General features: G+C 42.1%; 5 protein-coding genes and 4 non-coding genes across 18 annotated transcripts; 5 read left to right on the top strand and 4 right to left on the bottom strand.

Annotated features, from left to right (window-relative positions):
- Window positions 1–3,228: 3,228 nt before the first annotated feature.
- LOC116858703 (histone H4) lies at window positions 3,229–3,654 on the bottom strand. The gene has a single exon (XM_032843566.1). The coding sequence runs from the start codon at window positions 3,647–3,649 to the stop codon at window positions 3,338–3,340; it is 312 nt and encodes a 103-aa protein (XP_032699457.1). The 5' UTR covers window positions 3,650–3,654; the 3' UTR covers window positions 3,229–3,337.
- A 7,234-nt stretch (window positions 3,655–10,888) lies between these two features.
- On the top strand, window positions 10,889–11,397 carry LOC116858768 (histone H3). Its single transcript, XM_032843668.1, has one exon. The coding sequence runs from the start codon at window positions 10,889–10,891 to the stop codon at window positions 11,297–11,299; it is 411 nt and encodes a 136-aa protein (XP_032699559.1). The 3' UTR covers window positions 11,300–11,397.
- Window positions 11,398–11,644: 247 nt separating this feature from the next.
- Window positions 11,645–31,345, top strand: LOC116858809 (histone H2B type 2-F). 3 transcript variants are annotated; one of them, XM_032843714.1, is made up of 2 exons: window positions 11,645–12,645; window positions 21,556–21,824. In XM_032843714.1, exons 1-2 carry the CDS (start codon window positions 12,269–12,271, stop codon window positions 21,740–21,742), a joined length of 564 nt encoding a protein of 187 aa, XP_032699605.1. In that variant the 5' UTR covers window positions 11,645–12,268; the 3' UTR covers window positions 21,743–21,824. The 3 variants fall into 3 exon arrangements, with proteins under 3 accessions (XP_032699605.1, XP_032699606.1, XP_032699607.1); XM_032843715.1 differs by having other exon boundaries at window positions 11,675–12,645; window positions 21,570–21,669; XM_032843716.1 differs by lacking the exon at window positions 21,556–21,824 and adding an exon at window positions 31,311–31,345 and having other exon boundaries at window positions 11,681–12,645.
- FCGR1A (Fc fragment of IgG receptor Ia) lies at window positions 27,949–40,839 on the bottom strand. The gene is made up of 7 exons (XM_032843713.1): window positions 40,695–40,839; window positions 37,672–37,773; window positions 37,250–37,270; window positions 36,208–36,462; window positions 30,579–30,830; window positions 29,143–29,427; window positions 27,949–28,381 (listed from the first exon to the last, which is right to left on the bottom strand). Exons 1-7 carry the CDS (start codon window positions 40,822–40,824, stop codon window positions 28,194–28,196), a joined length of 1,233 nt encoding a protein of 410 aa, XP_032699604.1. The 5' UTR covers window positions 40,825–40,839; the 3' UTR covers window positions 27,949–28,193.
- An 11,880-nt stretch (window positions 40,840–52,719) lies between these two features.
- On the bottom strand, window positions 52,720–52,791 carry TRNAE-UUC. The gene has a single exon. It is a non-coding gene; the product is annotated as a tRNA-Glu (tRNA).
- Window positions 52,792–53,936: 1,145 nt separating this feature from the next.
- LOC116858798 (myomegalin) lies at window positions 53,937–100,521 on the top strand. 8 transcript variants are annotated; one of them, XM_032843700.1, is made up of 9 exons: window positions 53,937–53,994; window positions 77,824–77,970; window positions 89,791–90,026; window positions 91,150–91,201; window positions 92,025–92,212; window positions 97,282–97,515; window positions 98,830–98,961; window positions 100,085–100,161; window positions 100,282–100,521. In XM_032843700.1, exons 2-9 carry the CDS (start codon window positions 77,852–77,854, stop codon window positions 100,474–100,476), a joined length of 1,233 nt encoding a protein of 410 aa, XP_032699591.1. In that variant the 5' UTR covers window positions 53,937–53,994; window positions 77,824–77,851; the 3' UTR covers window positions 100,477–100,521. The 8 variants fall into 8 exon arrangements, with proteins under 8 accessions (XP_032699591.1, XP_032699588.1, XP_032699595.1 ...); XM_032843697.1 differs by having other exon boundaries at window positions 77,754–77,970; XM_032843703.1 differs by lacking the exon at window positions 53,937–53,994 and adding an exon at window positions 76,702–76,720.
- On the top strand, window positions 62,323–62,396 carry TRNAN-GUU. Its single transcript has one exon. It is a non-coding gene; the product is annotated as a tRNA-Asn (tRNA).
- Window positions 100,522–118,777: 18,256 nt separating the features above from the next.
- TRNAE-UUC lies at window positions 118,778–118,849 on the bottom strand. Its single transcript has one exon. It is a non-coding gene; the product is annotated as a tRNA-Glu (tRNA).
- A 3,816-nt stretch (window positions 118,850–122,665) lies between these two features.
- TRNAV-CAC lies at window positions 122,666–122,738 on the top strand. The gene has a single exon. It is a non-coding gene; the product is annotated as a tRNA-Val (tRNA).
- Window positions 122,739–124,767: the final 2,029 nt, after the last annotated feature.

Here is a 124,767-nt window from a genome sequence, read left to right as displayed (position 1 = left end):
TGTGTATATATGTGTGTATATATATATATATATATATATATATAATTTAAAACTTTCTGTGTAAATGATAGCTCAGGTCTTTTGGCTCAAGTAGAGAAGTCACATGTTAGAAGTAACATAGCTAGAATAGGAAGCACAGAGTGAAAGGTTTCCAAGGAAGAAAATAAGAATGTAGTGAAGGATGATTCAGCAGCGGCTGGCCTGGGTTTCTGGGAGGATAATGCAGCTATTCTGACAAGTAGGGAGCCTGGAAAGGGAAGGTAAGACTTCAGACTGGTCCACTGTGAGGTTTGATTGGCCAGTGGGACACTTAAGTGCCTCTACTTCCATGTGGAGGTAGACTAGCAGACTGGACTCTATAATCATGGATATATATATATATTCTAGTGGAAGTCCTGAAATCACCCAGGGAGGAAATCACAGGTGGCAGCCACGGCTAGTTCACAGAGAGCATCTAAGTCATTCAGGGGTGGAAATGAGAAATAAATTATCTTGTTGGAGATTAAAGAGATTAAGTAGCTATATTCCTGTTACAGGTGGTTAAGAGCAATAACAAAAAGCCACATATTAACGTAAAAAGATGCAGAACGTGTATTCTGCAATACTCAGAGGCTGGGTAGAGCTAACAGAAGATTCAGTTATGCCATATAATAGTATTTACTGAAGGAGAGACGATGAGAACAAGGATCACTGTTAAAATCACTGTAAAGAAGATGCCTGATTAATAGGTAAAGGACCATAGCTTGGAGAAACTTGAGAAGAAAAAACATATCCATTGATTACAAAATTCAATAGTATTAAAACACAAGCCATTATTATTTAGGAAAACAAGCTGGCTACACTTTTCATTCATACATCTTTTATGTTTGCCCCACATACTTTGAGGAAACAAGCTGTTTTACCTTTTCCTTCTGTAATATTTTGTGCTAGAGAAAATTTACTAGGATCATTTCCCCAGTGTTTTTGTGTGTGTTTATTCCCTTCAAAAAAAGCAAAATTTAACATTTTTGTAAACAAATTAGGGCAATATATATTCAGATGTAAATACTTTAGTTTCATTTAGAGAAAAACTGCTACGTAGACCAGAGGTTCTCAAACTGGGTATCATAATCACCTGGAAGGTTTGTTAATACACAAATTGCTAGGTCTTACTCCTTTGAATTTCAGTAAGTCTGGGTGGATCCAAGATTTTGCATTTCTAACGAGTTCCCAGGTGACCTGAAGTTCCTAGATGAGAGACTACATTTGAGAACGGCCAGTTTGACAAAGGACATGTTCCCCACCCCCTTACGTTATTCTCTTGAGTTCTCTTCAAACTTCTGGTATCTCCTCCTCCAGAGTACCTCAGTGAGGATCAGATATAGTCAATCCTCATTGCCCTTAAAATTAAAAAAACAAAAAAAACACAGTGATACTTCCCACAAGCCCCACTTCCACAGCCAGTATTTCCCATTTCCCAGCAACCAGGGACTTCCGCAGGGTTAGGACTCCTACAGTAATTATTGTATCCATTTCTCATCCTACTGGACCTGTGCAACGTGTGCCATTCTGCCATTTATGTAAATATATATGTATTTTATGTATTTTTCCTCCAACAGGGCAAATCTCTCGTCCTGTGGCTTTCTGGCATCTCCATTGCTAAGCCCCAGGTTTTACACCTAGTTCACCTTCAAGTGTTTGATGCTAACGAGAGCAGCCAAGTGTGGAGACCAATCAAAGTAAGAGCGAGCCTCTCCGTGGGGAATTGACCTAGTATTTTTTGTCTCAACTACATACATAGACAAATTCATCTGTAAAATTATAAGCCAGGAATGCTAAAAAAAACCTTCTGCTTGCAAATGTAGTAACACAAAACTATAATTAGGTTTATGGATAACAATGTGGACCCACCACTCAATCCAAATCAGAACAATTAGAAGTGGTAGCACTGGGATGCCTGGGCGGCTCGGCCGGTTAAGCGACTGCCTTCGGCTTAGGTCCTGGGATGGAGTTCTGCATCAGGCTCCTTGCTCAGTGGGGAACCTGCTTTTTTCTCTCCCTCTGCCTGCCACTCTGCCTGCTTGTGCTCTCTCTGTCAAATAAATACAATCTTTAAAAAACAAAAAAAAAGTGGTAGTGCAGAGATTGCCTTACTGTGATCTAGTCTAGATCAATTGGTCTAGAACAATTTGCTTTACTTTGTCAAAAATTGTGCTTTCTGTATTGATGGGTATATTACTACAGGTCTCTACAACAGGCCCTAACAGAAAAAGTCAAATACCTGAATTAACTGTTTCCTCCAGACTTGCTTCCATGATGTTAAGACTATATGGTTTGCTTGGCGCTCTCTCTCTCTCTCTCTCTCTCTCTATATATATATATATATATTTTTTTTTTAATTTATTTGTCAGAGCACAAGTAGGAGAATCAGCAGACAGAGGGAAAAGCAGGCTTCCTGCTGAGCAAGGAGCTGATTCGGGACTCAATCCCAGAACCCTAGGATCATGACCTGAGCTGAAGGTAGACACCTAACCGACTTAGGGAGCCACCCAGGCATCCAAGTTTGCTCAGCTTTCTGAGCAAGTTTGAAGCTGCATCTTTATCTTTGCAATGTCTTCACTGAAATCGTCTTCTAGGCCTTTGACTTAAGTTCTTCCTTGGATATAGCATCAAAAAAGAAAAAAAAAAAAAGGTACTCAGCAGACAGTATGCCACACTTGTTCTAAAACTGCACTAATGAGCTCATCTGTTCTAATAACCTAAATTTATCCTGAATGTTGGCTGGTTGATGACTGGACTTCAGTGCTCTTGCACCTTTTAGGTAAGAATACAGATCACAAAGCAAGGCCCGCTATGAAGAGGGCCCTTAAGTCATGTAGCCCTCCCCCTCTTGCTGTAGAGGTGGGAAGTGAAACCAAAAATAAACTGAGGCTTAAACCCACCGAACAGCCCAGCCGGCACCTCTGGGTTGCAAGCCTTCCGAGTCTGCTCAAGCGGATGCAGCCAGCTAGAGAACTCGACCTTCACGGAACTCTACTTTTCACAGACCAGCGATCACAAATGACAGTGTACCGAGAAACAAACGGAAAGGCTGCTTAGATCTGGAACCTAATCTTTAAGAGGCGAGCAAATGAAAAACTTTTTTAGTTAAATGCTTAATGGATTTTAATTTAATGCTTAGCGGATTCAGGGTGGCTAGCGCTGCAGGAGCCATTACTTCCCACTAAGCTTGCCGACTCTAGCCCCAAAGCAAAGCTCCCCAAGGTCTACCCAAGCGTCCAGCTCCTCTGAAAACTAGATGGTTGGCCCTAAAAAGGGCCGTTGGTATGGATCCACGCAGAGCTGAAGTTCAGGCCGCTTAGCCCCCGAAGCCGTACAGGGTGCGTCCCTGTCGCTTGAGGGCATACACCACGTCCATGGCAGTGACCGTCTTGCGCTTGGCGTGCTCGGTATAGGTGACTGCGTCCCGGATGACGTTCTCCAGGAACACCTTCAGCACGCCCCGAGTCTCCTCGTAGATGAGGCCAGAGATCCGCTTGACGCCTCCACGCCGGGCAAGGCGCCGAATCGCCGGTTTGGTAATACCTTGGATGTTGTCCCTCAATACCTTGCGGTGGCGCTTGGCACCGCCTTTGCCCAGGCCCTTACCGCCCTTTCCTCTTCCCGACATACTGACTGCAGCTCGCAAACACAACCTTTGGAGGAGTAAGCTTACCCGTCCCCTTAATATACAAGACTGCCGGACCAGATTGAGAACAGAAGGCGCGCGGCGGGGAAGCCCGCCCCAAATCGTCCCCGCCCGCTCGGCATCCCGTCCTTTCTTCTCTGCGGTGTCCCCAGCCCCGCTTCCTCGCTCTCCACGGCTTCCTCTGGCGGGCTCTTGAAACAAGAACCTACCGGCCGTCGTCCCGGGAGAACACAGATCCCAACGCCAGGCTTCTGGCTGCCGCAACTGTCTTTCGCCTTCGTCTCTCCATTTGCGGACTCCCCCAGGCATAAAATGTAGGCTAAGAAAGATCTTTCTGGTGGGAGAAGACAAAAGGAAGGGCAAACGGAGTGGAGAGACAGGGAGGAGAATACAGCGCCGGCGCCGGGTCTCATCCGAGTAAAGGGGCGCCGGGTTCCAAAGCACGGTTGCAGAGAACAGCAACAAAAGCAGGTCCGACGCTTTGGCAGACCTAGAAGGTCATGGTCAGGGCCGCCGCACCCGTGTGTGTGCGGAGCGCGGGGAGAGCGCCGTAATTTCTGAGTCTAGTGTGTTTTGTTGATGGTGGGAGCATGGAATTTCACGTCCCCCGGGAGAAATCAGATCCTAGGCAAGTTGGTTTTACTATATTTGCAAGCCTTCCTGTGGAGGTCAGTGAATCCAACCCACTGTCATCCAGAGCTCGGCCGAAAGAAGCAATATATACAGAAAGAAGACAAGGATGTTCTGTGTCCCCGTTTCTACAGATCCTCTAAAGTTGACCCTTGCTTGCAGCTAGAAATCGGTGGCAGAATTGTGTACCCATGGACGCCACACGTGGAGCTAGCAAAGTTTGCTGAATTGGGTTTCTCAAGGGGAAATCTCCCTTTTGAAGATCATTACCAGAAACTGCCCTATGAAGTTGGTTGGGGTCCTTTAGTGATAGCATGTTTGTTACTTTACCAGGGCCTTCTGTAAGGAGAATCCACCAGAAGATGTGGTTTCTGTATCAGAAAGAATTACCCCTTTTTTCTGAGGGATGTGTATTATCTTAAATCTTACATGCCTTTTTTCCTCTCCTGGCTCTATCTTTTATATGCCAGTGAGTCCCAGTAATATATCTTTATCCAGACTTCTAGGCTCCAGGCATAGAGATCCTCCTGGTTGTTCTTTAGTCGTTTTACACTAAAAAATCTCAAAAAGCTTAAACTTCAAAGCTCCAAGGTGTGTCTCTAATGGGGGCTGAGGGAATCCATTCTCTTCCTTCTTCCCCAGCCATAAACCTTGTTCTCTGCTCGTTGAATGGTACCACTATCATCACTTGCCTAAATCAATACCCTGGGATTCACAATAGGTGTTGATTACAAAAATTAAATGAAAGGAATGTTGATAAAGAAGGTATCTTTAAAAAAAATAGCCTTTTTCTTCCTTCCTTCTTACCCACCTCTCTCCCCCCTTCCTCCCTCCTTTCTCCCCTTTCCCTCCCTCCCTCCCTCCTTTCCCCCCTTTACCTCCCTTCTTCCCTCCTTACTTCCTTCCCTTCCTTTCCCTTCCTCCCTCCCTCTCTCCTTCCTTCCTTCCCTTCTTTTTCTTTTTCTTCTTTCTAGACAGGCTGTATATTCATTGAATTGTGAACATTCTGTCCTAATTTTCCCCATAAACCAGAGTTAGTGTTATACTAACATCTGTGGCCTGAACTTAAAAACAACAACAAAAGACCCCAAGTAATTTACCTTTCTCATGGAAAATTTTCTGAGCTGCTTTTAGGTGGAAAGGGGTAGGTCAGAGAGCCCCTCCTTTATCTGTTGTTTCTCTAGTAACTTCAGCTCAAAATAATTAATCTACCAGTGTGGCATATTTGGGGATGGTACCTTCTGAACCCTGCCAACTAAAATCTGCTGTAGAGACAGGAAAATCTTACCTCTACCTGCTTAGTTTTTTTCTATTGGGCCTGATCATTAAATTGACACAAGATGGATTAACGGGAGAAAAGCATAGAAATCTATTTACTGAGTTTTCTTTGACACTGGAGCCCTCGTAAGTAAATGAAGACCCAGAGAAGCAGTTAGAGTTGACTGCTTATAGACTGAATTGGACAGAAGAGTGAATCATGAAAATGTCACAAGATGGAAGGGTTTTGGCTAGGGCAGTTCATGGTGGAAAAATTGCTAGGAAGATAAGGGTTAGTTTAACAAAGGTTTCTTTGTGCAGATTTCTCTTGGCATCAACTCCCCATCCTCGGTGAAAAGAATGCTGTTTTCCTCCTGGTATAGGGAAGACATCTTCCATGTGGGTGTTTAGTCTCCTGTTTTTAGGAAAGAAACAGAGGTCAGAACATACTTCTTGCACCTGCTGTTTTTCATGTACCTTTAGCTCAAAATAATTCATGTGCCAAATGCCAAATAATTTAGGGATGGCATATTCTGTCACTGACGGGGTTTGGGACATGCATATTAAATATTTTAAGCTGAAGAAATCTTGAGAAAGGAATATAAGCAGGCAGGTCATTGTCAACTTCCCTCCAAAGCCTTCTCCCTTGAAACAGGTCATAAAAGCTTCTTGTGGCTTCTCTGTAGGACTAGAGGGACAGATGAGGAAAGGAGCATCTTTGGTTCTAAAGACAAAGGGACCCACAGAAGAAACCTAACAAACAGGACTCGTTGCCTTCTCTGGCTTATTAGACTTACTTCATACTCTGTACCCTACTGCATTTCTTTGGAGTGCCTACACTTCACAGCGAGCACAAAAATACTCCGGTCAAACTGTTTGGATCTCCATTTCCTTAGGAAGGTTCCCACATCACATAAAACTTGTTTTAAATACCTGTGTGTTCTCTTCCGCTGTTGGTTCTGTCTTTGTTGGTTTAATTTTCAGCTGGGTAATTTAATTACCAGCTGGGTACCCGAAGAGGACTGAGGAAAACTTTCCTTCCCTATGCCACCCCTCACTGCATAGAACAAGGACTAGTGTTAAGGTAAAAGGGGGAAGTTTTCATCCAATGAGCAAGGTGTTGAGGGTATGACTTGTTCTCAGAATGGAGTTAAGGAAAGAAGGTCAAAAGCCCCTGGCTTCTGAATTTGGTCCAGGGCTAAGGGCCACCTAAGATTAAAGGAAGTCATGTCATTCATGTGTGGAATGTAAAAACAAAAGAAATGAACAAAGGAAAAAAAGAGAGCGAGACAAACCAAAAATAGACCCTTAAGAGAAGAAACTGATGTATACCAGAAAGTGGGGGTGGGGGGCAGTTAAATAATTGATTTAAAAATTAAAATTAAAAAAAAAAAGATGAAAGTCAATCAGGCACATGGCTGGCCCAAACCACAAACCAAAGATTCAGTCTCATCTTGAGGGTACTTGAAGCCCAGGGGTGTCCTGCAATCAAAGACTGAACACAAATTCAGTCTTCTTGGAACATATAATTTAGTCCATTACTTTTATATTAAGAACAAACACATGCACATACAAAACATTATCCTTTTCTTTTATCTGTTTATTTCCTGGGGCAAATGTTAAGATTTCATTCATATGCTCTTCCCCCCCATTCAGCACTAAATAATGAAACTTCAGGGCTCAATCTGGAAACTGCAGATTCTTACTATTCCTGGCAAAAGAAATTTCAGAGATATTAGTAGGAGAAAAATACTCCCTTTTCCCCACAGCAGCAGCAAATCAGAAATTCTTCTGCATTGTCAAATTTACTTTTTTTTTTTTTCAAGATTTTATTTATCAGAGAGAGAGAGAGAGAGCATGCACAAGCAGGCAGAGGCGCAGAGAGAAGCAGGCTCCCGGCTGAGCAAGGAGCCCGATGGGGATTCACCCTAGGACCCTGGAATCATGACCTTAGCCAAAGGCAGCGGCCCAACTCACCGAGCCACCCAGGCATCCCAAATTTACTTCTGATAGAGTACTGTATTGAGAACACTCACAGGAATCATTCCATTGTCCAAGGTGGAGACCGGGGGAAATCAAACGATTATGATCTGAATTCTGTTATTAAAGGTGACTTCTAAGTGTTGGGGAGCAAGAATTTCCTGTCTCCTTCAAGGACCTTCTACCTAGACTAAGAATCAAATTGACAGACAGATTAACAGAAAATCACATTTAATTCTGTAGGTACAAGGAATCTACACAGACATGGAAATTCCAAAGGCAGGTAAGATGAACTAAGGAGAAGGAGTAGGGGCCTGGGACTTCAAAAGGAAGGAATGTGATTCACAGGAAGATGAAAAAGAGTCCATGTTTGCTAAACACATATGTGCTGGGCCACTCAGAAACAATGGGACACAGAGGACTTTGATCAAACAGGCCTTGCTAGGTTCCTCCCTGTCTACCAGACCTAGTTCATGGTGTAAGGTAGTTATCCACGGTGACAGATCTCTTTCTGGAACAGGCCCTCTATCTCAATTCTTTTTAGGTAGATGTAGGAGAGGTAAAAAGCTTTTCTTGAATCTACTGGGTTTTGATTGCTTTTTTATTTTTTATATATATATATATATATATTTTTTTTTTAAGGATTTTATTTACCTATTTGTCAGAGAGAGAGCAAGAGAGCCAGCACAAGCAGGGAGAACAGCAGGCAGAGGCAGAAGCAGGCTCTCTGCTGAGCAAGGAGCCCAATGTGGGACTAGATTCCAGGACCCTGGGATCACGACCTGAGCCAAAGGCAGATGTTTAAGCAACTGAGCCACCCAGGTGCCCCTTTTGATTGCTTTTTAAACTTGAAATAATCTTCACGCTTGACCTTCGCATCTGTAAATAACAACTTGTTCTATTCTGAAGATAGCCAGAAGAAGACTCTTAGAATTTTCTTATTCTCTATTTTATAGAGGCAAAATACATCCCATGACTGCGGGATTTTGTATGAAAGTACATCGTAGGGGAGCTCCCCCAAAAAGTGTTTCTTTGGCACATAGATTATTTTAGGCTGATTATTTTTAGGAAACAGAAGACTCAAAAAGTTTTTCTTTTTGCCTTCCTCCTAACAGCTTAAAAGAACTTGGATAGAGGAGCTGCTCTAGGAAGGGAACTATGTATGACCCTAGAAAACTACTGTACAGTATGCCCGAGGTGTGGTAGACAGGGAGGAACCCAGCAAAGTCTGTTTACTGAAATTCTTTTCTATACCTCATTGTTTCCCAATGGCCCAGCAAACATTTGTTCACCAAACATTAACTCATGTTATCTTCTTGTAAAGGTCTTTCTTCCCTTTGCAGTCCCAGACCCTGACTGATCCCTTTCTTAGCCATGGATAGCTTATAAACCTCAATTGCTTGACTGCCTTGGGTCTCATATTCTTGTATGATTTTCTTATATTCTTATATGATTTTCTCCTATTAATTGGTCTCATGTCAATTTAATTCTTAGGCCAGCCAAAAAAAAAAAAAAAAAATCGAGGGGTAGAGTAAAGTTTTTACTCCCCAACAACAGGTAAACAATCTTTTTCATATCTAAATGAATGCCATGGCCAAGAATGCATATATTAAAAAAGAACACTGCAAAGAAATGTGAGGCCATTGTGAGCTGCTTTAGGCTGCCATCCAGATCCCCAGATGGTGGTTTCCTATTCTGATGGCAACAGTTCAGTGGGGAAAAAATACTGAGGATTTGATTGGATGGGATGGGAATATTCTTCAGTGCTTTAAAATGTGCACCAAGCCTGATGAAACTGGAAATCCATTTTAAGTTCATTATTTTGTTTTATGGTATCATGCAGGCCTTGTTACTTGCCTGGGACAAGCCATAACTTCTCTGAGACTGTCTTTTTATCTGTGGAATGGGGAAAATAGCATCTATTTCACAGAGTTGGGATTAAACGAGACAGTGTATGTAGAAGAACTTTTAAATACTGAGTCATGCTCTCTATATGTTCATCATTATTACAAAACAACCACAGGAAGGGGTGACAGCTGTTCACATCAGTTACACTTTTGCAGGACATCTAAGGTCTCCCTAGAGCAGGAGACTGTGCTGCCCATGGGGACACTTGAAGATATAAAAATAAGTTTCTAGGTTGTTTAGTGTTCAGGAAATCCCCTCAAAATTACTTTTATTCTGCCTTCATCAGGAAGATGATCATTCATATTGATACCATAAAGTAAGTTTCAAGCTTGTTGGACCTGACTGTATTCACAGGTTTGAGGGGTGTTTTTTTTTCTTTTTTATAAGGTTTGGATGCGATGCTCTTTCAATAGAATGAGCATATGATTAAAAGTTATATATTAACTCTTCACACTTTTTAAGCATTGGTAACCTTATATGACTTGTTTTATGACATGTAATTTTCTGAGCAATACTTCAAAGCATATGAAATAACTAAAAAGCAGAGGATCTTCAATTTTCTTATAGAGAATAGAAAAAATGAAACTTTTAGGTGAAACTTTTAGCTGGAACTACTTTATTGAAGAAAATATGTTAGCAACTCAGTGATCAACGAATAATTTATTTGCTTTGAAATTTTATTATAGCTTTTAATCTGATAAGCAAGTTTACTCTTTACAAACTATTCACTATTCACAATTTCTCCTTGTAAAGGAGAAATTAACGTTTCCGGTCCTATATTCCTTGACTTAGAAGCGTCTCGTCTACAGGACCTGGATGGCCATTGATGGATTGAGGGGAGGGAACCCTACTCCAAGGTGAAAAACCCAAGGAAAGGCGGAAGGCTCTACCCTGCAGGTTACGGCTGATTCGCACACGACTTCGGAGTTCCGAAGTTGGGTAAACGTAAATTTAATTTTTTGTTCCTTCCATTACATACTGTTTTGTTGAATCACCGTCGTACTGTAATGCAGCTAACGCGCTTAGCACAGAGCCAGGCGGTAAATAAATGTTAGCTATGGGATTGGAGTTACAATAACTCTTAACTGGAAATGGAGGCTGAAACCTAGTTCATGGAAAGGCGTGCTTTTATTTCGAAGGCACCTGTTAAAAAATAAATCCCAGGCTGGCGAAAACACTTTAAAAATTGCTCTTACAAAAATGACAACAATTTAAAGGAAAGATCTAAAAAGAAAAACGTTCGTGATCGGTGAGATTACAGAAAAGTACGGAAAGGTGAATAAAGAGGGACCGATTAGCATAACAATCTACCCGAGCAAAGAGGATTGAATTTTAGCCAATGACATCACACTCTGGAGGTTCCTAACCCTTCTGGCCCAATCAAGACAAGGATACGTCTATAAATAGGACTGCCTCGCCCTCGTCGGAAAAAAACAGTAAGACATCATGGCTCGCACGAAGCAAACGGCCCGCAAGTCGACCGGCGGCAAGGCCCCGCGCAAGCAGCTGGCCACCAAGGCGGCCCGCAAGAGCGCGCCGGCCACGGGCGGCGTGAAGAAGCCGCACCGCTACCGGCCGGGCACCGTGGCCCTGCGGGAGATCCGGCGCTACCAGAAGTCCACCGAGCTGCTGATCCGCAAGCTGCCGTTCCAGCGGCTGGTGCGCGAGATCGCGCAGGACTTCAAGACGGACCTGCGCTTCCAGAGCTCGGCCGTCATGGCGCTGCAGGAGGCGAGCGAGGCCTACCTGGTGGGGCTGTTCGAGGACACGAACCTGTGCGCCATCCACGCCAAGCGCGTCACCATCATGCCCAAGGACATCCAGCTGGCGCGCCGCATCCGCGGGGAGCGGGCTTGAGTGAGCGCTCGGCTCGAGGTTCCATCCTATTCAAAGGCTCTTTTCAGAGCCACCCACGTTTTCATGAAGAGCAGCTGTGCAGTTTTTCGGCTGCGGCGGGCTTGCTATAGCGCACGGGTGCACTGGGTAGAGCCATCAGGGGCAACTCACGTGTTAGGGTAGTGATATCATAGAATCAGTGACTTAGTCGGCTGGCGCGCTAGAGGGAACAGCTGAAATGGTTTATAGATCGTTTTTGCCAATCCCGCTTTTTAGGTGCGGAGTTACTTAAAGGTCTGGAGCGTCAGATACAGAAATTAAGTGGAAAGGTTCCCATGTGGGTTTGTGATAACGGCTGGAATGGGAATCTGCGTTTATCAGCCAGATTTCGCAGTTGGGAGAACTAAACCAGATGTAAGTCCCTGTTTAAATACTGAAACCTTTCCCTGGTTTATGTGTCTTAAGAATTGTAAAGGCAGTGACCTAATATGTTCCTCATTGCATAATCTAAGCGGCGCAAACAGGAATTTGAGGGAAACACCTGATTTTTTTTTTTTAGACGTGGGCTTAGGTATTCTAAAACCCAAAAAGCAAAACAAACTTCCACAAAGCTTAGAGAAGTAAAACGGTGCAAAAATAGGAGAAAGTTGTCTTCAGCTGTTCCTTCAGATCTCTTGTACGCAGGCGTAGGACTGAAAAGTGAAAACCATCCTCTAACGCCCCAAGCAGGTGAAACTATTGGGTAGCCTGAAATGGAACATTTTGATTGGCTAAGAATACATTTACTCTGCTAGCCACTAAGGAAGTATGAGCCGACACTTTATCTATGTGGACTCCACCCCCCTATGACGACATTGTTGAAAATTAACCAATAAAAATGCAGGCGTGTGCGAGCCTTCATTTGCATACAGGCTCTATAAGTAGCGCGTAACCAAGCACTTCGGAAATAGTCCGGATCGTTCTTGGCGTGTGGCGTTTCTTCTTGTAAAAATGCCTGATCCAGCAAAGTCGGCTCCTGCTCCCAAGAAAGGCTCCAAGAAAGCTGTTACCAAAGTGCAGAAGAAGGACGGCAAGAAGCGCAAGCGCAGCCGTAAGGAGAGCTATTCTGTTTACGTGTATAAAGTGTTGAAGCAGGTGCACCCGGACACCGGCATCTCGTCCAAGGCCATGGGCATCATGAACTCTTTCGTCAACGACATCTTCGAGCGCATTGCCGGCGAAGCCTCCCGCCTGGCGCATTACAACAAGCGCTCCACCATCACGTCGCGGGAAATTCAGACGGCAGTGCGCCTGCTGCTGCCCGGCGAGCTGGCCAAGCACGCCGTGTCCGAGGGCACCAAGGCGGTCACCAAGTACACCAGCTCGAAGTAAGGGCACGTAAAGGACGCAATAGAACAGCTACTTGACCCAAACGGCTCTTTTCAGAGCCACTTAATTTGTCACAGAAAGTGGCTGTGAACACCTGCTAGAAGATTCTGGCTTTTGGTTAGGCGGGGTGGGCCTGTGAACTCCGAGAACATTTGGGTTTGGGGCTAGGTTAGGACCGTGGTAAAGATTGCCATGGCTCTTAAAATCTGGAGCCTGCGTGTGGTGATGTCCCCTAGTGGCACGACTCTTACTGGTAAGGAAAAACTAGTTCCCAAAATGGTCTCTACCTTGTTATACGGAGTTCCCAAAATGGTCTCTACCTTGTTATACGGAGTCTGCGATGGAAGCTTAGATACAGGTAAGTGAGCAAGCAGGTTTGCTTAGTTTAAAGTTGTTTTGTTTTAGGTGGGGGGTGCTGTTCTACTTTTCTGTCTATAAATGTCAACCCAAAGTTTCTCTAAGTGAGCTGGAATTTGTTTTTCTTCGCGTACCCGTGGAAGTCCCTCCATTTCCCACTGCCTTAACCTAAACGTTTCTAGGTGTCTGTCAAGAACGATGAGCAATAAAGCAATATGCTTTAGTCTATTGACCTATGTGTAAGTTCCGACTTAGCATTCCTTACCTAACTTTCTCCCTAACCCAATCCTTCAGCCAGGTAAATTCTGCCTTCCCACCCTTTGGAACATTTAGTCCCAGCCTGGAGACAAAGTCATCTCCTGGGGAGGGATGCTAACGGCATTTAGTGGGTAAAAGTCAGGGATGCTGATAATTCCAAAATGCATAGGGCAGCTCCCCCCCCCCCCCCCCCCCCCCCACAAGAGTCCATCACCTCTGTAACCCCAGTCCTTGTGCGGCAGTTGGTAGACCCAGCTCCCAGACTTCCTTTACATCAGGATTTCTCATTTGGCTCAAATCTTCCTTCCACCCCACCTCATAGTCAATGTTACTGCTCTTGGTGAAAGCTGAGCAGAACGCAGATTTACTCTGATTACTTAACACTGCACAGGAAAATTACCTTCTCCATGGCAAGGAACTTGTTTTTCTGTAACAGTTCCCTGGTTATAAAAACCACCTTGGTGCTTGTTAAATGCATTTCCGGGTGCCTGTCCTGGAACTTCCTGATAAAGCCAGGTTGAAGTGGGGACTGGGGAGTTTGGTGGTTTTTAGTGTTCTCTGGTGTATCTTTAAAAAAAGTTTGGGGTGCATGGTATGCAAAGGACACAACTAACCTATGGGATGAATTTCTAAAGACCCCTTAGATCAAAACTTGCATAATTCAAGACTAATCCTGACAGAGGCTGGTGAATGCTTTACCAAACCACAGGTACCCTTAAGGTGAAAGGAAAAATCTAAGTTTCCAGTTCATTTGGCAAGCTTTGAAATTAAGCCATTCTTGATCAATATTAAGGAATTTGCTTGACAAGTTTGTGCTTAAAACAAATTTTATTATTTTAAACATTTTATTTTGTCAGAGAGCACAAGCAGGCAGAGTGGCAGGCAGGGGCAGAGAAGCAGGCTCCCCACTAAGCAAGGAGCCCGATTGGGGATTCGATAGCAGGACCCCAGGACCATGACCTGAGCTGAAGGCAGCCGCCCAACTGACAGCCACCCAGGCGTCCCATGAATTTTATTTATAATGTAAGAGTTCAAATTTACATCCACTTGAAGTTACATAAAATGGGCTGTATATGATTTCTTTCCCTGGAAAATGAAGATTTTTCTGAGTCATTTTCCCTGGCGAGAGGAATGACTCACTGAGAATTTTAATTTCCCAGTGAAAGAAATCCTTATGCGGCACATTTTATAGTTGGAAAAGTTAATAAGTGAAAAGGCCAGGGTGTCTGTGTTCTACTCCATCAAGTTATCAGCCTCTCAGAGACCCCATCTGGTGTCCTCCCCTTGGATCTTGCAGGCTCTCCTCGATGAGTGACCCATGTTTCTCATGGTCTTTGGAAGTTGTTAAAGCATTGTCAGCTGGCTCACCTAATCAAAAGCTATCATTAATTACTCATGACCAAAGGAGTAAGCCTCAGCCCCTTATCCTGAAACTAAAGGTCTTCTGCCATCTGGCCAAAACTTTCCCCTTCAGTTGCTTGTTTTCCTCCAATCTCTAGCAGAGCCAAAGTGCAGTACCCACTGTCCTGTACTGCCTCTTCTCTTTCTTTGTGCCTTTGTTAGGTGGTCCTTCTAAACTGTACTACTTTCTGTTGCTCTCACACTACTCATAGTCTGTCCATCCGCTGGTACCGTTACTCACATCTTGGTCCTTGAAGCCTTCCCATTCCATTCTAGGTCACAGGAAGTCTTTCTCCTTTTAACTCTTAAGGCTTTCTTTGTTCCTTGCACAATGAATTTTCAATTAACTATAGCCTTGTGAACTAGGTAGCCTTTTTCCTTAATTTTTTCCCCTTGTTTTTACACGTTCTTGTTTGTCTTCTAATAGAAGACCGGGTTTACTTTTTTAAGATTTTATTTATTTATTTGTTAGAGAGCACACACAAGCAGAGGGAACAGCAGGCAGAGGGAGAAGCAGACTCCCCGCTGAGCAAGGAGCCTGATGCGGAACTCAAACCTAGGACCCTGGGATCACAACCTGAGCCGAAGGCAGCTGCTTAAAGGACTGAGCCACCCAGACGTCCCCAGGGTTTACTTTCTTAAAAAATTACTCCTTGGGAATTTTCATAAAGGCTGTTCTAGTGTCCCCTATAAAATAGCATCTTGGAGCACCTGGATGGCTCAGCTGGTGCAGCAACTGACTTTTGGCTTCAGCTCAGGTCATTATCTCAGGGTCATGAGATCAAGCCCTGAGTTGGGCTCCCCACTCAGCTGCTGAGTCTGCTTGAGATTTTCTCACTCTCCTCCCTCTTCCTCTGCCCCTCTCGTGCTTTCTCTCAAATAAATAAAATCTTAAAAAAACAAAAAACATCACAGGGAAAGTTTGTTGACTGATTGCCCAGACCAGAGGATGCTAGAAAATCGGTCTGAAGGTGGTACATTCATGTACTCCAATAGGCTTTTTTTTTTTTTCTCCACTTTTTCCTAAATTTTCTTGCTCCTTTAACCTGAAACACTCATAATAATTACTGACCCAGTTAAAACAACTTTTGGAGATTAAAAACTCCTAAGAGGGGCAGAAAGAGTACTGCACTTGATTGCTTCCCTTTATTCACTTTATATGACCAATACAATGGGATTCTACTGGAGCTTTTCCAGCCTAGTTTAGATGCTGCTTTTCCAGTGCTGCAAACAACCATGAGGAGGGAGATGCATTCCAAAAGATGAAAAAAGTCTGTGGCATGAAGATAAGGAGCTTTAAATATCAGATCCAGTGAGCATTGCAAATGGGCTTGGTCTGGGTTAGGTCAAGTGTCATTAAGACTGGTTAGTCATTATTTCAACTAATGGGGAATGGATTGTGGTATCTGTATAAACTTACAAACATGACCGTTTAACTTTGTCATAATTTGTAGACAAATGCCTCCATTTTAAAACTGGGTCCATTTTCTCAAAGTGATCTAAGAGTCAAAATACTTAAATTCGGGTGACTATAATTCAAGCACAGGACAACAGATGGGAAATGAGTTATATGATCTCTTTGAGGGGCAAAAAGTAGGAGTTATGAAAGAATGTCAATCTTAAGGAACAAGACTGTTTTGGAGAATTAATAGTGATTTTTTTCTACATTTCCTAACTTTAGCTGAGCCATCATGATTTGGCAAAAATAGAAAACTTGATAAAAAAAAAAAAATTCTAGATCCCATATTGCAAACATGAACAGACTTTTGAAATATAAAAGCGGGGTGTGTTTTCTTTTCATGTGTAATCAAAGAAATATATCAAACATATATTAGCAAAGCAATGAGATGAATAAAAAGATGTAATTACATCTCATAAAGGGATTACACCAGAATAAAAATAATTACAACTCAAGGCAAATTGTGTTATTTCCAGAAGACGGGCAAGAAGGAAATATGAGTTAAGGAGAATGATAGGTTGCCTCTGGCTGAAGGGTTCAGGAACATTCCATGAGGAGAACTTACATGTGCCAGGTCCTATATGGGTGATGGGATATAGAGGTATCCTCCTTCCCAAGTCCATGAGGTTTCTCTGGAATATTGTTTGTAACCAATATATCAAGTGTCCTTTGGAAATTTTTTTTTAAGTTTTAGTTTTATCCAATTTTCTGTAACCTCTTTCAGTTTTTTAATCATCTGATTTTGGTAGATGAAATTCTCCACCATTCTATACTCTGTGACTAGAGGTCATAATCCTGCACCCCTCTTCCCGCTTGTAACATTTCCCCAAACCCTGCTGAGGTTGCAACAGCTATGGTCCATAACCCAGTTGAGAAGCTTCACGGTGTAAGTTGTTGGATATTTATACCAACCTACACTGATTGAGAAGCAGTAAGAGGGTAAAAGAAAACTTTTGTTGCCTCTGCTACTCTCAATACTTCCAGTTACCAAATGCGCGGGTTCTCCACACCAACCAATTCTGACCTTACCTCCCTGGATTTGGCACAGATACCACAGAGTAAGGGCTCAGCCCCATAAGACCACCCCCCACTTCAGACACTACTCACAGTAGGGGGTCTCCAGGTTACCCAGGTTTCTGTCAGTCTTGGCTACAAATCAGCGGTTCCCATTGTCCCCTCTTCAGGTTTGATCATTTGTTACAATGGCTCATAGAACCCTGGGGGACATGTTTACCAGTTTATTATAAAAGATATAGGAAAGGATACAGATGATGATGATCCAGATGAAGATGTACACAGGGCAAGGGCCAGAAGGGTCCCAAGTGTGGGAGCTTCTGTCCCTGTGGAGCTGTGGTGTCCACCCTCCTGAGATGTATGTGTGCACCAACCTGGAAGCTTTCTGAGCCCCATAGTTTGGGGATTTTTATGGAGGCTTTATCAAGTAGACATGATGGATTATTGGCTCAATCTCCATCCCTTCTCCTCCCTGGAGGATGGCAGGGGTGGGGGCTACAAGCTTCTAATTATAGCTTGGCCTTTCTGATGACCAGCTTCCATCCTGAAGCTTCCTAGGAGCCCACAAAATCCAACTCTTTAGAACAAAAGACCCTTCCCATTACCAAGGAAATTCCAAGAGATTGAGGAGCTCTGTGTTAGAAACCAGGGGCAGAGACCAGATATATATTTCTTATTATGTCACAGTCCACCCCTGGTCTCTAGCCAGGGACCTGTTACAGCAAACTGATTATAATAAAGTCAAAAGATACTGGCTGAGGGGCCCCTGGGTGGCTCAGGTGGTTGAGCGAACAACTCTTGGTCCGAACTCAGGTCTTCATCTTGGGGTCACGTGTTCAGGCCCCACTGCGTTGGGCTCCATGCTGGGCATGGAAGGTGAGTCCCAATCTTCCCACCTAAGAGCCATATGACCTTGGGAAAGTGTCTTTACTCCTCTGACTCTCAATTTCTTCCTTGTAAAATGAGCAAAATAATGGAACCTACCTTATAGGTTTGTTATGGAGATTAAGTGAGATAATGTGTTGTGTGCGCTTCGTAGAGTACTTGGAACACAGTAAATATTTGATCAGTGTTTCCTTATGATTGTAGTTAGGCACTTCCTGCAGGTACCATTGTATCTCCGGAGCACTCTTCCTGTTCCAACAAGTATGGCTTTAAGAGATTCCTAGTGATTTGAGAGTCACCTTCCTACACACTGGAGCAATAAGACTTTCATTTTCTAAAACATCATCCAAGAAGGCAATTTCACAATTTACTGGTCAGGCCTTTGATTCTGTAGAAACTTCAAGTATCTGCCATGTGTCCTGAAGGAAAAAAATGAATTAGGATACAAAAGACCTTATTTATAGTGTCTGTTAGCAGTGCTCTATAAAGACCTATATTATCTGGCAAATACCTTTTTATTTTAAGTCAGATGATGTTTGCAAAATTTCCCATCGATTGTTCTCTGGAAAAATAAAATACTTTCCTTAAATACTTCTTTTCTATTTCTGATTTCTGAGTTGAAAGCTCTGGATTTTAAGGACTTAACACAGGAGCAAGGCAAGTGAATAAAAATGATTTAGGGCACACTATTAGGTACCACAGAGAAGGACACACCTTATAACCAAAAGGAGACCGAATAGGCAAATATTTGGGCAATGTTAAAATCAAGTATTTTAAAATGGGCTTGGTGGAGTCAGGTTGATGACTTATGACCTCAGCTTTGTTTTTGTAGGCAATGATGTTTGAGCCTTGTCTAAGTTTTAGTTTCTACTTGGTAGATTCTAATTTTCAAATGCATTGAAGGAAAACTCTTTTGGCCAAGAAGGAATATGAAATATAGCTCAGCTACACCACAGATACAACTCTGGGCAAAAGTTGTTCAGTGTTCTTAATATAATTCCCAATCCTAGGGTTGGGCCTTGCACTACTTGAATTTCTTTCTGGAGATGTGTTTCATCTAGTTTGGCATGTCTAGACTCAAGACCCACGATATAACATGTAGAATAAGGAGAAAGAGAAAGACACACTGGTTAACCTAGATATAATAGGGTTACTTCCAACAAGTGAATATACTCTTGTTTCCTTAGGCTTCTGCACTCCTCTGCCTGCTATACTGTGAAAAATGAGGAAAAGTTATTTCGCTTATTGAAGTGTCTCTGTAGGGGACTTTTCCCCTGGTGTCTTTTTAAGTGTTTGAATTATTGAATTGTTCATAGTTTTTTGTTTGTTTGTTTTTTGTTTTTCACATTACTGTTAAGGGACTGGGCAACAGAAATTATTTTTAAGTGAAAATTTTTTTTCAGAAATAGCAACTATGTGTAGAGAACACCATTTTAGGATTAGCAGGAGAGTTAAGTAAGGTAAAACTTGAATTTCAATCCCTGGCCTACAGAAAAAAACCTAAGAAACTTTTCATAGTCTAAGGGAGGTGTATTTCATGGTATTAAGATTGTGGGATGTGTTTAGATGGGAACGGGGCACAACAGATCAATCTTTCTGGATTAGTATATGCAAATCATTTCTAACGGGGAAAAGTGGAGTCTCAGGCATTGGCAGATCAAGTCGACTAAAACTTGTTGAGGATATAGAGGATCTGAAGAACATGGTTAACAAAATGAGTCATAACTATACTTACCCCCACACCATCTTGTATCCAAAGTAGAAAATATACATTTTGAATTCACATAAATACTGATAACAACTGGCCACGTGAAAGATGACAAATGGAAGCTCAACAAGTGTTGAAAAACTTGAAAGTATATGAGACACATTCACTAATCCTAATGCAAGGACATAACTTAAAATATTCTTCTTGATCTATACTGTTAGGAAAAAGCACAAGGACTAAAGAGGACGTAAAAATAAAAATTATATACTTTTTGTATACAATAATAACAAAGATAGCACTTATATGTAGAGATCAGAGGAAAATTCATAGCTTTAAAATGCAACAACTGCACAATTTATGGTTAAACTGAAGAATACAGGGGCGCCTGGGTGGCTCAGTGGGTTAAGCCGCTGCCTTCGGCTCAGGTCATGATCTCGGGGTCCTGGGATCGAGTCCCGCATCGGGCTCTCTGCTCAGCAGGAAGCCTGCTTCCCTTCTTCTCTCTCTGCCTGTCTCTCTGCCTACTTGTGATCTCTCTCTGTCAAATAAATAAATAAAAATCTTTAAAAAAATGCATTTACGAGATAATGAGAACTATTAAAAATAATGAAGTAAACTTTTAACATAACACCGAATAAAGGGACACCAAAACAGGAGGGAAGTAGAGGCATAAATTAGGGCTGAAGCAGAAATGAATAGATATTACTTCCTCACTCCCCCAAAATAGAATCAATTAAGCCAAAATCTGGTTCATTGAGAGAAAGTTAAAGGGTTAATCCTTTGGTAATTTAATATTGAAAGAGAAAAAGTACACTACTATACCAGCAACATCAAATATAGAAGATATTTTAAATGGTATGTGTATTTTAATACATGGATTTGCAAATGTAGACAGAATATTTAGTTTTTAATATAAGTGATCAAAGTTGCCTTAAGAAAGGTAGAATGAGGGGCGCCTGGGTGGCTCAGTGGGTTAAAGCCTCTGCCTTCAGCTCAGATCATGATCCCAGGGTCCTGGGATCGAGCCCCGCATCGGGCTCTCTGCTCAGCGGGGAGCCTGCTTCCTCCTCTCTCTGCCTGCTTCTCTGCCTGCTTGTGATCTCTGTCTGTCAAATAAATAAATAAAATCTTAAAAAAAAAAAGAATAAAGGTAGAATGACTGAATAAAAATAGCTGAAGGAGAAACTGAAAAAATAGGCAAAGACCTATCCTTAGGTCTACCAGGTCCAGAGAGTTTCACCAGACATTGAGGGAAGAGACAATATTTATATAAATGGATCAAGATAATAGAAAAAAGATTAAAATCCGCATGCAATTATTATGAGGCAAAGAAAGCAACAGATACTATTAAGTTTAAGTGAACTAAGTGTGCCTGGGTGGTGTGGTTGGTTAAGCATTCAACTCTTGGTTTCTGTTCAAGTCATGATCTCAGGTTGTGAGATCTAGCCCAGCATCGGGCTCTATGCTCCACACACAGTCTGCTTAAGACTCTCTCTCCCTCTGCTTCTCCCTCCCACTCTGTCTCTAAAATAAATAAGTCTTAAAAAAAAATTAAGTGAAATAAGCCTTGCAAAGCAATAAAAGAGTGTTTGGTAAGGAAACGAATCCATAGAAGTTAGATATTATGGGCCACAATATAGATTTCAAAGTGGAATGAAGAGTAATTGGGATAAGAAACTGGGAGCTGTTAGGTACACGGTTAGGATTTGAATTCTAGTGTGTTGGACCCAAAGCCTGTGAAATGTCAAGATGTGACTGAATTCAAGTTAGGAAATTACTATTTTCTAAAATACATATGGTACTTACGAACCTGTTGCAAATGTCTAGTTCTTCTCTTTCAGGCCTTTTTCTGCCCTTTCAGAAGAAATGGTCTTCAAAGTCACAGCCAGACTCCAGAGCTGATTCCCCAGAGATCATGCCATGGCCTCCTCAAAATTATCTCCTAACGGAGAACCACATTTGGAGAATTTATTTTTTCAGAATGTGTAAACCAATTATTTTGAGTCTTTCTTAGAGATATTCTGTCTCCATTAACTCGCTCATCGTGTTTGGGAAACTTCCCCTTTAACACATGGTCTCTCTTCACAATTTATTCTTTTTTTTCTTTTTAAAGATTTTAATTATTTATTTGTCAGAGAGAGAGAGAGAGAGAGCACATGCGTACAAGCACAGGCAGGCAGAGGTGGAGGAAGAAGCAGGCTTCCAGCTGAGCAAGGAACCCAATGTGGGACTCAATCCCAGGACTCTGGGATCATAACCTAAGCCGAAGTCAGATGCTTAACCGACTGAGCCACTCAGGCGTCCCTTCACAACTTATTCTTAAGTGGAGGAGGTAAGGAGTAACATGTACTTTATGTGGTATGGAGATGAAATGGGGAAGGCAGAAAGATGAGCTTCTCACCCTCTAGGGATTTGGACCCTACAATTAGAAACAAACCTAGAAATAAGGAATAAAGTAAGGACAGCAAACAATTTTATTGGCTCCCATTTGACTGCCAGTGTGCATTCCAAGGAAGTCTATACCTAAAAGACCTTCTGGAGGTCCAGATTTTCAACTGACTAGAATTTTTTTTTTTACATCCTGCTTCCCATTGCCAAGCTTAATAGACAGTTCTCTTAGGGTCTTTCAGTTTTTAAATTCTCCTAACAATGAGATTGGTAATAATCACTTCTTAAGATTTTAACAATACTGTTTATAATAACTTACAAAAATGAAAAACCTTGGAACAAATCTAATGGAAAGATGAACAAAACTTCTAGGGAGAAAATCATAACATTTTTGAGAGAGATTAGCAAGGATATAAATAAATTGGAGAGTTATACCATGTTCATGAATTAGAAAGTCAGGTATGTATACATATGTATGTATATGTATGTATACAATGATGTCCGTATCTCTCCTTCACTATCACACCCCAAATCTATATAGTTAATGCAATCCCACTCCAAATCCAGTAGTCTTCTCAGGAGAATTTGACATAGTTTATCACTGATTTTTTTTTGAGGCCTTTCTTCTTTTCTGTTTTTCTATTTCACTAGCTATTCCTTGTCAACATCCTCTGTTGCCAATGCTTTTATACAACCTTTAAAATTTGGTGCACCCCAGGGTTCAGCCTTAGACCCTTATCTGTGCTTTCTGCTTACATTGTCTCTTCTAATCCCATGGCTCTAAATGCCATATATATATATGATGATTCTCAAATTTTTATCTCTACTTCAAAATTGTTCTCTGAACTCCACTGCTTTTTCAACAGTTAAATAGGAATCTTGACATGTCCAATACAAAACTTTTGCTTCTTGCTACTCCTCTCTCCTGTTACACCAACTTGCTCTTTCGCAGTTCCTGGTCTCAGTCAGTGGAATCAGTTTATTGCTTAGGCCCAAATCTAGAAGTTGTTTCTGGTTCCTCTTTTTCCCACATTCACTACATCTAATCAAATCAGCACGTTTTCTGGGCACTTCTCAACACCTCCACTGCTCCCTCTGAGTCCAAACTACCATTGTCTGTCACCTGGATTCCTAACTGGTTTCCATGCTTCCACTGTTGTCCAACCCTTGGTGCCCATGGGCTCTATCTCCAACTGGCCTGGTGGCAGTGAGGACTGCTGGTCCCCTTCCAGCCAACTGCCAGCTATGCCTCCATTCCATCTGGTTTTCAGGAGGTCTGGTTATCTTTGGCTTCTGGGGTGGAGGTGGGGGTGATTCCTGAATCTAGAGGCTCTAGGGTTTCTCCCAACTGTGCGGTAGCCAGGAAAGACGTAAAATGGACCCAACTCTTCCCACTTTACCCCAAACCAGTCCATATGCCCTGAGGTTTCCTTCTCAGGCTAGTAACACAAATGGGCCTGAACTCCTTTAGAAGCTGGAATGAGTTTAGGGCTTTCCCTGTGGAGCCTGGAAGATGAAAAACTGAACCACCCTTCTCATAACCAATTGCCTGTTCTGCTGTGATTGTCTCCTCTGGGATGTTGTGCTTAGTTCTGCAAGCCCTGGGGATTACAGAATGTGCCCGAGCGCCATGATATGTCCAGCAGGTTTTTGGGTATTGTCCCTGAGCAGTCTCAAAGCTATGAAAGCACATCCTCCCATCCTCCCTTCCTCCCTCCCTCCTTCCCTCCACACCTACCACCCTCCTCCCTGCCACCTGCACCAATCCCTCCGGGGCCTTGTACTCAGTCCTGGAAGCTCTGATCACCCGGGATAGGACCGGCTTTGGGAGAAGCCATGTGATGTCCGAAGGCATTTCAGAGCGGCCCCTGAAGGGCCTACGGTCTCCCTGCCCACTGCCCAGCTGGTTCTGCAGGCCCGGGGTCCCTTCCTGGCTCTGATGGTGGTGGAACTGGTAGGAAAGTCATCTGTGCTTGAATGAACTGCCGTCATTCACTCCTAACCTGCTCCTTCCCCGCGGCGTCTCCTCCAGCCACCTTTCCACTGGGTCTCCCGGCAGTTCAGCGCCCGTCCCCTTCCGTGGTCTCCCAGTCATAGTCCTCCTCTCCGTGGGGTGGCGCCACCGCCAGGTCTGCGAGCAGGAGGGTCGGCCCCAGGCCGGCCTAGAGAGGGGTTTTTCAGCTCCGCACTTCCGGGAGGCCGCCAGCCAACCCGCACTTTTTGGTTTCCCGCCGTACTTCCTGCGGCTGGAGACCCGGCGCAGTGGGGAATCGGGATGTCACATTTGCCAACCCCGAACTGGTAACTACTTCGGAGTTTGGGGGGCCGCCCACGAATTGGGTGCTCTTCTGGGTACCGGGACGAATGGGACACTCACGACTCCTTGCTCTCCTCTCCCCGTCGGCCGCCCCGGCCGCCGACACATGCCAAAGGCCGTTTCTCGCCGCTGCAGGCTCTGGGGAAGATCTCTCACCAGGTTTGGGGGAAGGTTGCGAAGAGCGGGAGGCGAGCTAAGGTGGCAGTGTGCACGGGTGGCCACAGGGTGGAGCCAGCGAGACTGCGAGACTCCTTCGGAGCCCAAGTTCTCCGGGCGGTGCCACAAACCGCCTAGGTTTTTTGATCCAGGAACTGGTTGTAGCCATTAATTAAACGTGGAGCTTAAAGGAGTGTATTCGTGACCGTGAAAAGCTGAATGCAGTAGAATCTACTAACCGTGCCAGTTAGGAACAGAGAAATGGTTGATGAGCATATTTGCAGCCAAGTAAAAATGTGACCCCGAATTTACAGTATCCTGTATTTTTTAAGTATTAAGTATTTTAAGTAATATCCAGTATTTTTTAAGATTTTATTTATTTGACAGAGAGAGATCACAAGCAGGCAAAGAGGCAGGCAGAGAGAGAGAGGAGGAAGCAGGCTCCCCGCTGAGCAGAGAGCCCGATGCGGGGCTCCATCCCAGGACCCTGAGATCATGACGCCAGCCGAAGGCAGCGGCTTAACCCACTGAGCCACCCAGGCGCCCCCCCCCCTTTTTTTTTAATTAACGAAAAATTATTCTAAATTGCTCTCAAGAAAGTTAAGAACACCAACTTACTTTCTGTACATTCCTTTTACTTGGAGGTGTAATGTTGATCTGTTGATCTGTTAGAGGTAAAAGAAGTTTCATCTCTCTTTTTGAAATCAGGCAGAATACGCAACTGAGAAGCACTGAATCATGGGTGAATGCGTTGTCAACTCCTTCCTTCCCTTAGAATACTGAAAATGCAGGGAGACTGCTCTTGGAAACCAGTTGATAATTCCTAGCATGCTTTTTATAGATCTTAAATACTCCATGTTAGCATTTATGCTTTTACAGTATTTCCAGCTTCTTGCCTTATGCTTTCTTTAGGATTTTACATCCTCTTCGTGGTTGAATGGAGCTAGATAACTAGGTCTGACCAGTAAGGTGGAAGTGTTGTGTGTCCCTTCTGGGCTGAGAATTTAATTCCTGGTTTGGGATGCTCCATGCTCTCTCAGCTCTGACACAACTGCTGGCAGTGTTCCCCAAAGTGCCACCTTAACAGCCTTCTCATTTGCCTCTGGTGTAACATGAATGAATGATAAACCTCTCTTGGTTTAAGGGGCTGAGATTAAGGAGTTGCTTGTTACCTTAACAAACCCTGGCCTCTTCTTACACAGCCTAATTCACAGATGAATGGGTCAGGTGTAGAGCTGTGCATAAGTTTGTTGCCTAGATAAGATGCGGTTATTAGTATTTCTTAACACTCTTTGCATTGTTCTCAGGACTCTCCCTCAAGAGCCAGGCTGTTTTTGTTGTTGTTGTGGGTTTTTTTTTTTTTTTTAATAATAATAAGACAGAAGGTCTTTAAACAAAAATTGTCATAAATTCTGCTTTACCTGTCTTTACAGTATACCAGGATTCAGAACATCTCAGCATGGGCGAGAATATTTATTTCTAATTCCTAGCGTTGCCCTTAATGCCCATAAACATGAGACACAAAAACTTACCTGTTTTGTGTCTGGTACACAGAAATTTTTTTATCCTCGGGGCAATAAATCATGATTAGTATGAGTAAGAGGTATGCCTTTCTTTTGCAGCCTGGGTGAAGGGTGAGTGGGAAAGAGTAGGTAGAAAAGCAGAACTGGCTTCAAACATTTACAGTGAGTGTGTTCTGAGGCACACAGTATAGTGTTCTCTTTTAAAAATATGGATGTCTTTAGAAGTGTTATTGGGACAAATGGGTTTTATAAGACTCCAAAGACTTTATAAAATTTGCAGTGGCGTACAAAGCACTCAGACTGAACCCTGGGAGATGTTGGATAGAGTTTGAGGTGCAAGATGTTTATTAAGGATGAACCCCTATAAAAGGAAGAGTGAAGAGGTAAGAGTGGGCAGTGGAAGAAATCAAGAGTGCAACAAAAGCTTGCTAGAGCCTTGACCATACCGCTGAGGAGCTCTGGAGCAAATACTGCTCGCAAGCATGGCCTGCTTTGGGCTGAAATGTCCTGTTCCATTCAGGCAAGACATGCTGGGTACTCTGGGAAAGATATGACTTTGGGAGAGCTGTGGGGGGTCTCAGCAGACAACAGTTTGCCTTCTGCTGGGTTTTGCAATTCTTTCCCTTCTCTCCCTTTGGGCCACTCGCTCCCCACTTGGATCCAGTCATTTCTGTGTGTGTGTTTCCAGTACAGGATGGAATGAAAATAGTGAGCTCTTAGATAGGTAGGGACAAGTGTCAGGGACAGGGAACCCAACCACTGTAGGGAAACTGGAGGGCTGGGCACCCACCTGGACAAAATATGAGGTGGTACCAGGCATTGACCCGACCGAGCACCAAGGCTGGGAGAACCAGCAGGTAGGCATCAATTTGGGGGACTCCCAAGAACCTATTCCTGTCACAGCTACAGGCCAGAAGAAACAGAAGACTGAAGTGCAAATTGTTCAAACGTTAGAGTAGGCAGTTAGGTTCTAACAGGATACATGGAGGCCAGCAAAGAGGAAGTCATGGCTAGGACTGTGAATGTCAGAGGCCTGTCCCCACAGAGCCCGATGCGGGGCTCAATTTGAGGACCCTGAGATCATGACCTGAGCTGAAATTAAACAACTGAGCCCTGAGACCAGTATTATCTTGAAGTTGGTTAGTAATCATCCAGAAAATCAGAAGGGCAGAGTAAATCTCTGGAGGTAAGAGCTGGGGCTTCATGACATCACTACCCCTCCCCAGCTGAAGCTGCCCCTTGCCCCTCCCTGCTGGGAGGTCTGGATATAATTTATTAAGGAAAGCCTCGGTTACATGGTCTTCCTGTGGGGTGGGGGAGTGGGATAGGCAAGCAGGACTCCTGGTATCTCTGGACATGGAGATGTTATGAGAAATCCTCATACGAAAGGGCAGAAGTCATGCCCCCATCTGCCTAGTGAGCATCTGCCGTGTTCTCTGTAAGCTGTGTGGATCTTCCCCTGCTTGTGTGCTGGAGAGAGAAGACACCAGATAACTGCGTGGACTCCAACGATGGGTCAGCACTCCACCCACAGTCTCTCAGGAGCTGTCTGCAAGTTTCCTTTCCTTTTTTTGGGTCTGCGTGCTTTTCTTGTCTCCCTGATCCATTCTCTCTTTATCTGCCTCCTTGTAACCCTCATTCTGTCTCTTTCTCTGTCTTAATCTCTTGTACATAGGTACACACTTACCTTTTCACCCTGTCCCTAAAAATAATAATATTGTTCAAACTACCTAGTAGGATAATCAGGTTAGACTGGACTTCCAAGTTATTAAAGATTTCTTTAGAGTAGGTCTCACTTCAAATCATCCCTGATGACCCATTTTCCAAGCTTATCTTCACTTAAGTCAGCTCATTTGTTTGTTTTATTTCAGAGTTAATCAGATGTCATGGGAGTCACAGTTTTAATGTCTTTAAACTTTGGGATGTTTGCACCCCAGTGCTTGCACAGAGAAGAAGGGGAGGGACTGTCTGGGTCCGTGGGCACCAGCTGGGCCACTGCTATGGCCCTCCTTCCAGGGGCTTCTGGTATGTCCTTTCTTGCAGTGCTCTTGTTCATGACATTATGGCTCTTCTAAATATTTCTATTCTTGAAGGTAGGAGTTTACTCTTTTCTTTTGACCGGAATCCAAAGAGACTTCTAAATTGCACTTTTTCTTTCTTTCCAGTTCCTTATATATAATCATACAGAAAATGGTGTCCACCAAAAACAGTATTCCCACTGCCAGATAGAAAAGAACGTGAAACCAAACAGGAGGTCGTGTCTGGAGGCCTGAAAAAGTGACAAGGGGAAGAAATGCTAGTTAGAACGCAAAGCGATCTGGCTGATTTATGTCTGGGAGGGAAGGCTGGCTGACACCTGGTATGCCTGTCCCCAGCAGAGACACAGGTAATTTCAGGGGGCAGGAAGGTGCTGCACTTGGGCTATGTGGTGTACAGTCCAGGGGCAAGCTCCTCATACGAGCTTAACTGCCAGGGCCCTCAGTGGACTTACTTCCTAGTTTTGGACATAAATGGCAGAGAAATAGACTTTAATACTTGAAATGAATTTGGGTTGAAGATAAATTTTTCCCAAAGAGTCTTTGTTTTAGAGCTCAGTCTCCCTACCTCAGCCAGACAGACACTTGGGCAAGTATTTATGTGCAATCCACAAACTCCCTACCTCACCAGTCTACCATCTGAGCTCCTTGAAATAAGAACTGTACCCCCAGTGTCTTCATATCCCCACACCAATGACAATACACAAGAACTCAATATATTGATTAGATTTGGGGGGTGGGGGGAAAGTGAGGGGGAAAGAAAGAGGAGAGAAAATAGGAAATGAAGAAGAAAGGAAGGAAATAAAGGGGGAAAGGAAAGGGAATTTAATGAAGTTCATGAGAATAGTGAAGGTACGAATCAAGAGTGGAAAGGCCTGTTTATGGGTTTTTCCTGGCTGGGCGATGAAATCCCCTTAAACAGACCTCAGCCCTGAAGGAAAAAAGGGAGCATCTTTTCCATGTGCCTCCTCCTGTCAATTCCCTTCATTCTCACCAAGCACCTGAAGCTCCAACTCGGGGCTGCGCTTGACCATGCTGCCGTCTTCCGTGGTAGCCTCACACCAGTATAAGCCCGAATCTTCTCTCGTAGCAGTTAGTATCTGGTATTCAGAGGCTGTGTTCCTGCTCAGCAGGGTCTTGCTGCCCATGTAGAAGGAGAAGTAAAGCTGCAAACCAGGTCTCTGTAGGAGCAACTTTGTTTCACAGCTCAGGTTGACCAGATGCCCCTCCAGGATGGGTGATGACAAAGATGCTTTTAGCACTGGGGCTGGAAATAGCTCTAAAGAAAACGTTGATGGAGACAGGGTTGCCTGCTTCAGTGTTAAGGTTTTGTTGTTGTTGTTTTGTTTTTAACAAGAGATATGCCCCCTTCCTCCTTGGGAAACCTGCCCCTAGAGAATGCATCCATAAGACAACTTTTCCCACTTCTAGCAGAGAGGCATTCCACATAGAAACTCTTATAATGGCCAGCTTCCTCATTTCCTGCTGTGGCCCTCCACACTGTCCAGGCTTCCCTGAATAGCCATATTATTATGTGACCGTGCCTTTTGGTAGTGGTCCACCAGGAGTGGACACTGATCCATACACTAGCCAGGTCACTGACTGATTATTTGTGTTACTACCTCAAAAGATAATCTGGGACAATCCTCTCTTTCCCATTAGGAATGATGAATTCTTTTTCAGACAGAAAAAAAATTGCTTGTAGTTAATGAGTACTAAGATGAAAGAACCAGTCAAGCCCACATGCAAGCTGGAACAGAGGAAGCTGCTTTAGTTAGCAGACGTTCAGAAAGAAGTAGAACTAGAGAGGCCACATTGCCTCTGAGAGATAGAAAGTATAACCAAGTCCTAATGTCCTCATGGCTTCTGTTTCTAGGGAGCTTTTTATGAGATTCCATTGAGTTCTTTTCTTACTTTTTTTTTTTTCAAAGATTTTATTTATTTATTTGACAGAGAGAGAGATCACAAGTAGGTAGAGAGGGGGAAACAGGCTCCCTGCTGAGCAGAGAGCCCAATGCGGGGCTCAATCCCAGGACCCTGAGATCATGACCTGAGCTAAAGGCAGAGGCTTAACCCACTGAGCCACTCAGGCACCCCCCATTAAGTTCTTTTCTAATAACTCTCCTACCTCCCATGAGTGAATCTCTATTCCTTGCAACTAAAATAAAATTGATGAAATAGATCCTCACTATGCCCTGGCCTTCATGTTAGCTCCTGGGATTACTGAGGATGTATTGTGGTTTATTGGAAAGAGCAACAGACTGAGGCCCAGATAACCTCAGTTCCAGTCCCAAGCTAGCCACTGGTCATTTCATGGCCTTCCATGAAACAACGACTTCCCCGGGAACTTAAGTCTCTTCACTTGCAAACTTAAGTGATGATTTATGATGGTCCTTAAAACTACAGCTTTATGACTATTCAGATACATACCTTTTACAGTGATATATACTCCTGCTGATTCAAAGCGTTGCTTTCCCATGGCTGAGCAGTGATAGATGCCATTGTGACTCAGGTTGGTTTTCAGAATGGTGAATTCAGAATTCCCAGTAGAAAATTTAAAGACCTTGCCATTTTGGTAGAAAAGCACATTGTGTATCGTCTTATTCTTCCATCCATGACACCTCAAGGTCAGAGGTTCCCCTTCCGTGACAACTCTGCTAGAGACCTGGAGTAGTAGCCAATCTGGAAATTGGAGACCCAAAATGTATCTATACAGTAGCAGAGGTACAAGGAGGCTAGAACTGGGCCCTGGGGGGGGTTTCTTATCTTTTTTTTTCTTTACAATATTCCAACCTCAGAGCTCTGCTGAGTTTGAGGCCTGTTGCCCATCCCTCAATTATCTTTAGCTCTATTGGGAAGAAAAGTAGTCTTTACTATTTTTATTTTTTTTATTATTTTTTTAATTTTTTTACTTTTACTGCTTTACTGCACACAGCCCCTTCTTATCTTCGGTTTCTGATTTCAGAAGTTGGTTGGGATAAAAACAATTTACTGTATGCGGTAGGCAGTACTCTAAGATGACATCCCCCACCCTCGTGAATCACACCCTTGCATAATCCCCGTATGTGTGGAACCGGAAACTTGCTTCTAATCAACAGGATATGACAAAGGGTATGGGATGTCTCTGTCATGATGATGTTGCATTATATGACTCTGTCTTAGCTGACTGGCCTGAGAGCCTCCCACTGGTCTTGAAGTGAGCTACTCTGCTGGGAGAGGGCCAAATGGCAGGGGCCTGCCTCCAAGAGTCAAGACTGGCCTCCAGCTGACAGCCAGCAAAAGGAAGTGAACTACATAAGGAAGTGAATTCCCAAGTCTACCAATGACCACGTGCGCTTGGAAGAACTATAGGAAGGAACCTGTCATACCCTGATTGCGGCCCCTGCGGAGCACCCGGTGAAGCTGTGCAGAGACTCCTGACTCATGGAAAGATAACAAATGTTGTTTTAAGCTGCTGTGTTTGTGGTGATTTGTTACACAGCAATAAAAGAAATGAATACGCTCCAACTCTTAAGTTGTTAATGGGATCCCACATACTAAAACAAACACACAGAATAGCAAACATGTCCAGATGATATATACTTCTAATAAACTTCTAAAGTGACAGGATACACATATGTGCAGATCTGTGATCTAGTTGGTAAAAATGAGCTCCAAGTCCAAGGGCTCCTCCCTTTAGATGTACACCTCTACACAGAACTAAAAATGCTTCCTTTTTCTTTCCCTGGGGCAGTGGGTTTGGCTAAATGAGGACCAGTATCTTAAATGACAAAAGAAGAGAATGGACAGTAGTGCTTTTTCCCCCTCCAGAACTTACCTAAGAATGGAAGGCTAGATGTGTTCCAGTGCTAGATGGAGCATGATTTTTATAGTTTCGGATGCTGCCGTAGTGATTCTAAATATAATGAATACTCTTCTCTCCCTTATTCCCATTGGCAACCAAGAGGTGCTCTACCTAGAGACTACACTACCCAAACACAGACACCTTTGCTTTATACATCTACAAACACAGTGGTAGATTTTAACACCCCTCCATCTGAAATGGTCAAAAATACTAGTGATGATATATGAAATATTTGAATTAATAGAGTTGGTTTTGTGGATTAATATAGGATGCTTAGCTTAGAGAAGATTCATACTTTCCCAACATACATGCAACAGTTACAAATAGTAGATACTAGGCCACAAGCAATTTTCAACAAATACTAAAGAACTGATATCATATTTAACAAATTCTTACCAAAATGCCATAAAATTAGAAATCAGTAACAAAAGGCCACCTTCCTAAAACACTTCCAAATAATTCACGAGGAAAGAAAAATACATACATACTAATGAAAATTAAAAATATTTAGCCTTAAGTGGTAGTGGGAGTATTATACAACAAAATTCATAGGATGCAGCTTTTAGCAGACATTACTGATTTCCTACTCAAAAGCCATTCTCCACCTTTATCACCTTGGAGCAGGAGGGGAATGCTCACTAAGCCATATGATTAAGACTTAGGTCCTCAGCACACACACACACTTAATTGAAGTAACAGAGAGCTACTACAACTGCAGTTGAATCCTCCACTGCTGGTTAACAATGGCAAAACTTTTTTTTTTAAGATTTTACTTATTTGACAGCACAAGCACAAGCAGGGGGAGTGGCAAGCAGAGGGAGAGGGATTAACAGGCTCCTCCAGTGAACAGAGAGCCTGACTTGGGGCTCAATTCCAGGACCTGGGGAGCATGACCTGAGCTAAAGGCAGACATTTAAATAACTGAGTCACCCAGGCACCCCTATGGCAAAACATTTTTAAATAAGGGCATAGAGAACACCAACCCAAAAACCTGATGTATTATACTACTGTAAATGTAAGCACTTCTTTCACTGAAAAAAGAAAACAGCATAGATAGCAAAAAGACAAGCCACAGAGTGGAAGATATTTGCAACACTTGAAAAAGGACTAATTTCTGAAATATAGAGCCCTTACAAGTCCATAAGTAAATACAATAAAGAAAAACTGGCAAAAAACCTAGACAGGTACTTTACAAAAGAGGATATCCAAATAGGTAAGAAGTCTGTAAAATTCTTAAGGTCAGGAGTCTTCAGAAAAATGTAAATTAAAGCTATGTGATAACTATTGCACATGCACCAGAATGGCTAAACTAAAAAATACGGAAACTAGTGGTTTGTATGACAGTCTATAACTGTTAAAAAACTGTATGACAGTCTATAACTGGTTAAAAAAATAAATAAACCCACCGAGTGTTGATGAGGATGAAAAGGAACCAGAACTCTCGAACTCCACTGGTGGGAGTGTAATATGGAATAACTGCACTTTGAAGAACTAAAGCTGAACAAATATATGCACATTTTGTGACCCAGCAATTCCACTCCTAGGCATATTCCAGCACATAATCTATACATATGTACAACAAAAAACCTGTATAAAAATGTCCACAGTGAATACATTATATGTTTATAAAAAATTTAAAAAGAAAATGTCCACAGGGACGCATGGGTGGCTCAGTTGGTTAAGCAGCTGCCTTCGGCTCAGGTCATGATCCCAGTGTCCTGGGATCGAGTCCCGCACATCGGGCTCCTTGCTCAGCAGGGAGCCTGCTTCTCCCTCTGCCTCTGCCTGCCACTCTGTCTGCCTGTGCTCACTCTCTGACAAATAAAATATTAAAAAAAAAAATGTCCACAGTGGGGGCACCTGACTGGCTCCGCTGATATAGTGTATGACTCTTGATCCTGGGGTTGTGAGTTCGAGCCCCATGTTGGGTATAGAGATTACTTAAAAAAATAAAATCTTTTTAAAAAAAAAAGTTCACAGTGGTACTATTTATAAGAGGCCCCAGATAGAGGGGCCCCTGGGTGGCACAGTTGGTTAAACATCTGACTCTTGATTTTGGCTCAGGTTGTGATTTCACTGTCCTGAGATGAAACCCCACGAAAGCGTGGAGTCTGCTTGAGATTCTCTCTCCCTCATGTTCTCCCCTCTCTCTCATATAATCTTTTTTTTTTAAATATAAAATATATTCTCAATACATCATCATGCTGGGGCTTCTAGAGTCTGTGCAGAAGTAAAGAAAATGGCCTCTTCCCACCCCTGCTTCATTTTTTGTTACTTGAACCATGGAACACTTTGCTTCTGCTTGAACTACACAAAATTCTTTTTTTTTTTTTTTTTAAAGATTACTTGACAGAGAGAGGTCACAAGTAGGCAGAGAAAGGCAGAGAGAGAGGAGGAAGCAGGCTCCCCAATGAGCAGAGAGCCTGATGCGGGGCTTGATCCCAGGACTCTGGGACTATGACCTGAGCCAAAGGCAGAGGCTTAACCCACTGATCCACCCAGGTGCCCTGAACTACACAAAATTCTTAAAATAGTTCTGTCGGCGCGGGGGGGGGGGGGGGGCAGTCAAGCCTCTGCCTTCAGCTCAAGTCATGATCCTGGGGTCCTGATATTGCTCTGGGGTCTGAGCTCACTGCTCAATGGGGAGGCTCCTTCTCGGTCTCCCTCTGTTCATGCCTGCATATTCTCCCTCTCTCAAATAAATAAACTAAAAAAAAAAAAAACCAGTTCTGACAGCTCCCCTTACATCTGTAGCCTAGCATCTGATTCCCGGATATCTAAGAGACTCATGAGGAACGCCTAGCATTTCCTCTGATATTCTCAATATTTCCTTGGCTAAAACACATTACCTCCAAAAGCAATCTAGTCCTTACAAATTTAATTCTGCCTCCAGCATGGATTAACTTTTACATGATCAATTACAATGAAGCTTTAACTTAACTGCTTTTGAATAACTAAAGAGCACATTTGAGTGATTTGTACTGAATAATGGAACATTACCCTAAAAAGTACTGCAGTTTCCATTTCTTGACAAATAGAAACCTTTTACAGATTTAAGTGGATAGTGGGGTTTTATTTCCCCTTGTATTCATCAGTTTAAAATGCATCATCTAACAGTAATTTCATGTCCAGAATATTATCTTACAGATATATTATGAAATGTGCCCCAGACTATACATAGAAATGTCTATTGCGGCATTGCTTGTAAACACAAAAAACTGGAAATACACTTCAAGTTTACTAATAGGGAAAATGATTTAATCAGTTAAAGCACAGCCATAAGGCAGACATTTGAAAGTGCACGATAGATGTCTATTGATTTAAACAGACCCTCAAGGTATTTTAAGTGATAAAAGCAAGGTATAGAACGGTATACAGAGTATTCTACCAACCACTTTTTTAAAAAGTTCATATATGTATTAGGAGTTTTACTTCTATGGCAGGTGACCGTGGGACTAGGGCTTTGGGGTGGAAGAGAGAGGTCATTGTTCATCACTGTATGCTTCTCTGAATTATTTACTATGTGCAGGCATAAATTTTTTCAACGAAATTAGATCATTTTAATTTTTTAAAAAAGATCTTATATCGGGGTGCCTGGGTGGCTCAGTGCGTTAAAGCCTCTGCCTTCAGGTCAGGTCATGATCCCAGGGTCCTGGAATCGAGCCTCGCATTGGGCTTTCTGCTCCGCAGGGTGCCTGCTTCCTCCTCTCTCTCTCTGCCTCTCTGCCTACTTGTGATCTCTGTCAAATAAATAAATAAAATCTTTAAAAAATAAAAAAATAAAAAAGATCTTATTTATTTAAGAGAGAGCATGAGCAGGCAGAGGGAGAGGGAGAAGCAGGCTCCCCACTGAGCAGGGAGCCTGATGCCTGGCTCGATTCTAGGACCCTGAGATCACGACCTGAGCTAAAGGCAGATGCTTACCCAACTAAGCCACCCAGGTACCCCAAAATTAGATCATTTTAAATAATAAAATCTTGGGTCTGAGTTTTATACTGGATAACCTGCTCACAGCTGTCCCAGTTGGGGTGCTGTTGGGGCAGTTAAAGGACCCTAATGTGATATCCTGAGTATCTTGACTTAATTTCATCTAGTAGGCACATAGAGCTGAGACTCATACTCTAATAAATGAAAACACATATCTGGCATGCAAAAAGGAGAAAACACAAGGAACACCTTGTGATTTCCAACTCTCCTGCTCCATGCCATACTTACCCCTGTGGACTTCCAGCTGTACTGGGTCACTTGGCACTGAGAGACCTGTCTGGCACCTGTATTCACCATTGTCATTGACACTGGCAGCAGCAATTCTGTGTCTGGGGGTCAAGGTGTGAATGGCTGTGCCATTGAGAAACCACTGTGTAGAGGTGTCCCCAGGTAAACGGGGTCCCTCACACCATAAGTTTACATTTTCCTCTTGGAACACACTGACCCATGGAGGTTGCAAGGTGATCACTGCCTTTGAGGGGTCTGGGGATTTTAAAAAAAAAAAAAAAGAAAAAGACCAAATGGAATAAAAGGAGGGTCTGAGCAATTGGTAAAGTTTTCTGGGTAGCACAAAGGTAAAAATATATATTTAGATTAGACAGAAAAGTAAGCAAATGGGAACCTACAAAAACTAGATACTGAGAGTATCCAGACTCTGTGCAGAGAGCTCTGTTCATGTTATCAAATCAACATCAGGACGTTGGAGCTTAGGGGTTCCTAAGAAACAAATGACTAATTTCGTTTTCACTGTTGGTAAACAAAGAAGCAGGGTTTTTAAACCAAGGAAAGTCGACTGGAGCCAGTTGTCATGCCCCCTGTGCAATATTTTCCCTAAGGGTTAAACTCAGGCCTTAATTAGCATTTGCACTGGAAACCAATACTCAAACTCTCACTTTGAAACCTTCAGTACTGCTTGGTTCTCTCTGAGGAGAAAAAAAGTACTTGGCTTTCTTCTCAAGAGGACTGGTTCAAGGAATGTTACAAAACCCCCCAGAGCTACATCTATGGTTTTGCAACTCTGGCCTTTTCCTGCTATTATATACACGTAGGCATTTAGTTCTGAAGTTGGGGCTTTTTCAGGAAATCTTAGAGAGAAACCTTAAAAACCAGGATTTTATCAAAATCATGCTCTGAATATAGGGGACTTTACATCATTTCTAAATCCTTCTAGTTCTATCCTCTCCCCATACTCTCTTCTTCAGGATAACAAAACTCACCCTTTAGAACAGGAACATGGCAGAGGAAGAGAAACTAAGTTAAGATTACTCACCCGTTTGTGCACCAGCTGGCACTGTAAGAGACGGAAGAACAGAGGCATAAGTAGGTCAGTGGGAGATGACAAGGAAAGGAATCGAGAAGACAAAACTAATGTGGACATACAGGGACCAGCTTAGGTCTCTTGAATCTCTCTCTCCCCTCTCTCCAAATCAGGTACTAGTGGTATGTACAGTCTATAGATGGTTATTGATAAGGCTTTATTTTGATATGATGCTTCCAGGCTAAATTTTACTACCAAGTCTCTCTTCCCATGCTTTTGGTATAATGAGCATGAATAAACCATGGAAGCACAGATCCAGTTGTCCCCATATTCATGAGTTCTTAGCCTAGAATACCAAAGGAAGACAAAAGGTCTTGAGTCCCCATTACCAGAGCCAGTTCCCCTCTAGCTACCTCCTTCTAAGCCCAACTTACCCCAAAGGAGCAGAGCTGTCAAGAGCCACATGTTACCTCCAAGCTGATGGGAGTAGTGAAGTCTGAAATGTGCAAGATATTGAAGAGTTTCTGCTGGAGGCTCTGGAGTTGAAATTAGAAAAGAGGAAGGAAATTGCCTCTTCTAACCACTACCATCACGCTCCTTTTTTGGGAAATACATCCTTAATTCTTGCATTCTCTCCCCATTCTCTAACTACTTAGCCTCTCTTCCCCAGTTTGAAACTCTGGGTTTGAGGCTTATGAAACTCTCAGAATTCAAGGGAAAGACTAAAGTTTTTATTGATATTCTAACTGTATTTTCCCTTTACTAATTCTGTTTCTTGGGGCTAAAATATGGCAAATCCTCGTTTCTAAAAGTGGTTCAAAGCCTGGCCAATGCCTCTAAAACTTTATCATTTGAATCCAGATTATTCTATATCAACCTCTACATGACATGGGAGGAATAACTCATTTATAAGAGTTCCTCTACTACAATGAGACCTCTATTCCTCTGGGAATGCATACAGGATCAATGTCCCATTTTGGTTTTGTTTTTTTTTAAAGCCACCTCCCTGGAAGATATGAATTTGAAGTGTTCGCCTTGGCTACATCTAAGGAAAGTAAATGCTATAGAGAAGAAAAATGACTTATATGTGAGTGGAAATATCCCTAAGATGGGCTGTCTCTTCATGGACATGCCAGATATTTCTAATGTTTTACTGTTACAACCAGCACTGCAAGTCTTGTATTTAAAAGATTTAAGCACTCAACTTATTATCTCCATAGGACACATTCCTAGAACGAATGTTGCTCAGTCTAAGGAAAGGTATGTTTTTTTCCTTCAGATAAAAGTTGTCAGATTGTCTGTTATCATTATCATCATCATTGCATATATTTGTAGAGTGCTTATTATATGCCAAGCAAATATGCTTGGTATGTCTCTTTTCATTTAACCCTCATAATAAACTATGAGTAGACAGACACTCTTGTTGTCTCCATTTTGTAAATGAGGAAAATAGACAAAGTATGAAAGGAATTTAGTAATTTGCCCAAGGTTGTAAAAAGTAGAAGCCAGGTTTAAACATGCAGTATGATTTCCTTCACTTTCTCACCAAGAGAGTTTAACATTACCCAGCCCATCCCTCACAATTCCTTTGTAGGAAAATAGCTGCTTCTTTGAAAAATGAGAGAATGATCAGGAAACATGGGGAAATGAATATTGTTGTGGAAGAGGAGTGAAAGACATTCATGATCTGGAAGGATGAAATACTTTTTTTTCTAACAAGTATCTGTAGTTTCTAAATGGAGCAAACACTATTAACTAAGGCAGAAAGACGAATCTCCAGTATTTAATGATCAATGAAAATCATGATGTCCAGGAGAGCCATAGGAGAATTTACATCTATATATGACAGTTATATTTCCATATACTGATTTTTTTATAAGATCATCATATTCATAAGCTTCATACTTTTAAAATCACCTCACAAATACACTTTTCTCAAAGGGAGATGCAAAGTCTTATTTGCCTATTTTAACTAAAATTTTTCTCTTCTTTACTACAGGAAACAATTTGTGAACAATTATTTTGTATATTTTTTATGGTAAAATAATTTAAATCTCATACAGAATTGACCAAAAATTTATTTTTACCCTCTTTACAAGTAAAAAGCAGTCAGTAATACTTTATTCTCTACTTAAGTCCTCCTTTAACAACCATATTTTTAGGAATTATTGAAACCTATCAACAAAGTTTTAAGTACTTGTATATAATTGTCTACAGCACAATTTTGCTTAATATGTTTTGTATACTATTGTATATCTCTTGAATAGCTGTAATAATACTACCTTTATATATTCACTAATGCTGGAAGTGTTTTTCAAGAGATTCAGTAAACTTTAATGTTTTTCTTCAACAGCCATTCATTATGAAAAGTTCCTGATTGGTTCAATTTCAAGTTTCCATTAGAAATTCAATGAGTTTTTTATCCTTAGTTATTCTTACTACTTGATCTATCAAATCTTTCTCTGCTTCACATATCCTCAAATGATTTCATCAACTTAAAAAATTAATTTTCCTCCATGACTAGATGACATATTTATGTGATCTAGCCTTTATGGTTAATTTCTGGTGGTATTATAGTTTGTATTTTATAGGTTGTCTCAGTCTGGGATGACCTTGTCCATTTCCTTTCTCTAACCCCACTTTTTTTTTGTCATCATGAATATATTCATCAAGTCCTTTGTCTAATTTTCCTATATACCCTTGAGATTCTTTCCTAAGCTTTTCAGTGATTAAATCAGTGGCTTTACCAAAAGCTCCTTGTCATGGAATTCTATGCATAGAATATTTTCTATAGAAACTCTATTTTATCACTTTTTCCTTAAAACTATTCTAACTTACAGCTAATCTAAGATGCTGTCTGCATACTATCAATCCTTTCAACATTCCATTGCAAGAGAAAGGACCCCTTTCATGACAACATAAAAAATTTCTAAGAACTTTACTACTGGTGACACAATTCTGACCCTCAATATTCTGATGAATTAATGATGAAAATAATAGTGATTTTTTTTTCATAGTGACCTATGAGGGAGGCAGACTAGACTATAGGTAAGGAACTTCACTACAAGTGAAATTGGCAGTTTGAAGAGCATTTCATGATGCAATACTACTTCTGCTAGAAGCTTCTACTCTAATGATTCAGCTAATGCTCCTGCCTACAGTTCCTCCAGCGGAGTCCAAATAATAAGTAACCTTCACTTTGTGATCAAAGTTTGTGGGAGTCAAACCAGTTTTTTTGAACTTTGAAAAGCTCTCAGCTCACAGAACTACTAGGGGTGGGTTAGTGTGAATTGATGGACTCTAAATTTTGCGATAGGAGAGTTATTTGAATGAAAATCTTGTACTTTTTAGAAATCAGAAGCAGCACATATGGTAGTCTTAATCCTTGAAACTTTCCATACAATAACTTTGTTTCTTAGGGTTTTATCCTGTCTATTTGGATGAGGTTGACTCTTACCACAGTCTCCAACTTGTTTTTTGCCACCACAATTAGTTTCTCTTCCTCCAATAGCTTCCAGGCTGATTCTCAACAAAAAGTAAAAACAAAACTTACTGGAAAGGCAGGGTAACAAAGCAGATGAATCCATCTAAACAAGGCTGGAACACTCCAACATTTTACCTAGATGAGAATATCTTGCTATTACCTATCTCAATTTTGTGCATGAGAAATAAAGCTAAAAGAGGTCAAGCACCTTACTCATAGAAAGTTAATAAATAGTGCAGTGAGACACAAACAAGCTCTAAGTCTGGTTTTGTGCAGTAGTGATATAATAATGGTAAGATTTAGCAAAAACAGAATTATTGTTAATTGACCCCAAGTATGCTTACCTCTGTACTGTAACTCAGAAATCTTTTCTGAGGGAATTGGCAGCTTTATCCTATGGAAAGGAAGTCAAAGCCAGATACCCTCTGGGGAAAATTAATTCTTTGCTGTAGAATTGTGCTAGAGATAAAGCATTTATATCTCCTGGCAGCTGGCTAGTGTAAATAATGGATTGGTCTCCAGTATTGGTTACTGCAGACTGTGGCTCAGAATTCTATTTTTATCTATGGTCTAGCCATTGTCCCATTTGCATATTCAGTCCCTCATCTAGAATCCACTACAATCACACCTTTATTCTCATCATTCTCCTGAAACTGCTCTTGTCAAGGCTGCCAAAACCTTTTTGCTGAACCTAATGGTCAGCTCTTACCCTCATTTAATCTAATCATCAACATTTTACAGTTGATCCTTTCCTCTTCCTGGAAACATTTTCTTCACTTGGTGGGGGAAAAAATAAATTTTGAAATGAAATAAAAATAGCTAAAATTAAGAATTCAATGAAAGGGCGCCTGGGTGGCTCAGTGGGTTAAAGCCTCTGCCTTCGGCTCAGGTCATGGTCTCAGGGTCCTGGGATAGAGCCCAGCATCGGGCTCTCGGCTTGGCGGGGAGCCTGCTTCCTCCTCTCTCTCTGCCTGTCTCTCTGCCTGCTTGTGATCTCTGTCTGTCAAATAAATAAATAAAAAATCTTTAAAAAAAAAAAAAAGAATTCAATGAAAGAGTTCAACAGGAGAGAAGTCACAGCTGAAGAAAAAATAGTAAAACAGAACATGAGGAAGAAGAAAAAATTCAAAATGTAGGGAAAGGAAAAAAATGTAATATTAAACACACAAACAAAAAATAGCAAATGGAGTGAGAAAGTGTATCTTATATTTTGGTTAGAGTCTTGGAAGTAGAAGAGAGCGAGAAAACAAGGCAAAAGCAATATATTTGAAGAAGTAATATCTGAGAGTTTTCCAGGCAATATCAGGAATCAACAGATTCCAGAAGGCCAACCAATCCCATACTAGGTAAATAAAGCGACATCATTACTAGAGAAATTAGTAAAACTGCATAAGATAAAAAACAAAGACAAAAATTGTAAAAACAAAACAAAACAAAAACAAAAACCCCAGAGAAAAAGGAGAGATTACATTCAAATCAGCAGCAGTCAGACCACTGACTAACTTCTGAAAAACAAAAATCAAATGCAAATTTTTTCAATATTCTGAGAGTAACTGCCTCCTACACTTACGCACTTAAACTCTTCAACAATGAAAGTAAAATAAAGGCACTTTCAGATTAAAAAACGCTGAAACAGCTCTTCCCAAGCAGACTAACACAAAAGAAAATTCTAAATGATGTTTCTCAGGCAGAAGACAAATGATTCCATATGGAAAGACAGGCATGGAAAGATATAAAGAGAAAGGCAACCATAAATACATGGATAAATCTAACATTGATCATATAAAAGTATATAAATTCTGGGGCTTAATACTCAAAGCTATAGCAAATAACAACTGCATATATGTGGATGACACTAAATGGAATTAAAATATTCCAAGGTCTCTACAGTGTCCAGGATGAGGGTAAATGCAGTAAATATTACTATGCTTGATAAACCAAGGGATAAAATTAATGAAAAAAGAAAAACTTAAGATTAAGACTAATTTTTAAATTAATCACTGAAAGAACAGAAGCAAAGTGAAATACAATGAAAAACATAGAAGGATAAATGGAAGTAAAGTATATAAACAATAAAAAAAGTTATAGTAGTTTAAAAGAGAACTAATTCAAAAAGAGAAAGAAATAAAAACATAGATCAAGGAGGAACATAGAAAAAAGATAGATTTAAAATTAATTATATCAACAATTATTATAAAGACAAGTAGACCTAATTATTCAGTAAAAAATAAATACTGCTAGACTGGATTTAAAAATTAACTATATGCTGTATTCAAGGGACATAACGAAACCATAAAGTGATAGAAAGGTTGAAAACAACAGAAGAGAAAAGGAGCACTATTGAAAACATTAACCAAAAGATAGCTACATTAATAGACTAAGGCAAAAAGCAGGACTTCAGTATATGTCTCTACTGGAATATAACCATCCATTTTTAATTGCCTTTTCTGCTAGTTGATTATCATGGGTAATGATGTATAAATTAATCTCCAAGAGCCATTTTGTTAGACAAAAACCTTTGATACTTTCTTCTTTACCCTTCAACTATAATGAACGAATAAATCTTTAAAGATACCTTATTTTTAAATTTGTGTGTGATTACTGTCATATTATAATTTAGGATGATTCCCTGGCCACAGCCTGCACTGAAGTCAGAACTTCTACCCTAGATGAATCCTAGGTTATTAAGTGCCTGGTGTCAAGGGAGATTGCCAGAAAGAACCACAAGAAAGCACCCAGGCATGGGGCTGGATAGATGGTGGTGCCAGGTTCCTTGCCTGCCTTGCCCAGCTTTCTGCTGCACTTTTGTCTCTGTCTCCCATAGTGTATCAAATGCTCATCAATGTAGCTCCTCTCATGCCAACTGCTTTCCTGATCACAGGGCCAAGAGTGGGAAGTATTTGGTCCAGAACAGTCTTCCACTACCCCCACTGAACCTCCAACATTGTCCCCCAACCCTCACCCCTTAATTTTGTTTCCTCAGAACACCAAAACTGGTGATGGCCATTCCTCTGTCCTGCTTCTTGGGGTATCCCCTAAATTATTGTGTTTCCTAAGTGTGTAGCAAAGAAACAGAGGTTATATACTCTCCTGCACTTTCAGCCTTCTGGAGCTGGCATTTTGGACAGAGTAGAGATAAGGTGGAAATGCTTTGGCTTTGGCAGTTATCACATTATCACTTGATGTAGTCGCATTTGTGAAGAGTGGCCATGTGATCAAATCAGTTAGAGAGTTCAGTCGTTAATTGAGTGGTTGACAATTAAAACTGACCAGCTTTTGATTGGCTTTAGAACTTCCTAGCACTTCTTCCACACTTCAATTTCTCTCCTGAACAGTTTTCATTCTACATTTGGTATGCCCACCTAAGTCAGAAAGTCTGAATACTCCTCTATTTGTAAAGTACCTGTAGCTGTCTGCTAGGCTTTTTCTGATAGAAAAGGCAAACACTTAGCATTCAAAAGAACTGACTTCTCAGACACTAGATTCCTGAAGTTAACTTAATGTATGATTTTGACCATTCATGATAAAATGACCTGTACAGTGACCTATAGAGAGAAATTTTCTATTGGCCAAATTGCTCAACTTTCTGGTCCAACTTAATACATAGGTGGTTCAAGAAAAGTTAATGGAATAGCAACCTAAAGGAGAGGATGCGACATTCTTTATGTTCCTTAAGTCTCCTTCCAGGGATATATATACACATACATGTATCAAAACAACAGAAAATCAGAATCAGGATTGACAAAGAAGGGAAATCTTCTGGCCTTTATCCACAAGTAATTCCCAAAGAGAAAAACACACACTGAAGTTATTCTTCATATTCTAAGATACTTATCTGCTAGAAGTTTTGTACATGAGTTTTGTACATAAGTATGGCAAGAATATCAGTTCCAAATGTTACATACATGTCCCCAGCAACATACAAGAACTTACTTTACACCCTAGAGGAATAGTTGTGCAACTCATGCCAAGCACTAATCCTTCCATGATCACAGCCCTGTCCTAGTCCCAAGGCTGCAAACCACTGTGCAGGCACGCTCTTTAATCATTTTTATTTTCCAAACACTGCCCACTTTATTCTTTCTCTCCCTCTCCTCAACTGACTGCAGTGTTGCCCCTGCCTATTGGATCTTTGCATAGACCAGTCTTGCCCTTGTAATAAAGTCTCAAGAAGAGGTAGTAAATGAAGTTACTGTGGTGGAGAAAAAAGAAAAACAGTTACTTGTATGGGCCTGCAACCAAACCTGGGACGGTCAGGCGGGAGGTGAGATGCTTGTTACTGAAGCACCAGTATTCTTAGGTTAAGGTGTCCTTTGGCTTCTAACATATCCGATTACTTCATGAGGTTGCTTCTCTCACAACCCACAGCAGGCCCAAAGACTTCATCTACAGGGCTTCACAGAAATGGAGCTACTTGTCTATACAGGGACTCAGTGACCGCACAGATCCCAGCTATATTAAGCAGCCCCCTCTGAAGCCTGATCTGGGATGGAAGAGAACCTCAGGTGGGATTTGCTCCTTCGAAAGGGTACAAATTCTCAGCTGAAGAATCCAAAACTGTCCCTGTGTGGAAACTTCTGTGCTCCTAGGACACCTCTGAAGCTTGACTATGAAGAATTCCCATAAAACCAAATTTCAAACTATGTTCTCCAAGGAGCTTCCTATTGGGCGTTTTGGTAGCCTTTATCCCAGCTGTCAGGAAACTGACTTGGTGAAACTGAAAAATTAGTACCTCAGGTTTACCATCACAGTGACTCATTTAGTTCTTGCTTCTGTATTACCAATCCTTTTCAGAGACTTGTACTTCTCCAATTTGTATATGTGTTTCAAGCCAACACAATCCCGAACCCACTAGCTCTACGAGTTATCCACTGCAGTTCTTTCCCAACACCTTCTCTGGTTCCCATGACCATGGAAGGAAGGATACTGTTGGTTAGCTACTGTGGTGGTGGACGTGGATTTAGGCAATAGGTATGTCCAGCTTTACACCATGGAATGATCAGTGAGAGTGCAATATGGCAAATGGATTGAAGTAGACTAGGCTGGCTGTAAGAGGACCAGTTTTTTATCTACTTATATTAATGGAAGTAAGAGGTGATAGATGGAACAAAAGACCTCTATGTTAATATTTCAACAATAAAGTATTTCTTTAAAATAGTCTACTTGTCGGGACGCCTGGGTGGCTCAGTTGGTTGGATGACTGCCTTCGGCTCGGGTCATGATCCCGGGGTCCCAGGATCGAGTCCCACATCGGGCTCCCAGCTCCATGGGGAGTCTGCTTCTCCCTCTGACCTTCTCCTCGCTCATGCTCTCTCTCACTGTCTCTCTCTCAAATAAATAAATAAAATCTTAAAATAAAATAGTCTACTTGTCATACAGCTAGTAAATCAAAGCTTATTAATTTGGGAAATTAGATTCTACCAAACATTGATTGCAAACTTAATCTTTTTATCTTATATCCATTCAAATGTTTTATACACAATAAAAAACCAGATGCATTCTAAGGTTACAAGATAGATCATTACTCTTTTACCAAAAAAATAAATAAATAAATAAATAAATAAAAAATAAAAGCTACAAAGGACTAACTCCATAGACCAGAATTTATTTCTTCATTATATCTATCTTGATTCTGTTCTTTCCCCTCTTTTCCATCTGATACTAATTCTGGTTCCAATTCTTATTTCTTCTCTGGATTAGAATTTTACTCACCTAACCTACAAGTTAGGTTACATTCCCAGAACCACTAAGACAACAGTTTGAGGTTTAGGAAGAGAAACATGGAACCTAGATGAATTTCTTATGTTTTTCTATAGGAGTCTGTTATGCAGCTGGAAAGAGCCCCTTTCAGAATTAAGAGTTTGATCAGACAAATCAGATATTATTTTTATATGTATAGTTTTGTCTAGTATAAGTTTTCTATAAAAACCTTTGGTTTGGGTGCTTTTATTAGGTATTAGCCAGCACTCCAAAAAGCCAATTTTGGAACTACTGTCAACTTGTTCTGGATACCCCTAGGTTTCACCTATAGCACACCATAGGAACAGGCATTGGTGGTTCAGTGGCAGAATTCTTGCCTCCCACGTGAGAGATCTGGGTTTGATTCCTGGCCAATGCAGTGGGCTTTCCTTCATTTCTGTGAGGTTTTCATATTTTTATCCCACAAAATTATACTGCGTAGGCAAATAGCGTCATTTAGGAGTTTTGGTTGCTATTGCTGCAGTGCTTGCATTGAGCAACCACCTTCTTTGAAAAGTGGAGTGTTTCCGGGTGGTTTGCAGTTTAGACTGTTTGGACTTAAGGCCACAGTTACTTTCAGTCTTTCCCCTGCAGGACCCACGGAACGCAAAGTGCCACCAGGTCACTGAGGCCCGTGCTGGACCTGAGGTCGGCCGCTGGGCCACGTCTCACCCCGGAGCGAGGGCAGCCACGGGAAGGTCGCCGGAGGGGAGCCGCAGCGGGGCCCGGCAGATACCCCAGTGGCCGGGGCGGCGTCGGCTGCCCGAGGAAGGCGCAGGCTGGTGGACGCCAGGGGAGCTGCGGCCAGAGGCCCCTCGCTCGCGCCGCCGCACCGCACACCGGCAACCAAGTCTTTCGCGCGACCGGCCACCGCGGTCCGCGCTCCTCCCGCCGGCCCATCCCGGTTCCGGGGAAGGACGCCGCGTGACCGGCGATGCGCCTCAACAGGTGTGGGCCGGAAGACGAAGAGTATACTTGTGAAAGGAAGAGGAACTAAAGACTCCGGGAACCGTGGACCCGGGTTTGTTCTCTAGCTCTTGGGCGCTCCTTGGAAAGGATTCCGATTAGAGGGTAGCAGGGGCGTGACTGCGTTAGACACTGCGGGTGATTAACTTTCATCTAAGAATAGCTTAAAATTTAAGTTTTTTAAGCCTATTTTCAAGTCAACAACATTTTTGCTTTTTAATAATTTATTCATGTCCAACGGCTTTCTTATTCTGGCATTATGTCTTTCTATATTTTACTGTAAACTGATGGTGATTTTTTTTTTAAGTCCTTACCAGGCAAGAATGTGTTAAAATCATCTGGGTTGTTACTATTTTAACTTGTTTGGGAATCCCTGTATTTGTTGGATAAACATTGTAATGTGATACATAATTTCTCATTTTTTAAGATTTTTCTCTAAACAGGAGTCAGGCTGTAGAGAAAAAATCTAGAGGCTTTGATCTTATTATAAAAAGGAAAATGATACACTACTTAGGTGAGGCACACTGCAAAGACTCATCAGGTACCAGGGATTGACCCTGGATGATCAACTTGAAAACAATACCATAGTAAAGCTATTAGACTTTAAAGGTAAAGAAAACATCTTCAGGTTCTCCAGGTAAGACTATGAAATAGGTTACAAACTCAACAGAATTAGATGACCGCTAACACAGAAAGCAAGGCAACAGTGAAGCAGCATTTTCAAGAAACTTACATAAAGAAAGTACAAATCACAGATATTATATCCAGCCAACCTCCATTTCAATGATCAAGTATAGGAGAATGACTCTGCTATGGCACTCTGGTGACCTTGTACTTCTCCACATGGGCCACACAGGCAAGGTTCAACTGTTGTTTGACCCAATTCTTGGCTGAATATCCCCGTGGAACATGTAAAGATAGGCAGTCTTGTGAGTTGCTATTGTATGGATATTGTATGGATTAATCTCTTACGGTAGACTGCCTATCCTGCCTGGGGCAGGCTACAAGTAGACGCTCTCTCACCTGTCTCCCTGGTTTTGGTGAGACTTGGAAATCTCCACCTTATCTCTACCCCCCAGGATGTGACTACAAGCTATCAAATGACTTGGCAGCAAAATGAAATTGGCTCCTTCATGACAGAGCAAGCCACCACTTGTGTTTTCTTGTCATCTGATCCCTCCAGTGTGGTGTCATGCTATAGGATTACAGATGTGGGGAGGTGACAACATGCTACACTTGCTTATGCTGTATATATAAGTAATAACTACCTCAGTTCATTTGAGATTGTCTCCTTACTAGACAGGCACACCTAGCAGCTAGTACTATACTACTGCCTAGGGACCACTATACTATTTGACAAAGGTGGTACTCAATGTGGGGCTGGTAAGGTCACCGTGCTTTCTCAGAGACAGGACAGCAGGGAGTGCATGGTCCAGGTTAGGGGATACGAGAAGGTTTCTCAGGATGATCTCCCCTAAGTGCTGGTTATGAACCAGGGGAGTAAGGGCCTTTTGACTGTCTATGTGTTCATGGACAACTGGAGGTTCAGTAGTGACAAGGAAGGATGGAAAGCACCCACCTAAATGGTGCTTTAGCTGTTACTAAAAGTTCACTGAGACTGAGTGGATGACCTCTTAAAACCAAAAACAACTACATGGCTGTGCTTACTGTAGGGGTGCTGCTCCATCCACGGCCCCCATCCCTCTCGTCCCCTTATCCTGACCTCAGGTAATAAGAAGATTCCCCACTGCTCCAATGGGCCTCACAGTCTAGTCACACCTCCTTGCTCTCCCTGAGCCCTTTGTCAAGGAGATAAAATGGTCTCCCGGCTGCTGTGTAACCTGCAAGTGTTCAAGCACAAGTGCTCAACTCCTTGGTCTGTGTTCCTGTAAGAGTGTAAATTCCACTGACAGATTGTGGGTAAAACTTGTGGTAAAGAGAAAGGGAAGCTAAAGTTAAGAGAAAGGCCTCTATGCCAAATTAATGTACGGTTGTGAAAATGTGTAATTGAAATCAATGAGTTGCATGCTTATACTATGAATGCTCTTAAAGTATTAGAGGAAATTAAGAGATTCTTCTGTTCAGGGCACTGTCACGTGTAAGGTGCTAATGGGACAAACTCCCCTATCAGTTGCCACCAACAGATGGCTCAAAATTTAGCCTGAGTGAAAAATAAATAAATAAATTTAGCCTGTGAGTGCCTAAACCCTCTGATGTCCAAAGTCCGACTGTATAAATAATGTCCTATTGATTGGCAAGTCAAAAATTTTAATCTCAACAGCTCTGACTGCAGTGTTAACAGATCTCTACCAGCAAGAGTGACTGATAAACCTCACCAGTTTTCAGGAGCTTGCTTGCCAAGTAAACTTTCTTGGAACTATGTAGATAAATCCTTCTGGCAATGCTCAATCCTTCTAGCAGCCAAAAGGAAACAAACAAATAAAAAACCTGTTTTTTCTCACAAAGAACTCTATATTTCTGATACAGAAGCTATCACTGCATGCTAAACTTGTAAGTCCTGCCAAAGTTTGACCTGTTTGTTTTACAACAAAAATTGTTCTTCCACTGTCTTATGGCCTCCATACTTTTTGATGAAAAATCTACACTATGGTTTAAAGTTTGAAAAGTACAGAAATAACATTAAAGTAATAATCTCCATTACCTCCAAACTGAACTGTCCAAAATAAACAGTGTTTAAAAAACAGTGAGTATAATTTCAAAAATGGTGGAATTAGAGCACTAACTGGTGGTGTTTGGCCAGAGGACCAAAGAATTCCCAAATCTCATTCTGCCAATAACCTAGGTTCCCTGATGGGTGCCAGGGTTCCTGAGGGAGATATACACACCAAGAAAAGTGGCAACATGTATATAATCACAATTTGTTATTGGTAGGGCTTGTGTCACAGTAGAGGGAAGCCTAGGAAACCGGTCAGTTAAAGGTCTTAGAGGGTTTTCCTTCTAAGCACAAAACCACCAACTAAACTTCCCCAAATGAATCCGATGGTACAAGTTCTTTGAACGGAGAGTGCCAGGGAAAAAAAGGCAGATAGATGCAGGATTAGAAGCTCCCCTTGTCACCAGCCAGGCTGACAGTTCTGATGGTCAGGTAGGAAAGGGGCAGCAGAACCCACACCCTTTCTTATGATGTTTTATTATAGTGTGTCCTCAACCATTAGAAAAGGAAGCTCAGTATCTATCCTGGTATGTGAAGGATGAGAAAAGTGTTTGCTCCTCCACTGGAAATTAAGGGTTGGGAAGGAGGAAAAAAATTTCTACATGAATATTTCCCTTTGCTTTTCTGATCTCATTCCAAATAACAATAAGAGAGATAGATTAGGTAAGTCCTTCAAAAAGCCATTTTCCCCCATGGTCATTCCTGTGTATCATACTGGGTCAGGAAATGGGCAACAACTGACCAAGGGAGGCCATTTTACTATTATAGCATAGCCCTCTAAAGTACGTGAGAACACGGCATAAATTCAGTTAATCTCAGGGCTACACTAAGAGGTTACAACACCTTCCTACTATACTTCATTTTTGGAAACATAAATAGCTGCAGTACGGTATGTATTACTGTGTCGCTGAACACAGCTCGTCAGGTAATGTTATACAGTGTGCAACACATGACAGCATAAGCCAACTATATCAGTGTGGATAATGTAAGATGGGAAATTTTATTATTAAATCTTACTATTTTTATTGTTTATTATTATATTATTAACTTCTTATTATCACTGAATTTCCTTTAGAAAGAAATAAAAATATAGAAAAATTACTGATCCAATAAAGCAAATTCCCTCCACTAATGTTCTCATCAAAACAGATCAAGTGGAGGCCCCTGGTTGGCTCAGCCAGAAGAGTAAGCGACTCTTGATCTCCGGGTCCTCAGTTTGAGCCCTACACTGGGTGTCAAAATTACTAAAAATAAATAAACAGAGAGGATGAATACTTACCATTTACATCGACATGGATGGAACTGGAGGGTATTATATTGAGCAAAATAAGTCAATCAGAGAAAGACAATTACTGATTTCACTCATATGTGGAACATAAGAAACAGAGAAGAGTGTCATAGGGAAAGGGAGGGAAAACTGCGTGGGAAGTCATCAGAGAGGGGGACAAACCATGAGAGACTCAACTATAGGAAACAAACTGAGAGTTGCTGGAGGGGATGTGGGGGGTGGGGGGTGGAGTAATTGCCGGATGGGCCATAAAGAGGGCACACCTAGTGTGATGAGCAACTGATGAATTATTGAACTCTACATCTGACACTAATGATGTACTATTTGTTGATTAATTGAATTTAAATTTTTAAAAAACAAATAATTAAAATAATAAAATAACTCTTATCTTCCTTCATTTTTTTTTTAGAGAGAGAGCTGAGCAGGGTATTAGGGGTGGACGAAAGGAAAGGCAAAGGGAAAGGGAGAGAGAGACTCTTAAGCAGGATCCAGGCCCGCATGTAGCCCTAGGCAGGGCTGGATCCCAACCACCCTGAGATCATGACCGAGCAGAAATTAAGAGTGAGATAACTCCTATCTTCCTTTTAAAAAAATAAAGTGGCCATCAAAACGAACATTGAATTATTGAAACAACTTCTCTCTGGTTTTTAAAAATCTGCTCTGCTTCCAACCATTGTTAGGTCTTCAGAAGCTGTCATCTTCATTTCTGGTGCTCATTTATTTCTCCCAACACTTCTGAAGATGGATTTAGGGACCCTCCTGTGCACCACTTCCCCAAGTTCCTCAAGGTGAAATATGCCCATGAAACTATTCAAGTAACAGCTCCATAGCCACAAAATTTAGAATCCGAAAGACCACTCAGGCAAAAAGTCCAGACTTAAACGTTTACTACAACTAATCTTACGTGGAAGAAAAGGTAAACACCGGAGCAGAACATGGAGACTTCAAGAGCGCTGAGATAATAGGCAATTCTTCCAGTTTATTTGTCCCTTGTGGACTCAAAGCTATGGGAAAATTAACTCTGAAGAGGTTGGTTGGTGGTAAATAAAGTTTGAGATTATATTTAAAACACAGATAATTCATAGTGCTAGTTTTAAATGGGAGGTGGGGGAATGAAGTATCATACAAGTTGCGGCATATAATTGGTGCTTACAGGTTGGTGGGTAGTATAGAGATAGAGTCTGAAATTCTCCATTTCACTTAGCAGTTCTACTTTCTGGAATGTAGCCTCAAAAAATAGTGAGCTCTATTTTCCCGCCAGTCTCAGGAACGGGAAACAACAAACCAAACCAAAACACACAGAGCTCAACAAACAGTAAGACAACGACCCATTCCCTGACCGGGAATCGAACCCGGGCCGCGGCGGTGAAAGCGCCGAATCCTAGCCACTAGACCACCAGGGAACCGCAGAAAGGCAATATAAAAAAATGCTCTGAGAGGAGTTAGCTCTTGCCTGATCTCTCTAGAAAAGCCGCCCGGATCTGCCTTTACCTTGCCTCCCGCTCTTGAAAGGAATTCTCCCCTAAGTCCATTCCCTCCCTGCTTTCTCAAAAAAAAAAAAAAAAAAAAGAGCCCCACAAGAAAGACCGATAGCTCGGCGGGACAGCAGACGCGCCCCGAGCCCCCCCGCCAGGTCCACAAGTCCCGGCATCAATCCCCTCCTGGCGGCCGCTCAGAACCACCCTGAGAACGCGCCTTCGTGAGGCGGCCGCGCGCCAACACCAAGTCGCAAAGAGGACCCGGCAGCGCAAGGCGCCCGGCGTGACACCCCGGGGTCCCCAACATCAGCTGGTAGACTCCGGGGGACGCAGCAACCCAGGCGGCGCAGATCGAGCCCGCTTTCAAGAAGCTTCCGGGGCCCGAACCGGATCCGGGGTCCCGCCCCCCTACAACCCGCCGCGCTGCGCTTGCCCCCTACCTTAGCCGCTGCTCTGCACGCTCGGCCGGAACAGTCCTTTTCGACGCCGGCCTTTCTCCCGCGCCACACAGCCGCTCTGTTCGAAGGCGTGTTTCTTCTCTTCTCGGTCGCGGTCTCGGAACCACACGTTCTTCTCCCAGCGGCCCGCCTGTGGCGAACAACTCTCTCGACACCGGCGGCGAGGACTAAGCTCGGACCCCGGGCTGGGCAGCCTTGGAGCCTCTTCCCCGCCCCGCTTCGAGGGGCAGGGGCAGGGGCAGGGCCGGGCCCCTCCAGCGCGGCCCATCTCGCGGGTCGGAGGCCCGCACTCCTGAGTGCCGCCCGCACGCCAACTGCGGGCGGCGTCAATGAAATAGGTCGGACCTGCGACGCGCATGGGATGCGCGCGGCCGCCGGCGGCGAAGTCGCGGGCTCCGCGCCCGCTGCCCTCGCGGCCCAGCAGTCCGCACCCGCGGGCCCTAACGTCCCGGCCGGACTGAGCACCCAAGACGTCCCAGCGGGAGGGACCCGGAGGAGAAGGGCAGCCTCCCCTTTCGGTCCTGTCCGATATTAGCTTCCCAGAACGCTCTGGAAGAGACGGAACGGGAGAGGTGGAAACAGAGCCGAGAGAAAGAAGAACTAACTCCATGCGATTTTCCTCATCTAAAAACCGCATGAAGATGAAATCGGGGTTCGGTCGCGGGTGATGGTGAGTCGAGTCCCCCTCTCCAGTGGGAGCCAAAGCCTTGGCCTGGCCACCCACGAGTAAGCAGCCCCTGCTCCTTTTGGCATTTGAACGTCATCCCCCTTGGGCTTTCCGTGGATTCCAAGGATGCAACTGGTAAATTTATTTTTAATGCCCTTACTTGAAGTAAGAGTACTTTAAAATCTCTTAACAAAAGACACGGTTTCTGGTAGGTTTTGAATGAGGTCTTCCAGGTGTGGGGGAAACTAGAGAAAGCAGTTACAGCTGAGAATCACACACTCCCAGGAACTACACTTCAGCCAGGTGGGTTTGTCTCTTAGGCTGGGCCAATGTTACTTTAAATGCATCTTTGGTTGAATTTAAGATAAATTTAGGACGTTTGTGAGGAATAGTTTAATTTTCATAGGCTTTAATTTAAATACACATTTTAAAAGTTATAGAACAAGCACATGAAGCCTGCCAGTTTTACAAAAATGGGAAAGAAATTATGTATAAATGGGAAAGCATCATAAAATGGCCTGTATTTAATGGCCAGTATTTAGTGGTTGTTTCCACTAAAGGTTTTTTCCCCCTTGGATAGGTAACCTCTAGCTTCTCTTTCTATAAAACCTGACAATCACTGCAAGAACCAAAATTCGACATTCTAGTTACAACCTACTCTTCCTTACACCTTTCTCAGCATCTCTCCCTAATCTTTTCTAATGCAATTTTAAAAAAGTCAATTTTTACATAGCCTCCAATTTCAACCTCATGGTCAACAACTATCAGTCCAGTTAATTAGAGGCCCTCCTGGGAATTTGATCTCCACACAAAGAATAGAGAATTCCAAACCAAACATTGTATTTATGGTCATAAATAATAGAAAAGTTTGCTCTAGCCAAACACCTGGAAAATGAACTTTTTTTTCAATAAGAATCTAGATTCATGGTTGAGTGTTGCAGACATTTTGTCTCTAAAGGAAACTGGAGATTTATTTTTTCTGGGAGCTGCAATAGAGGGTCTTTGGCAAAGGGATCAGATATAATATGTGAGGACCTATGTCTTACAATGAAATGAGAGAACTTAAGTGACTGCAGATTTTTATTTGTGTGGTGGCTACTTTGTTATGTACACATTTCAAAATTTATTGAGCTCTGAAAAAAATCAAACCTGGAAGACTTTAAGACTTACTACTAAGCTGCTTATTAACATAAACAAGACCGTGTGGGAGTGGCAGAAGGGTACATGTGTAAATAAAAAGAACTGAATTGAGACATGTAAAATAGACCTCCCTTCTCTGGTCAAATTATTTTCCAAAAAGAGACACTAAAGCAATTCAATGGGGAAAGGACTATCATTTCAACAAATAGCATTGGAACAAGATATCTACATAGTGAAAAAAACCTACAATCCCTACTTTACAATATACATGAAAGCTAATTTGAGTTGGATCATAGACCAAATCATACACACTACAACTATAACGTTTTACAAGAAAATACATGAGACTATCCTTATGACCTGGTGGTGAGCAAAATAAATATCACACACCAAAAACATAAAGAAGAAAAATGATAAGTTAGACTTTAACAATATTAAATATAAAAATAATAAGTTAGACTTTAAAAATATTAAACTTTTAGTCTAATTAAATATTAAATTAGACTTTAACAACAGTCATACTTAAAATATTAAATGTTAAAATTATAAAATAATTAAAATATTAAAAATGTCTTCTCATTAAAGATACCATTCAGTGAAAAGGCAGAGCCAAATCACAGACCGGGACAAAATATTCACAGAACATGACAAAATATTCACAGAACATATCTGACAAAGACCCTATCTCCAGAATATAAAATGACCTCCTATAATCAATATTAGAAACTGAAACACCCATTTTTTAAAAATGGGAAAAAGCTTAAACACTTCAGACAGAAAGATATACCAATGGCCAGTAAGCACATAAAAGAGTGCTCAGTATCACTATTTAGGGATATAGATATTAAAACTGCTTTGAGATACCACTGCACCCAGTAGCACTAAAAAAGTCTGAAAAACACCGAATCTTTCTGAAGATGTGGAACAACTAGAACTCTCCCGCATTTTTAGTGGGAATGTGTTATAGGCATTTTGGCTTTATAGTTTCTTATACATTTAAACAAATTTACATAAACATCCCTTTATTCCCATAAAATCCTTCACCTAGATACTCTTCCAAGAGAACTGAAAACATATGTCCATACCAAAAAGATTGTAAAAAGAATGTTCATAGTGTTTTCATTCTCAATAGCCCAAATTAGAAACTACTCATGTGTCCACTATACGGACACTGATAAACAGATTGTGGTATATCCATATAATAGGATATTACTCAGCAATAAAAAGTAATGAGCTTTTTTTTTTTAAGATTTTATTTATTTATAACAGAGAGAGACAGCGAGAGGGGGAACACAAGCACAGGGAGGCTGGAGAGGGAGAAGCAGGCTCCCCACTGAGCAGGGAGCCAGATATGGGGCTCTATTCCAGGACCCTAGGATCATGACCTGAGCTGAAGGCAAACACTTAACAACTGAGCCACCCAGCGCCCAAAAGGCACGAATTTTTACATACTCCACAATATAAATAAAACTCGGAGACATTATGCAGAATACAACAGCATACATACTCCATGATGCCATTCACAGGAATTTCTAGGAGAAGCAAAACTAAAGTGCAAAATATCAGCACAATTATTTTCAAAAATAATGCAGAGGATAATGACAATGGGGATGATGATCCTGATTATGATATTATTGAGCAGCTACTAAATTCAGGCACAGCCAACAACAGAATGAAGTAGCTACTCTTATTAGCCCATTTTTTAAAAAAAATATTTATGTGACAGAGAGAAAGATCACAAGTAGGCAAAGAGGCAGGCACAGAGAGAGGGGAAGCAGGCTCCCCCCTGAGCAGAGAGCCCAATTTGGGGTTTGATCCCAGAACCCTGAGATCATGACCTGACCTGACCTGAAGGCAGAGGTTTAACCCACTGAGCCACCCAGGTGCCCCTTATTAGCCCCATTTTACAGAAGAAAGAATTGAGGCACATAAAATTTAAGTTACTTCTCCAAGGCCACACAAGGACAGAATCAGATTTAAAAACTAGAGCCTGTGCTCCTGAGCACAGATAGATCATCAGATCTTTCTTCTTCTCAGTCTTAGGTATTTCTGATTTTCTCAGATGTAGGTAGGGGTGAGAAGAGAAGAGAGAAGGAAAGAGAGGGCAAAAGAGGAGTGAGCGATAGAAACACAAAGATCTGTAATCAACAAAGAGCAGAACAGGAAATTTATGAATGTTTTTACATCAAAGGTTATAAAAATTTCTGGGAGGTTTGTGATCTGCAAGCAAGCTAAAGATTCTTATGCCGAAGTGGTTAAGTATTGTGCTGAGGTCAGAAAATTAATCACAATTTTTAAAGCTGAAAACTAATACATTAAAATTTCTAGAAGAAAATGTGGGAAAATGTACTTACAGTCTTGGGCAGAAGAGATGTCTTAGAGAGTAAGATACCTTAACAATAAAAGAAAAAATAAATCAGATTCCGTCAAAAGTAAAAACTTATGTTATCAAAAATCACCATAAGAGGGGCACCTGGGTAGCTCAGTGGGTTAAGCCTCTGCCTTCGGCTCAGGTAATGATCCCAGGGTCCTGGAATGAGATCGATCCCTGCATTGAGCCCCACATCGGGCTCTCTGCTTGGCAGGGAGCCTGTTTCCCCTCTCTCTGCCTGCCTTTCTGCCTGCTTGTGATCTCTCTCTCTCTGTCAAATAAATTTAAAAAACAAACACCATAAGAAAGTAAAAAGGCAATCCATAGAGTAGGAAAAGATATTTGCAATATTCTTATCTGAACATGACTCAAATTGAATGGACAGAGAACTTTTAGAAATCAATAATAAAAGCCAAAACATTAAAAATTAGCAAAATACCAGAATAGGCTTGCTTCACAAAAGATAATTTCTAAATGGCCAAAAGACATAAGGAAAGATGCTTACTTATATCATTATTTACTAGGGAAGCACAAATTAAAACCACAGTGAGATACTACCTTTATGCACTCAAAGCAATCAGTAAACTTTTAAAGAGGGAGAACACCAACTGCTGACAAGAGTTCCTTATCGTTGCCGTTGACAAGGTAAAATCACACATTCTGGAAAATTGGCTGTTCCTAATAAAGTTAAATTTACACCGACCCCATGACCCAACAATTCCGCTACAAAGTATATACTCAAAAAATGAATGCACATGTGTAAGAACCTTGTTCACAATGGCCAAAACTATAAATTATCCAAGTATCCATCAATAGCAGTATGAGCACAGGAATAACATTCATCAAGAACACTGTAATAATAAACTCAACAGCATGGATGCATCTCAGAAAAAAAAATACATTCACTTCTGTGAATTTTAGAAATAGTCAATATTAACCTCTGGAGATAGAAATCAGAACCGTTTAATCTACTTAATTATTATGTTTTTGTTGAACCATTTTAAAGTAAGTTACATTGAACTTAAATACTTCAGCATGCAAATGACTTCACCGGCTCCAGTATTACTTAATTAAGTCAATCCACTAGACTGGGGTCAGCAAACTTTCTTTTGTAAAGTGCCCAGTAGTAAGTATTTTAGGCTTTGTTGAAACTACTCAACTCTGCAATTGGATTACAAAAGCAGCCATAGATAATACATACATGAATAAGTATGGTTGTGTTCCAATAAAACTTTATTTACTAAACAAGCTGTGTGTGGGATTTGGCCAGCAGGCCCTAGTTCACTGACCCCTGCACAAAAATCACAGTTCTTTCTCATACTCAAAGTATCACATGCCAGTGGGAATTCCTTCAAGCCAGCTGTGGGTGTTTTTAAAAGACCCTAGTGGATTGTTAATGAATCACCGCCTTCTGGGAATGGTATTAAAGATAAAAACCTGGATACTCTGGATAATCATGGAACTTTGTGATGTCGCTTTTAGATTAGTTCAGTTCACAGTGCTATAGTACATTGTAACTGAATTTATTTTGCATATATAAAATGTTCACTGGAAAATGACAGTGGGGTGCCTGGGTGGCTTCATGGGTTGAGGCACTATTTCTTGATTTTGGTTCAGGTCATGATCTAAGGGTCCTGGGATTGGATCCGAGCTGGGCTTCACACTCAGTGGGAAGTCTACCTCAGGATTCTCTCTCCCTCTCTCCTACCCCCACCTTACTCCATCTCTATCAAAAATAAATAAATAAATCTTCTTTTAAAAAAATAACAGTGATTTGGGACACCTGGCTCAGTCCGTAGAGCATCAGATTCTTCATCTCAGGGATCGTGAGTTCTAGCCCCATGCTGGGTGTAGAGATTACTTTTAAAAAATAAATTAATTCTTAAAAATAACAATGATTATGCCTGTTTGGGGTCTTGTGATTTTTTTCTTTTCTCTTGGGCTCAAAATCCTGATTGCCAGTTAACAAAGTTACTTATCTAACTTGTTGCTAAAATATAAATAAGGCCCTTTCAAAACAACAACAAAAAATCAGAATGGTTTGCTTAAACACAGCACAAGTAGGTAGGAATTGGCTGGAAAGGGCTGTACTGATGTTTCTGGGCTGATGGAAATTTTGTATAGCTTTAACTAGGTGTGGATGTTTTTACATCAAAAATGCTAAAGGAGGCACGCCAGATGCAGTCGGGTATATGGTGTGCCGTGATCATATAGTGGTTAGTACGCTGTGCTGTGGCCGCAGCAACCTCGGCTCGAATCTGAGTCATGGCAGTATCCGGCATCTTTCTTGAACACATTTGGTACGTGTTTTAGCCCTGGTGTTAATCCCCTTACCACTTTTTGTGGCCCAAGATCAAGGTTTGCGGTGGCTCCCTAATACTTTGCAGTTATAAGGGGAGGAAACCCTATTGTGCACTAAACTGGGGTCAGGTATTCTGTCTTCCAGAACCATGCCCTATATCTGAGCATGCACAGAGCTATCCCAAAAGAGAAAGAGCCATCTGTAGCTTCCACTTATATAACAGTGTAGACATGAACGTTTTTCTGGTTGAGATATTGCAGCTGTTGATGGGACCTTTTTAGACCCTATGACAATGAGCTTTTTATGAGTTTGTACAATAAAATCTAATAAAACCCAATTTCCATACCATTCTCTGCCCCTCCAACCCAACTTTCATTCTAATTGTACATATTGAAGTCTAATTCATGTAGAACACAATCAGGGTCTTAAGTGCACAACACAAAGAGCCTTCACAAAGGCCAAATACTGCTGTGGCTCAGATTCAAGCCAGGGTTGCTGCAACCACAATGCAGAGTGTTAACCACTATACCATCACAGCACACAGCAAAGATGCTGGCAATTGGTGTGTGTCCTTTAATGTTTTTGATGCAAAATATTCACAATATTTTCTTGCTTTATTCTTGAACAACTACAGGTTCTTGCACTTTTCTCTCTGTTGGGTCCTCTCTCTCCATTTCTCTCTCCCCATTCTGATACAAAATAAAAAACCATTCTCATCTCTCAGGATCTGGCCAGTGCATCTCCACAAGCCTCTTGGGAGGTCTCCTTGTCTTCAATCATGCCTCTCCTACTTCTTTCCAGTCACCTGAAGGTTCCCTTTTGGCCTCGACCCTTTTCCTGCTCCCTCACACTGACCCTGTGGACCCCACTGAAGGCAGAATGCGGAATGCGGTTGAATTGAGCCCTGGAGTTTAAGCTGCACAGATGGTGCGCTGTAGGTCCCTCTGCTGCCCAGCCCATGGGACATTGCAGGCTTCGAAATCAGTTGACAAAAATAAAATCGTTAGGGGCGCCTGGGTGGCTCAGTAGGTTAAAGCCTCTGCTTTCAGCTCAGGTCATGATCCCAGGATCTTGGGATCGAGCCCCGCATCGAGCCCCGTATCAGGCTCTCCACTTGGCGGAGAGCCTGCTTCCTATCCCCCTCTCTCTGCCTGCCTCTCTGCCTACTTGTGATCTCTGTCTGTCAAATAAATAAGTAAAATCTTTAAAAAAGGGGCGCCTGGGTGGCTCAGTGGGTTAAAGCCTCTGCCTTCGGCTCAGGTCATGATCCCAGGGTCCTGGGATCCAGCCCCGCATCGGGTTCTCTGCTCCGCGGAGGGCCTGCTTCCTCCTCTCTCTCTGCCTGCCTCCCTGCCTGCTTGTGCTCTCTCTCTCTCTCTGTCAAATGAATAAATAAAATCTTAAAAAAAAAAAAAATCTTAAAAAAAATCTTTAGAATAGAACTTCCCCCGTTTAAAAACATTTTTCTATTTCAGTTCTCAGAGTTCTTCAAAGGATTAAAAGCTTAACAGTGACAATGTACGGGGGAAAAAAATGAAGACCAACCAAAGGAGAAAAGTAAAGACTGTTTATACAGAACTTGCTAAAGCAAGGCCATCAGCCATGGTCACTTGCGTTTTAAAAGAGTCTAAAGCTGCGGGGGGAGTGGGAAAGCTTTATAGTAGGAAAAAGGGAGGACTTAAGGTGTGCCCTCCTTGGAGGCTGTTGGCATGGGAAAGCTGTAAGTAGGTAACTAGAATCTGAGCGTCCTGTATGACTGGTTAGCGGGCATATTTGACTTTCTCTGGGTGGTCCTAGGTTGCAATGGGGATAAAAATTAGGGAAGTAATTAATTATTAAGTTATTAATCAAATCCTGGCCATTTTGAGCCAGTTGTTTGACAACTTTATTTTTTAGCTTCCTGGATTGTTACTAGAGTTAAAAGCCTGACTTTCTACAAATCTGCAGACTTCTAGCCGGCTACTTCCTGGGGGGCGGCTGCAGCTGGAGGACCAGAGTTCATCAGAGTCTATATATAGAGAGAGAAAGTCTATATATTCTATATATTTTATATATAGTCTATATATATTTGTATATTTTAAATATTCTATCTATATTTTTATATATTTATGTATACATAACATACTGCATAACATATATAGATGTGGTGTAGCCATTGTCCCTTTGTATGCTCAAACTCTAAAATGCGTTAATTCAGCTAGTCCTAATTGAATGTCAATTCAACTTCCCTTGGGCCCCCCCTCGACATAGCCTAGGGCGTAGAGGGGTGGCGGGGTCGCGGTCCGGGTGTCTCCAAAGGTTCTGGCTTCTGAGGGGCAAGGCGGGGCGAGGCCGTTTGCTTTCCCCAGTTTCGGAATCACCCAATGCACTGGTTTCAAACCCGAAAGACGGCTTGATTTGTCACTCTGATCTCCGGTTTTCCAAGGCTTTGGAGCCTGCCGAATCACACAGCAGGGACTGGTGGCCATTTGCGATTCGGGAGGAATCACTATTATAAGGAAGAAAGAGAACACATTGTGTCTCTGTGGCGCAATCGGTTAGCGCGTTCGGCTGTTAACCGAAAGGTTGGTGGTTCAAACCCACCCAGGGACGGTGTGGGGTTTTTTTTACTTAGGTTTGGTTTTCGCAGATTCGCTTCAGCAAAGCGCGAAATACCTCATTTCCCTCCCTTCAAGTGATATAAGGGCCCCTTCTGGAGCTCCCCTGACCTCCCCGAAGATCTGCCAGAAGAAACATAGGAGACAGAGAAGTTCTGAGAAACAAGGAACAAGAGAGGCTTGATGTAATCTGTCCTGAAGAGCATGTTTTGTGGGATGGGATCTTGTTTTTTTGGGCTAGTAACAAATTTTATGTACCTCAATTTTTCAACTGCATAATAGCATCTTGCGGGATGTGTCTGTATTTAGTAAGTGTTCAATCAATAATGCTATCAGTGGAATTGTGAGCATTGTTATCATTATCTTCTGCATTATTTTTGATGAAGGCATTTCTTTGTACTGTTACTTAAACTTTTACATTTTATTTTTAAAAACAAGTTGATCTGGTGCCTGAGTGGCTCAGTGGGTTAAAGCCTCTGCCTTTGGCTCAGGTCATGATCCCAAGGTCCTGGGATCGAGCCCCACATTGGGCTCTTGGCTCAGCAGGGAGCCTGCCTTCCCCTCTCTCTCTGCCTGCCTCTCTGCCTACTTGTGATCTCTGTCAAATAAGTAAGTTTTTTTTTTTTAAATCTTAAAATAAAAATAAAAATAAGTTGATTTTACAATAATCCAATAATCCTGCAGTCATCATCCGTGTACCCATCTCTTTTGCCACTTACACAAGTATCTCTATAGGATAGAGTTCTATAAGTGCAATTGCTCTGTCATAGTGGTTACAGTATGTTTTTTAATGTAAATAATAAATCCTGTAAATTTGCCATCAATTGTAGTGGTACCAATTTATAGTTCAATTTATTTTTCTAACTAGGAGAATTCTTTTCCTCATACTCTTGCTAGCACAACACACTTTCTATACTTATCTTTGGTCATCTAATAAGGGGAGTGTTGTCCTCCTGACTTAGCAGGGAGGTACAACAGATGACATGGTGGGCATTAAGCAGTAGGATATCTCTGCATCTACTCCTCTACTAAACTGCCAAGATATTTTTATATACCTGTAATTGATTTCTGTGGAGCCCTGTCAACCCGCGCAGAGAAGACTGGCTAGCGTGTCCTCTTTGTTCCAGTTTACCCAGAGGGAGAAGAAACTCACTAGTCCCAGAGGTTTGTTCCTCTTCCCCTCTCTCTTAAAATAGCAAGGGTGAATTAGTATGTTGTCTGTATTAGTCAGGATTCTCCAGATAAGCAATCAATTCAGAACTAATATATACAACATACTAATTCATCCTTAGCACTTCCGATAAGTAGGTAGGTAAGTAGGTAGGTAGGCAGATAGACTAATTGATAAGATAGATGGATCATAGAGTAAGGAAGACAGAGACTTATTTTAAGGAATTGGATCACACAACTGTGGAGGCTTTGGCCTTGCAGGATAGGATGTTAGGCTAGAGACCCAAAAAGGCTAAGTTTGACTCCAAAGGCATTCTGCTGACAAAATTTTCTCTTTCAGGAAGGTTAGTCTTTCTCTACTAAGGCCTTTGACTGGGTGAAGCCCACTCACATTATGGAGGGCCTAGATTTAGTCAATAGACTAAAATCTGCTTTAATGAAAGTCTACCAGTTTAAATGTTAATCTCACTTAAAAATGCCTTTACAAGAACATCTAGAATATTGTTTGGCCAAATATCTGGGTGCTGTGACCTAGGCAAATTAACACATAAAATCAACCATCACTCAACACTGTATTATTCCTTTATAGTTTTTGGCAGCTATTTCCACAAAAAACATATTGACACATCATTCTAGCCAAGAGAATTCTGCATCTGACAGGGGCACCTTGTGTTACAGCCATTGGTTCATGTTCCCTTGATTTTTCTGTTGAACCTCAGGAGCAGAAATTGAGCTCTATGATTTTTACATACTATGTGTAATTCTTAGATAAGTCGTCTTCTTTCTCATTTATACACTGTCAATTATTTTTTCCCATCAGTGGTATCAGTGTGGAATTCTGGTTTTGCTTTGATGAAATGCACATTGAGAGATGATCTCTGCTGGGTGGTGGTTCACAAGGATCTATTCTCTGTTGGATGGTAGATGACAGATATAATCTAATCTGCGAATCTTCTGTGATTGGCCCTTTATCCTGAGGTTTTTGGTATTTTCTCGTGTTTGAGTCTGCAGTGTTGAGAATTTGTTCACATCTGATCCAAATTCTGTGGACCCAAAAGTGGAATACTTTCTATACCAAGAATTATCTCAACACACAGTGATTCTCCCCTAAATCAAGTCTCTTGACTTTAATAAATTGCTCTACATAATGGGGAGTGTGGAAAAGAAAAGAAACTGAATTTCTGGTATCCATTAGCCTGTTTTTGTAGTCTATACTGAAGTTACTAAATGATAGAATAATTTCACAACTCTTTAAATCAGGCTAAAGAAAGGAGGAAAAGGCTATTTATGTCATTGAAATTAGGCAATTAAGTCAACAAATAGGGCTTCTGACAGTTATATAAACAAGATTTAATAATTTCCAGAACTGTTAACTAGTTCATCCTTTTATTAAAAGAAGAAAAAATCCTCTTAAAATTGATTTTTAAAAACCGATAAAATTCAGTGACCATAATGCAAAAGACTCTGAGAAGGCCCTACCACACTGAAAAGGCTATCACAAAATTACTCAGATTTCCAGCAGAGTGTCTTCTCCAAACACTTAGTGGTACATAGTTATTTCCTCTTATGCTCCTCATAATAAACATTTTTAATAAATACCATTGCCCTTTTTCCTTTCAGTGGTGTTATTACTTTCTTTTCAAATGCCCAGTAGTTTTAGGAGCTTTTTCCATTGTATAGTTGTAAATTGTTTTCTAAGGAAAGTAATTGCAATAATTTGTTTTCTTCTGGAGGGCACAGATAGGTCTCTAAGAATTCAAAGGAGGCACTTCCCAGATTGGCTTATGGATACTAATAATCACTTATATAAATTGAAAATAAGAGAAATTAAGTACTTCAACCAAAGAAAAGAAATTTTACTATTTATGTTTAGATTTTCAGAGAGTATTTGGCTCCTTCCAATTTTCATAGGTAATTACTTTGTGCTTTTTCTATGTGATTCCCTGACATTATTCTTTTTGAGTAATCAAATTACTTTCCCTGTTCACATCAAAATGCTGCCTGGATCATAGTCATATGACCATTCTAACTACTGCTACTACTACTACCAAAAAAAAAAAGAAAAGAAAGGAAAGGAAAAAGGCAATTGCTCATATCTTATTAAGAAACTAACATGCTAAGGATCTGATCCAAGATTCTGAATTTCACCAGTTTGTAGTGTATGCAAATTTCTATTCTGGCTTGTTGTTCTTAAACTAGAACATATGATTTGCATATCCTGTGCTAATACACAATCGATGTATCAAAAAGAGACTGAGGCTCTCATGGTCAAATTGGCTCCATTTGAAGCAGAATTTTGACCAAACACTGACAGCTTAAAAATTCTGAAAAGGAAAAGGTACAAATCTGGCTTCAATGGATGGACACTGGAAGAGATAACTTATCATGTGCAGTTTTTAGCTAAACTTTCAATTCTATTCAGAAAACCTCCAAATCACTGAAATTGGTTTCCTTCATGACCCAGTGAAATTGCTCCCAGGGCAGACTGCTTAGCTTGTCCTTTTACAGATTCCAGAATATCAGCTTATGAACAAAACAGAAGGGGAAAGAGAGAGAGAAATTCATTATTCTCTGTGTTTTCTTTCTCCCCTCTCGCCTATTTTGTTTTAATATAATTTCTTGGAGAAAGACTTTGTTTAAAGATCAACAGTTTATGAGAGTGAATTATGTAGTCATAATTATCTCATTCACTTTGGGTGGAAATTAACTTAGTACAAAAATTTTGGAAAATTATTTGACACTACTAAAAGTGACTGTAGGGGTGCCTACGTGACTCAATTGGTTAAGCAACTGCCTTCAGCTCAGGTCATGATCCTGGAGTCCCTGGATCTAGTCCCACATCTGGGCTCCCTGCTCAGCAGGGAGTCTGCTTTTCCCTCTAACCCCTCCCCTCTCATACTCTCTCCCTTTCTCTCAAATAAATAAAATCGTTTTAAAAAGTGGCTGTAGGGCCTCCTGGGTGGCTCAGTGGGTTAAAGCCTCTGCCTCTGGCTCAGGTCATGATCCCAGGGTCCTGGGATCAAGCCCCATGTCGGGCTCTCTGCTCAAAATCTTAAAAAAAAAAAGAAAAAGTGGCTGTAAATATAAATATAAATATAGAAATAGATATAAATATAGATAGGGAAATAGGCATATATGTATATATCCTATGACCCAACAATTCCAATTTTATCTAAATAGCCTGGAACCATGCTGCTGACCTAATTGTCACTAGCCACATATAGCTGTTGAACATTATGGTTAATGTCGCATGTTGAAATGGGATTTTTTTGATATATCTAGCTAAATAAAATATATTATTAAAATTATCTCACTTAGTGGTGCCTGAGTGGCTCAGGTGGTTAAGCATCTGCCTTTGACTCTGGTCACGATCCCAGAGTCCTGGGATGGAGCTCTGTGTCAGGCTCCCTGCTCAGTGGGGAGGTTGCTTCTCCCTCTCCCTCACTCTGTCCCTCCCCTGCTTATGCTCTCGCTTTTTCTCTCTCTAATAAAGTATTTTTAAAAATTATTTCACTTATTTTTATTTTTTTAATGTGGCTATTAGAAAATATAAAATTACTTTTAGCTAGCATATGGAAAACACTGCTTTAGAGAAAGGTATGCGTATGTTCACCAAAAAGCATGTAAATAATGTTTATAATTGCTTTGTTCCAAATGACTCTAATCTGGAAACAAATCAAATGTGCAACAAGAGCAGACTAAATATATTGTGATATAATCATATGATGGAATACACACAACAATGAAAATCTGTGAAAATAATACGAATAAATCTATACCATAGTTTAGAGTGAATAAAGTCAGATTACCCCCCACGTGTACACACACACACACACACACACAAAACCCCATAGTATTTACTTTCTGATTCCATTTATGTGAAGGCAAAGAACAAGCAAAACTAAATGGTAATAGAAATTTAAGGAAGGCTAACTCTCTGGAATGTTGCCTGGGAAGAGGCATGAGGAAGCTTTCCAGAGTCTGCAAAGGTAATATACCTTAGTCCAGGTGGTGGTTACTCAGGTGAGTTTACATTAATAAAGGAACTCTTAACTGCACAGTGTACTTTACATTTCCTATAACTGAGTAAAAATAACCAAAAGGCCGCTTAGTTAGCTAAGGTTTGCAAAACTGATAATGAAATTTATTCTCCTTGGAAAGCCTAGCTAGGATGCAAAGTAGGTTAACCTTAGGAAACTAGAGAAAGAAGAACAAATTAAATGGTAGGTAAGCAGAAGAAATGAAATAATAATGAATAATGAAATGAATAATGAATAATAAATGATGAATGAATGAAAAATGAATAATGAATAATGAAATGAAACAAAGCAGAAGTCAATGAAATTGAAAACAGGAAAATAGTAGAGAAAAACAACAAAGCCAAAAGCTGGATCTTTGAAAAGATCAATAAAATTAATAAACCTCTAATCAATGAAAAAAAGGCACAAATTACTAATCTAAGAAATGAAAGAGGCCATCAGTCCTGATCCCTTGGACATTAAAAGGTAATAAAGGAATATTGTGAAAAACTATGGCCACAAATGTGATAACTCAGGTGAAATGGACCAGTTCCTTGAAAGACATAATCTACCCAATTTATACAAGGAGAAATAGATAATCTGAACAGACATGTATCTCTTAAAGAAATTGAATCAACAATTAATAACCCATTTTGCTTTTGCTTTGCTCCAGGATACTCTTGCTCTCAGGAGGAACGTGGGCAATGAAGAGGAAATAGCAAGTAGAGTCAAAGGCCCTGAGGTGCTAGAGCTTCCCTGGGCTCAGCCATTTGGCTCCTGTTAAAGGTTGCTTTTCTGTCACCATTCAGGTCCTCCCACAAAGCTTCATGCTCCTCTGTCCTCTAAGAACATTATTTCTTTAACTTCTATTTTTATACTGCAATCTTACTGTGCAATAGAGAGATTAGCTTTGCAAAATTCAGTAAACACTCTTCTCGGGAATCAAATCCAGTGTCCTGGGGGTGGGACAAAAACATCTACCACTGATCCACAATGGCTGACAAGACTATCTTACTCTTAAGTCACCTAATTAGCATAGATTACCCAGCTTTATGTGGCTCCCACCAACCAGAGCCTGGATTTGCACTCTCTTTTCCCAGGGGCCTTCAAAAACAGGAAAACTGCAATGACCACCACCTCACACTTGGGCCAACACAGTGCTGGAGCAATATAACTCAGTTAGTTGGCAGGAAGGTGTGAAGCCACCACCTGTGTAGAACCTGGGACCAGGGACTGAGACTCCACCTGTGAGAGGGCAGGACTGGCTGGGGCTCCCGTTCACTTGGGGTAGGTGTGTGGATCTGATGAGGAAGCAGAGGCAGCAGAAGAGATGGCCCCTGGGGCTGAACTGACATTCAGATGTATCAAGGCAAGTGGAGAAAGCCATTCAGAATTGTTCTGGAGTGTGAGATCTTATTAAATCTGTTTCTTGCTACAGGGAAATAAAGCAAATGATTTTATGGTAAAATGATTATTCTGTAACCGGTGCTGTCCTGTACTATAGCCACTAGCCACATGTGGCTATTTAAATTTAAATTAATTATTGTTAACTAAATGAAATTCAGTTTCTCAGCACTAGCCACATTTCAAAGGTTCAATTCCCATGTTTCTAGTGGCCACCATATTGGAAAATGCAGACCCAGCTCATTAGTCGTACATAAGATTTTTTTATTCCAAAGTCCTGACTTCCTACTCACCATTAAACTCATTTTAGTTGATTTACTTCATCCCTAGAATAAGCAGCTTTGAGAGAAAGACTTTCCTGCTTTCCCTGGACTGGTAAAGAAGAGCAATTCCATGCCTCGGCTACTGCAGGGCAGTGGTAAACCTGGTCTTGCATTGATCATTCCAGCCCCAGCGTTGCTGCAGGTTGTTCTAAAGACTGCCCCTGCCCATGCCTCCAAGGAATGCTTGTGGAGACTGGAGCTCTGCTTCAATGCTAGCCCTTCCGCCTCCCCAGCAAAGACCGCTGAAGGGTCCCTACCAAAGAGTGACGCGAAATATTCTCTCATCTTCCTCTCCAACTGTGAAAGCTCATTTCAGTGTGGTCATGCACTGTAATCCAACATCTATTGTATTTTTTTTAATGTGTAGTATTTTTTTCTTTATTTATAGTACATCTTTTAACAAATAGTATCTTAGATTTAAGAGAATGAAAGTTGTTTTGCTTTACATTTTTTTTTAATTATTTTCCAACATCTATTTTAAATCTCACTGAACATGAGTTTGGGGGCTTTGACATCCAATAGACTTTGGTTTGATCTTGCCTCTTCCATTAGCTCCGGCCTGCCAGTCAAATTTGGGATTTTTTCATATTTCAGCTTCCTCCTCTATAACAATAGAGGTAATATTTACTTTGAAATTCTGCGATGAGAATTAAATTACCTTTTATACTTTATGCCAGTTTACATTTACAATTTAACTTCTTTTTAAAATATTTTGTTACGTTACTATAACAGACTTACCCTAAATACTTTGAGATTAAAGTCCAAGTACATACCAGTAATCTATTTTTGTTGTTTTTAAGAAATGAAAGTAGGAACATTTAATTTACCTAGAATTTGTAGATTTCCTCAGTGATGAGGAGTATGTGTAGCAAACCAGCCCATACACTGCAAAAAGTAGATAAAATCTGGTTTAAAGGAATTGTTTGAAATCTTTGGAAGACCACCAGTGCAGCTAGGACACACAGAGCCAGCAAGAGAGAAAAAAAGAAAGAGAGGTGCTCATTGGAGCAAAATTAATTTTCTGCCTTTTCCCGTCAGGACATTGACCTGGGCAGGAATCAGAGACTGAGAAGCTGGGGAAAAGGCAGCTACTAAGAATCAGAAAAAAAAAAAAAAAATAGCAGACTTTAGGGCGCCTGGGTGGCTCAGTGGGTTAAGCCTCTGCCTTTGGCTCAGGTCATGCTCTCAGGGTCCTGGGATCAAGTCCCGCATCGGGCTCTCTGCTTGGCAGGGAGCCTGCTTCCTCCTCTCTCCCTCTGCCTGCTTCTCTGCCTACTTATGATCTCGCTATGTCAGATAAATAAATAAAATCTTAAAAAAAAAAATAGCAGACTTTAAATAATCCATGAAGGGGGTGCCTGGGTGGCTCAGTTGTTGGGCGTCTGCCTTCAGCTCAGGTCATGAACCCAGGGTCCTGGGATCGAGCCCCACATCGGGCTCTCTGTTTGGCGGGAAGACTGCTTCACCCTTTCCCACCCCCACTGCCGGCTTATATTCCCTCTCTCTCTGTCTCTGTCAAATAAATAAAATCTTTAAAAATATATATATTTTTAGAATAAATAAATAAATAATCCATGAGGGGAAGCATAGTGGAGGTGCTGGGAAGACTTGTGGGGCTGTCCTGGCATTGTGACTTGAGGAGCCAAGACCCTGTAGCGCCCAGGGATGTGAGCTGGATGCCTGGTAAAGGTTTTGCCCTTGTTAACCTTAAAAATAAAACTGCCAGTTATTTTACCAACAAAAGATGTTTATTGGAAAATAGAAGAAAGTTGTAACCCACAAGCAAGCTATAGCAAAACCACTGGCAACTCCCACCAAAAAAGGAGCAGAAAGGTCTTTTATAAAGTAAAAGGGGAAGTTGGGTAGGTGTTCTAAACAAAAAGGTCTACTACTGCAGTAAACTGGAAGTTCAAAGTATAGTGGCTTTTCATTGCTGCGTTGTGACTGTTCCTCATTGGCTGGGCTATTGCTGGGGCAGGAGGAAAGCCTTTCTTCCTCCTGAAGGAAGAGTAAAGTAACATTCCCTTGCTTGCAAGGTCTCTTTCTCTTCCTCTTGGGTCTGCAATGTAATAGGGCATGACATCTCCCCCTGACAATCTCTCCATTCCAGGAGGCTAAATCTTGAGGTTTTCCATTTCTAACATTCACACCCTCAAGGCATTTTCAAATTCAGCTACCTGCAGGGAAGAAGCTATGAAGGCAAACAGAGTAGGGCTGAAAGAAAAGCAGTTTCAGTGGTACCATGATGCAGAGGATATAGATATAAATAGACGTTCAGGACCCTCCAAAGAGAAGGTACCTCTCAGACAGCAGCCCTAAAGACCTACTGGCTAAGAATGCAGGCAAAACCAGATTGGACTGAGACTTCCAATCAGTACAAACTAAAACAGCTTAACCATGAGATGGATTGAGGTGATCTGCCTCTCTTCTCTCCCAAAAGATAACATTATCCAAAGCCTCCACAGTTTTTCACACATCAGGCCCATCATCAATGACATTTTCCAATGATACAAACTAATAAGAGCAAGAGAGGGAAAAACAAACAAACAAACAATAGAAACTGACTCAGTACATGACTGAGCTCCTGGACTTCTAAGATAGAAACACTAAAATATATAGCTGTTCAAGGACATAGATGACAAGATGGAAATTTACACTGGAGTTTAGAAATCTATTGAAAACTCATGGAAACCCTAGAACAGAAATATGTGATAACTAATTTTTAAAAAGCAAGATATGGGGGGTTTTTTTTGTTTTGTTTTTCGTTTTGTTTTTTAAAAAGACTTTATTTGAGAGAGAGAGTGAGAGAAAGAGAGAGCACAAGCAGGGGGAGGGGTAAAGGGAGAGGAAGAGGCAGACTCCCCGCAGAGCAGGGAGCCGTGGGACTTGATCCCAGGACCCCGGGATCATGACCTGAGCTGAAGGCAGATACTCAACCGACTGAGCACCCAGGCGCCCCACAACATAGGGTTTTAACAGCAGTTTGGACCCAGTTGAATAATTCCTAAGTATAAAATATCTAATTGAAGTATGTGTAAAGAGCTAAAAGGAAGGGAACTTCAGAGAGGAGAGTTTTTAAAAAGTACACATGTTTTTAAAAAGCTAATGTACCTGTATTTCCATTAGGAGATGGAAATTGGATTAAAATCAGTTTTATAAATGTGATGGTTGATTAAAAAAATAACTGATGAGCTATCAAACCAAATGTACAAGAAATTCTATCAATTTCAAACAAGATTAAAAAGCAGAATAACTGGGATGTCTGGGTGGCTCAGTGAGGCAACTGCCTTCAGCTCAGGTCATGGTCTTGGGATCGAGCTCCTGCTTCTCCCTCTCCCACTCCCCTGCTTGTGTTCCCTCTCTTTCTGTCAAGTAAATAAATAAAATGTAAAGGAAGGAAGGAAGGAAGGAAGGAAGGAATAAAAACAAGAGAACTTGTTTTATTCTCTTTAATCAAAGGCAAACCGAAAAGTTATAGAAACATCTGGAAAAAAAACAACACATGATATATTCATTATTAAAAGGCTAAAATACTAAAATTAACAAGTCAGGAAATGACAGATGCTGGCGAGGATGTGGAGAAAGGGGAACCCTCCTACACTGTTGGTGGGAATGCAAGCTGGTGCAACCACTCTGGAAAATGACATGGAGGTTCCTCAAAATGTTGAAAATAAAACTACCCTATGACCCAGCAATTGCACTACTGGGTATTTACCCTAAAGATACCCTAAAGATACAAACGTAGCGCACATGCACCCGAATGTTTATAGCAGCAATGTCTACAATAGCCAAACTATGGAAAGAACCTAGATGTCCATCAACAGATGAATGGATAAAGAAGATGTGGTATATATACACAATGGAATACTATGCAGCCATCAAGAGAAATGAAATCTTGCCATTTGCAACGACGTGGATGGAACTAGAAGGTATCATGCTTAGCAAAATAAGTCAATCGGAGAAAGACAACTATCATATGATCTCCCTGATATGAGGGAGAGAAGATGCAACATGAGAGGGGTAAAGGGGGTAGGAGAAGAGTAAATGAAACAAGATGGGATTGGGAGGGAGACAAACCATAAGTGACTCTTCATCTCACAAAACAAACTGAGGGTTGATGGGGGGAGGGGCGTTGGGTGAGGGGGGGTTGGATTATGGACACTGGGGACGGTATGTGCTACAGTGAGTGCTGTGAAGTGTGTAAACCTGGCGATTCACAGACCTGTACCACTGGGGATAAAAATATATGTTTATAAAAAATAAAATTAAATTTTAAAAAAAGGCTAAAATACTATCATTTTGATCCACATTTAATCCCCGACAAAATATCTTTCAAAGTGAAGGTGAAAATAAAGGCCCTTCCAGATAAGCAGAATACCTTCAGAAAAAGAAATACAAAAGATAGTTCCTTAGGCAGAAGTGATCCCAAGGGAAACATGGAAATGAAAAAAGGAATGAAGAGCAACGGATATGTTAAATATGTGATAATATTATATGTTAATATATTTATTATTAAGTGATTATTGATAATTGATTGATAATTATGTTAATATATTTGTTGATAATATTTGTTATAATGGATATGTTAAATATGTGTTAATATTTATTTATTAAATAAATCAAATAAATATTACTGTCCCAAGCAATAATTATAATGTCTGTGTGATTTAAATATATTTGAAATAAAATTAATAACAACAGGAGGGCAAATGAAATATTCAGTAAAGTCCTAGTGTTGCCAAATTTACTGGAGAGGCCCTGGGGGCCTTGGGTTGACCCAGTCTGTCCCAAAGGTGTTGCTGAAGGTGCTTGGTCTTGTCCCAAGAAAGAATTCAAGGACAGACATGCAACATAGCGAAGAGTAAGTAACACCAGCAAGAAAGTTTATTAAACTAAAAGATATGCTCTCAGGATAGGAGAGCTGGTGAGCTAGAGAGAAAGAGAGGGAGAGGGAAGGTGAGAGAGGGAAGGAGAGAGAGGGAGAGTGCTCTAGCTATGGGCTCCGGGGTTGGGTTTCAATCTTTTATTGACAGTTGTTAAGTAAGGAATGGAATATTCATTACTTGGGGTGGGGATTTCTTCGAAGCAGGGTTTCTCATCTTTTCATCCTTATCTGGTCAGGGGTTTCCGGTCATGGCACCAACCACCTTCATGTCTGGTTTGATCCAGTTTATGTGGCCTGCTGCCAGGACAGGCCTCTGACTTTCCTGATAGCTGGCCATGACTTACAACTCTCTGCTGGGCTCTAGCTATCCTGTTAGAACCTAACTTAACTGCCTACTCCAACACTAACATAGTCTAGAAAATATGAAAGTTCTAATTTATATTAGAGTCTTTTGTTTAGATTTTACAGAAGACATGAAACTTAAAAAAAGGTATGTGTCAGGAGGTAACTAAAAGCTAAACAATTATTTTTGTGTAATTTCAACAATTTAAAAAAGATAATCTTGTTCTTATGCTAACAATATGTTACTATTATATAATTTACAAACAATGCACCTATGTAAAGTATACAATTGGATGACTCTCGACAAATGTGTGCAGACCAAACTTTACAGAACATCAACTCATTAAATTTTCCTCATGTAAATTACTATTCACAATACCTCAAAGAAGCTACCACTCTTCTGATTTCTAGACTACAACTTAGTTTTGCCTGTTCTACCAGTTCTGGGACTTTATGTAACTGGAATCATACATGAGTAACTCACAGGAACATTAAAACAGCTGTGTTTCAGGGGCGCCTGGGTGGCCCAGTCGGTTAAGCATCTGACTCTTGATTTCTGCTCAGGTAATGATCTCAGGGTTGTAAGACTGAGCCCCGCATCAGGCTCTGGAACCTGATTACAATTCTCTCTCTCTCTCTCTCCCCCTATCCCTCTGCTCCTCCCCTGCTCGCTCTCTCAAATAAATGAATAAACCTTTTCTTTAAAGCTGTTTTAGATACTCAAAATCGTCCTTTTGCAGAGGCATCCTTTGCTGAACATACTGTTTTGGAGGGATTTATTCATGTGACCATATGTCATTTGATCATTTATATTGCTGAATAGTAATCCACAGAATAGAAAAATTTGTCAGTTCCCCTGCTGATAGACATTTGGGTTGTTTCTAGTTTCTGCCTAGTATGAATAACACTGCTATGATCATTTCGTAGAAATCTTTTTGGATATATACATTCATTTCTCTTGGGAAATAAATAGGAGTACTATTGCTGGGTCATAGGATAGGTGTATGTGTAGCTTTTTGAAGAACTCCTCAAAATCTTGCCAAAGTGGTCGTGCTGGCTTACAGTCCAGCACCACACGGCAGTATCATTACACAGTCCCTTAGGAGTTAGGGAAGGATAAGGCAGCAGTAACAACTTTCAAAATTAGTTTTTCAAACTACCTTTCTTCATCTTCTTCCACATCCTTTGAAGGATGTGTGGAGATGGCCATGGTCACACCAACAGGTCCTACTACTGGCCTCTCCAAGCCTGAGAGCAGAGCCACAGAGACAGTTAACCAGGGCATCCCACCCAAGTTGTAGGCTCTTCAGCCCTAGACAGGCCTGTCGGTAGCACAGGCAGGTAACACCGGCTCTCAGAGCTGACTGTGGAACACACAGGAATCCACCATTACTAAAAATTAAAGTGTATCAACTTAACAATTAATTACATCAGGGATGCCGGGGTGGCTCAGTGGGTTAAGCCACTGCCTTCGGCTGGGGTCATGATCTCAGGGTCCTGGGATCGAGCCCCACATCGGGCTCTCTGCTCAGCGGGGAGACCGCTTACCCTCCACCCCTGCTCTGCCTGCCTTTCTGCCTACTTGTGATCGCTCTGTGTCAAAAAAAAAAATTTAATTAAATTTAAAAAAAAAAAGTAAGATTGAGACTCTTGATCTTCGGGTGGTGAGTTTGAGCCCCACACTAGGAATAGAGAGTACTTTAAAAAAGTTGATTGATAGTATCAGTAAAAGAGCACCCAAATATTAAAACTGGCTGGTAAGAGGGGCACCTGGGTAACTCACAGTCAAAGTGTCTACCTTTGGCTCAGGTCATGATCCCAGGATCCTGGGATTGAGTCCTCCATCGGGCTCCCTGCTCAGTAGGAAGCCTGCTTCTCCCTTTGCCTCTCCCTGCTCCTCGTGCTCCCTCTCTTGCTCTATTGCTCGCTCTCTCTCAAATAAATAAAAGCTTTAAAAAAAACTGGCTGGCAAGAGGGGTGGTCTCCACTGATAGAGACATCTAGGGAGAAACAGGCAGCCTTATGTTGCCTATGGGAGGTCCTCAGAAGGCATCGCTTTCTCAGGTTCTGTAGCTACCAACATTCTAATTCTGTGATTACAACTTGAGACATGGAAACCGGAGTCCTTTCCATGGCACTATTGTTGATGTCCCAGTGACTTCGGATTTGACCTGTGGTATCTCAAATTTTGTTTCTCCCTTCATGACTCTCAAAACTTGTCAGTGATTTAAAGGCTTTCTGATTTCTGAAGGGACACTCCCAGGAAACTTTATCTCAACTGTAAGAATCAAAAATACTCAACTCTTGGGGCGCCTGGGTGGTTCAGTGGGTTAAGCCTCTGCCTTTGGCTCAGGTCATGATCCCAGGGTCCTGGGATCGAGCCCCACAACGTGCTCTCTGCTCAGCAGGGAGCCTGCTTCCTCCTTTCTCTCTGCCTGCTCTCTGCCTATGTGTGATCTCTATCAAATAAATAAATAAAATCTTTAAAAAAAAATACTCAACTCTTGGGGCATCTGAGTGGCTCAGTCAGTTAAGCGACTGACTCTTGATTTTGGCTCAGCTCATGACCTTAGGGTCATGAGATTGAGGCCCATGTTGGTCTCTGTTCTTTGCATGGAGTCTGCTTGAAATTCTCTCCCTCTCCCTTTGCCCCTCCCCCAACTCACATGTGCTCTAAATAAATAAATAAAATCTTTAAAAAAATACTCAACTCTTACTCGGTTTAAAGCCCATTTGATTTCATTTGTTTATTTCTTTTTTTTTTAAGATTTTATTTATTTGAGGGAGGCAGAAGGGAGAACAGAGGGAGTGAGAGGAGAAGGAGACTCTCTGCTGAGCAGAGAGCCTGACGTGGAGCTTGATCCCAGGACCCTGAGATCATGACCTGAAGGCGGACACTTAACTGGCTGAGCCACCCAAGCGCCCTTCATTTGCTTATTTCATTGTTTCCTTGTTTGTTTTAACCTAAGACACCTCTGGGCCCTCCTCTTCCTCCTCACAGCACCATCTCCCCCTACTTGCTATATCCTTCCTCCAACCAAATGAGTAACCAGGGTCCTCATGGCTGAGGAGGAACTCTTCAAGGGGGCACATTGTAGGTGTCATCTTTTACCTCCTGGTAGGTTCTCCCCTACCTTCCTTTATTCTCCTATGGGATCCTCTTTAGTAACCCAACTCTATAAACCATAATTTTGTTTTGATTCCTCTAGGTACCTTTAGAGGAAAGCCTGGCCATTGTGGAGACCCAGACAAACATCTCTTCCATCTTTCCTTTTAAAGGAAGCAGTAAGAGGTTCTTCATGAGAAAATGCTCCAACTAAAAGCTGGAATGCAGCGACCCCTAGAAAAGGGACCTGCTGAGAGGAGAGTGGATGGGCAGCAGACTCAGCCCGAGGAGGCAGGATCCTCCTCTGTGTCCCACAACGGGTAAGAGATTTCCACTGTCAGAATTAAATCATTGCTCTCACAGCAGCTTTCAGGGTCTGCATCCAGGCTCTGTAGTTTAATTATAGGGCTTTCTCTAAGATCTTTCTGGAAATTCTTTAGAGAAAAGCCTAGAGTGTTTTTTATTATCAGTTACTTTTATTATCCTGAGAAAGTTGGTTTTATTCTAAGTAACAATGCATATATATTCACCAAATACACCATCTTAATGATTGGGATTTCATGGAACTCTCCCAATTACATCAGTAATGTCTCTTTTCTGCACTGATGAGAGCACCTAAGAATCTCCTGTTATCTCAGGAGATTCCAGGACAATCAGATTGTTCCCGGTTTCTGGAATGGCAATCATGATAAGTTCAGGTCTTGAAATAAGCACAGGAAATTGCCAAATAATGGCCTGTTGGCTACATTTGTCAGTGTTTTTAATGGCTGTTTGCTTACAGCTTTTTGAAAAAGTCATTATGTGTTTGTTTGACCAAGAAAGAGAGAGAGAGAGAGCACAAGCAGGGGAAGCAGGAGAGGGAGAAGCAGACTCCTCACTGGGCAGGAAGCATGACCTGGGGCTCAGTCCCAGGACCCTGGGATCATGACACTTAACCAACTGAGCCACCCAGGCCGGCCCAGTTTGCTTACAATTTTTTGAAGGCATTAAAATAATATGGAGTTAATCCATTATACAGTTACCTGTGAACACCAGTTACTGACATGCCACATCATAACTAACTTGCTTAGAGGTTGGGCACAGCTCTGAAGGTGATAAAATTCTGCTTCATGCTTCATTGGGTCACAGTCAGTATGAACCACTTAAATTTCACTGACCCAGAGAAGAACATTAGAGCTAAAATAATCTTAAAATCAGTTCGTCTTGTTTCCTCATTTCAGACCAGAGAACATTCAGGCCCAAAATATGGTTGCTTGATTAAAGTTGCAGCCTTTGGCAGAAGTAATATGAGAAACTTGGAATCTTAATTTACAAAGTCTACATCCACTTTGTCAAATACATTTTAAAAATTTATAGTCACATAATTATTCTTTTTTTAAAAAGGCTTTGTTTTTAGAGCAGTTTTAAATTCAAAGCAAAACTGAGTGGAAACTACAAAGTTTCCGTATATCCCCCCAACCCTCCCCCATCTCCACACATGCATAGCCTCCCCCCGCCCCAGCAACATGCTGTCCCAGAATGGTATATCTGTTACAATCAATGAACATATATTCACACATCATTATCACTCCAAGTCCATAGTTTACACTAGGATTCATTCTTGGTGTTATACTTTCTTTTGTACTTTTGACAAAAGTACAATGATATGTATCCACCATTAGAGTAACATATAGAATGACTCTTCACTGCCTTAAAAAAAATACTCTGTGCGGGGCGCCTGGATGGCACAGTGGGTTAAAACTTCTGCCTTTGGCTCAGGTCATGATCCCAGGGTCCTGGAATCGAGCCCAGCATCAGGCTCTCTGCTCAGCAGGGAGCCTGCTTCCCCCCTCTCTCTCTGCCTGCCTCTCTGCCTACTTGTGATCTCTGTCTGTCAAATTAATAAATAAAATCTTAAAAAAAAATACTCTGTGCTCTGCCTACTCATCCCTCCTTCCCTTTTTTTTTTAAGATTTTATTTATTTATTTGACAGAGAGAGAGAGATCACAAGTAGGCAGAGAGGTAGGCAGAGAGAGAAGGGAAAGCAGGCTCCCTGCTGAGCAGAGAGCACGATGCAGGACTCCATCCCAGGACCCTGATAGGAAGGCAGAGGCTTAACCCAACGAGCCACCCAGATGCCCCACTCCCCTCCTTTCCTTCTAATCCCTGGCAACCACCGGTCTTTTTACTGTCTGCACAGCATTGCCTTTCCCAAAATATGATCTAGTTACAATCATACCCTATATAGCTTTTTCAGATTGGGTCCTTTCATTTAGTAATATACATTTAAGATTCCTTAATGTCTTCTCGTGGTTTTATTGCTTCTTTCTCTTTAGTGTTAAATAATATTACATTTTCTGGATGTGCCTGTTTATTTATAAATTCACCTCCTGAAGGACATCTTGATTGCTGCCAAATTTTGGCAATTATGAGTAAAGCTGCTATAAGCATTGTGTAAGGTTTTTACATAGACATAAGTTTTCAACTCATTTGAATAGTGAGGAGCACATCTGGATCATATGTTAATAGTACGCTTAGTTTTGTAAGAAACCACAAAACTGTCTTCCCAAGTGGCTGTAGCATTCTGCATTTCCACCAGCAATGATGAGAGGATCTTTTGCTCCCCATCCTCATTGGTGCTATCAATGTTCCAGATTTTTACCATTCTAATATGTGGTGCTCATTGTTTTAATTTGCAATTCCATACTCACCTATGATGTTAAGCAACTTTTCATATGCTTATTTGCCATTTGTGTATCTTCTTTGATATCTGCTCAGGTCTTTTCCCCATTATTTGATTGGCTTGTTCATTTCTTTTTTCTTTTTTTTTTTTTTTGGTAAGATTTTATTTGTTTATTTGAGAGAGAGAACATGAGTGGGGGGAGGGACAGAGGGAGGAGGAGAAGGAGGGTCCCTGTTGAGCAGCCTCAATTCCAGGACTCTGGATCATGACCTGAGCCAAAGGCATATGCTTAACTGACTGACTGAGCCACCCAGGCACCCCCATTCATTTTCTTTTTGTTGAGTTTGGGGAGTTCCTTGTATATTTTTGATAATTGTTCTTTATTAGATATGTATTTTGCAAATGTTTTCTCCATGTCTATGATTTGTCTTCTTATTCTCTTGACCATGTCTTTTACAAAGCAAAAGTTTTTCATTATAATCAAGTCCAGATTATTATTTCTTTTATGGATTGTGCTTTTCGTATTTGTATCTAAAGAGTCCTTATTAAACTGAAGATCATTTAGACTTTCTGCTTTGTTTATCTTTTAGGAGTTTTATATTATGTATTTAACATTTAGTTCTATGATGTATTTTGAGCTAATTTTTGTGAAGGATTTAAGCCTTGTCTAGGTTCCCTTTTTTTTTTTTTTTTTTTTGCATATGGATGTCCAGTTGTCCGGCACCATTTGTTGAAAGACCGTATTTTCTCCATTGTGTTGCCTTTGCTCCTTTGTCAAAGATCAGTCACCTATATTTTGGTGGGTCTGTTTCTGGGCTGTCCATTCTGTTCCATTGGTTTGTTCATTCTTTTTTTTTTAAGATTTTATTTATTTATTTGACAGAGAGATAGAGATTACAAGTAAGCAGACGGAGGGAGAGGGAGAAGCAGGCTCCCTGCTGAGCAAGAAGCCCGATGTGGGGCTCGATCCCAGAACCCTGAGACCATGACCTGAGCCAAAGGCAGAGGCTTAACCCACTGAGCCACCCAGGCACCCCGGTTTGTTCATTCTTTCACCAATATTACACTTTGTTGATTACTAATAACTTTACAGTAAGTCTTGAAGTCAGTAGTACCAGTCATGTGACTCTGTTCTTTTTTGGATATTCTGGTTCCTTTGCCTCTCCATATAAACCTGAGAATCAGTTTGTAATATCCACAAAGTAACTTGGTGGGATATTGACTGGGATTGCTTTGAATCTTTGGATGAAGTTGGAAAGAACTGACATCTTGACAATATTGAAGCTTCCTATCCATCAACATGGAATATCTATCTCTCCATTTATTTAGTTCTTTCTGATTTTCTTTCATCAGTTCTCATTTTCCTTATTTAGATCTTACACATATTTTGTTAGATTTTTACATAAATATCCCATTTGGGAGATGTTAATGTAAACGGTACTCTTTTCAATTTCAGATTCCACCTGATCATTGCTGGTATAGAGGAAAGCAATGGATTTTTGTATATTAACCTTGTATTCTGCAACCTGAGTTTAATCCCTTTCAAGTTTCAAGAGTTTTTTGTCATCCTTTCAGATTTTCTACATAGACAATTGCGCCGTTTGCAACAAAGACAGTTTAACTATTTCTTCCTTTCCAATCTATAAACCTTTTATTTATTTATTTATTTATTTATTTATTGGTCTTACTGCATAGACTAGGACTTCCAATATGATGCTTAAAAGGAGTAGTGAGAGGGGACACTTTCAGTTTGTTTCTGATCTTAGTATAGTTTCTTGGGGCACCTGGGTGGTTCAGTGGGTTAAAGTCTCTGCCTTCGGCTCTGGTCATGATCCCAAAGTCCTGGGATGGAGCCCTACCTAAGATTGAGCCCCACATTGGGCTCTTCGCTCAGCGGGGAGCCTGCTTCTCTTCCTCTCTCTCTGCCTGCCTCTCTGCCTACTTGTGATCTCTGTCTGTTAAATAAATTTTTTTTTAAATCTTAAAAAAAAAAACTTATAGTTTCTTACCACTAAGTATGATGCTAGCTGTTTGTTTTTTGTAAATATTCTTTATCAAGTTGAGGAAATTTCTCCCTGTATTCCTAGTTTAACAAAAGTTTGTTTGTTTTTTTTAATCATGAATGGGTGTTGGATTTTGTCAAATGCTTTATCTGCATCTGTTAATATGATCATGTGAGTTTTTTCCTCGTTAGCCTGTGATGGGACAAATTACATCAGCTGATTTTCAAATATTGAAATCAGCTCTGCACATCTGGAATGAATCTCACTTGATATATTACATAATTCCTCTTACACATTGTTGGATTCAATTTATTAATGTTTTGCTGAAGATTTTTGTATCTGTGTTCATGAGAGATATTGTTCTGTAAGGTTTTCTTTTTTCCCTTTGGTTTTGGTATTAGGGTAATGTTAAGCCATTCCAACAAAATGAGTTGGAAAGTATCTCCTCTTCTTCTATCTTCTATAGAAAGACAGTAGAGAATTGGTATAATTTTTTTCTTAAACATTTGGTAGAACTTATTGTGAGCTCATCTGGACCTGGTGCTTTCTGTTTTAGAAGGTTATTAATTTTTTTTTTAAATTTAAGTAGATGCCATACCCAGTGTGGAGCCCAACATGGGGCTTGAACTCACAACCCTGAGACCAAGACCTGAACTGAGATCAAGAGTCCAATGCTTAATCGACTAAGCATCCCGGGGTGCCTAGCCCCGGGAAGGTTATTAATTATCGATTCACTGTTTCAAATAGACATAGGTCTAGTCAGATGGTTTATTTCTTCTGTGAGCACTTTGGCAGATTGTATTTTTCAAGGTTTTGGACCATTTCATTTAGGTCATCAAATTTGTGGCTCATAGTATTTCTTTATTATTCTTTTAGTGTCCATCAGCTCTATACTGATCCTTTCTTTTATTTCTGGTATTAATAATTTGTGTCTTCTCTCTTTTTTCCTTAGCCTGGCTAGAGGCTTCTTGATTTTGTTGATCTTCTCAAATAACCAAATTTTTAAAATAAAATTACCTCAAAAAATTTTTTTAGAGAGAGGATGAGAACACGCATGAGCAGGGGGTTGGGGGGAAGGGCAGAAGGAGAAGGAGAGAGAGGATCTTAAGCAGATTCCATGCTCGGAGTAGAGCCCAATGCAGGGCTCAGTCTCATGACCCTGAGATCATAACCTGAACCAAAATCAAGAGTCAGGTGCTTAAATGACTAACCCACCCAGGCATCCCTACCTAAATATATTTTAACTGTCCTTGTGATAAATATTATTTGTTATTGGGAAACTGATTGAGAATAAATAATAGACCTATAGAATCCAGAAAAATAAATGTATTCCAGAAAAAGGACTTGTCTTAAAAGTAGAACAGCCTTGTTTATCTCAGAGACCCCTGAAACTCAGCAAGAGAATACTGATGGTGATAAAGAACACTGGAGTGAGAGTTTAGATCCAACATTTTTAATAATGGTTTTTCCACCAACTATTGATGTGAGCTCAGTTGTGTTTCTTCCCACTCCAGCTTTATTGATATATTAGTTACATATATCAGATACATTTATTACTCTTTGTGGATCTCAATGTCTTCATCTGTAAAATAAAATGAGGCCTTTTCCTGCACTAGTATTTTCTACATCTTAAAGGACTGGGATGTTAAAAGATCTATTAATTTAGTAACTGCAGCCAGGACCAAGCCCTGACCCCCTGTGCACGTCTATGTCCATGTATATGTGTGTGCACATGTGTGTATTTTGCAAGGAACACTGCGAACATTATATCCTGAGATCTCAGAGGTGAAAGAGCAGACAGGAGGAGCATCTTCTTGGTTGGAAAAAGAGAATGAAAAGAAAGAGAGAGGTGTTGGGGGTGCCTACATAGCCAAAGTTGGTGTGATCTAACTTGATCAAGTTAGAGAGAACTGAGTGTCAAAAATCTAGACATAGCAAGATTGAAACCACTAGACCACTAAAATATTAGTCAGCATTTATTGTGCACATAAAAATAGTTTACCCCTGGGAGCTCTCAAACTGACCGTGGAATGAGGCTCAGAGGTGTATTGTTGTAACAGCTTATAGAGTGAGAATGCAGAGGTTGGTTGTTATTTTCAATGATTGATTATATCATTAGAGTTTTCCTAATGATTGAGGATTGGTTTAAAGTGACTGCCTCATTCCAATGTGGGAGAACGGCTAGAATGTCATCTAGGAGTTTCAGAGGCATATGCAAGAAGTGGCCCAAGGTAATGTTTGTTTGTTTGTTTGTTTTTGCAAATTAAGCTAAGTTTGGATTCAGTATTTTCCTTATAGCATAATCAAAAGTATCATTGTCATTATCTATTTTAAAATCTATGTTGTTGGGCGCCTGGGTGGCTCAGTTGGTTAAGCGACTGCCTTCAGCTCAGGTCATGATCCTGGAGTGCTGGAATCGAGTCCCGCATCAGGCTCCCAGCTCCACGGGGAGTCTGCTTCTCCCTCTGACCTTCTCCTTGCTCTCCTTGCTCATGCTCTCTCTCACTGTCTCTCTCTCTCTCAAATAAATAAATAAAATGTTTTTTTTTTAAATCTGTGTTGTTATATATAGAAGCCCAATTTTCAGCATTTGAGTCAAACCAAAGTATGTGATTATAGAGTGAGTCTAGAACAAACCTAAATTAGGTCCAATGCCATTCCTATGCATAGGAACAAATTTCCAGCAATGCAGTTTGCAGTGGTTATGGGCTATCCTATGGCTTCCAAGCTTCCTCCCAATACCAGATTAATTGGCCATAAGTATTAGTTAAATGGCCAAGGGATGGATATCAAACCTTTTTGTAAAGCCACTTTCCTGCCATCCGAGCATGGTTCTGGAGTTGGTTCTAATATTCACTGAGAGTGTTCCTGAGCATGTAAGCAGGTATACACCAACAATCATTTTGCTTAGTAAAGGAGGGTATGCATTGAATGGTAGGCCTTAGTGAGTAGAGAAAATCCCTAACAGAAAAGGGAACATGACTGTAAATGTCCTGTGTTAGTTAATATCATGATAATTGTTATAAAAATGGGTCCTGGAAAAAGATAAGCAATCTAGCAGAAACTTTTTCAGTGGTCTTGGGTGTAAGCTATCCACTTTTGCCTTGTTTCTGCTTCGAGGGAAGATTGTTTGTTTTTCCTGGAAATCCTTAATTTGAAGTTAGCCATAGATTGATAAGCCCAAGAATTGAGGAATGGGGGGTTTCTCTTTAGTTGAGAGACATGGACCTGAAGTTCAATGCCCTATAATTTAACTGCTGTGTGAAAAAACAGAACCTGATAGAGCCCTTTTCATCAAGGCACAAGTGCTATTTTTAACTGATATCTCCTTCAGAACCCCCAGTCTCCAGGTTCCAGGGTATGAAGTATAATGTTATCATCATGCAGAGGATCTCTAAAAGCCTCCTTGACCTGCTGAATATAAGTTTTTGAATATTGCATTCATACTTTAAAGTATTGGGTCATATTGGAATTTACAAGGGCAAGATGTGCATGGGGTTCTATCATCAAAGGCATGGGTTGCCTAGTGATAAATTCATAAGGTGTAATTTATGTTTTCCCAAAAGATGTTGACTTCATTGTCATAAGGGCTAAGGGTAACACTTTAGGCCAAGGTACTCCTGTGGTTTCAGTCAATTTGCCAAATTTAATCTTAGAATATCGCTGGAACATTCGACCTCCCCTAAAGGCTGAGGATGACAGAGACAATGATAGGGCCATAGTGTTTGAATAACCTTGTTTAGTTGTATTATAATCCATCCAGGTAAAGTGAGCCCCTTGTCACTTGAAATTTCATTTGAGATTGCCCAGAATAGAAAACATTTTCTAGTAATTTCTCTGCTACTGTGGTGTCATCAGCTTGCCCACATGGGACTGCTTCTACCCATCTAGAGAAGAAATATACCACCACAAGTACATATTGATAGCACATAGAGGGAGAGAGTTGAAAAAAGTATAACTGAAAATGTTCAAATGGTCCAGATATTGGGGAGCAGTCCCTGGGGTTAGTTTAATGGTTTTAACCAGGTTATATGATTGAATAAACTCGTCATGCTAGTTTAGAACAATCACCCATTATATTTTTTCATAATATGAAAAGTCAATTCTGTGGTGGGTAGTCACTTGAAGCACTTGCAAGAGTGAGAACTGAGAGATCCAGGAAGCACGAGCCAGTCATATGCACCCTCCAAAGTCCTCTTTTTATGATAAATGTGCATCCTTCTTGGTGCCACTTTTACAATTTTTTGTCTGGTATACAAATTGTCTTAAGTAATCTGACTTGAACCTACAGTGGACCATAGATTGTGGAAATTCAGGAAAATGCTTTTACCAAAAGGTTTAGTATCTATCCCTTGGCCATTTTATGGAATTTATTTAATGTTTTGGTACATCGGGAGCCTTAGCACGAAAGTTAGCCATTGCATTTCCCTGGTATTCAGCGTCTCATAAGAGGGTATGAGCCTCAATTTCTGTGATAGCAACTTGTGAGGACACTAATAATGTAGAGGGAAGGTCAGCAACCTGAGATCCTATTTTACAGCTGTACCACTTGATGTTGAAAATCTCTCTTTCCAGGGGCACCTGGCTGGTTCAGTGTTAGGGCACATGACTCTTGATCTCAGGGTTGTGGGTTTGAGCCCCACGTTGTGTACAGAAACTACTTGGAAGGAAAAGAAAAAAAGAAAAAAAAACTTTGTTTCCAGAGCATACCAAATCATGAACTACTCTGAAGGCATACCTGCTATTGGTATAAATTTGCAGTTTTTTCTTTTGTCAATTTAGAGGCCCAAATGAGAACCAACACCTCTGCAGGTTGGGCTGAATTAAGTAAAGAAAGGGCTCCCCTTCCTGAAAACTCATGTTGTGTCATGACAGCAGGTTTGACTTGATATTTTCCTTCAGAATTTTTGGCATAGGAGATATCAAGGCAGAGTACTAAATCTGGATTAGCATTTAATAGGGTTTCTTGTAAACCTAATTTGGGAGTTTGATTTGAGATCAACTCAACGGTTATGAGTCTCTCCTCTGTTATGTAAGGATAGGAGAGTAGAAGGATTTAAAGAGTCGCAGGAATCCAGCTCCCTGCTCAGCAGGGAGCCTGCTTCTCCCTCCCCACCCCCCCACCTTGTGCTCTCTCTCTCTCTCTCTCTCTCAAATAAATAAATAAAATCTTAAAAAAAAAAAGAGTTGCTGGAAAGAATACTGAGGAGACAAGAGTAGAATCTCATAAAAATGTTGTCTACTAGCTGAGAAATGGTGTGTATGCTGTGTTTGGCAAACTTTCTACAGCATGAAGAACCTGTAAATCTAATTCATTTTCCTGAACAAGTTTCAGGGAGAGTTCTGTAATTTTAGCGGCTGCTAAAATTCTGTAAATTTAGCGGCTACACCCTTTATAAACAATTTGGGTATATCCTGGTCTTTGGATGCAATTGTAAGCTATAATAGTCTTTAGGGCTATTTTTCCCTTCCTTTTCTTGAGTTAAGGGCTCCCTGAACCTGATTATTACATTCCTGAACAAACAACGTAAAAGGTTTAGCATAGTCAGGAAGTCCCAACACAGGAGAATTCTGTAAAGCCCATTTAATTTCAGTAAATGCTTCCTCCTACTTGTTTTCCAAAAAAGAGGTTCTTGAGTATTGTGCCTAGAGTGAAGAAGCTAACTAGGAAATGTCAGGCACCCAGGACTGACAATATCCTGCAAGTCTCAGAGGACAATCCCATTTCATAGAGCTCCCCAAGTGAGTACAGGATCTTTCTTAAGGGTTTTCTGCGTTAATGGAAAATGCATAGGATCCCTGAGAGGACATTTAGGACAGGAACACAGTGAGAGCTGAGTGGAGGTTTGTAAGGATTCTGGAAGAAATGTTTACTGAGAGCCTCCTCTAGGTTTGGCTGTGTATATAAGATGACTAAAATACTCCCAGCTCTGAAACCGCTCTTACTCTAGAACCAGCCACTGCCTAATGATATTAGAAACATTGGTCAGAAATATGAGTAAGGGGCGCCTCGGTGGCTCAGTGGGTTAAAGCCTCTGCCTTCGGCTCAGGTCATGATCTCAGGTCCTGGGATCGAACCCTGCATCGAGCCCTGCATCAGGCTCTCTGCTCAGCATGGAGCCTGCTTCCCCCTCCCCCTCTCTGCCTGCCTCTCTACCTACTTGTGATCTCTGTCTGTCAAATAACTAAATTCTAGGAAAAAAAAAAAAAAAGAAGAAGAAAGAAATATGAATAAAGTATAACGTGGTTTAAAAGGTTCAAAAGGATCTGATGCTACCTGGGGGATGACCTGTTTGATCCCCATTCTGGCTCCTTCTAATGCCTGGATTCCCTGTTCTAAACCAGTGACTGGGACCTTGGGCAAATTTCCGCTTCTCAGGAAACCACTAGCCCCTGTACTCCCTGCTGGCTCAGAGTCTCCAAGAAAAACGGGTGAAACTGGAAGTCATTGGTTCCGCTCTAGCACACCTACAGAAGCACAAGGGATGTCAAGTTGGTCTGATAAATTCACCATTACCAAAGTCATGAGTGATAAACTGTCTTCTTTTTGATAAGACAAATGCATTACTGGCATTGCTCTACTCATCCCAACATTTAAAATAAAGTTCACTCTCGATCACATTTCTAAAAGGGCAAGTGGTCATCTTACCCTCACTTTGCAGACGAAGAAACTGAGGCACAGAGTAGTAAAGTGACTTCCCAAGTTTGCAGCAGGAGGGTAAAGGGAGCACCCTGGGCCTACAATCTGGGCTTGCTGCCTCCTCTTCATCCATCCAGCCATGCTGCCTCTCTCAGGAACAAGATGAACTAAAACCTCCTCTTTTACTCTCCTCTATAACAAATAGTCGCCATGTTGGCCAGGATATTATGGGATATGAAGTTAGTTCACGTCATTTTTTTGGAAGTCATTTTTCAGATCATTCTTCTGAACACTGTGAGCAAAATACTGTGCTGGTTAGTTACGCTGGAGCATATAGAAGTGGCAGAATACAGTGGTTAAATTAAAGGAGCCTGAAGATGTCCTACCCATGGAGCCTGGCTGTCTACAGGAAAGGACCTACACAGATAGGTCCATCCTGGTGATGGAAGAATCCTGTTGCCTGGAACAAGTGGTTCCTTTTCTCAGATGATGGTTTTTCCTTTCAACTTTCCAATTAATGCCTGGCTTTGCTTACTGTATTGAGATGGTTTATAAACCAAAGAGAGCAACTGGGAGTAGATCTGAAAGCAGAACTAGAGAAGAAAGTCTGGTTCCATTTTCAGAAGTGGGGCTGGGGAAAGACACGTTTGGAAGAGAACTTCCAAGCAGAAGAAAGCTTTGTATTCCTTCCTTCATTCCCTTTACCACATTCAGGTCATGAAACATGTGCTATATAATTCAGTGTAGGGGATTTTGGGGTGAAGTACCTTCTGCTGAAGGACCATACCCTATCAGTCACCTCTTTTCCTATTTACTGTTTCTTTCCCACTTTAGGAAATACCGTTCCTTGATCCAGGATCAGGCTCGAGAGTTGACCCACCTAAGGCAAAAGATGAGGATGGGGAGAGCTTTCTCTTCTCTTCTCATCCAGCATGTCAGGAATACGGTGAAAACCTTTGAGGAGCTCCTTAGCAGCAATAAAGTTGACCGCTACATGGAACAGCACTTCCGTGAGCAGCTGACCAAGGCGAGCCTGCTGGCAGAGAGCCTTGCCAGCAAATTCAGCACAGGTAAGCTGGTCCCAGGGCTCAGGAGGATCTTCAGTCCCTCCCAAGGACCCCAGCCTCAGACAAGCTCAAACTCATCTATAAGTGACTTTTCAATCTGATGTCCTGCTTTGTAATGACCATCTTGGAACCATGGTGGAGTCAGGACTGGCTGGAGAGGAACAATGAAGAGAATCACACAGGAATGGGGATGCCAGGATGATCACAAGCTCCTTTATCTCCCGTGGAATGTGGTCGCTAGGGCAAAAAACATCTCTGGGGGGTGATAGCATTTATCTGAAATTAACTGGCAGCAAGATAGGTAGAATGGGGACAGCTGGTTGCTGTGAACAGAGCCCTGAATTAGGATCTGAAGACCATGGCTCTAGTCTGTATGTGTTCATTGCTAGCTCTGGACACATTCATACTTCTCTTGATTTCTGTTTTCTCACCTAAAAAAATTAGGTCAAGTAATACCAGCATGATTGTTCTAAGGATCAAATCAGCAATATTAATCAGTGCATTTCAAAAAATGATAAAAGAATCATGCTGATTTGGGCATGGCTTAGATACTGTATGTACTACAACCTGGTAGTGGGAAATTTAGTTTCAGGTGCCTTTTTCATGGAATATTCCCTAGAGCACCTGAGGGCACATAGTAAGAGCAGGCTTGAGGTCACTGTGTGGGTTTCTGATACCAGATCAGAGGCAGGACAGGGATGTCTGTCACCCCTACAGAGACAGGAGTAGATTCTGCATGAAAGCTGTGACAGGGTATACAGATGTGAGGCCAAAACCCAGCCTTCTGGCAGGACTTGGAGACTCTGGTTAGAGTGGTCCAGAGGTCTCTGGACAAGTGTCTCATGGCCTGTAGGAAAAATGACATTTTTAGCTTTTGACTCTGACCTAGGACAAAGCAAAAAGAAATGATGATCTCTGTGGTGAGTAAGTTCTGGAAAGTTAGGAAAGCCTGTCAGGTAAGTTCTCCAAAGTCTCAACCCAATGTCTCCTGAGAAAATTCAGAGTATCCTGGACTGGAAAATCAAGTAGTCACATCTGATCCCAGAGAAAAGTCAGTGTCTTTCTGTAATCTGAGGAATGAGACCTGCTTAAATTATAACTAGTCCTTTTTGAATCTGGTTTTCAGATGACTGTACAAGTGAGAAGAATCAAGCAAGACAGATGCTGCGAACCCTCAGGTAACTCCCAATTTTCAGGGGCTGTAGATCATATAATCTGGTGAAGGATTTAGAAGCAAGGGCCAGAAACTCAAAGCCGGAGCTCTTACACCCCACAAAAAGCAAATGGCTGATTATAATATCAAATCATTACGTGTCCCTAGTGATGAAGTTGTCATGTTTCCTATTTTTTTAATTTATTATTATTTTGGTCCCATTCTCTATTAGTTCATCAATTTAGCGATACTGACCTGCTCTAACTTAACTACCCAGTCTTGTGAGTCTCCTGAGTCCTCAGGGACCCCCTCTGATTTCCCCTAGATCTTTAAAGACCAGAGTGAAATTTTATCTGGTTTTTTCCATGGTGACCCCAGAGGTGCTGGCAGATGTTAAATAGCTACAGATTTTCCTCACAAAAGAAGAAAAAGCTTTTCACTGTATGACAGTACTTCGGGAAGGTCGAGAAACTACAAGACACCTGGGAGGCCACATTGCCTTGGAAGCAGTTTTAAATGGGCCACGGCAAATATTACTGAAAGCATCATTGTTCACGGAGTGTGTCAAACCCTCAAAGAGCTCTGGTTGTCTTGTAAAGGAGCCAGGAGCATTATTGAAAGGGCTGAATGAGTCTTCTCTCTTCCTCGGGATGTTTGTGGCCAAGGCTCTGGGCCACTGTTGTTCTCCCCTGCTCCCCACTCTCCACTTCCAGACAGAAATGAACTGTTTGGCTTCTCCTTCTAAGGAACAGTCTCCTTGACTTCTGGAGCTTGTCCTTTGAGCCACCAGATCGTTACAGCCATGTCATTCAGGTGACCTTTATTTTTCCTCTTTCTTACCCTACCAGTATCTTAAGGGAGAAGCATATGAAGGGTAAAGTGACAGAAGTCCTAAGGACCATGCAGGAGGCCCAGCCCCAGACTCTGCCCCAGATACACTCCAGCAACCGTGGCCAGTCTGCTGCCCATCCATCCTCCAGCAGCACCTCCCTGCTTCACGAAGAGCCAGAAGCATGCCCTTCAGTGGATGTGACCGGTGAGCACCCAGACCGTGTCCAGTTGCTAGGTGCTTGCTCCTTTGTCTACACCAAAAGCAGGTATCTTTGCAGCCAGGCCCTGCAGATCCACCCTGATGTCCCTGGAGAGCACAGGCCCAGGACTCAGTTCCAAGCGTAGGCCACAGGGGTGTCAGGTGGTTCTTTTCCATTCCTAGTCCCACACGTCCTCAGCCACCAGACCCTCTCTGGCACATACATGGTGTTGGACTTGAGGGGAGGAATCATGAGTTGGGAAGAGGAAGGGGCAAACACTCCCTTATCATTGTAACCCAGTCATGTCACCTTTCACATCATGGGCATGAACTTCACTCACATTGGGCCTCTGATCTTGAAATCCTTGGGGTAAACAGTCACGGTTCCTATTTTCTGTTTGCCACTAAATATTCTTTATCATTTGTGGATTTGCAGAGCCCATCCATCATTCTAATAATTCAGCCACAATGTCCTCTGAACCTTCATTAACTGGGACGTGTCTTGGGTTCAGGCTGTATCCGTCACCAGCCTGGCCCTCCCCAGAATCCCCCAAGCAGGGGCTTTGGGTAGCTGTGGTGGGGGGTAGGAGGAGGAGAGTACATTTAAAATCAAACCTTTATTTTTTCCTGGTCAGTTTTTCTTTAATTTCCCTCCCAGGAAAAGCATTTCTATTTTTAGGGAACTATAGCAAGCAAATCCCAGTGAGGACAACACCGAGAAACCATCCTTTGCCTCTGGCTAGATCTGATTTTTTTCCCCTGAATTGACTGTTTTAGGCAATGAATAAACCATAGTAGGTTTCACCTGGTACTATTCCTGCTTCTCATTTTACCCTGAGGACAAGAGCAACATAGTGTTTCTCCCAGGAAGATAGAAACCAAGGAAAGAGGAGTGCCTGGGTGGCTCAGTGGGTTAAAGCCTCTGCCTTTGGCTCAGGTCATGATCCCAGGGTCCTGGGATTGAGCCCCACATCTGGCTCTCTGCTCAGCGGGGAGCCTGCTTCCTCCTCTCTCTGCTTGCCTCTCTGCCTACTTGTGATCTCTGTCTGTCAAATAAATAAATAAGATCTTAAAAAAAAAAAAAAAGAACCAAGGAAAGAGAGGAGTTTACATTTATTGAGCACATATTTAATGCTCACATTATTGACTACTTTACATCTCTTGCCTCATTTAATCAGCACAACCAACCAATCTCTCAGGTAGGTGGTGGTATCCCAATTTTACAACACAGCCGAGGACACTGAGGCTCAACGAAGTCAGGGAACTTACGGAAGAGCTCCCAGCTGGGGGTGCCATTCACCTTGAGCCTGCACAACCCGAAAGCTCAGACGGTCCCCTGCACTGTGGCCTGAGCAGCCAGGGACGGAGCAGGGAGGCAGTCACTCTTCCCACACCTCTTTTGCTGGGTTTCTGGAGCTAGTGTTTGCCCCACTCCACTCTTTGTGACACTCTGCACGTGAGAAAAGATCCTATACACATTGCACTTTCATCCAAGAATTTATAAATATATGGGCTGCCCTTGCTATGTACATGACCTCCTCCAATGGGCCCATGGGGTTTTACCTACATCCCTGAACTCAGTTGCCCAAAGGCACCTGCTTCCTCCTCATTGCTACCCTGAGAGACAGAGGCAGAGGGGCAGACACACTTTCCCCTCACCTGCAGTTCCTGCCATGACTGGTAGGAATGGTCACACTGGAGATGTGGCCTCTGGGGTGGCATTGGCCTTCTTCTCCACCACCACTAGCTTTTCTGAGGGAGACGGAAGCCCTTCTTTTTTCCATCTGAAGTCATTATCCTCTCAGAGGGGCTCCTCCTTTGCTTTTTTGAGCCAAAACTTCTAGAGTATTTAACAAAAAGTGTGATTGATGTGGGAGCTTCCCTTGTGAGGCAGAATTATCCTGGCCAGAGGCTGTTCCCCGTTGCCTTCTGTGTACAGTGTAGGGCATATTTTCTGTGTTGTGTGGCCAGGGGAGACCGGGACATGAGAAGCCTGACCACTATTACTGATGGATTGGACCTCCTGTGGCCTTGGTTGAGAGTAAGCGGGTTTTCTGGAGAGGGGGTAGAGGAGGTTTGGAAGGAGCTGGGAATCACCTTTTTGTTGAGTGCCTACATTGTCAGGCATTGTGCTAAAGGCTTATGTAGTTTACCTTCTTCTTTCTTTCACAGTGATGTTAATTAATCGGTTATTAGGTAATGCCAGCCATAATGGAAGGAGAAGATCTACCAGATGTTGACTTAAGTGCACAGTTCCTTAGAGGAACTTGACTTGGTTGAAGGGAACTAAGGACTTCACTCCTATCTTCTCAGAGGAGAAATTGCCTACTCTGTGGCCCTTGGTAATAATCCTTGAAAGGGAGCTGACTCATATTTTTAGCTGAATTATGGCCCTGCTACCCAGGAGGGGTTTTTTTTCACAAAGGGAGACAGCAGAGGGCATAGCCAGGTTCTCATAGCATCATTGGTGCCATATAGTTTTGCTTCTGCAATCCCCCATGCAGAAGAAAACCAGTCATTCTTTGGACAGGAGTCAGGCAATCTAAGCTATATTTAAGAATTATTGTTACAGTCTCGTGAGCCATTCTGGGTGGGATCCAAATCACCACCTGCCATCCTCAGAGACTCCCTCAGTCTCAGTAGGCATCCAGAGTAGGAGACAGGAGGAGAGGGAGGCGCCAGGAGCATCAACCTGTTTAAGTTCTCTGCACGTTGGCTATTAATGGAAGCCATTTTCCCTTTCTCTTCCTCCTTCAACAATCCCCAGTATAGAACGGTCTCATGAAGGGTGAGTATATTACCTGTTCACAGACCAGCAAAATGCTTCATCTCCTTAATCTCATGATTTCTAAGAAGGGCAGTGAGTTCTACTACTGGAGGAGACATTTCTGCAGTTCCTCCCTGGGATCATTCCAGCACTGGGAATCCTGGAGGGAGCCAGGAGAGAGGCCCTTGTTCTTCTCATGTGCATGCACTGGAACCCTCAAATACTACATCTAATCACTACTTCTTTGTTTTTCCTTTTTTTAAAATTCAAGTATAGTCAGATACAGTTATATTAGTTTCAGGTGTACAACAGTGTGACTCAGCAATTCTCTGGTGCTCCTGGGAACTGGGTGGCTCAGTCAGTTAAGCATCTGACTCTTGGTTTCAGCTCAGGTCATGATCTCAGGGTCATGAGATTGAGCCCCACATCGGTTTCCATGCTTGGCACGGAGCTTGCTAAAGATTCTCTTAAGATTCTCTTTTCCCCATCCTCGCTTTCTCTCTCTCTCTCTCTCAAAAAACAAAAACAAAAACCAATTCTATACATTTCTCAGCACTCATCATGATAGGTTCACTCTTAATCCCCTTCACTTATTTCCCCCATCGTCCCATCACCTCCCCTCTGGCAACCACCAGTTTGTTCTCTATATTTAAGAGTCTGTTTTTTGTTTATCTCTTTTTTTCCTTGGTTCTTTTGTTTCTTAAATTCCACATATGAGTGAAATCATACAGTATTTGTCTTTCTCTGACCAACTTATTTCACTTAACATTATATCCTGTAGCTCCTTCCACGTTGTCACAAATGGCAAGATTTTATTCTTTTTATGGCTGAGTATTATTCCATTGTGTATATACACATCTTCTTTATCCATTCCTCTATGGGTGGACACTTGCTTCCATAATTTGGCAACTGTAAATAATGCTGCAGTAAACATAGGGATGCATATATCTTTTCAAATTCATGTTTTTGGGTTTTTTTGGGTAAATACCCAGAAGTAGAATTACTGGATCATATTGGTAGTTCTATTTTTAATTTTTTGAGGAACCTCCATACTGTTTTCCACAGTGGCTGCACCAGCCTGCATTCCCACCAACAGTGCATGAGGGTTCCTTTTCCTCTACATTCCCATTCGCTGACACTTATGTTTTTTTTATTTTAGCTATTCATACAGGTGAGAGGTGGTATCTCATTGGGGGTTTGATTTGCATTTCCCCGATGATGAGTGATTTTGAGCATCTTTTCATATGTCTGTTGGCCATCTGTATGTCTTCTTTGAAAAAAACGTCTATTTGTGTTCCACGTCCATTTTTTAATTGGATTATTTGGGGGGTTTTGGTGTTGAGTTATGTAAGTTCTTTATATATGTGGATATTAACCCCTTATTGGATATATCATTTGCAAGATATTCTCATTCGGTAGTCGTCGTTTTGTTTTGCCAAAGCTTTCCTTTCCTGCACAAAAGCTTTTTATTTTGTTTTAGTCCCAATAGTTTAATTTTGCTTTTGTTTCCCTTGCTAAAGGAGACGTATCTTGAATAATGTTACTATGGCGGAGTCAGAGAAATCACTGCCTGTGCTTGAATTCTGGTATCTGCTCTAGTCTTCAGTCCAGGGATTACTGTATTAATTTTTTTAAGGCTGCTGTAACAAAGTATCGTGGACTGTGGTTTTTTTTAAAGATTTTATTTATTTATTTGACAAAGAGAGATCATAAGTAGGCAGAGGCAGGTAGAGAGAGAGAGGAGGAAGCAGGCTCCCCGCTGAGCAGAAAGCCCGACGCAGGGCTCAATCCCAGTACCCTGGGATCATGACTTGAACCGAAAGCAGAGGCTTTAACCCACTGAGCCAGCCAGGCACCCCAAACTGTGTGTTTTAAAACAAACAGACATTTGTTCTGTCCAAGTTCTGGAGGCTAGAAGTCTGAAATCAAGGTGTCAGCTGGCCCATGCTCTTCCTGGTTTCTGGTGGTCGCTGGGAGCCTCCCTTGGCTTGTAGATGGATCACTTCAGTGTCTGCCTCCTGACTCCCTCATCATGGGGTCCTCTCACCCTGTGTGTCTCTTTATCTGTGTCTCCTCTCCTATTCTTTTAAGGACACCAGTCATGTTGGACGAAGGTCCACCCTAAGCCAGTATTGTCTCATTCTAACTCATTATATCTGCAAAGACCCATTTTCAAATAAGGTCACGTTCTGAGGTTCTAGGTGGACATGACTTTTTGGAGGACACTATTCAACCCAGTATAATTATCTTTAAGATACTTTATTTCTGACTTCCCACTGGTTTCTCCCTCATGTTCCTTTCTGGACAGATGTCAGCCGGGCCACTCCTGCTGATTCAGCTTCGTTGCTCAGCAACCATCCAGATGCCAGATCTGCCCAGCCCTCCTACCCTCCAAGCGGCGCCACACAACTGAGCAGGATGCCAGACCCAGGGCACCGGGGGAGCAGTGGCCCACAGGACGAGATGCAGCCTCAGAAAATGAATGCGTCTGGGCACCTATCCTCCTTCTCCTCTTTGTACCGGCCCAACTCCAAGCCCTCTGGTAAACACAAAGGAACGATCGTGAAGTAGAGCCCATTGTTGGGAATGAGCACATTCTTTCCCGGCCCAAGGATTTTTTTATTCTTCTGTTAGATCCTGGCTCACAGAACTGGGTGAGATGAAGGGGGTGGTATCTGGTGGCTCAGCCAGAGAATAAGATGCCAGCCCAGTGCTGGTCCTTTCTAAGTGCCTCTCCCATTCCCCCTACACAGGAATTCATGCTAAGCAGGAGAATACAGGAAGTCAGGGGCATTCTGAGGCACTCCACAGAGAGGATGAGCTGTTTCACATTCGTGGGCTCCCTTTTCTCTGGGCTATAATCTTTCTAGGCCTACACTGAAACTGTTCTTAGAATTCCTAGCTCTGGATTCCATGGGAAAGGTCTTCTTCCTTAGGTCAAGAGCTATTTACTGCAGGATGGGAGACTATTTCTCCAAGTACACTCACACATCCTTTGTATGCAACCCTAAGTCAGTCTTGCCTCTCAAACTTTGCTATTGAGTTTAGAGCCAGGTGTCCTGGCCACCAGTGACTAAAGGTACAGCCATAAAGAGGAATGGCTTGAAGCATGTCAGTTTTGGGGACCCAAACAGTGCAACCATAAGACATTTGAAACCCTCAGAGAAAAACCTGGCCCTAAGCAAGATGTCCTGGTAGATGAAGCCCATTTTTGGCCTCTTTCCCCTTCCCTTAGTGCATCCTCTGCCTTCCTCAGAGGAGTCCCCTTCTCTCCTTTTCCTCCTTCAGGTCCTAACACCTTACCAGTCCCCTCCTTGTCACTCTTCACTGAAAGTGGTTAAAGGAAAACACTCAGTGTCTCTCATTATTCGCTGCCTGATTTAATTTAATATGCATTTACCTTTGCCTTTCTATTGGTGGGTGGATGTTAAAGACTTTCAGTCACGGATCATCAGGTAAGATAGGTATGAGGTAGAGAGAGAGGCCTTCTGGATTACTACCAGGAAATAGACCAACTTTCTATTGTTCGGACAGTCCCACCTGGAGGCCTGTAGCAGATTCTCACCCTTGTTTTCCAGCCCAGTGTCCATCTCTCTCAGATGTACTCGGCCTCTATCTGGGAGGAGGCCCTGTGGGGTTTCCTTACAGAGGGCCATCTTGTGTTTGAAAGCCCACGAGCTCTTTAAACAAATTTGACTGTTGCTTCTTGAGTGCCCAAGTGAGAGAAAGAAGTTGACAGAATTACAGGGATGGGCAGGGATCTGGAAGAGAAGTTCTGGGCAGTCTCCATAGCTGCCCACGAGTGACTGGCTTTCCCCACCTCTTACCTCTCCCATGTCTTGGTGGGATGCAACAGGAGCTGACCTACTGGAAAAGAATCTTGTGGAGATCCAGAACCTGCGCCAGCGCCTGGAGGAGTCCATCTGCTTCAATGACCGCCTGCAGGAGAGGCTGGAACATGTGCTCAGCAGTGCTGACCAAGGAAAAAGTAGGAAAGGGGAAAAACTGGTTCTGTCCACATCTAGAGTCTCAAAGGGCACATAGGGCACATAGGCTCCCAGTGAAAAGGCATGTCGGTGTGTGTGCAGTACCCTAGTCTTCCTGACAATCTGCCCAGAGAGGGAAGCAGGGAAGGCACAGTTGTCCCCACTTTATACATGAAGACACTGAGTGTTTTGCCCCAGGCAGAGCTGGGTCTCATGCTCAGGGCTGTCTGACATGATGCCCATTCATGTAACTCCCAACACTACCTGGTCTTGCACCTGGCTTATGGCCTGACTGGCACATGATAGAACCAAGACTTCCACGATGTCCCCATCAACAGAGGGAGGACCACATCCCACTTTCTTACCACGGCCCCATGCCCCAGATACCACCTGCCACCACCCATTACGTGAAGGGCCCATATTCCCATACTTGCCACAGGAGGCTGTCACTCGGAGACCGGTACTTCCACATCCCTTCTCCCTTGTCAAGCTCAGGAGAATGGCGGCCAGAGCTCCTACAGCATCACAGTAGCAGCTAATTCATGGGAGAGACTGTCCCAGAGCTGCAGCCATTGCGCATGAGTGTGCAGCCTGCTCGCGTGTGACTCAGCCACATCACGCTCTCGTGCCACTGCATGAAGCCCCCAGGGGTTCTCTGTGGCTAAGGCTCTAAGGCTCTAACTTTGGTGGTTGCAGGAAAGTATATCTTTGAGAGCATCTGCTTCCCAGGACTATGATTGTCTGAGTTTTTTAACTCCCTCTGATAGTATCCACATCTGGCTTTCATGGGTAGAACCCGAAGTCTGTGCCTCAGCTCTACCACAAGAAAAGGGACTTTGGGAAAGCAAACTGGAGTTTTCAGCTTACAGAGGGCAAAGCCCAAACCTGGTCACTTCCATGTTCCCCCTTTCCACAGCAGTACCCAGTTATAGAGACAAAGAGAAGAGGGTGGAAGGTACAAAAATTGCTTAGACCCATATGAGCCAAAATTGTAATAGTTATTCTCAATTTGAATACGATGGCTGCTTCTTATAAGGTCCTATCTACACATCCCTAGGAATGCAGGAGTGAATAGCTCTGGGAAGTTCACATTTAGTATATAAGTCCCTTGCTCCATCTTTGCAGATAACCAGGGAGTCACTAGCTGCGAACTGGATCCCTGCTTAGTGCTCTCTCCCTCCCTTTCCCACTTCCAGCTGAATGTGAGTAAGGAGGGAAAGGAATGTCAGCTTTTTTCGAGTAGTCAGTGAAGGAGTAGTCAGTGAAGAGTTCCCTCCGTCCCTGCAGACATCACGCCGCTCTGTCTCTCCCTCCCTCCCTAGGCACGACACAGTCTGCTCCAGGTGTCCCCCTGGCAACCCCTCATCCTTACTCTCAGAGTCACTCTTCCAGCTCTGCCTAGGATGTCTTGTGACATGATGTCTGGATGGTCTAGAAGAATGTTCTCCAGAACTTTTCCAGCCCTATTCAACAGCATTCTTGGCTGTGAACTTGGAGGCATCGACATCAACCTTTAAATGAATGGATCAAATTAATAAATTCTTATTTAAAAATTATTGTCTATAGGTATTGAATACAAAGAGTCAAATTTGTGAGGAAAGGCTAAAACCAGTAACGGCCTAAAAATTCATAGAAAAGGTTAAAGGAAAAATGAGTTTCATCTATTAGCTATTTCTTCTTTTTTTTTCTTTTGCAAAACACTTCTTTATTACAGCAATATATAAAGCAAATATAAGCTTTTTTTTATAAGATTTTATTTACTTATTTGTCAGAGAGAGAACACAAGCAGGAGGAGCAGCAGGCAGAGGGAGAAACAGACTCCCCGCTGGGTAAGCAGCCTGATGCAGGATTCGATCCCAAGACCCTGGGATCATGAACTGAGCTGGAAGCAGACGCCCACCTAACTGAGCCACCCAGGGGTCCCTAAAGCAAATATAACTTTAAATGTTTATGACCACGACTGTACATTATTATGACTGCTGGTGTTTTCAGCTTACTCAAATTTGGGGTAATAGCTTATATGTAATTCTTGAAATTCACTGACCTTCTTTATAAAAATGTGGGTGGCTCAGTCGTTGGGCATCTGCCTTCTGCTCAGTCGTTGGGCATCTGTCATGGTCCTGGGGTCCTGGAATCGAGCCGTGCATTGGGCTCCCTGCTCGGTAAGAAACCTGCTTCTCCCTCTCCCACTCGCCCTACTTGTGTTCCCTCTCTTGCTGTCTCTCTTTCTGTCAAATAAGTAAATAAAATCTTTTTTTAAAATGTGGGATTGAAATGCATGTACACATTTTCAAGAATATCTAAATTTTCACTCTCCTGACTTTATTCCCAACCTTGGCATTTTCACACATCCTTGGTGAGTTAACCAAACTTGAGGCCTTTTGTTACTAAGACCACCAGCAAGGTTATGTTTGCCAGTGGCAATATCCTTAAAAGTTAATAATAACTGTGGTCACCAATAGATTTTTGACCTAGTTCCTTCTTCCTTGAGGGCAAATGAACTTTCACCTGGGCATTTCATCCAACCCCTAAAGATTGCCGATCCTTCAAACACCTCCTTAAAAGCACTTTATTAAGCAGCCATTTCCATTTTAATAGTAGGGTGAGAATCGTACCCCTCAATCTGAAAGCCTTCAGCCTTGAAGTCATCGATTGTCTCAACTTTTAGAAGCATTTTGAGGGTTTTCAGCAGCCCAACATGATTCAGGTAAATATATGCATCTCCCAAAGTATCTATGAAGTTAGCTGGCTTCAGGCCTGTGATATGTGCAAGCATGTAGGTGAGGAGGGCCCAGGTAGCGGGTGATGAAGGCCACACGTAGGCCCATGTCTCGAAACCCATGGCCCAACTGGCAGGACAGCTCAACTTCACCACATAGTGCCAGCAGAGACCATGGAGGGGAGGCAGATCCCCTGGATTCCAACCACCCAGGATGATTCTTCCATCACCAGGGTTGGTTTGGATTGCATCAGTCACCTTTTGCAGTCGGTCTACTCCTTGACCTGAAGAATCTGAATTCTTATCTCTGTTTTCTGCCCCACAATACCCACTGAAAGCCTGACCTAGAGCTAGTTTCCTCCTTTGCCTCAGGTTTACGGCATCCTCCGCAGTCTCGCGCTTCAACCTCAGTGAGAATGAGGTGGGTCACCTAAGTCCCTCCCTTGCCACACTTGAGCCTCCCTTGGTGATCTCAGCCATAACACCCCTCAACACCCTTGCACAAGCAGCTCATGGATTACCCACCGAGTACCTAAGGCCAGACTGTACCATGCCCTCTAGGTAGGTCCCATTCATGAGCCATATACAATGGCTCTATGACAACCTTCAGCAAATCAATCAAGATACCTCCCAAGTGCGCTCATGTTCAGCATACTGGTAACCTGAATAAAAGTATAATAAAAAAAATCAGCTGGGCAAATCAACATCAAAAACATGTGTCCACTTTCATATTCAAGGAGATTTATTGGAAATTGACCTTATGCACCCAGAGTGAAATGTAAAACCAACAAGTATAAGAATAAAATTCATACCAAAAAAAAAGGCAGAAACAAAAGCATCGGGGCGCCTGTGTGGCTCGGTGGGTTAAGCCTCTGTCTTCAGCTCAGGTCATGATCTCAGGGTCCTGGAGGGAGTCACTGCATCAGGCTCTCTGCTCAGCAGAGGGAGCCTGCTTCCCTCTCTCTCTCTCTCTCTCTCTCTCTGCCTGCCTCTCTGCCTACTTGTGATCTCTGTCTGTCAAATAAATAAATAAAATATTTTTAATAAAATATTTTTAAAAACAAAAACAAAAAAGCATCCCACAGGGAGGGGTGGTAGTGAGAGGTGAGACATGAGGAGGTCAAAATTGACCTCAATTTAAATGAAACAAGAAAATGATATTGGAGTATATTAAGAAGAATATCAAAAGTCAGGGGGGGAAACCTTCTACTGAATTAATGAGTCATATCTCAGTAGAATATTGCATTTATGTTTAAGTTAGTTTCATTTTTTGAAGAATGTGAACATCCGGAAACTGGAGAGAACTCAAAAAGAAATATCTAAAACTCTTTGATTTTTTATTTGAGAAGGAGCCATACAATCTATTTTAATTACAAGGGAATGAGGATTGACTTTTTGACAGTCCTCAGTAAGGGTGGGAAGGTGGGAATATGTATGCCTTGATATTGTACTTACATAGAGAGGATTGAACAAGCAACAGTATTTTGGGTTTTTAGAGGTGGTTGGTTGGCAATTTGGGCAGAAATGTATAAAAAGACTGCAAATGGCTGCTAAAATAGACAATGCCCAGAGAGTAGACTTTTAGAGCAGGTTGCACTGGGTGTTGGGTTTAGCTAGACAACCAAAAGGCAGAGGCTCTCTGGGTAAGAAGCTCTCCTTACATTCTAAGTCTGTGCTTGTAACTCCAGACAGTTGCTGGCAATTTGGGGGATGCAAGCCCCCAGTCTTTAAGCTCTGGCATGCTGAGTCTCCCTCTCCCAGATCCAGCACTCTCCCAGAAAAGGAGTCTCACGGAACTCTATCTCAATTGTTTCCGTCTTCATTTAATCTACTTTTTTGTCTCTTCTCACACTCCTCGCGATGGTCCTCACCCTCCTCTCTCTCCATGGCAGCATCCTCTTCATAATATAGTTGCTATGTTTTCCCCATGTTAAAAGATCTGACATTGATCATGCCACTGCTCTACCCCCCAGGAGGGTCTGCCCTTATGATCTCGTCCTCCTCTGGGATCCTATTGTTTGACCTGACTTATATCAGTTGTGATTTCTTTCAGCTCACTGAGGTGGCTTAGCAGAAATCCTAGAACTATGGAGATCCAGACTAATCTCCATCCTCTCTTTCACCAAGAGGAGAAGACAATAACAGGATACCTCATGATGGAAATGCTCCATAGAGAGCGGAGATCACCCAGCAGTTAGAGCAGAGAAAAAAGGGGCAGCTGGGAACAGAAGGAGCCAAAGACATGCACTGGGGAAGCAGTGCTTTTGTTTCCCAAATCAGCTGGGACACTGTTTCCAGAAAAGGGGAGCAGGTACCATTGAAAGACCACCCTGAACAAAGGACTCCCGTGCTTCAGCTGAGTCACTCTTGTTGTAGTTAGGGCTTTGAGGGTTTTCATCTCAAGTTGTTTGCATAATGGTGGGGCTTTTCCTTTGCAAGAAAGACTCCTAGGGAATTTGTCTGAAATGTGGTTTCTTGGGCTATATCCCCAGCTATTTTTTAAAATTCAAGGATACTTAATACAGTGTTATATTAGTTTCAGGTGTACAATATAATGATTAAACAATTCTATACATTTCTCAGTGCTCATGATGGTAGTCTACTCTTAACCTCTACCTACTTCACCAGTCCCTCCACCCACCTCCCCTCTGGCAACCACCAGTTTGTTCTCTATATTTAAGAGTCTGGTTTTTTGTTTATTTCTTTTTCTCTGTTCATTTGCTTTGTTTCATAAATGCCACATATGAGTGAAACTATATGGTATTTGTCTTTCTCTGACTTATTTCACTTAGCATTGTATCCTGTAGTTCTTTCCATGTTGTTGCAAATGGCAAGATTTTATTCTTTTTATGGCTGAGTAACATTCCATTGTACATAAATACCACTTCTTCTTTATCCATTTCTTTATGGGTGGACACTTGCTTCCATAATTTGGCAATTGTAAGTAATGCTGCAGTAAACATAGGTCTGCATATATCTTTTCAAGTTCATGCTTTTGTTTTCTTTGGGTAAATACCCAGAAGTAGAATTACTGGATCATATCGGTAGTTCAATTTTTAATTTTTTGAGGAACCTCCTTACTGTTTTCCACAGTGGCTGCACCAGCTTGCATTCCCACCAACAGTACACAAGGGATCCTTTTTCTCCACACCATCCTTACTTGCCAACACTTACTTCTTGTGCTTTTTATTTTAACCATTCTGACAAGTGTATATCTCATTTTGGTTTTGATTTGCATTTCCCTGATGATGTGATGTTGAGTATCTTTTCATGAGTCTGTTGGCCATCTGTATGTCTTCTTTGGAAAAATGACTATTCATGTCTTCTGTCCATTTTTTAATTGGATTACTTGGTTTTTTTGGTGTTGAGTTGTGTAAGTTCTTTACATATGTGGATATTAAGCCTCTTATTGGATACATCATTTGTAAAATCTTCTCCCATTCAGTGAACTCTCTTTTTGTTTTGTTGATTTTCTTCACTGTGCAAAAGCTTTTTATTTTGATATAATCCCAATAGTTTAATTTTGCTTTTGTTTCCTTTGCCAAAGGAGACATCTAGAAAAAATGTTTCTACAACTGACGTCAGAGAGGTCACTGCCTATGTTTTCTTTGAGGAATTTTAGGTTTCAGGTCTCACATTTTGGTCTTTAAACCACTTTGAATTTGTTTTTGTGTAGGGCATAAGAAAGCAGTCCAGTTTCATTCTTTTGCATGTAGCTTCCAATTTTCTCAACACCATTTATTGAAGTGACTGATTTTTCCCCCTGTATATTCTTGCCTCCTTTTTTATAGATTACTTGACCATAAAAGCATGAGTTTAGGAGTGCCTGCATGGCTCAGTTGGTTAAGCATCTGACTCTTCTCAGCTTAGGTCATGATCTCTGTGTCATGAATTCAAGCCCTGCAGTGGGCTCCACACTGGGCATGCAGTCTACTTTAAAAAAAAAAAAAAAAAAAAAAAAAGGCACGCGTCTGTTTCTGAACTTTCTATTCTGTTATCTAAGTATCATTTTTGTTCCACTACCACACTGTTTGGGTTATGACAACTTCGTAGTATGTCTTGAAATCTGGGATTGCAATACTTCCAGTTTTGTTCTTTTTCACAATTGCTTTGGCTATTCAAGGTGTTTTGTGGTTCCATACAAATTTTAGAACTATTTATTCTAGTTCTCTGAAAAATGTGGTTGGTATTTTGATAGGGGTTGCATTAAATCTGTATTTTGCTTTGGGTGGTATGGACATTTTAACAATATTTATTCTCCCAATCCAAAAGCACGGAATATTTTTCCATTTGTTTGTGTCATCTTTGATTTCTTTCATGAACATCTTATAGTTTTTAGAGTATAGGTATTTCACCTTTTGGTTAAGTTTATTCCTTAGTATTGTATTCTTTTTGGTGCAATTGTAAATAGAATTGTTTTCTTAATTTCTCTTTCTGCTACTTCATTATTAGTGTATAGAAATGCAACAGATTTCTGATTATTAACTTTATATCCTCCAACCTTACTGAGTTCCAAAAGTTTTTTGGTGGAGTCTTCAGGGTTTTCTATAAAGAGTATCATGTCATCTGCCAATAGTGAAAATTTTACTTCTTCCTGACCAAATTGGATGCCTTTTATGTCTTTTTCTTGTCTGATTCCTATGGCTAGGACTTTTGGTGCTGGGTTGAATAAAAGTGGTAAGAATGGGCACCCTTATCTTATTCCTGATCTTAGAGGAAAAGTTCTCAGTTTTTCACCATTGAGTATAATGTTAGCTGTGCATTTTTCATATATTCCCCAGATGTTTTTAACAAGCACACTGATGACTACGATGCTGGGATTGGGAGCTTTCTCTGCTAATGTTAATTTTAACATCCAGAAACTCTCCTGGTTAGTGCTTCCTTCTCTATTTTAGATGTGAGTAAAACAGGCCGAAAGAGGATAGTGAAATCATCCATTAAAGCATATGTGATATGTGATGAAACTGGTACTGAAATTTTAGACTGCTTTACGGGGTGCCTGGCTGGCTGGCTAAGTCAGTAGAGCATGTGACTCTTGATCTCAGGGTTGTGAGTTCAAGCTTCATGTTGGGGGTAGAGCTTACCTTAAAAATAATAGTAAATAAATGAAAATACCAAATCCTGGACTGCTTTTCCTAGGGCCATGCTTTTACTTCTTCAGCATAGACCCAGGACAGGATTTGTTTGGAAACATGATTAGAACTGGACATCAGTAAAAGTTAGTTGTTCCACAAATATTTACTGAATGTTTTATGTGCCAGTTTCTTGTGGAGGCACTGGGGAGGTGGGGTGAACAAGGCAGACCGAGTGCCCGCTCTCAGGAGGAAGATCTTCTGGCACAGAAGGCCGATGTCTTTTAAGCACATCAATACATTTTAATTATGGCTGTGATAAATTTTACTTAATTTATCAATTATAATTTTTATTAATTAATTAATTAATATTTTATGAAAATTTTTATAAATATTTATATAAAAATTATAAAATTTTATATTTATATAAAATATATTTTATATTTTATATTTATATAAAATATATTTTATATTTTATATTTATATAAAATATAAAATTTATAAAAATCCATAAAATATTTTTATAAATAATTAATTATTTGTTGATTATTAATTTATCAATTATTAATTAAACACATATTAATTTATGTGTTCCTTGATCCCACTGTGTCAACCACCATTGAAAACTGAGTATAAATAATAGGACTACAGAATTGTGACAAAAGAATTGTCCCAGGAAAGGCTCTTTGTTTTAACAGTGGAAATGCTTGTGTTTGACCCAAATTTTGACCCAATTTGACCCAAATTTCCCCTGAAATTTGGATATGGGTTCCTTGGGATGTGTTATGTACTTTGGACAGAGAAGCTTGAGGCCAAGGTTTGTGTGGTAACTCTACTGCCATCTAGTAGTGAGGGAGCTTGGGAAAAATCTCTTAGTCTCTGGATCTGTTTTCCTCATCAGTAAAATAAGGTTATTGTTTTTGCTCTTTGAGGGCTTTCCCACTATGTTTTCTCTGAGCCTGTGGGGCCCTGGAATGTGTATTAAACACGCCCTAGGAACTGCAGCTGGGACCTGACTGTGGCTCCTACTGTGTGTGTTTCCTCTAAGAACCTGAACTGAGCCAATGCCCTAAGAGTCCAAAGCTAAGAGAAAAAATGGAAGAAAGTCAGCACGTTTGGAGAATGAAATTATCCAAAGAAAGTCAAGATAATGGCAGAGCATGGGGTAGCAAATGCCGGAGAAAATAAAGATGTTCTTCAGGTTCAAAAAAATCAGGGGACACTGAGGAATGCCTATAGCATCATCAGATGCCTCAAAGAGCACCCTGAGTGAAGCAGTGAGAACTAGGAGAGTAACTTTTCTCAGTGAACTTGCTGTAAAAGAAAAACATCCCTAGTTTGTCTCCTCTGGTCTCAATATTACAACACTACTTCACTGACACCAGCTATATGAATTTTCCGCATATCAAGTAATTCTGCAACACCAGTTAGGTGTCCTACAATTTAACTCAGTTCTGACACTGTCTACCTGGAGATAGTGTCAAATCCCACAGGTCAAGTGCTCAGTCCCACCAGACTGCCTTCTTCCCATTTCAGATGCCAGTCATCAGCCCAGGCTACTACCCATGCTTCCCACCAGCTATAAGCCAGAGGTTCCCAGAACCCCTTCCTTGAGTTCAATTAGCTTGCTAGAGTGTCTGACAGAACTCAGGAAAACGATTTGCTTATTAGGTTACTGGTTTGTTACAAAAATATATATAAACCTCAGGAACAATCAGATGGAAGAGCTGCATAGGGCAAAGTATGTGGAAAAGGGTAAAGAGCATCCATGTCCTCTCTGGGCTCGCCGCTCTCCAAGCACCTCCATGTTTTCACCACCCTGGAAGCTCACCAGACCCTGTACATCAGGGATTTTTGATGGAGGCTTCATTACATAGGCCAGATTGAGTAAATCATTGAATGTTCGTGATTGATTCCATCTCCAGTCCCTTTCCCCTCTGCAAGGGTAGGAGGTTAGGACAGAAACTCCAACTTTCTAATCACAATTAGTTCCCCTGGCAACCAGCCCTCTACTTTCCAAGTGTCCCCCACATTAACATAAACTCAGGTGTGGTTGGAAGAGACTTGTTATGAATAACAAAAAACACCTTCCAAAACTTAAAAGCAGTGGGCTAATTTCTCAGTAAGTGCCAAAACCCAATCAAGATGAAATAGACATTCTGAAAATCCTGTAAAGATTGAAGAATTTAATTTGTACTTAAATAACTCCCAATAAACAAATCTCCAGGCCCAGATGGTTTCACTTAAAAGTCTATGAAACATTTAAAGAAGTAACATTTATTATACGCAATCTAATCTGGAATATACAAGAAAAAGGAACACCTTCCTACTCATTTTATGAGGCTAATATTACCCTGATACCTAAACCAAGCAAAGATGATACCAAAGAAAACTATAAACCAATAGCCCTCATGAACTTAAATGCAAAAATAGTAGCAAATTGAATCAGCAGCAAAATATTAGCAGATTGAATCCAGAAATGTATAAAAAGAATTATACATCATGACAAAGTGGGATTTATTCCAAGTGTTTATTCCAAGGTTGGTTCAACAATAAAAAATTAATTGATATAATTTGTGGTGTCTCCCTTTTGATCAGATGGGAGCCCCAAATGTGGGGCGACAATCAGGTGGAAGCCGGTGGCATGGGCAGTGAAAGGATTCACCCAAGGCAGAACAAAGGAGATAGAAATTTATTGAATCTATCACCAGGGAGCAGTGGGCAAGAACGAAAAGGAGAGGCTGTCTGCCACAAGACTGCTATTTTTTTTTTTAAGATTTTATTTATTTACTTGTTAGAGAGAGCATGAGCACAGGCAGACAGAGTGGTAGGCAGAGGCAGATGGAGAAGCAGGCTCCCCGCCCAGCAAGGAGCCCGATGCGGGACTGGATCCCAGGACGCTGGGATCATGACCTGAGCGGAAGGCAGCCGCCTAACCAACTGAGCCACCCAGGCGTCCCGAGACTGCTATTTTTAAAGAGGGAAGATGAGGAAGTATGGCGATGCATGGAATTTTCTCCTTTTTGGTTACTGTGCCTAGTTGTAAGTAGGCCACTGGTTAGTTAAAGCCTATGGATGTTCTGAGGTGGGCAGCCTTGAGAGGCCTGTCTCTATTCAGCCAGGGGTGGCTGAGGGCCCTTTTGCAGTGATCAGGTTTCCATTGCTCAAGTCTGTTGTCTAAAGTGGCCTCTACATAATTCACTGTATTAACAGGCTAAAGAAGACACAACATACTATACCCCAACCGATGCAGAAAAAGTATTCAACAAAATCCAATACCCATTCATGAATACAATTCTCAGACAAACAGGACTAGGAGGCACTTTCTCAATTTAATAAAGAGCATTTACAAAAAAACCTACAGCTAACATTATACTTAGTGGTGAAATACTGAATGCTTTCTGATATAACTTCGTGTTTGGGTTCCGAGAGTAAAATGTCAAGTAAGAATTCTTGAGATGTTTTTGTTGCAAAAAAGTGGTTTTGTTAATGCACAGGGATAGGACCCATGGGCAGAAAAGCTGCACTTTAAGTGTGACAAGTAACTGATAATGTAGGGTTTTTTATTCTATGGAGGGAGAAGGTGACTTAGGGCTCCAGGAAATGGAGTCTATAGGTTTCTGGAGGTCCAACTATTCTCAAGATTGTGCTTTTCTTGTAAATCATTAAGACAGTTACAAACTGATAGAATTTTATGTCCCGTATGACTGTGATCTTTATCAGTTGACCATTTGCGTTTTCCTTCCTTTGTTCTTGGGCAGTCCTGAGTGCCTGAAAAATGACACATATATCACACTCCCACCTTGAGAGGGGGAGGTGTTCTGTGGAGTATCAGTTTGCCCTTTTATCCTCCCCTTGCCTTTTGTTATCTCATCACTCCCCCCAAAGATTAGGGATAAGAAATTGATGTCTGCTCTCAGGATTTTTATTCAATATCATACCACAAGTTCTGACCACTGCACTAAGGCAAGAACAAAGAAATAAAAGGCATATAGATGAATAAGAAAGAAATAAAACTGGCCCTATTTGCAGATGAAATAACTGTCTATAAAGAAAATTCCAAGGAAAAAAAGAAAATTCCAAGGAAAAAACAAACCTAGAACTAATAAATGAGTTCAGCAAGATTGCAGGATATGAGATCAACACACAAAAATCAACTGCGTTTCTGTACACTAACAATGAATACGTGGAAATTATTTAATTGATTTTTTTTTTGGAAGATTTTTTATTTGAGAGAGAGAGAGAGAGCAAGAGAGAGCATGAGAGGGGAGGTCAGAGGAAGAAGCAGACTCCCCATGGAGCTGGGAGCCCAATGCAGGACTCCCAGGATCATGACCTGAGCCAAAGGCAGGCGATTAACCAATTGAGCCACTCAGGTACCCTATTTAAAATTTAAAAACAATACAATTTACAATTGCCCCGAAGAAAATAAAATACTTAGGTACAAATCTAACAAAGCAAATAAAGAACTTGTATGCTGAAAATTATAAGATGCTGCTTCCCCTTCTCTCTCTCTGCCTACTTGTGATCTCTGTCTGTCAAATAAAATATTTTTAAAAAATTAAATTTAATTTTAAAAATAAAATAAAAACCTAAAAAATGGGGAGAGATACTGTGTTTATGACTGGACATCTCAAGACAGTAACAATGTCAACTCTCCCCATATTGATCTATAGGTTTAGTATAATTCCTATCAAAATCCCAGCAAAATATTTTACAGACATAGACACACATATTATAAAACTTACGTGTAAATAACAGACTCTTAAATAGCTAAAATAATCTTGAAAAAGAAGAAAGTGGAAGGAATCATTCTACCTGATTAGGTAGGTTATTATACAGGGTTATTATATAGTTCTAGTAAGCAATACAGTGTGGTATTAGTGAAGGAATAGACACATAGATGTAACAATGGAAAAGGACAGAGCACCCACAAACAGACCCACACAAGTATGTCCAACTGATTTTTTATAACGTGCAAGAGCAATTCAATGAAGGAAGGATAGCCTTTTCTAACAAATGATGCTGGAGCAATTGGACATCTACAGGCAAAAAAAAAATGCACCTTGCCTTAAACCTCACACCTTAAACAAAAGTAATTCAAGATGGATCACTACTTAAATGTACAATATAAAATTATAAAACTTTTATAGAAAAGTAGGAAAAAAATGGTCAGGGTTTAGGAGTAGGCAAAGGGTTATTAATCTTGGCACCAAAAGCACAATCCATAAAAGGAAAGATGGATAGATTGGACCATATCAAAATTAAAAACTGTTGCTCTACAAAAGATTTTGTTAAGCGAATGAAAAGACAAGGAAAAAATATTTGCAAACCATAAATCCACAAAGAACTCGTCTCTAGAATACAAAAAGAATTTCAAAACTTAATAATAAAATAACAGACAACCCAATTAGAAAATGGGCAAAGATATGAACGGATATTTCACCTGAAATGAAATAAAGACTTCAAATAAGCACATGAAAAGCCATTCAACATCACTAGCCATTAGCAAAGGCAAATTAAGACCACAATATCACTCCACACCTATCTGGAATGGCTAAAGTTAAAAATATCAAATGTTGCTATAAACAATTTCATTGTATGCTCCTATAAAATTCTTAAATGTTGCTTAAATATGTAATTAGCTACTCTATTCTGGCCTCCTACTAAAGGTAAATCTTATGACAGTCAAATAGATGTTCAAATTCTAAACTTGCCTCATTCTGATTTGACTGGTAATAACCATAAGGATAATCCTTATATAATATTTTTTGGAAATTAAACATAACCAAAAAAGCTAAGATAAGGTTATATTTATCATGGTAGAATTGTCAAATATTCTGTTATAAAGTTATCTTTTACTAATAGAACATTCTACTCAGATGACCCTGGCACAAACATGCTATTCCGCTAAAGGTCTGAGAGCATAAATAGCATCTTTCCTTGAGGGGAACTATTTTCCCTTCATTCAAAAGGCTCTACCAGTTGTGAATTTGTTGAGCATCTGTGGCTACTGTGATTCAAGTCTGACTTACGTTCACTCAACTTAAAAAAATGTTTCTGCTTTTATAGATCAAGTAAAACTCTAAGCTACCCATCTATTTCAGATCTAGGGACACTGATGAGTCAAATGACAAAAAGTGCTGAGCCATTCTGATTAATGCTTCAGGTCTGCTATCCATCATATTAACTGTGATCACCTTGTCTTTGATGATTAATTATTCACACATGACCCTCTCAACTCCATCTCCCTAATATCCCCATTGATTTCAGGGATCACAGTTCACTGGCAGCAGTTCCCACTGTCCTTTCCAAAACAGCCACCACAGAGTACTTTGAGGATGCAGACAAAGCCGCCTTGAATGTATATCCCACAGCCTTCTTCAAAGTAGTGTTCTTCTTTATCTTTCCAGAGGATGTAGATAGGGGAGAATGAGTTTGTCTTACATGATAAATCCACTCTAGCATCCTGATCTCCTTAAGCCTTTAGACACTTTCCTCTGTAATATACCAAAGAAGTTCTGGCACTTGAATTTCATTTACAATAGGCCATTTTTTGGTGCAAGTTTTCAGTCAACCAAGCCAAGTGAACAGTGAGAGCCTCTTGAGTAAATGTCTTGCTACCGCATGCCATGAACTTGTTAGAAGTTAGTTGGACAGTTGGGTAGTCAGGGTCAAGGTCCCGATAAAGAAAATATGGAGTCACGACAGCAAAAATAAGGTAGCACTAACATCCTGTTTTGCAGCTAGACAGGACTACGCTAGCATTCTGCTTTGCAACCTTTGCAGAAATGACTTCTGCAAAACGTCCTAAAATAAGACAATTAACCACAAAGCATTTGTCAGTATCACAGGCAAGGGGCAGTTAAGACATAAGCCCCCAGATGTCAGCAAAAAATACCATCAGCACAGAGACATTAATCTGATCAGTAGACAGATACATGACCAAAGCCCTGATTGGCACAACTCAGCACACCCTGATTGCTCAATATAGTTCGGCAGAAGCGCTCATAAAAACCCCTAAACTGGGGCGCCTGGGTGGCTCAGTGGGTTAGAGCCTCTGCCTTCAGGTCAGGTCATGATCCCAGGGTCCTGGGATGGAGCCCCGCATCGGACTCTCTGCTCCGCAGGGAGCCTGCTTCCTCCCCTCCCTCTCTCTCTCTGCCTGCCTCTCTGCCTACTTGTGATCTCTCTCTCTCAAATAAATAAAATCTTTAAAAAAAAAAAAATCACCTAAACTTAGGAACTCCAAAGGCAACCATCTCGGGCTCCTTCCATCTCCAGGAGCTTTATACTATTGCTCAGTAAACTTCGCTTTGCTACCTACCATTCCTCATCCAGTCTACCTCTTCATTCTTGAAAGTGGTGTTGACCAAGAACTGTGGGCACTAAAGGTGGAGAATTCCTGCAACAAACTGTCAATGTTCCCTGACATCAGGACCCTTAATACCTTCAAATCTAATCAGGTCTAAGACCCAATTCCAAACAATCCAGAAAAAATTCTGAGAACCCATATGTAGGCTTATGTTCTTCTGGAACCACTTCGCTTACTATAACTCAGTTCTAACCAAGGATATCACTACAACAATGTTATATACAATAGAACAGTGGCACCTCACAAAGAAATAGTACTGGGAACTTTGGCAAATTGGATCTCTGCTACCATGCTACTTTCTTGTGATTTCTTGTGTACACACGCATGTACACACACACACACCCAATACCACGCACCTTACTCCCTCCTGCCCATATATTGGATCAGGCATTTGCATTGACCAGTTTTTCAAGAATTTAAAAATAGAGCTACCCTACAACCCAGCAAATTCCATTACTGGGTATCTACCCAAAGGATACAAATATGATCCAAAGGGGCACCTGCACCCCAATATTTATAGCAGCAATGTCCACAATACCCAAACTATGGAAAAAGCCCAGATGCCCATCGACAGCTGAATGGATAAAGAAGATGGTACACACACACACACACACACACACACACACACCACACACAGTGGAATATTACTCAGCCATCATAAAGGATGAAATCTTACCATTTACATCAGTGTGGATGGAACTGGAGGGTATCATGCTGAGCAAAATAAGTCAGTCAGAGAAAGACAATTATAATATGGTTTCACTCATATGTGGAATTTAAGAAACACAACAGGATCATAGGGGAAGGGAGGAAAAAATAAAATAATACGAAATCACAGAGGGAGACAAACCATAAGAGACTCTCAAGGCACCTGGGTGGCTCGGTGGGTTAAGCCTCTGCTTTTGGCTCAGGTCATGATCTCAGAGTCCTGGGATTGGACCCCACATTGGGCTCTCTGCTCAGCAGGGAGCCTGCTTGCCCCTCTCTCTCTGCCTGCCTCTGCCTACTTATTATCTCTCTCTCTCTCTCTCTCTCTCTCTGTCAAATAAATAAAATCTTAAAAAAAAAGAGATTCTTAACTATAGGAAACAAATTGAGGGTGCTGAAAGGGAGGTTGGTGGGGGAATAGGGTAACTGGGTGATGGACATTAAGAAGGGCATGAGATGTAATGAGCACTAGGTGTTACATAAGACTGATGAATTACTGGGGCACCTGGGTGGCTCAGTGGGTTAAAGCCTCTACCTTTGGCTCAGGTCATGATCCCAGAGTTCTGGGATTGAGCCCTACATCAGGGTCTCTGCTCAGTGGGGAGCCTGCTTCCCTTCCTCTCTCTCTCTCTCTGCCTACTTGTGATCTCTGTCTGTCAAGTAAATACATAAATAATCTTAAAAAACAAAGAAAGAAAAAAATCCTCTTATTAAAAAAAAAAAAAAGACTAAATGAATTACTAAACTATGGGTGCATGGGTGGTGCATTTGTTGGGCTGCTGACTCTTGGTTTCCACTCAGGTCTTGGTCTCCTGGTCAAGCAATCCAGTCCTAACTCAGGCACCACACTCTGGGTGGAGTCTGCTTAGGGTTTTCTCTCCTTCTTCCTCTGCCCCTCCCCCCAAGCCTCCAGCCCCCAGCCCGCCTTGGGCTGGCATGCTCTCTCTCACTCAAATAAATAAATAAATAAATAAATAAAGCCCTAATGAGTGGAGTATTAGTAGATATAACTGAAATATTTTCATCTGGAGCTCTAGAAATAAAGGTAAAACTTGTCTACAAGGTAGTTTTCTTGCATTGCCAGAATTTGGCCATTTGTAACTCTGTATCCTTCCTCAGAAGGCAGGTTTGGTGCGCTCGAAACTTGTTTCCAACTCTTGCTTCCTTCAGCCAGCTTAGACCTATTTACAGGATTCCTTTGGAGTCCTCCCAGGACACAAATGGTGTCTTTTATATTGCTTACATTTTCAGGCAAGACTCTTCAGAAAGAGTACATTAAAGTCTTTAAAAAAAAAAAAAATCTTTATCCAGTTTCTGAAAGGACTTTTTTTTTCTTTTTCTCTTTTTTCATTCAAATATAACTAATACAGGGTATTATATTAGTTTCATCTTCCACATGTGAGGCAACCTCTCCACTGTAGTGTCTCCACCCCTTCCTGAATACAGAACGTTTTGCTGTGTCCAAATTTAGGGCATGTGACATGCAAAATTCAACCAGAAGCAATGACTTCAGAAAGAACTAAGGCAGTGCTTCAGCCAAATGAGAGCTCAGCCCTGCAGAGGACCCTGCTTAGGGGCCATATTGGCTTTCCCTTGAAGCAAGGGCACAGGATTTTCACATCCTAGATTCAGAAACCCACATTTCAGTCATGACTCCCAATTTAGAACAAAGCAGAAGTTGAAAGCTTTTATCCCCTGGACCTTGGAGCTTCTGGAAGCTTCAGAAGCTGGGGGACTTGCACGCTCTGAGGCTTGGGAGAGCTCCTTGCAAGCCAAGAGCAGTGAGATTCCTTCCCTCCCCATTTTCCCTTCCCTTCCATGACATTGCTCTGCCAGGTCATTCCTCTCAACCTGCAATGACTCTGCCCTGCCTTTCTTTCAGAAATAGAGAATCCCTTTGCCTTCTGTCACTTTGGGTTTTATATTTTTTTATTTGATCAAATTTTAAGTCAAACACTTTAATCCAGACTTCATGTTTTGAACAGCTCCATAGCCAAGGCTGTAGGTCTCAAGGGCATTTGGCTGTTGTAAAATGGTGAACATTCCACCCAAGTCAGTCCTTGATTACATGCTTGAACTGGCCAGAGCACAAGCCATGAGAGCAAGTGTTAATTATTCATATCACAGGCCACCCCCCAAGTGCAGGGCCAAGGTTCAGGAAACACAGCCATGTTGGCTCTACTTTCTCTTCTTTTGACTTTGTATTATTTGTTTTGATGTAGATAATGATATTTTATAAGGGTGTAGTTGTTATTTCTAGCTTCTCAATAGCTGCACTATCTATTGTCTTGCCCTGTATGTATGTATATATGTGTGGATGTATGTGTGTATTGTTTTTTTTTTAAGATTTTATTTATTTATTTGACAGACAGAGATCACAAATAGGCAGAGAGGCAGGCAGAGAGAGAGGGGGAAGCAGGCTCCCTGCTGAGCAGAGAGCCCGATCCGGGGCCCAATCCCAGGACCCCAGGATCATGACCTGAGCCGAAGGCAGAGGCTTTAACCCACTGAGCCACCCAGGCACCCCTGTATGTGTGTATTTATGCTGACCCAGAAGTCACCAAATAAGAAATTTTACTCGGGATTAAAGAAACTGTAACAGACAGAAGCAGCCTTAAGTCAAATGAATTTTGTTCCCTTGGTTGGATCTTCTTACAGGAAAGTATCCTAGAGGGAAAGCAGGCAGCAACTGCTTTTGTGAAAGACCTTCATGTATCCATTTTCTCAGGGATGTCTACAGAAATGTAAGGAAAAAATATCAAAGTCATCCTTCAACTCCTCTAAGATCCCGGAAACAGAAATTCAGTTACTACGCCACCTGGGGACAAAGCACAATTGAATACAAGCTGCAAATTAAGTTGCCTGTGTCTGCTTGGACTCAGACTGAAGCCAGGACCAGCTCAAGGCCAGGACAAGAGAAGACTAAGCACCATCATCACAGGGCCACCACCTACCTGACAGCACCAACACAGACAACTCTGAAAAGCTCTTGAAAACTCTCCCCTTCCGTTTGAAGAATTTTCCACCTGCTGCCCTCACCCTCCCCCCAGAGGAAAGGATTCTTCCCCATTTGTTCCGCCAGGACCCTTTCAGATCCCTGCAGAGCACAGAGAGCCAGGAGGGCAGGAGCTAAGGGGGAGCTACACCTCCCTGAAGGGTCTGTCCTGGGGTGGGGGGGTTCTAGAGCTCAGGCTGACCCTAGACCTCCTGCCCACCAAAGCCACCAGAAGGAGTCCAGAGGGGAAGTGGTTGTGGGGCATGACACCCTAATCGTGTTCCTACAGGTGCAGGGCACAAGCTGGCCTGCACCTTCTGGGAGAGGCCATACCACTCAGTCCACCTGAAGCTTCTCTACAGCCTGAGGGCAACAGGTGTCTGGTTCCTGAAGGGACTAGAGGGGCCTCCTCCAGAGGACAAGCCCTCCCCTTAGCCTTGGAGGAGAGGTCCTGCAGAGGCTGGTTTTGAGGGACATTGTCCAGAAAAGGAGAAACAGTGGCCTAATCAATTATCTTGAGATGTCTGCAAGGTATTTTCAAAGGGTGTCCAGACTGAATATATGGAAAGAGAGAAAGTAATGTGGGAAAATGCTAACTGGTGCACTGAGGTGAGGGATATAGGTTATTACTATTCTTGCAACATTTTTTTTTATATTTCACAGCTCGTGTGTCGCTGGGTTTTGTTTGTTTGGTTGGTTAGTTTTGTTTGAAGGAATGAATGGAAGTTCCAAGTTCTCTTTAGATGGAAATCCCCAAAGTGACACCTTAGGTTTCTGAAGTAAGTGGATTAAGAGGAGTTTCTGTCCAGGCTCATTCCAGCTCTCTTCTCCCACCATGGGAGTTGGCACAGACCCCGGGCCTGACCTCCTCGGCATTTAAAGGACTCAGCGCGGAGGCAGAGGCTCTTCACCCGCGGATTTGTGCATCTGGAGCCACGGCAAAATAGCATTCCCTGACCGGGAATCGAACCCGGGCCGCGGCGGTGAAAGCGCCGAATCCTAGCCACTAGACCACCAGGGAGCCGCCAGTTCATTCTTTTTAAGAAATACAGGTACGTTTTGCATTAAATTGTGACTGACTCCTGTCTGCCCATTTCTCTGGGTGACGCATGCCCCTCTCAGGAATTGACCCCTAAGGCCATTCCCTCTCTGCTCTTTTAATAAAAAGAGCCCTACAAGAAAGACCTCACGCTGTGTGGGACAACGGTCGCGCCCCCAGCCCCTTCTGGTCCACAAGTCCGGGCACCAATCCCGGCCTGGCGGCCACTCATACCCACCCTGGGGACGCGCCTTCGCGAGGCGGCCGCGCGCCAACACCAAGATGCGAAGAGGACGCGGGAGTACGAGGCGTCCGGCGCGACAGCCCGGGGACCTCAACATCAGCCGGTGCACTCCGGATGACGCAGCAACCCAGGCGGCTCGGACCGAGACCGCTTTCAGGAAGCTTCCGCGGCCGGGAACCGGACTCCGGGTCCCGCCCCCTACAACCCACGGCCATGCGCTTCCCCGCTGCTCTCCACGCTCCGCCCGAACAGTCTTCTTCGACGCCGTCCTTTCTCCCGCGCCACACAGCCGCTCCGTCCGAAGTCGCGTTTCTTGTCTCGTCCGCCGCGGTCCCGGAGCCACACATTCTCCCAGCGGCCCGCCTGTGGCGAACGACTCTGCCGATACCGGCGGCGAGGACTCCGCTCGGGCCCGGGCCGGGCCGCCTTGGAGCCTCTTCTCGGGCTCTGCGCGTCCAACGAGCCTCTTCGGGTCGGGCACCGAGGAGCAGAGCAGGGGCAGCGCGGCCCCTCTCGCCGGGTCTGGAATCCCACGCGTCTTCCCTTTCCGCCTACAGAGAAGCTCCAAGAAGCGCTCGGTTGGGTTTGCGGGAACCCAGCGTCAGTGACGCGAGTGTGTTAGTTTGTGGTCCTTGAGGGCTGACTGCCCTTCCTTTCTCCTGTCCACGCGGGACCGCAAAGGGTCCCCCGATACGACAGTAAGACGGTGAATCCTCTCCACTGCCTGAGCGGGGGAGGAGAAAAATAGAATTTGGAGGGAAGGAAAGGGAGGAAAAACTAATGAAATTTCGGGATGGAATGATCTTTTGGAACTAAGCCCTCCGGTTGCTGGTGAAGATGAGGCAGTCCAGTCACATCCTCAACTGCACTCTGAGCCAAAGAGAGGAAGACAGAGCACTGAGGGCGGTGTCCAGTGAGTGTGCTGCCTCACTTCCTCAGGGTGGGAGCGCTTGAACTCCGAGTGTGGAGAAAACTCCGTAAACACCGCACTAAGAGGAGCAACTGCTGGAGAAAGTGGCACATTTCTTCCCCCAAACGTTTACTTCTAAAGGAAAAGAGAGAGAGCATTTCTCAGCATTTCCGCCTGTTAGCACTTCGCTCTGAGGTAAACGTGAAAAGCCCTCCAGACATGGCTTTCTGTGAAAACGCCTTCACCTCTTTGTCCCTCCTAAGTTAAAAATTGCACTCTGTGACCTGTTGAACAGGGAAACTACAAAAGGCAAATTAAAGGAAGTTTCAGGTATTGTTAAAGGTAAAACGAAATAGTTCTTCAACAAATGCTGTTGGGAAAACTGGACAGCAATATGCAGAAAAATGAAACTGGACCACTTTCTTACACCATACACAAAAAATTAATTCAAAATAGATGAAAGACCTAAAGGACAGGAGACCATCAAAATCCTAGAGGAGAACACAGGCAGAAACCTTTTTGACCTCAGTAGTAGTAACTTGTTACTAGACACATTGCCAGAAGCAAACAAAAGCAAAAATGAACTATTGGGACTTCACCAAGATAAAAAGCTTCTGCACATGGAAGGGAACAGTCAACAAAACTAAAAGTCAGCCTACAGATTTGAAGAAGATATTTGCAAAGGACACATCTGGTAAAAGGTTAGTATCCAAAGTCTATAAAGAACTTCTCAAACTCAACACCCCAAAAACAAATAATTCAATTAAGAAATGGGCAGAAGACATGAATAGACACTTTTTCTCCAAAGAAAACATCCAGATGGCTAACAGGCACATGAAAAGATGCTTGGCATCACTGATCATCAGGGAAATACAAATCAAAACCATGATGAGATACCACCTCACACCTGTCAAAATGGCTAAAATTAACAACACAAGAAACAACAGGTGTTAGTGGATGTGGAGAAAGGGGAATCTCCTGCACCGTTGGTGGGAATGCAAACCAGTGCAGCCACTCTGGAGAACAGTATGGAGGTTCCCCAAAGGGTTACAAATAGAACTACGCTAGGATCCAGCAATTGCACTATTAGGTATTTACACAAAGGATACAAAAATACAGATTCGAATGGGTACATGAACCCAAATGTTTATAGCAGCATTATCAACAATAGCCAAACTGTGGAGAGAGCCCGAATATCTATGGATTGGTGAGTGGACAAAGATGATGTGGAAAGCAATGGAATATAACCCAGCCTTCAAAAAATGAAATCTTCAGGGCACCCGAGTGGTTCGGTGGGTTAAAGCCTCTGCCTTCTGCTCAGGTCATGATCCCAGGGTCCTGGGATCGAGCCCCACATCGGGCTCTCTGCTCGGTGGGGAGCCTGCTTCCTTCTCTCTCTCTGCCTACTTGTGATCTCTGTCAAATAAATAAATAAAATCTTAAAAAAAATGAAAGCTTCATATTTGCAACTACGTGTACTATACTAAATGAAGTCAGTCAGTCAGAGAAAGACAAAAACCATATAATCTCACTCATATTTTGGAATTTAAGAAAACAGATGAACATATGGGGGGGAAGGAAGAGGAAACAAACTATAAGAAACTCCTAAGGATAGAGAGCAAACTGAGGGTTAATGGGGGGAGGGGAGCTAGATGGGTGATGGGTCTTAAAAGAGTGCACTTGTGATGAGCATTGGGTGTTGTATGTAAGTGATGAATCACTGAAATCTACTCCAGAAGCCAATATTGCATTGTTAACTAAAATTTAAATTAAAAAAAAAAAACTCTTCAAAATGAATCTCAAGACCAATTAGGGAGAAATCGAACAATCCTGAAATTTGAGTGGACTCCCCCTGGGTCCTGAATAGATTTATACTCTTATCAGGTTTTCAAACGAATTCAGTACTGGCCAGGAATCGTGAGTTGGCCCGTATAGTGTTGGATATTTTAAAACAGGCAAATGTCCTAACACGTAGCCTTTGCTACGGTACTGCCTAAAACAACGTACAAGCATGATTAAAATGTTGGGCATAAGTTAGTCAACTAGAATAAGTGACAGCGGCAGGAATCGGAAGGACCCCCGCTGTCCAGAGGACCGCGGAGAAGCGCAGAGAGAAAGGGCCCGCGAGGGCAGAGCGCGCAGGGCAGGCGCAGCGGGGCAGGGCGGAGGCCGGGCAGAGCGCGTCCTCTGGTTCCTGGGAGGATTCCAGGCGCCTAGCAGCGGCCACGAGCCGAGACCACCGACCGCCCCGCAGCGAAAGGGGCCACCGACAGCCCCGGAGGGCGGGTGACCCCCGGTCGGGCGGAGGGGGCGCCTGGGGCTCGGACGCACGTGACCCGCCCCCTCCGGGAGCTGGAGAGTCGGCGGGGCGCCTTCGGCACCGGGGCGCGTCGTTCTGGATCTGGAAGCCCTGCGTTTGATGCGGATCCCGAAGCCAGACTGACGGCGGCCCCCGGGTCTTCGCTTCCTGGGGGGAGGCGCGGGATCCCAAACCGGCGCCGCAGCGGGGCTGCGGTCCCTTTGCCTGGAGGGTCGCGAGGGCTTTCAGGGGCTTTTTGCACTTAGGAAAGAAGGTGGTGGGCACAACAGTAGGGGCAGGACGGAAGCTGATCAGGCTCCGGCATGAAACTCCGCCGCGTGTTTCGTTTCCGTAGTGTAGTGGTTATCACGTTCGCCTCACACGCGAAAGGTCCCCGGTTCGAAACCGGGCGGAAACAGCCTCCTTTTGCCCCCTAGTTCTCCTGTTGACGACACACAAAGGAGGACGCTTGGAGCCAAGGGGAAGGCAGCGTGCGCTGCCTCATTTTCCTTTCAGAGAAACAAACACGAAGCCAGGCTGCAGCTCTCCCTTGCTTCCTGAAAGCCTGCTCCGCACTTGACAACCTGGCCTCGTTCGTCCGCTGCCGGCCTCGGTGGAGAGCCGGCCACAACCAGTCAGGCAGGCCGAGAAGGGCACCGGGGACAAAGCCCAACGCACGTTTCCTCTACATCCAGAAACCCCCTAACCTGCTCCTCTGGCGCCTCAACCCGCTCTACAGGCGGACGGGCACCCGGGCTCGGAGAACCGACCACGTCCTCCCGGAGCCGTACATTTGGCTTTCCCGAGCCCAGCCCGCTGGCGCAACAGGTGGATTTGCCCCGACAGAACCAAAGAACACGAACTGCACCTGGCACTCGTCGAGTCAGCGTTTCAGGCTCCACCCGATGAGCCCACGGGGGCGCGGAGGGGCCCTTCAGGTGCCATCATCAGGACAGCCCTTGAGCTAGTTGGGAGGTCACTAATAGAGGGACACTCTGCCCTTCACCCGCACCTTACTCATCGGGAAGCCGAGGCTCACCGAGAGAGCATGGCCTTGGCTCTGCCACACACAGGGGTAAAGCTAGACTAGAATGGAGCACCGACCAGTTAGCTTGGGGTCAGACCTCAGAGCCCAAAGTGCCGCTGAGGCTGGGAGAGGTGCTGAGCAGCCGGGCAAGCCGGGAGCCTTGGGCCGCTGGGAATTGACCCCATTTTTGGTCTGTCCCTCTGGTAAATCCAACTTTTACTGCAAAGGCCAAAGCAGAGATCTTGCAAGGTCTACTGATAGTCTAGTGGCTAGCATTCCCCTCTTTCACAGCCACTACCTAAGTCAAGGAAACTCTTTTCCCAGCTTGCCAGCATGAAGAAGCCTATTCTTAATCCCCAGAGGTAGGTGTGTCCCAAGTTCCAGGTGCAAAGAGCCCCTGCTCTGAATCCCTAAAGTCTGGTGAGGCCTAGCCTGAGGGTCCAGAGCCATCTCCCAGGCAGGGAGAGGTGAGATGTTATGTCTTGTTATGCCTTTACCTGGTCCTAGCTGCAGTCTGAGTCCAACCAGACACATACTGATTGGTGTGTGTTCAATTGTGTCTCTCCCTCAACTGGGGTAGTGACTGAGCTTTCACTTTCATGACCCCAGTGGAGCCCAAGGATGCTACCATTGAGGTTTTAGACTTTGCACTTGTTTTCTTGCTGAATCTGTAACTCAGAAGGGGAAAAACGGTTTAGCTGTGGTCTCAGTGCTAGGTACAAGGGAAAGAAAAATTCAAGATGTTAGTAAGGATAAATCTCAAATACTTTTAACAAATCAAATAATTTTAATAAATGAGGGGCAGCTCAGTCAGTTAAGCAACTGACTTTTAATTTCAGTTCAGGTCATGATCTCAGGGTCATAATTTCAGGGTCATAAGATAGACAGACCCCATGTTGGGCTCCACTGCTCAGCAGGGAGTCTGCTTGAGATTCTCTCCCTCTACCCCTTCCCCTGCTCCATGTGCTTGCTCTCTCAAATAAATACATCTTTAAAAAAAAAGAATTTTAATAGTTGACATATTATGGCATAGAAAATGTTTAATATCATGTCATTTTTTTTTTCCATGTCATGTTTCTAAAGAGAACTCCTTGTATACATCAGACTGGTTTAATCATTTTGGTCTAAAAACTGCTCTATGCTGTCTTCCCGATTTTCTAACAACTTAGAAAATATTGATAGCATAGTATTCTAGTTTGTACAAGTCTTGGTTTAATTTTCTCCTCAGAATCCTAATGACACTTAACATCCTAAATTACCTATCCTGGTTTTATTGGTCATTGACAAACTGTAATTCCAATAACTAACTTTACACAATTTAAAATTATGTGTTTCAGTAAATTAAATATACTGGATACCTAACATATACCATATAATATCTTTTAAGTGAAGATTAAGTTTTTAAAATTCTAGAAATCAT

The sequence above is a fragment of the Lontra canadensis genome, unplaced genomic scaffold (assembly GCF_010015895.1).
Source record: "Lontra canadensis isolate GAN:19392208 unplaced genomic scaffold, GSC_riverotter_1.0 scaffold142, whole genome shotgun sequence".
In the NCBI taxonomy this organism is placed as follows: domain Eukaryota; kingdom Metazoa; phylum Chordata; class Mammalia; order Carnivora; family Mustelidae; genus Lontra; species Lontra canadensis.
This window is presented reverse-complemented; position numbering and strand designations above follow the sequence as displayed.

What these genes read in the sequence shown, in the direction of transcription:
- LOC116858809 (XM_032843714.1), top strand. Translation starts at nt 12,269, where the DNA reads ATGCCTGATCCAGCAAAGTCGGCTCCTGCTCCCAAGAAAGGCTCCAAG. An exon ending in ACCAAGTACACCAGCTCGAA is followed by an intron (nt 12,646 to 21,555) that starts GTAAGGGCACGT and finishes GCAAATGTCTAG; the next exon opens with TTCTTCTCTTTCAGGCCTTT.
- FCGR1A (XM_032843713.1), bottom strand. Translation starts at nt 40,824, where the DNA reads ATGGATTCATCTGCTTTGTTACCCTGCCTTTCCAGTAAGTTTTGTTTT. An exon ending in AGTATATATCACTGTAAAAG is followed by an intron (nt 29,428 to 30,578) that starts GTATGTATCTGA and finishes CGTTTTCTTTAG; the next exon opens with AGCTATTTCCAGCCCCAGTG. An exon ending in GTTGGAGCTTCAGGTGCTTG is followed by an intron (nt 28,382 to 29,142) that starts GTGAGAATGAAG and finishes TCACTTTTTCAG; the next exon opens with GCCTCCAGACACGACCTCCT.
- LOC116858768 (XM_032843668.1), top strand. Translation starts at nt 10,889, where the DNA reads ATGGCTCGCACGAAGCAAACGGCCCGCAAGTCGACCGGCGGCAAGGCC.
- LOC116858703 (XM_032843566.1), bottom strand. Translation starts at nt 3,649, where the DNA reads ATGTCGGGAAGAGGAAAGGGCGGTAAGGGCCTGGGCAAAGGCGGTGCC.
- LOC116858798 (XM_032843700.1), top strand. Translation starts at nt 77,852, where the DNA reads ATGCTCCAACTAAAAGCTGGAATGCAGCGACCCCTAGAAAAGGGACCT. An exon ending in TCCTCTGTGTCCCACAACGG is followed by an intron (nt 77,971 to 89,790) that starts GTAAGAGATTTC and finishes TTCCCACTTTAG; the next exon opens with GAAATACCGTTCCTTGATCC. An exon ending in CAGATGCTGCGAACCCTCAG is followed by an intron (nt 91,202 to 92,024) that starts GTAACTCCCAAT and finishes TTACCCTACCAG; the next exon opens with TATCTTAAGGGAGAAGCATA.